Source organism: Physella acuta, unplaced genomic scaffold (genome assembly GCF_028476545.2).
Source record: "Physella acuta isolate Inbredline_101_S28 unplaced genomic scaffold, ASM2847654v3 ptg000200l, whole genome shotgun sequence".
Lineage (NCBI taxonomy): Eukaryota > Metazoa > Mollusca > Gastropoda > Physidae > Physella > Physella acuta.
In genome coordinates this window covers 557,496-701,674 of record NW_026731719.1, presented here as the reverse complement: position 1 = coordinate 701,674, position 144,179 = coordinate 557,496, and the positions used below count along the sequence as shown (strand labels likewise).

Below are 144,179 nucleotides of genomic sequence, written 5' to 3'. Positions count from 1 at the left end.
TATGTCGGCAGACGATACAAACCAGACGATTGTCGGACGAATCACACGCTTCTCTCTTGTCGTTATGTAACGGTCGCCACAATATGGCTAATTAATTCATCGATTTGTTAGCTCGTCTGTGGTCAGTTCAGCTAAATATGGGGGTCAGTTCAGCTAAATATGGGGGTCAGTTCAGCTAAATATGGGGGTCAGTTCAGCTAAATATGGGGGTCAGTTCAGCTAAATATGGGGGTCAGTTCAGCTAAATATGGGGGTCAGTTCAGCTAAATATGGGGGTCAGTTCAGCTAAATATGGGGGTCAGTTCAGCTAAATATGGGGGTCAGTTCAGCTAAATATGGGGGTCAGTTTAGCTAAATATGGGGGTCAGTTCAGCTAAATATGGGGGTCAGTTCAGCTAAATATGGGGGTCAGTTCAGCTAAATATGGGGGTCGGTTCAGCTAAATATGGGGGTCAGTTCAGCTAAATATGGGGGTCAGTTCAGCTAAATATGGGGTCGGTTCAGCTAAATATGGGGGTCAGTTCATCTAAATTTTGGGTTGGTTTTAAAACTAGGCCCAGACTAAAAGTGATGTTTTATCAAAGGAAGAAACGTGACAATGTCATTAGCGACGTATTAGAACGTCAGTAGCCATGGTGTCCACGTACACTGAGGAGGGTAGAAGATCAGATCCAGACGACAGCAGCCAGAGAATACAAGACTCTCAAAGCCCGAGACTTAGGTCAGTCATCAGATACCGAGAGCTGGCTGTCATTAGAAATACGAGGGGATTCTGTCCGATTACACTAAGGACAAGCTGACCAACAAATTAGTGACACGACAAAACTTCACTTTCAATGAAGCACAAACACACATTTTTGTCACTATCTGTGACATCTCTATTTGTTGTCACTATCTGTGACATCTCTAGTTGTTGTCACTGTGACATCTCTAATTGTTGTCACTATCTGTGACATCACTAGTTGTTGTCACTATCTGTGACATTTAGTTGTTGTCACTATATGTGGCATCTCTAGTTGTTGTCACTATTTGTGACATCTCTAGTTGTTGTCACTACCTGTGACATTTCTGAGAGTCTAATGCAATGCGTTTCCCGCTAGACCACTCCGTCCCATAAAACAACAAGACTATCAATGCAAAAATGTACAAAAATCAACATATTTAGTTATTTTTTTAAAAAGTTAGCAATATAGAAAATCTAGCTCTCTGCCGCTAGACCACTCCCTCCCATAAAACAACAAGAATATCAATTCGAAAATTTACGAAAATCAAATTTAGGGTAAAGGAGGGCGTTAAGAGCCACACTTTTTAGCACCTGTACATTTTTAAAGATTTCTACTAATCTAAGAATTTTTTAGTATTGAAAATATGGCAAAATTATTCTAACATATCTTACACAATATAAAAATAATAACAAAGTCTATTAAATATACTTTAAATGGGTTTAATTGAACATTTATTGTCATACCCCCAAAATCAGCATTTGGGGTGAAAGGAGCCGGGCAGTGGGGCAATAAGTATTATCTCCTAGTTTAGACTAACTCCGCAATAAAAATAATTAATTTCTAACCCCAAAATAGTTAATGCTGTGTACACACACTTTAACTGATACTAGCTATCACTAGGCCCCAATGGGCCCAGTCTACAATTGATACAATTGCATGTGTACATAGGGCCTAAAGTCTAGTAGTTTACAGTAGGCACATAAGTATGCCTAGTGTGTAGCTAGTATACTAGTGTGTAGCTGTCCAGAGTTAACATTCTTGTATGTAAAAAGGGGTGGTACTAACTAATCTGCCTTAATGCTTTCCCCTGATAAGCCATGTGTGCTATACATTACATAACATGACATGGAGGTGAGAAATGTTGAGGGGAGAGCAGTGGTACTGGTTTCCCCTTTGTTCTCCTTGCTGGACCCTGAGGGCCATAAATTACATAAGGAGATGCTATCTCTGGTTGGCTGAGATCTAAGAACTTAGTCCATGTTACCTACAAAGAGATGAAGTTTTATGGTGGGTTAGATACAGGTGGGGGCTGTGTATCATGGGGGTGAGAAATTGTGAGGGGAGAGCAGTGGTACTGGTTTCCCCTTTTTTTCTCCTTGCTGGACCCTGAGGGCCACAAATTGCATAAGGAGATGCTATCTCTGGTTGGCTGAGATCTAAGAACTTAGTCCATGTTACCTACAAAGAGATGAAGTTTAATTGTGGGTTAGATCATGGAGGTGAGAAATTGTGAGGGGAGAGCAGTGGTACTGATTCCTCTTTGGTCTCCACCCTGCTAGACCATTAAGGTCATATGTTACATAACATGCCACCACAGATTGTCTGAGATCTGTAACTGTAATCCATGTTACCTACAAAGAGATGAAGTTTTATGTGGGCCAGAAACTGGTGGGGGCTGGGTATCATGGGGGTAAGAAATTGTAAGGGGGGGAGCAGTGGTATTAATGTGTCTGTTTACTTCCATGCTGGACCATGAGGGTCATAAATTACATAACATACCACCCCAGATTGGCTGAGACCTAAGAACATTTATTCCTGTTACCTACAAAGAGATTAGAAATTTTATGGTTGGTTAGAAACAGGTGGGGGCTGAGTCGGCTGTATTGCCCCTTAGGGGTAATAAGTACTCATACCATTTTAAAAATTACCTTGCTAACATGAGATGACTGAATTTTTACTTTTTAGCAGGTTAGAATAGTATTTCTATCATTTAGACACAAGTCTGTTTAACAATTAATACATTTTGTGTTAACTATTCCTATACCAGTGTCATATTCAGTGGTCTAATAAATGAGAAACTTGCACATAGGGTTTCAAGAGCCACATAACAGTATCTGTTATAACTTTTCTAAACAGGCAAGCTAGTGAACAAAATGAATGTATTCATGTAGATTTAGTTATTATCTAACAAATAAAACCATTATGGTAATGATCAGTCAAGTTTTACTCTGATAATGATAAAAACTTTATAGCATGGTAAAATGGGACTAATGTCGGCCATTTTGTTTTGGCACCAATAATCACTGTGCAAAAAAAATTCACCAAAATAAAACTTTTCTAGCCATAGCTATAAAAATAGTGTTAAAATGTACAACAACCAATACTCTAATACAGGAACAAAGAATGGGCTTGAAAAACTCATTTGGTTTATTACAAAGTGAAGTTTCCCAAGTTATGTCTATTTGGAAAAAAAGTTCACAAAATGGTTTTATGGAGATGAGAAATTTTAGGGAAAGAGCAGTGGGATTAAATCTTGTCTCATCCTCTCCCTATTGGACCAAATGGGTCATAAATTACATAAAATGAATCCTCTGCTTCTCTGTTATCAAAGAACAGCAGTGGTTGTTACCTCAGAAGTAGATTAGCAGTGTTATTGGGGGTTTTGTGGGGGTGGGGTGTTGATTGGGGCTTAATACCACATGGCTCTTAACGCCCTCCTTTACCCTAATTATTTTTTAAAAGTTATCGTGACTTATAGTCGGTCTTCTTAACGGCTTGCAAGATCTATGTTGCATTTATGTGCGCAAAAAATGTAGTGACATAGACTAGATGTAGACTATAGATATAGATCTAGATTTAGGCCCTAACAGAAAATTAGTTTTTCTAGATCTAGAATCTAGATCTAGAATCTAGATCTAGACCCTAGGCCTTTTTCGTACTACGCGTTCAGAAAAGAAATGTGTGCGTTTGATTTTTTTCACACGTGACGCAACTATATCTACCAATCAAATTGCATACTTCTATCATGTGATAAGTCAGTCACGCCTCCTGTCACATTATCAGGGACGCCATTTTGTAAACTCAAGTGAAGAAAATGTCCTGCACACGACCCTAATATTATTGTTTTCAACTTTTGCACGTGGGTAACTTTTTTCATTACGGTCATACCGGCAACGATGCCGAACTGCCTACCTCTGATATTGTATCATATTTTAACCCTAACTTACCAAAGGATACCATATTATATCATGATTTTTAATAGTGCCATGCGCAAAGCTAGACTTCTAGATATCCTCCACCATGATTATAAGACACTGGAAATCTGTACCTCTCGCACAAACCAAAACCTACACTACTCACTACAACTTTGAACTTGGTCATCTAGATCTAACCCTTCTGTCTAGATCTCTAGATCTAAATCTAGAATCTACCTACACTACGCAACGCACTGTTTGATTTCCATTCTTATTCGTAGATCTAGACTAGAATCTATATTCGGTAATCTATCGTTTTGGGTACGTAAAATCGCCCGCGATTTGTAATGTGAAAAACAGGTGACTCCTTAAATTTTAATAATTATTTCACATTTTGAGGAGGATTTATGTTTTTAAAAATTCAAAAATGTTTCTTTGATTCATTTATGTACCTGTTTTTAAACAATTGAATTAAAACTTTTCCGTAATAAATGAAGACTAGCGATGTTTCCAACAGATGCAACCATGCTCATTTACTATAGCAGCCATCTTGTCGAAGTTTTATTTTTATAAGCTTTTAGCGCCAGATTCAGGGGGAAGCCACTCTATTTTACAAATGGCTGCTGTTTATATAGCAAATCTTGCTCTCAGACACTGCTGTTTAAAGTTAATTTCTGGCCTATATCGATATATTTAGCCATTGATTTAGGTTTATTATTCATTTATCTATAATATTTGACACAAAAGTATGACAATATACTTCTATTAAAGCCTTGACAACGAGGTAACGTTTTCGTACATAAATAGCCGCGGGCGATTTTACGTACCCAAAACGATAGATTACCCTATATTCTATGCCTGACAGTGACAGCTGGAGCAAATCTTCTAATCTAGGCTAGAATTTTTCTTCAGTTTTGGAGTAAAGAGTTTATCATTCATTTATCAATGATCTGATAATTGTTTAAAATTAAATGTAGGCTAATGTTACACTACCACTAATGAATGTATGTAGATCTAGAGAATCTAGTAAATGTAGACTTTTTTTTGCAGAGGGATCTAGATCTAGATTTCTAGATCAGTATTCTATTAGTTTAGATGTTGATGCTAGATACTATTCAATGAACTAAAGATTAAGAATATTGCAGAAAATCTATTCCAGGCCTAGATCTAAGTAAAGACAGTAAAGTAAGTTTAATAAATTTAAAAATTACAATCTAGTTACTAGACTATTTATTATTGTGAAAATAAATTATCGAAGTATTAGGGCTATTCACCGTTGTGACTGTTTTTGATATTGTAATAATTTTGTTCTCTTCTGTTTCTCGCTCTTAAGTCTTAGGGGTCGTCCATAAATGACGTCAAACTCGTAGGGGGAGAGGGGGTTCCGTAATTTTGTGACAGTGTGTGATGAGGGGGGTAAGATGGTGCACCGTCACACTTTTGCATTAAAAAAAGCGATGTTAGAAAACGAATTTTAGACGTTATTTCACGTTTTAGAAAACTGTTTTAGTAAATTGTATTAGGAATTGATTAAAATACTCTATTTTGACAGAGTTCAGACAAGATTTTAGAAAAATATCGATGTTTTAAAATAATTCAACTGCAATTTTGAGTGGGGTTGTAGGCTGAGGTGTGATGTCATTTTAGGGGGGGGGGTCTGGCTTTTTGTGACGGAGGGGAGGGGGGAGGTAAAGAATTGTCCAAAAAAGCGTGACGTCATTTATGGATGACCCCTTACTCTCAGTCACCAATGATGAAGAATGAGTCGTCTTCTGCAAATCTTTCTTGACCGAGAGTTGTCTGTGTGTAGCGCGCGTCTTAAAAAGACTAGCGCCAACACGCATGCTGCATAAAGTAGTGGCTAGGGCCGTCATTTCTCCCTCCCCTCTAAGGCTAAGCTGCTGGTGTATATACCCCACCCGCGAGCTTCTTGGATGACACCTTGCTGTGGGCATGAATTTTAGCGCTTACCTCTGAAAATTTCCCCTTCTTTTGTGCTAACCTACCCCAAATAACTCTATATAAAAACTTAACGCGATCTCCTAAAATTCTAATAACTTATCATCTGAAACCACAGACTTCACGAGGATACAAATAACATATAACATCAATAAGTTGTTCTTAAAGAATAATACATCAAACCTGCAAATAACGTTAAAATATAATCAAATACACCTAATTAAAGTAGATTTCCATATCGGCTTGCTCCTAACTAACACTAAGATTAAACATCAATTATAATTATCAAAATACAACATAATGTTCAAATAAAACAAACAGAAACTGATTCCATTGTAATATCAATTAACATGAAGCTTTTACAGTCTTGTTATACATTTGTTATATCCACGGTCCTTCTGGTTAGATCTGTACATCTTATAATTTCAGTTTTCCTGCGGTATGTTCACAGACCGAACCATGAGCATAATTGAAATGGTTCTAAAACCTCAATATGGTTCTAGCTCAAAGTTAAACTGTATCTACTTACATTTCGTTAGAACAAATTCACATCCAGGAATTTAATAAAAACATCCGATTTTTTTTAAAAAAATCACAACGTGTCGTAATGATCCAGATCATTATTTAAGTATTCACACTCTATTTAAGTAATTCAGAACACTATTTTAGGAATTCACATGGTATCAAAATAATCCAGAACACAGTCTATACTCATCATTTTAACAGGCTCTATTTTGTTAATCCAACAGTCGACGAGGTCATTTGATTTCTCGTTGGGATCTTTTGTTTCCCCCCGCGTCGTTATGTGTAGTAACCGTTAGTTATTGGCAGGTTTCATTAGCCCCATGATCATCGCCTTTCTCCGACAGCTGACTCTCTATGTCTTGACCTTTGTCGCCTGTCTCATCGTCCGTTGAGTATTCCGACAGTTGAGGTGAACTACCATCATGATGAAGTTTGAGTTGTAAGTCACAACAATCCATTTAGTTGGTTCCCGTTGGTGAAATGGTTTTAATTTGTCGTGGTTCACGACTTTTGTCTTTTTGCCCTTGTTCTCTAACTCAAAGAGAAGGTCACTCAGTTTCCTTATGATGACGTATGGACCTCTCCAGTGTCTGTGAGCAAGCTTCCTACTGACGCCTACCTTCCTTGCCTCCTCCAGACACAACACTACATCTCCAACATTGTAGTCATTGGAGACAATGTTGAGGACGTAGTATCTTTTGCTCCTCTCGTGTAGGCCTCCTGTCTTCTCGACAGGTTGTTGTCTAATGTGACATCTCTTGCAACACTTCACCCAGTCGGTGACTTCATGTTTCATTCTAAACCAAAAATATTGTTCTTGTACCTTGGATAATATGTTTTGAATGTCAACATGTTTGGCGCCCTTGTTATTGTGACACTTGTCTAGAACCTTAGATGTGGCACAATCACCTTTAGTTCTGTCTTCCCATCTTTTGTCACCCACTTCCCCTCTGAAAGTGTCATTCTGTTAAAATCCAGCCAATAATAGCGGAGTTCTCGGCCTTCTGCAGTTAACTCCCTCTGTTCAGGTCTCTATTTTTTCTGCACCCAGGAAATACACTTCTTCAAAATATGATCACCATTTTGTGCCTTCCGTATTTCTTGCTGGTAGAACAGTAGACCCTTCCGCAGAAAGAATAGATCATGTTTCTCGTCTGTAGTAGAAGTTTCCAAATATTGCGGCAACTGGTGAGACTCTGTGTGTACTTTGTGTTTTTCTTGGAACTGTGTCGTTTAAGTTGTAGAAGTTGGACCGCCATCTATGGTCTTGTACTTTGGACACCCTTTCTCTGCCTCTGGTCTGTGTCGGGACCCTTCGACCATTGAGGTATAAGCCATTTTTAGCCAAAAATTGAAACTCCTGTTTCATTATTAGGAAGTCCATCCCAAAGAAACCATCTTCCTCAATTCTTCAATGCCAGCTATGACAGTTCTCCACTTGGTGACAACATTGCCAACTCTCATATCTACTGTACATGTGCCCAGACAGCTTATTCTGTCACCCCCTGCAGATTGCAGTGTAACCTTTTTGTCCATGGCTTGAAGTTTGTTTCTAACCAAATGTGGTAACTTGTTGAAGGCTCTTGATTATTACATTTATTCTTATCAATATCATTCAGGTTGACAATTCAGAGCTTTAACTTCTATTTCTAACAAAATGTAAAATAATGCAAAATCATTCATTTCATTGTGATGAACAATTTTAAGCTCCTTTTGATGAATGCAGATGTATTCTGTTTAAGTTATAAGAGCGAAAATAGGCAAAGAACTGTTGACCTATAAAAGTTGGTCATAGACCTATTAATTTTACTTTTATAATTTACTTTAGCCTACTAGGTAGATTAAACATGACAATGACTCATCATTTCTATGGCTTCCTTTTAATCAATTGGACTGTTTTATAATATTTAGAGTTGCTAAATCAATCTGGCCCTTGATGCTGCTAGTTAATGTGACAGTAACAATGATACAGAAGATCTCTAGTGGAATGAGTTTAGTTAGTTAATGTGACAGTAACAATGATACAGAAGATCTCTAGTGGAATGAGTTTAGTTAATGTGACAGTAACAATGATACAGAAGATCTCTAGTGGAATGAGTTTAGTTAGTTAATGTGACAGTAACAATGATACAGAAGATCTCTAGTGGAATGAGTTTAGTTAGTTAATGTGACAGTAACAATAATACAGAAGATCTCTAGTGGAATGAGTTTAGTTAATGTGACAGTAACAATGATACAGAAGATCTCTAGTGGAATGAGTTTAGTTAATGTGACAGTAACAATGATACAGAAGATCTCTAGTGGAATGAGTTTAGTTAATGTGACAGTAACAATGATACAGAAGATCTCTAGTGGAATGAGTTTAGTTAATGTGACAGTAACAATAATACAGAAGATCTCTAGTGGAATGAGTTTAGTTAATGTGACAGTAACAATGATACAGAAGATCTCTAGTGGAATGAGTTTAGTTTGGTCTACTGCTAGATGTGCCCTAGGTTAGGGAATAACAGTTGACCAGCTTGTTGTTTATTCATCATTAATATGTTTTCTTGTTGGGAGAAGGGCCACTTTTAGTGTTAGACCTCTTTCTCAGGATTAAAATATCTAATCTGTCTTTTTAATTAATTTAAAAGAAATATTTCTGAAACATTACTTTCTGTTTGAGCTGTAGGACTTGAGGGCTGCTTAGTTTCAGAGAAACTTAGCAGAGAGCAAAGTGAAAAAATAGAATAATTTTTGTGTTTCAGGCCTAAAGAAAGTCAAAGAAAATGCAGATAGGAAATATTTTGGTTTGTTCCATGGTTTTGTTTAGTGGATTGATTACATCTGAAAGTCAAAATGGCACAAATCTCCCCAACTGGCATGTACATCTGCATGAGGTAATCTATTTTCACCTTACTTTTTTTGCTCATTTATTTTTTAGTCATTATTATTCTGACATTTTTTCATATTGTTTAGAGCAACAAGAGCTACATAAATCTCTATCATGCTAAGTAAATTTTTTTTTCCCATTTTTTAGGAGGAGGGCGGCAATGTTACGTTTAATGTGACCTTGGATGCCATCACATTAGAAGAAAGCTACTTCTTTATACAGAAACTCTTTGTTAAATATGGTGACCAACATCAGCTCAATCTCACTGGATTTACCAAGCTACTCAACAGTCTAGGCTTAGGGATTCATAGCCATGATGGTAAGTAGGCTTGGTAGACTTGATGGCAGTAAGTTTCAGCTTGATAGCCATGAAGATTCATTTAATGTTGTTACCTTTTGATGTTTTTCTAGCATTTTGTCAAATTCCAAAAGCTTTTGTTCTCAGATCATCACCAACACAAGAGATCACTGGAACAAACCCATGTCCATTCCAGTCATCAGGAGGTATGTTACCACTGCACCCAACAATTCAATGTCTGCACCAGCCTTATTCTAAACAATGATCAGTGCCAAGTCTTTTTCCTTACAAATCAAATAACATTGTAAAACGTGTCCATGTTTTACACAAATGTTGCCTTTGTGTAACTTGTCTGTTTTATGTTTTACATAGATATTGTATTTGTGTAACTTGTCTGTTTTATGTTTTACAAAGATGTTGTATTCTGTGTAGCTTGTCTGTTTTATGTTTTACATAGATGTTGTATTCTGTGTAACTTGTTTGTTTTATGTTTTACATTGTTAATGCTCTGTCCACAGTGTCTGTCAGTGTCAGAAATTTTAGAAGCTTTCCACCTAGCATCACATAAAAGACTTACCAAAGAGGAGTTTGTCTTCTTGTGTCCAGCCTTGCTGCACCAGCTGGACCTGGAAGTCTGCCATCACCACCAGTACCATCAGATGCTTGACGAGCCTGTCCACGCTCAGCCTCAGGCCTACAACATTCACGACATTCCAGCCAAAGGTTCTTGTCCACTTCTCTCAGCCAAAACTTGTCTTTGTTGTCAGCCAAAACTTGTCTTTGTTGTCAGCCAAAATTTGTCTTTGTTGTCAGCCAAAACTTGTCTTTGTTATCAGCCAAAACTTGTCTTTGTTGTCAGCCAAAACTTGTCTTTGTTGTCAGCCAAAACTTGTCTTTGTTGTCAGCCAACAGTTGTCCTTGTTGTCCACTAGTCTTGTATCATTAAGTTTATGCTATTGCTCATGTTTTGCTTGCTGCCATTGAAGGCTGTGTTTACCCTTACAGTGTGGGGATACAGTTTTATAGCAGTGCTGATTATAAGTCTAGTTGGACTGCTGGGTGTGGCTGTGATACCCATCATGCAGAAAGTATTCTACAATCATCTCCTGCAGTTTCTTGTGGCACTGGCCATAGGCGCTTTGTCTGGGGATGCTCTGTTACACCTGTTACCTCATGTAAGTACTCACTCCCATAGTACCAGACTTGATGACACTCCCATAGTACCAGACTTGATGACACTCCCATAGTACCAGACTTGATGACACTCCCATAGTACCAGACTTGATGACACTCCCATAGCACCAGACTTGATGACACTCCCATAGTACCAGACTTGATGACACTCCCATAGTACCAGACTTGATGACACTCCCATAGTACCAGACTTGATGACACTCCCATAGTACCAGACTTGATGACACTCCCATAGTACCAGACTTGATGACACTCCCATAGTACCAGACTTGATGACACTCCCATAGTACCAGACTTGATGACACTCCCATAGTACCAGACTTGATGACACTCCCATAGTACCAGACTTGATGACACTCCCATAGTACCAGACTTGATGACACTCCCATAGTACCAGACTTGATGACGCTGACATTGCTTATAATCTTTAAGTTTTAGGCTGGTGGTATAATTGAGTTGTTCTTTGATTGTAAAGTTTTAGGCGGGTGGTATATTTGAGTTGTTCTCTGATTGTAAAGTTTTAGGCGGGTGGTATATTTGAGTTGTTCTCTGATTGTAAAGTTTTAGGCTGGTGGTATATTTGAGTTGTTCTCTGATTGTGAAGTTTTAGGCTGGTGGTATATTTGAGTTGTTCTCTGATTGTAAAGTTTTAGGCGGGTGGTATATTTGAGTTGTTCTCTGATTGTAAAGTTTTAGGCGGGTGGTATATTTGAGTTGTTCTCTGATTGTGAAGTTTTAGGCGGGTGGTATATTTGAGTTGTTCTCTGATTGTGAAGTTTTTGTTGGGTGGTATATTTGAGTTGTTCTCTGATTGTAAAGTTTTAGGCGGGTGGTATATTTGAGTTGTTCTCTGTACCAGGCTCTGATGGGCTCACATGAGAGCAGCAACTCCACGAGTGAGCATAAACACGAGGGAGACGGCCACGAGCACACACAGGCGGCCTGGAAGGGTTTGATGGCCTTGGGTGGGATCCTGTTCTTCTTCATCACTGAGAGGCTGCTGACCATTGTCACGGTCATCAAAAGGAATAGGAACTCAGAGGTAAGTCATTCAGGCTTGACTTAGATGAAAGCTGTTTGAAATGCTAATCATTCTAGTTTGACTTAATGTAATGTAGTACCAGATGCAAAGAACTTGCTTAGATTTTTGTGTCTGAACCTCCTGCTCACATGGCAGTACAAAGTTTTAGGTGTGTTAGATGTACTATCAGCACTAGCTGTTTTATTTAGTATTGTTGTAGACATGCTTTACTTACTGTAACAGATAGCTGGGCTGTACAATGTTAGCATTAAATTGTACATGACGGGTCTATCTGAACATGACAGGTCTATCTGTACGTGGCTGGTCTATCTGAACATGACAGGTCTATCTGAACATGACAGGTCTATCTGAACATGACAGGTCTATCTATATGTGGCTGGTCTATCTGAACATGACAGGTCTATCTGAACATGACAGGTCTATCTGTACGTGGCTGGTCTATCTGTACATGGCTGGTCTATCTGAACATGACAGGTCTATCTGAACATGACAGGTCTATCTGAACATGACAGGTCTATCTGAACATGACAGGTCTATCTATACGTGGCTGGTCTATCTGAACATGACAGGTCTATCTGAACATGACAGGTCTATCTGTACGTGGCTGGTCTATCTGTACATGACAGGTCTATCTGAACATGACAGGTCTATCTGTATGTGACTGGTCTATCTGTATGTGACTGGTCTATCCATACATAACATGTCTATCTGAACATGACAGGTCTATCTGTACGTGGCTGGTCTATCTGTACGTGGCTGGTCTATCTGTACGTGGCTGGTCTATCTGTACGTGGCTGGTCTATCCATACATGACAGGTCTACCTTTGAATTGTGACAATGTTCTTGTGTTTGCCAGCGTCAGATAAAGAAGAAAAGATGTGAGCAGTTCTGTGCTATTGAGTCCAACAAGGCAGCAGTCGGCTCCAAGCTGAGCCACAGACAGGCCAGTGAGGACGAGTGTGATCGTACAGTCATGCTGGTACACCCAAATAAAGGTACAGCCTTTTTTTTTTTACTACACATCTCACATATTGGAATAGTACATCCAAATAAAGGTACAGCCTTTTTTACTACACATCTCACATATTGGAATAGTACATCTAAAGAAAGGTATATTTTACTAGACATATCACATATTGAAATAGTAAATCTAAAGAAAGGTATATTTTACCAGACATGTGTTAAATATATTGGATTGGTATGCCAGAAAAGGTACAGCTGGATACACACAAATGACAAACGTAAAGGTTCAGAAACCTAAACATTACTTTAAAAACAACCTAAGAAGTCCCAGTTTGTAAAACCAAAATATGAATATTTAAAACAAGTCCCATAATTTTCTACTGGCACACCTTTCCTTATCACAGGAAGTTCAAGGTCTTTGTGTAGTATTGATTTAGTTTATAAATCTTAATAAAACTAATTGAATGACTTCTATGCCGTCATAGAGCTTTATTATTTCATTTGTATCAAGGATAACTGTCTGTATTAGCATGCTACAATATACAAATGGTTGCAAGAAACTCCTGTATTAGCATGCTGCAATAGTCAAATGGTTGCAAGAAACTCCTGTATTAGCATGCTACAATAGTCAAATGGTTGCAAGAAACTCCTGTATTAGCATGCTACAATAGTCAAATGGTTGCAAGAAACTTTAATTTGCAAGTACAAACAAGGTTCATGTGCTTTTGAGAGAAAATTCAAAAGAAGTCTACATATACTCCAGACAGATATTTTCAAAATGCATTACTTGTTAGCAAGCATCTGATTTTCATGATACTTTTTTAACTGACACTCCCACCAATTTTAATGCACAAGAATTGGGGGGGTGGTCTTTTTGCCATACCTGATTTAGTAACCTTTGCAATGTCCTGAAATATATCTTTTTCCCTTCTTAAAAAACTCCAGAATTTTGTTTTAAACATAAGTGGGCCATAAAAATTCTGGCCCAACTTTCTTTCATCACATGCCCAGAAACATCTTGATGTCATTAGGTTGTTGCTTGACTTATTTTTTAAGCTGATTCCTTGATAATGATGGCTGTCAGAAAAGACCAATATATCTTTTTCATTTTTTTACAAAGTTGAGCGGTTATTTCAAAACTTAAGTGTAATAAGTTTTTTATCAAGCAAATTCTACAATACTGATTACATTATAATGATGAATGTTAAGTGTTTAAAATGCACTTTTCATCTGTCGTATATTCATTCATTTCACTAAGTACAAGGTAGTAGAAGATAATGTAAGAACTAACTTCTCATTGCATAAAAATCATTTTCTAACATCCTCAAAACTTTGATAATAACAGGTTGAATATTAAATGCCCTGCCTTAATTAACTTATTTTAATCATTAAAAAAATACCTGGCCCTGAAAAAAATATGTCTGAAAATAATAACTTAATCAAAACAACAGCCAACTTGAAGTCCACCATTTAGCCTTCAGTGTATTCGAACAAGAAGAATTCTAGCAGACAACATGTGTGCTGAACTGTCACAACAACCCTCCTTACTAACTTACCCATCATAACAGTCATAGCATCATAAACATTTTAAAACAAACACTTTTTTTTTTTCAAAAGTCGTTTTCTAGTCTATCGATTAATTTTGATAGTTAAAATTTGTATGAAGTCATTTTCAACACTAGTTAAGATAAAAATCTTAGACAACAACCTAATGTCATAGTACAATGTGTGAGCATACAATGTCCAGCATAGAACCATTTATTATTACCCCAGAGGTCATGGTACAATGTGTGAGCATACAATGTCCAGCATAGAACCATTTATTATTACCCCAGAGTATCAGACAATAGATTGTACATATTTGTGAAATTGCTCCCTTTTTTTGGCCTGCAGGTGTTTTGTACCTTAATTTTCTTGGGTACTTGTTTATATGCCCCATTCCACATACAATTTAAGTAAAATGTGATGAGAGAGGATTTCATGCCTATATAATTTATTGAGTAAATGAAGGATTTCATGCCTATATAATTTATTGAGTAAATGAAGGATTTCATGCCTATATAATTTATTGAGTAAATGAAGGATTTTATGCCTATATAATTTATTGAGTAAATGAAGCAAGGCCCAAAACATTAGGCTAAATAATATGCATTGGACAGGCATTGAAAACTACAAATCGCATATAGTGTAGGTTACCCTATTTTATTGGCTATATCCACCACAGTAAAGATTTATGGCTTTATTACCTGCTTGTAAAATTGTTACAGAAAAAGTGAAGTATTGTTAACTTTTTATGGCAGGCCAACTACAGGCTGTGTTCTGGGAACATGTCATCTGTAAGGGGCATTGTTCTCGGCACATGTTGTCATTTTGTGTGTTCTCTGCATGTTGTCATTTTGTGTTTTCTGGGCACATACATGCCATTTTGTGTGTTCTGGGCACATAATGCCATTTTGTGCACATAATGCCATTTTGTGCGTTCTGGGAACATGTTGTCATTTTGTGTTTTCTGGGCACATACATGCCATTTTGTGTGTTCTGGGCACAAATGCCATTTCTGTGTTCTGGGAACATGTTGCCATTTTGTGAGTTCAGGGAACATGTTGACATTATGTGTGTTCTGGGAACATGTTGACATTATGTGGCTGTGTTCTGGTAGTTCACTTGGGTCACTGTGACCTCTGCTGTTTGCTGGGGTCACTGTGACCTCTGCTGTTAACTGGGGTCACTGTGACCTCTGCTGTTTGCTGGACTGCAAATTGTGAAGGTGCTGTTGTGTTTAGTCCTAATGTTAGTGATTGTATCACATACATTATTTGGCTGTCTTAATTTTCTTTTGTTAATTGTAATTAAGTATGTGGACTGTCTGAAAATGACAAGCTGATTGATTTGACATAATATACAATTAAAACATTTGAACCCTGGTGATTTTCTCAAAACATATCTAAATGTATTAGGAAAAAATCTCTAATCAGGCACTCATCGTTCATGTTTTGACTTGTAACTCCTGTTTGTTATGCTAATCTTTTTGTTGACATGTAATGTAACTCCTGTTTGTTATGCTAATCTTTTTGATTTGATCTGTTTTGTCTTGTTGTTATGGAAACAATGATACCTTGTCAATCACTTTCCTAGATGATAAGCCAGAAGCAAATGGTATGGTTTTTATTCACTTTTTTCTCATAACTCCCTCTTTAAACATGCTGATAAAACAGAAATAAAAAACATCTTTAATATGGCTGCTACTTGTGTGTTGTAAACACATTCTTATCTAGCCACATTTATAGTCTTCTGTCTGGAGAAATAACTCTTAACACTTTATTATGTATGTCTCATATATATATATATATATATATATATATATATATATATATATATATATATATATATATATATATATATATATATATATATATATATATATATAAAATTATGTGTAAAGTATCTAACTTGCTTTTAAATGATTAAATTCCAAATTGAAACAAATGTATTTATGACAAATTTACTTAAATGATATCAAATATTTCCATTCTTAATTGTCCATCCCTGACAACCCACATCTTACCCTTGGTTACACACCCACAAATAATAAACAGAACATAAAATTTAAAGTTGTTTAAGATTGACCCAGCTAATTAAAACCCAATTATCATCAGACCCTCACCTTTTCACCCCCACCCTAACTCAAGTAAACACTAAATGTGATACTTAAACTACAAGACATGAGATCTATTTATAGAACTGAGTTTTTGAATCTAGCCCTATAACCAGTGTATCAACATTTCTTGACCTTGTATTTTGGGTCTTCCAGCCTTTATTTTATTCCCTTTGTGCCACCAAGGACCTTAGTCTTTAACATAAGGGTTTTACTTTCTACATCATTTTTATTGTGTGGGTGTGTGGGTGTGTGATCACAAGGACCTTAGTCTTTAACATAAGGGTTTTACTTTCTACATCATTTTTATTGTGTGCATGTGTGGGTGTGTGATCAAACCTTGTTACTAAGTGTATATTGAGACTGAGGTTTCCAGACTAATGCATCAATGAAACCAGGAGAGATGTTCTCTTGTAATTAAAGCTATAAAGATGCATCAATGAAACCAGGAGAGATGTTCTCTTGTAATTAAAGCTATAAAGATGCATCAATGAAACCAGGAGTGATGTTTTCTTGTAATTAAAGCTATAAAGACCATAATACAGATGGCTGAAGGTAATGAGTACAGGGAGATAACTGGGTGATAGGAATCTTGCTGGACAGGGCCAACTAGTATTTCAATTTACTATTAGGATTGTGTCTGTATGTTAATACTAAATATTAGAACATGAATGGTCAATACAAAACTTGATAACAACAACCTTTAAAATGCATGAACAGTAAGAAGATAATGGTACATTCTCAGTCTAATAGTAAATGTGTCTCTGGCTAAAAATTTAATGTGTGAAACAGTGATAGAGCAAGGAATGTTTTTATCTTTTGATCAAATGAAAATCTTTGAGCTAAAACTACACAAGTCACAAAATAAAGACTTAGAGAAAAGAAATTGGCCATACCCATGGAGTGAATGAGCACTGGAGAAATGGAGTGAATGAATGAGGCCAATATGTTAGTGAACTGTTTGTTGTCTAGCTACTTAGAAGGTTTTGGCCAATATGTTAGTGAACTGTTTGTTGTCTAGCTACTGACAAGGTTTTGGCCAATATGTTAGTGAACTGTTTGTTGTCTAGCTACTGACAAGGTTTTGGCCAATATGTTAGTGAACTGTTTGTTGTCTAGCTACTGAGAAGGTTTTGGCCAATATGTTAGTGAACTGTTTGTTGTCTAGCTACTGAGAAGGTTTTGGCCAATATGTTAGTGAACTGTTTGTTGTCTAGCTACTGAGAAGGTTTTGGCCAATATGTTAGTGAACTGTTTGTTGTCTAGCTACTGAGAAGGTTTTGGCCAATATGTTAGTGAACTGTTTGTTGTCTAGCTACTGAGAAGGTTTTGGCCAATATGTTAGTGAACTGTTTGTTTTGGTATTTTAAGCCAGGTAAGTTGCTGCCAGTGGTTATGCTACATATATTCAGAGCTATGTATATCTCTATATCCTAACCCTGTCTCACTAGCCTACTATTTGTATTCCCATAACTATCACGTTTATTTTATTATCTTTAAGAGACTGCTTTCAACTAATGAAACAATTCCTTTTTAAAAGCAGCAAATAATTAGTCCTAAATTTTTTTCCTATATTCACTATTAATAATATATTAAGTCATAAAGTTAAACCTTAGTCAAGCTTTATTATAATGTATGTTTTTGGCTTTTTTTTTTTTTTTTTGGAAGATCCTCTCTTTGTTACATGGCAAATGGCTTCCGTAAACGTGGTGTATCAAGTGTCCAACTTTTGTATGTTTCAGCTCTTAAGAGTTACGCTGACGCAGCCCATGACGAGTTCTTACATCAATGTGACGAGGAACTGGTCCAGACTTCAGGCAAGTCTGCTGACTGTGATGTGGAAACATCCTTGATGGAGTTGAGCACCAAAAACATGGACTCAAACAATGGAGTCAGCTACTCCAAGACTGGGCACTCACACGGTCACGCCCACACTGTACCCAACTCTGTGTCAGCTGTTGCTTGGATGGTCATACTAGGTACGTGGTCGTCATGCTGGGTATATGGTTGTCATACTAGGTACGTGGTTGTCATACTAGGTAGGCCTACGTGTTTGCCATACTAGGTACGTGGTTGCCATACTAGGTACGTGGTTGTCATACTAGGTATGTGGTTGTCATACTAGGTACATGGTTGTCATACTGGGTATGTGGTTGTCATACTGGGTACGTGGTTGCACTGCTGGGTACGTGGTTGTCATGCTGGGTATGTGGTTGTCATACTAGGTACATGGTTGTCATACTAGGTACGTGGTTGTCATACTAGGTACATGGTTGTCCTGCTGGGTACATGGTTGTCCTGCTAGGTACGTGGTTGTCATACTAGGTACGTGGTTGCCATACTAGGTACGTGGTTGTCATACTAGGTACGTGGTTGTCATACTAGGTATGTGGTTGTCATACTAGGTACGTGGTTGTCATACTAGGTACGTGGTTGTCATGCTGGGTACGTGGTTGTCATGCTGGGTACGTGGTTGTCATACTGGGTACGTGGTTGTCATACTGGGTACGTGGTTGCCCCGCTGAGTATGTGGTTGCCATGCTAGGCATGAGGTTGCCATTGTTATGACTGATTCCATGGTTGATGCTAGTGGGTTATCCCCCACCTGATTTGGGACAAACTGTACTTGATAAGAAGGCATTTGTGACCCACCTGGCTGTTGTACAGTCACCTTGACATGATGTGAAGGGAGAGAGGTGGATGCTGTGGAGCCTGACCTGGGGATTCCATAGATAAGACAGTGACCCATTAAAACTGTTTTTTTAGACACACTGGTGCCGATGATTATATTATATAATTGTGGGCTCGATATGGTTCAGTAGTTAATACGTAAATGGCCCTAAAGGCTTAGAAGATAAGTCTTTACTATATACAAGTTGTAATAAGCAGAGGCTGAGAGAATTGCTGGAGTTAAAAGTTAGCCTTCAGAGGATGTAGATGTGTTCCTGTTGTAAGCTATTGTAGGGCTGGCCACCAAAACTGGTCACTGTTGACCACCAATTTTTTCTTCTGCTCTAGTCAAGATTCAAGTTGTTAGAGAGTATTTAGTATCAACAGTCAATAAAGTTGTTAGAGAGTATTTAGTATCAACAGTCAATAAAGTTGTTAGAGAGTATTTAGTATCAACAGTCAATAAAGTTGTTAGAGAGTATTTAGTATCAACAGTCAATAAAGTTGTTAGAGAGTATTTAGTATCAACAGTCAATAAAGTTGTTAGAGAGTATTTAGTATCAACAGTCAATAAAGTTGTTAGAGAGTATTTAGTATCAACAGTCAATAAAGTTGTTAGAGAGTATTTAGTAACAACAGTCAATAAAGTTTTTAGAGAGTATCAATTATCAATAAAGGGTCATCCATTTATGACGTCCACAAAAATTTGGAATTTGTTTATTGAAGATGCTGTAGACCAAACTTTTTAAGGTCATTTGTTGCTGTCTTGCTATCAATGACTACATGGGTTTTGGTAAATGTGACGTCATTATATTGCTTTTACGCAAGTTGCATGTGTTTCCATAACAAACCACCACTGCCCCTTTTGTGTGGTCACAATGAACGTTAGCCCTAGCCGCCTGACCATCGAGCTACACTTGCTTATATCTAAATTGAAAAAAATGACTAGATCTACATCATCTTCGGCTTTGACACACATAATGATGTAGGCCTACTATGATTTAGTTACAGCAGTTTGGAATGTTTAAAAATAAACTTGAAATACCATGATAAATTATTTTAGAAAATTGCTGCGGTCACTGCCCCCTCCCCCTCCCACTTGTAAACCGCTTCTTTTCCTTAGGCGGGCTGTATACAGCTACATTACTCATACATTTACTGCAAGAACTGCAGATTTAATGTATAATCTACATTTTATGTGCATTTTAAAAAAAAAAATTTTAATTATCAAATATTTTACCGTTAAATTCAACATGTGGAGTCCACATTGACTCGAACCCCTCCCACCAGTCAACATGTGACCTCAAAAGTTTATTTTACATTAAGAACTTGATGAAGTTTTGTGTAAGCATGGTATTAACATTCAACAATTATTTTACCATAATACTTAGTTAGATTTAGATGAAAATACGGTATGGATTCTCAAAAACTGGAGTCTGTATCGAGAGAAACAATTTATGGAGTAAACACATTGGTACCTCAGATGTATTGAATTCTTTCTTTAATATTGCACATATAAAGATTTTTTCGTATCTAAAAGCAACTTGTCCATTGTATGAATGTAGATGTTTGAGATTCGTTCGTATCTAAAAGCAACTTGTCCATTGTATGAATGTAGATGTTTAATCTGTTGACCTCAGGTGATGGCATCCACAACTTTAGTGATGGTTTGGCTATTGGTGCTTCATTTGCTAACAGTATCATAGGGGGAATGAGCACGTCTATAGCTGTGTTTTGTCATGAGCTGCCCCATGAGATAGGTGAGTACAGTTGTAACAGGGGGGGGGGGCTCACTAGTTAGGTGAGTACAGGGGGGGGGGGGCTCACTAGTTAGGTGAGTACAGGGGGGGCTCTCTAATTAGGTGAGTACAGGGGGGGCTCACTAGTTAGGTGAGTACAGGGGGGGCTCACTAATTAGGTGAGTACAGGGGGGGGGGCTCACTAGTTGAGTACAGGGGGGGCTCACTAGTTAGGTGAGTACAGGGGGGGCTCACTAGTTAGGTGAGTACAGGGGGGGCTCACTAATTAGGTGAGTACAGGGGGGGCTCACTAGTTGGGTGAGTACAGGGGGGGGCTCACTAGTTAGGTGAGTACAGGGGGGGGGGGGCTCACTAGTTAGGTGAGTACAGGGGGGGCTCACTAGTTAGGTGAGTACAGGGGGGGGGGCGGCTCATTAGTTAGGTGAGTACAGGGGGGGGGGGCTCACTAGTTAGGTGAGTACAGGGGGGGCTCTCTAATTAGGTGAGTACAGGGGGGGCTCACTAGTTAGGTGAGTACAGGGGGGGCTCACTAATTAGGTGAGTACAGGGGGGGGGGGCTCACTAGTTGAGTACAGGGGGGGCTCACTAGTTAGGTGAGTACAGGGGGGGCTCACTAGTTAGGTGAGTACAGGGGGGGCTCACTAATTAGGTGAGTACAGGGGGGGCTCACTAGTTGGGTGAGTACAGGGGGGGGCTCACTAGTTAGGTGAGTACAGGGGGGGGGGGGCGGCTCACTAGTTAGGTGAGTACAGGGGGGGCTCACTAGTTAGGTGAGTACAGGGGGGGGGGGGGGGCTCACTAGTTAGGTGAGTACAGGGGGGGGGGGGCATTTTGAGCTTGTACTTGAAGATTGTTATATGCTGGTCAGGTTTATAATTGGATAGAGCTTGTTTAAAAACATATGAACTCTTGCAGGTGACTTTGCTGTATTGCTGCGAGCAGGAATGACAGTCAAACAGGCTGTTCTGTACAACTGCCTGTCGTCCTTGCTGTGTCTGATTGGGATGGTCATTGGTGTTGCCATTGGCAACGTGGCTTCAGCCTCACTCTGGGTGTTTGCTATAGTGGGGGGAATGTTCTTGTATATTGCTCTAGTGGACATGGTGAGTCTGGCTTAGCTCTACTTGATACTCCCTCCCATCTCCACACATGTACCACCCCTCCCATCTTCACACATGTACCACCCCTCCCATCTCCACACATGTACCACCCCTCCCATCTCCACACATGTACCACCCCTCCCATCTCACATGTACCACCCCTCCCATCTCACATGTACCACCCCTCCCATCTCACATGTACCACCCCTCCCATCTCACATGTACCACCCCTCCCAGCTTCACACATGTACCACCCCTCCCATCTTCACACATGTACCACCCCTCCCATTTTCACACATGTACCACCCCTCCCATCTCACATGTACCACCCCTCCCATAACTTACTTCTTGCCTATTAATACTATTATATCAATATCTTTTGACACATTGATTTAAAACCCACACATAACTGTAAATTAAGCCCCACAACTAATATTAGTTTTAAGATATTTATTTATTGTAGAAAGATAATTACTTATTTTTAAAGAAGAAAAACTAAACAGAGAAGCAATAATGATATGTAAGAATCAGCAGTTGAGTTTAGATTAGGCAGCATTACAAATGAACATAAACACATAATACACCAACTTGAATTAAATGTTCTTTTTGCCATATGTAATTGATTAGTATGTTATTAAATTATGCATTTAATAAAAAGTATGGAGGAAAATGCCATAAAATTAAAATAATGACTTCCGCTAATTTCTAGATCTAGAATCTATTTTCAATTCTATACTAGGTAGGCCTCAATCGTTATCAATTACATACACTTCAGCAATTGTTGTTCATATTAATAATCTTTTAAATGCACTGAAAATTTAAAACAAACTTGCTTTTTTTAGTAACAGCATTGGTCACTCATGAGTTCAACTGACATGTTTTAGTGACCAATACTTTTCCTTAAGAAAGCAAGTTCAGTTAATTTTTTCATTCTCAGTCACATTAAAGCTTATTTGTATAAAGGTTGTTTTTTTTTTCACCATTTTTTAATTACATTTTTTTCAGCATCTGTTTATGGTTGTCATTTTTTTACTGTAAAATTTTTTTAAAAACTTTTCTTTACCAGCTACCTGAGATGAGCTCTGTTGATCCAAAGAAGGGAGAGAATCCATTCCTACATCTCCTGATCCAGGTGGCCGGCATTTTGCTGGGCTCTGGAATTATGCTGCTTATTGCCCTTTATGAGGACGAGATTAAAAAATCTTTTAGCTAAGGCTCACAACTGTGAAAACTTGCTGTTGGAATATTCTGGGGGGGGGGGGGGGGGGGATTCATCAACTTGTCTGCCATATATGATGACAACCTCAAATAACTTAGCCAGGACAGATTTGATTTAGTGTCAACAGTTGTTTTTCTTCAAATTCATTTGGGTGCTGGAAAACATGTTGAACATACAAGTTGGAAGTGTTGAACATACAAGTTGGAAGTGTTGAACATACAAGTTGGAAGTGTTGAACATACAAGTTGGAAGTGTTGAACACACAAGTTGGAAGTGTTGAACATACAAGTTGGAAGTGTTGAACATACAAGTTGGAAGTGTTGAACATACAAGTTGGAAGTGTTGAACATACAAGTTGGAAGTGTTGAACATACAAGTTGAACGTGTTGAACACACAAGTTGGAAGTGTTGAACATACAAGTTGAACTTGTTGAACACACAAGTTGGAAGTGTTGAACATACAAGTTGGACGTGTTGAACATACAAGTTGGAAGTGTTGAACATACAAGTTGGAAGTGTTGAACATACAAGTTGGAAGTGTTGAACATACAAGTTGGAAGTGTTGAACATACAAGTTGAACGTGTTGAACACACAAGTTGGAAGTGTTGAACATACAAGTTGGAAGTGTTGAACATACAAGTTGGAAGTGTTGAACATACAAGTTGGAAGTGTTGAACATACAAGTTGGAAGTGTTGAACATACAAGTTGGAAGTGTTGAACATACAAGTTGGACGTGTTGAACATACAAGTTGGACGTGTTGAACATACAAGTTGGAAGTGTTGAACATACAAGTTGGAAGTGTTGAACATACAAGTTGGACGTGTTGAACATACAAGTTGGACGTGTTGAACATACAAGTTGGACGTGTTGAACACACATGAAGCTCACCATTTGCCTTGGTCCTGGTCACTGATGTGGCCCCACCCGTCATCACCCCCACCCCTGTCATTACCCCCTCCCCTCTGCCATTCTTCTGTTCTCTCATTAGACCTGGGACTGGTATTTAGTTTGAGACTGTGTTCTTGGTATCTGCTTCTTTTATTGTATCAGTTGCCTTTTTTGTTTTCTTGAATCTCTATCGCCATCTTTTCACTCAGATAGGCTTGTCAGTATCTGTATGTTATCTTCAGATAGGCTTGTCAGTATCAGTATGTTATCTTCAGATAAGGTTGTCAGTATCAGTATGTTATCTTCAGATAAGGTTGTCAGTATCAGTATGTTATCTTCAGATAAGGTTGTCAGTATCAGTATGTAAACTTTTTTTGTTGGACCTGCCCACACAGGTTGGCAAACTGAAATCTGAACGAGCTGAAGTTTTGTGTCATCTTATGAGACTGATTTGTGTAGCAATAGAAATCTGTGGACATTAGACTAAAACCATTGGTCCCTTCATGTCACATGGACATTAGACTAAAACCATTGGTCCCTTCATGTCACATGGACATTAGACCACATGGCTCCTTACAGTTATATCAACAGCCAAAGCAGGAAAAATTTTGTGGGGGCTGGGCTGCTGTCAAAAAATTGTGTTGTCAGTTGTCCTGTGCAGGTGTGTTGTCCTGTCTACCTGTGCAGGTGTGTTGTCCTGTCTACCTGTGCAGGTGTGTTGTCCTGTCTACCTGTGCAGGTGTGTTGTCCTGTCTACCTGTGCAGGTGTGTTGTCCTGTCTACCTGTGCAGGTGTGTTGTCCTGTCTACCTGTGCAGGTGTGTTGTCCTGTCTACCTGTGCAGGTGTGTTGTCCTGTCTACCTGTGCAGGTGTGTTGTCCTGTCTACCTGTGCAGGTGTGTTGTCCTGTCTACCTGTGCAGGTGTGTTGTCCTGTCTACCTGTGCAGGTATGTTGTCCTGTCTTCCTGTGCAGGTGTGTTGTCCTGTCTACCTGTGCAGGTGTGTTGTCCTGTCTACCTGTGCAGGTGTGTTGTTAGTTGTCCTGTGCAGGTGTGTTGTCCTGTCTTCCTGTGCAGGTGTGTTGTCCTGTCTACCTGTGCAGGTGTGTTGTCCTGTCTACCTGTGCAGGTGTGTTGTCCTGTCTACCTGTGCAGGTGTGTTGTCCTGTCTACCTGTGCAGGTGTGTTGTCCTGTCTACCTGTGCAGGTGTGTTGTCCTGTCTACCTGTGCAGGTGTGTTGTCCTGTCTACCTGTGCAGGTGTGTTGTCCTGTCTACCTGTGCAGGTGTGTTGTCCTGTCTACCTGTGCAGGTGTGTTGTCCTGTCTACCTGTGCAGGTGTGTTGTCCTGTCTACCTGTGCAGGTGTGTTGTCCTGTCTACCTGTGCAGGTGTGTTGTCCTGTCTACCTGTGCAGGTGTGTTGTCCTGTCTACCTGTGCAGGTGTGTTGCCCTGTTTTCCTGTGGCTGAACTGACCTCTACTGCTGATGTTCCATTGAACCTGATGAAAATGTTTTCCCTCCCAGACTTATGCAACATGTTTCTTTTTATCAGCCACCTTGGCTCCCAAAACAATGCCAAGTTGGTTTTTAGTCATTTGATTTCTTTACTTGAAGAAGTTCATGAAAGTTTGTTTTGCTGTTGATCTGATAGTTTAGATTAATTGCTCTATTCTATCTACTGATAGTTTAGATATGATTAATTGCTCTATTCTATCTACTGATAGTTTAGATATGATTAATTGATCTATTCTATCTACTGATAGTTTAGATATGATTAATTGATCTATTCTATCTACTGATAGTTTAGATATGATTAATTGATCTATTCTATCTACTGATAGTTTAGATATGATTAATTGATCTATTCTATCTACTGATAGTTTAGATATGATTAATTGATTTTATTCTATCTAAAGATAGTTTAGATATGATTAATTGCTCTATTCTATCTACAGATAGTTTAGATATGATTAATTGCTCTATTCTATCTACAGATAGTTTAGATATGATTAATTGCTCTATTCTGTCTACTGATAGTTTAGATATGATTAATTGATCTATTCTATCTACTGATAGTTTAGATATGATTCAGGTGAGTCAGAATATCTTATGATAGGTTGTAACATCTTCCTGAACCTTATAACTGTATGCATTTATTCATGTATTTGTAAATAGAAAGTTCCAGTTGGCTCCTAGCTAGACATTACTTGCTGGGTTTGTGTACAGGTTTTCTTGATCAGCACAACTTAGGTCAGTTTACTGGACTCACTTGAACCTGCATTGGGTATGTTGGTCATACTGGTCAGTTGTTTTTTTTTTCAAGCCTCTCTGGGGGGGGGGTTCAAAGCAAGTCTCGCCCTGACACTGCCCTGCCATATTTTCTACAACGTTATGTGAAGTATGTCTTTACATAGAGTTAGGCGCAAGGTGTATTTTGTACCAAATTCAAATGGATTTTGTATCATTGTATAGGCCTACCTGTGTTCTAAATCCATTGGTCACTTGTTCTAAACCCATTGGTCACTTGCTCTAAACCCATTGGTCACTTGCTCTAAACCCATTGGTCACTTGCTCTAAACCCATTGGTCACTTGCTCTAAACCCATTGGTCACTTGCTCTAAACCCATTGGTCACTTGCTCTAAACCCATTGGTCACTTGCTCTAAATCCATTGGTCACTTGCTCTAAATCCATTGGTCACTTATTTGTATTGCTAGTGGGAAAGTTAATGATATAACTGGCCATCATTTAAGTTACTGACTCTGTTTATTGTATGTAGTTGATTTTTTTTGTTTTATTTCTCTATTGCAAAGTTTGATCTATGGAATGTAATCTATCATTAAATGTATTGAGAAAAGAGATTAAAAATAAAATCCTGGTATTAGTTACATGGTTTTATTTTATGTATGTGTTGTCATGTCCTACTGGTCAATGAGCTTGTCTTGTCCTGAATGTAAACATCGACTTGATCAGGTGGTCTAGTCAACTGTAGGTCAATGTGATGTCTGGTCAACTCTTGGTCAACATGCGATGTGTAGTCAACATATGATGTCTGGTCAACCCTAGGTCAACATGTGATGTCTGGTCAACTCTAGGTCAACATGTGATGTCTGGTCAACTCTAGGTCAACATGTGATGTGTAGTCAACATATGATGTCTAGTCAACTCTAGGTCAACATGTGATGTCTGGTCAACTCTAGGTCAACATGTGATGTGTAGTCAACATATGATGTCTAGTCAACTCTAGGTCAACATGTGATGTCTGGTCAACATGTGATGTGTAGTCAACATATGATGTCTAGTCAACTCTAGGTCAACATGTGATGTCTGGTCAACTCTAGGTCAACATGTGATGTCTGTTCAACTCTAGGTCAACATGTGATGTGTAGTCAACATATGATGTCTAGTCAACTCTAGGTCAACATGTGATGTCTGGTCAACTCTAGGTCAACATGTGATGTCTGGTCAACTCTAGGTCAACATGTGATGTGTAGTCAACATATGATGTCTAGTCAACTCTAGGTCAACATGTGATGTCTGGTCAACTCTAGGTCAACATGTGATGTCTGGTCAACTCTAGGTCAACATGTGATGTGTAGTCAACATATGATGTCTAGTCAACTCTAGGTCAACATGTGATGTCTGGTCAACTCTAGGTCAACATGTGATGTCTGGTCAACTCTAGGTCAACATATGTCTAGTCAACTGTAGGCCAACACTAACTGCTCCCTAACTCACCACATGTTATCTCCGACCGTTCTCTAGCGCTACCTATCGCCAACTCCTGACCCACGCTTCAGTGGTTATCTGACCGTCCCACGTGACCGGTCAGTTCCTGTATTTCTATTGTTCTAACTAACTACGCTATACTCTGTTTCTGCTAACTTCTACTTGACCTATCTGACGTAAACTTGTGTCATCACAGTAAGTTTCTGTGTGCGGTGACATTTGTGGGTGTGCTGCTGTGTACGGTGACATAAGTGGGTATGTTGGTGTGATGTGACATTTGTGGGTGTTGTGTGAGTTGACATTTGTGGGTATGGTATGTTGTGAGATGACATTTGTGGGTATGGTATGTTGTGAGTTGACATTTGTGGGTATGGTATGTTGTGAGATGACATTTCATCATTTGTGATTAAGTTGTATGAGGTGACTTGTGTCATCTGATGCACAAAACTATCAAGTTCCTTATCATAGGAGTTGTTGCTTGACTAGAGACTGACGATAGACAGTGACAGACTGACGATAGACCGTGACAGACTGACGATAGACCGTGACAGACTGACGATAGACCGTGACAGACCTACGATAGACCGTGACAGACTGACGATAGACAGTGTCAGACTGACGATAGACCATGACAGACTGACGATAGACCATGACAGACTGACGATAGACCATGACAGACTGACGATAGACCGTGGCAGACTGACGATAGACCGTGACAGACTGACGATAGACCATGACGATAGACCGTGACAGACTGACGATAGACCGTGACAGACTGACGATAGACCGTGACGATAGACCGTGACAGACTGACAATAGACCGTGACGATAGACCATGACGATAGACCATGACGATAGACCGTGACGGACTGACGATAGACCTTGACGGACTGACGATAGACAGTGACAGACTGACGATAGACCGTGATATTAGCGACCCTGGTCAAATGATAACTGACCGAGAAAAAATCCCTACTGCATAGTTTTCCCAGTCCGAACACAAGGCGAACTTGACTTACATACCCTTACATTACTTCCCCTGAATGAAGGGCCGCAGTTGTGTTGACTAACGGGCAAGGGAGGTAACCTGTTTAGTGTTTACAAGGATTGAACGGATTCAGTGGTTACGATGGGGTGAGTGTTTAAACTTGTTACAAAATTCGACTAGTCCATGGGTACATGGACGCTGATACTGATAGAGCGATAAATCCTGAGTGCTGTCTCGTATTGATGTCCACGTATACATACATATATATAGGCATATATATATATATATATATTGTTTGTTATTGTAATTCAGGCCACATTTCGTTTTAAAAATCCCCCCCCCCCCCATTTTTATCCATGAATTTGTCTTGACCTAGGGCGAGCCTGTCAACCCATCATTTGTAACATCGACGACTAAAACTTGTTCTGTTTTTTAATCTTAACAAAGTAAGCTGCATGTTTAGCCGATTTTATTTTACTAGGGGCAAATGTGTTTAGGTCTCTTACTTCTACGAATTTATAATTAGAATTATCGATTGCCAAGTGTTGGCTTTCTTCTTTCAATGAGATCACCTTCTTTCAACGTGTGGCAACACTATGTCAATGAGATCAACGGTAATTCAACGTGTGCCAACATTATGTAAGACCCGTTGAATGTATGTGTGTTCATACTTTGCTGCTAAGTGTAGGACTACACCTGATGACATACAGGAGGTGGGTGGGGGTGGGCATACAAAATCCAGTCAAACAACAGAGTAAACACAGAGCGGTGTATGACACCATGTCGACTGGACATGCGATGTCGACTGGACATACGATGTCGACTGGACATACGATGTCGACTGGACATACGATGTCGACTGGACATACGATCGGCATAAAAAAAAACCCACAACAATATGGCCGACAGATCATTAAGCCGACAAAGAAAAATATGAATTATTATTTTAAGACCTAGCCCCCTCTAGACAAATATGAATTATTATTTTAAGACCTAGCCCCCTTTAGAAAAATATGAATTATTATTTTAAGACCTAGCCACCTCTAGACAAATATGAATTATTATTTTAAGACCTAGCCCCCTTTAGAAAAATATGAATTATTATTTTAAGACCTAGCCCCCTCTATAGCGACGAGAAGAAACGAAGGCCGCGAGATCGCCGATTGTTTAATTTTAAATCGACCAATCGGAAACAAGATATTCCACAATAAGAAGCGCCACAATAAGATCATTGGTTATGGCCCACAATAAGATCATTGGTTATGGCCCACAATAAGATCATTGGTTATAGCCCAAAATAAGATCATTGGTTATGGCCCACAATAAGATCATAGGTTATGGCCCACAATAAGATCATAGGTTATGGCCCACAATAAGATCATTGGTTATGGCCCACAATAAGATCCTTGGTTATGGCCCACTATAAGATCATTGGTTATGGCCCACAATAAGATCATTGGTTATGGCCCACAATAAGATCCTTGGTTATGGCCCACTATAAGATCATTGGTTATGGCCCACAATAAGATCATTGGTTATGGCCCACAATAAGATCAGCGGTTACGGCCCACAATAAGATTATAGGTTATGGCCCACAATAAGATCATAGGTTATGGCCCACAATAAAATCATTTGTTATGGCCCACAATAAGATCATTGGTTATGGCCCACAATAAGATCCTTGGTTATGGCCCACAATAAGATCATAGGTTATGGCCCACAATAAAATCATTTGTTATGGCCCACAATAAAATCATTTGTTATGGCCCACAATAAGATCATTGGTTATGGCCCACAATAAGATCCTTGGTTATGGCCCACAATAAGATCATAGGTTATGGCCCACAATAAAATCATTTGTTATGGCCCACAATAAGCTCATTGGTTATGGCCCACAATAAGATCCTTGGTTATGGCCCACAATAAGATCATAGGTTATGGCCCACAATAAAATCATAGGTTATGGCCCATAATTAAATCTTTGGTTGTGGCCCACAATAAGATTATTGGTTATGGCCAACAAAAAGATCATAGGTTATGGCCCACAATAAGATCATAGGTTATGGCCCACAATAAGATCATTGGTTATGGCCCACAATAAGATAATTGGTTATGGCCCACAATAAGATCATTGGTTATGGCCCACAATAAGATCATAGGTTATGGCCCACAATAAGATCATAGGTTATGGCCCACAATAAGATCATAGGTTATGGCCCACAATAAGATCATAGGTTATGGCCCACAATAAGATCATAGGTTATGGCCCACAATAAGATGGCCCACAATAAGATGGCCCACAATAAGATCATAGGTTATGGCCCACAATAAGATCATATGTTTTGGCCCACAATAAGATCAGTGGTTATGGCCCACAATAAGATCATTGGTTATGGCCCACAATAAGATCATAGGTTATGGCCCACAGAGAGATCATAGGTTATGGCCCACAATAAGATCATAGGTTATGGCCCAAAATAAGATCACAGGTTATGGCCCTCAATAAGATCATAGGTTATGGCCCACAATAAGATCATAGGATATGGCCCACAATAAGATGGCCCACAATAAGATGGCCCACAATAAGATCATAGGTTATGGCCCACAATAAGATCATATGTTATGGCCCACAATAAGATCAGTGGTTATGGCCCACAATAAGATCATATGTTATGGCCCACAATAAGATCATAGGTTATGGCCCACAATAAAATCATAGGTTATGGCCCATAATTAGATCATTGGTTATGGCCCACAATAAGATTATTGGTTAAGCCCCACAATAATATCTTTGGTTATTGCCCACAATAAGATCATTGGTTATGGCCCGCAATAAAATCATTGGTTATGGCCCACAATAAGATCATAGGTTATGGCCCACAATAAGATCATAGGTTATGGCCCACAATAAGATGGCCCACAATAATATCATTGGTTATGGCCCACAATAAGATCATTGGTTATGGCCCTCAATAAGATCATTGGTTATGGCCCACAATAAGATCATAGGTTATGGCCCACAATAAGATCATAGGTTATGGCCCACAATAAGATCATAGGTTATGGCCCACAATAAGATCATAGGTTATGGCCCACAATAAGATCATTTGTTATGGCCCACAATAAGATCATAGGTTATGGCCCACAATAAGATGGCCCACAATAAGATGGCCCACAATAAGATCATAGGTTATGGCCCACAATAAGATCATAGGTTATGGCCCACAATAAGATCATATGTTATGGCCCACAATAAGATCAGTGGTTATGGCCCACAATAAGATCATAGGTTATGGCCCACAATAAGATCATAGGTTATGGCCCACAATAAGATCATATGGTTATGGCCCACAATAAGTTCATAGGTTATGGCCCACAATAAGATGGCCCACAATAAGATGGCCCACAATAAGATCATAGGTTATGGCCCACAATAAGATCGTAGGTTATGGCCCACAATAAGATCATTGGTTATGGCCAACAATAAGATTATAGGTTATGGCCCACAATAAGATCCTTGGTTATGGCCCACAATAAGATCATTGGTTATGGCCCACAATAAGATTATAGGTTATGGACCATAATAAAATCATTGGTTATGGCCCACAATAATATGGCCCACAATAAGATCATTGGTTATGGCCCACAATAAGATTATTGGTTATGGCCCACAATAAGATCATAGGTTATGGCCCACATTAAGATCATTGGTTATGGCCCAGAATAAGATGGCCCACAACAAGATCATTGGTTATGGCTCACAATAAGATCAGCGGTTACGACCCACAATAAGATCATTGGTTATGGCCCACAATAAGATCATTGATTATGGCCCACAATAAGATCAGCGGTTACGACCCACAATAAGATCATTGGTTATAGCCCACAATAAGATCATTGATTATGGCCCACAATAAGATCATTGGTTATGGCCCACAATAAGATCATAGGTTATGGCCCACAATAAGATCAGCGGATACGGACCACAATAAGATCATTGGTTATGGCCCACAATAAGATCATAGGTTATGGCCCACAATAAGATCATAGGTTATGGCCCACAATAAGATCATTGGTTATGGCCCACAATAAGATCAAAGGTTATGGCCCAACTATAAGATGGCCCACAATAAGATCATAGGTTATGGCCCACAATAAGATAATAGGTTATGGCCCACAATAAGATCATTGGTTATGGCCAACAATAAGATCATTGGTTATGGCCCACAATAAGTTGGCCCACAATAAGATGGCCCACAATAAGATCATAGGTTATGGCCCACAATAAGATCATAGGTTATTGCCCACAATAAGATCACAATAAGATCATAGGTTATGGCCCACAATAAGATCATAGGTTATGACCCACAATAAGATCATTGGTTATGGCCCACAATAAGATCATAGGTTATGGCCCACAATAAGATCATAGGTTATTGCCCACAATAAGATCATTGGTTATGGCCCACAATAAGTTCATAGGTTATGGCCCACAATAAGATGGCCCACAATAAGATGGCCCACAATAAGATCATAGGTTATGGCCCACAATAAGATCATAGGTTATGGCCCACAATAAGAACATTGGTTATGGCCCACAATAAGATCATTGGTTTTGGCCCACAATAAGATGGCCCACAATAAGATGGCCCACAAAAAGATTATTGGTTATGGCTCACAATAAGATCATAGGTTATGGCCCACAATAAGATCTTAGGTTATGGCCCACAATAAGATGGCCCACAACAAGATCATTGGTTATGGCCCACAATAAGATGAGCGGTTACGACCCACAATAAGATCATTGGTTATGGCCCACAATAAGATCATTGGTTATGGCCCACAATAAGATCATTGGTTATGGCCCACAATAAGATCATAGGTTATGGCCCACAATAAGATCATTGGTTATAGCCCACAATAAGATCATTGGTTATGGCCCACAATAATATCATAGGTTATGGCCCACAATAAGATCAGCGGTTACGGCCCACAATAAGATCATAGGTTATGGCCCACAATAAGATCATTGGTTATGGCCCACAATAAGATCATAGGTTATGGCCCACAATAAGATCCTTGGTTATGGCCCAAAATAAGATCATAGGTTATGGCCCACAATAAGATCATATGTTACGGCCCACAATAAGATCATAGGTTATGGCCCACAATAAGATCATTGGTTATGGCCCACAATAAGATCATAGGTTATGGCCCACAATAAGATGTCACACAATAAGATGGCCCACAATAAGATGGCCCACAAAAAGATCATTGGTTATGGCCCACAATAAGATCATTGGTAATGGTCCACAATAAGATCATAGGTTATGGCCCAAAATAAGATCATAGGTTATGGCCCACAATAAGATCATTGGTTATGGTCCACATTAAGATGGCCCGCAATAAGATCATAGGTTATGGCCCACAATAAGATCATAGGTTATGGCCCACAATAAGATAATTCGTTATGGCCCACAATAAGATGGCCCACAACAAGATCATTGGTTATGGCCCACAATAAGATCAGTGGTTACGACCCACAATAAGATCATTGGTTATGGCCCACAATAAGATCATAGGTTATGGCCCACAATAAGATCATTGGTTATGGCCCACAATAAGATCATTTGTTATGGCCCACAATAAGATGGCCCACAATAAGATGGCCCACAATAAAATCATTTGTTATGGCCCACAATAAGATCATTTGTTATGTCCCAAAATAAGATCATTTGTTATGGCCCACAATAAGATCATAGGTTATGGCCCACAATAAGATCATTGGTTATGGCCCACAATAAGATCATAGGTTATGGCCCATAATAAGATCATTGGTTATGAACCACAATAAGATCATAGGTTATGGCCCACAATAAGATCATTGGTTATGGCCCACAATAAGATCATTGGTTATGGTCCACAATAAGATCATAGGTTATGGCCCACAATGAGATCATAGGTTATGGCCCACAATAAGATCATACGTTATGGCTCACAATAAGATCATTTGTTATGGCCCACAATAAGATCATTTGTTATGGCCCACAATAAGATGGCCCACAATAAGATCATTGGTTATGTCCCACAATAAGATCATTGGTTAAGGCCCACAATAAGATCATTTGTTATGGCCCACAATAAGATCATAGGTTATGGCCCACAATAAGATCATAGGTTATGGCCCACAATAAGATCATAGGTTATGGCCCACAATAAGATCATTGGTTATGGCCCACAAAAAGATGATCATTCGTTATGGCCCACAATAAGATGACCCACAACAAGATCATTGGTTATGGCCCACAACAAGATCTGCGGTTACGACCCACAAAAAGATCATTGGTTATGGCCCACAATAAGATCATTGGTTATGGCCCACAATAACATCATTGGTTATGGCCCACAATAAGATCATTGGTTATGGCCCACAATAAGATCATTGGTTATGACCCACAATAAGATCATTTGTTATGGCCCACAATAAGATGGCCCACAATAAGATGGCCCACAATAAGATCATTTGTTATGGCCCGCAATAAGATCATAGGTTATGGCCCACAATAAGATCATTGGTTATGGCCCACAATAAGATCATAGGTTATGGCCCATAATAAGATCATTGGTTATGGCTCACAATAAGATCATTGGTTATGGCCCACAATAAGATCATTGGTTATGGCCCACAATAAGATCATAGGTTAGGCCCACAATAAGATCATTGGTTATGGCCCATAATAAGATCATAGGTTATGGCCCACAATAAGATTATTGGTTATGGCCCACAATAATATCATTGGTTATGGCCCACAATAAGATCATAGGTTATGACCCACAATAAGATCATAGGTTATGGCTCACAATAAGATCATAGGTTATGGCCTACAATATGATATTAGGTTTTGGCCCACAATAAGATCATAGGTTATTGCCCACAATAAGATCATTAATTATGGCCCACAATAAGATCATAGGTTATGGCCCACAATAAGATCATAGGTTATGGCCCTCAATAAGATCATAGGTTATGGCCCACAATAAGATCATAGGATATGGCCCACAATAAGATGGCCCACAATAAGATGGCCCACAATAAGATCATAGGTTATGGCCCACAATAAGATCATATGTTATGGCCCACAATAAGATCAGTGGTTATGGCCCACAATAAGATCATATGTTATGGCCCACAATAAGATCATAGGTTATGGCCCACAATAAAATCATAGGTTATGGCCCATAATTAGATCATTGGTTATGGCCCACAATAAGATTATTGGTTAAGCCCCACAATAATATCTTTGGTTATTGCCCACAATAAGATCATTGGTTATGGCCCGCAATAAAATCATTGGTTATGGCCCACAATAAGATCATAGGTTATGGCCCACAATAAGATCATAGGTTATGGCCCACAATAAGATGGCCCACAATAATATCATTGGTTATGGCCCACAATAAGATCATTGGTTATGGCCCTCAATAAGATCATTGGTTATGGCCCACAATAAGATCATAGGTTATGGCCCACAATAAGATCATAGGTTATGGCCCACAATAAGATCATAGGTTATGGCCCACAATAAGATCATAGGTTATGGCCCACAATAAGATCATTTGTTATGGCCCACAATAAGATCATAGGTTATGGCCCACAATAAGATGGCCCACAATAAGATGGCCCACAATAAGATCATAGGTTATGGCCCACAATAAGATCATAGGTTATGGCCCACAATAAGATCATATTTTATGGCCCACAATAAGATCAGTGGTTATGGCCCACAATAAGATCATAGGTTATGGCCCACAATAAGATCATAGGTTATGGCCCACAATAAGATCATATGGTTATGGCCCACAATAAGTTCATAGGTTATGGCCCACAATAAGATGGCCCACAATAAGATGGCCCACAATAAGATCATAGGTTATGGCCCACAATAAGATCGTAGGTTATGGCCCACAATAAGATCATTGGTTATGGCCAACAATAAGATTATAGGTTATGGCCCACAATAAGATCCTTGGTTATGGCCCACAATAAGATCATTGGTTATGGCCCACAATAAGATTATAGGTTATGGACCATAATAAAATCATTGGTTATGGCCCACAATAATATGGCCCACAATAAGATCATTGGTTATGGCCCACAATAAGATTATTGGTTATGGCCCACAATAAGATCATAGGTTATGGCCCACATTAAGATCATTGGTTATGGCCCAGAATAAGATGGCCCACAACAAGATCATTGGTTATGGCTCACAATAAGATCAGCGGTTACGACCCACAATAAGATCATTGGTTATGGCCCACAATAAGATCATTGGTTATGGCCCACAATAAGATCATTGATTATGGCCCACAATAAGATCATTGGTTATGGCCCACAATAAGATCATAGGTTATGGCCCACAATAAGATCAGCGGATACGGACCACAATAAGATCATTGGTTATGGCCCACAATAAGATCATAGGTTATGGCCCACAATAAGATCATAGGTTATGGCCCACAATAAGATCATTGGTTATGGCCCACAATAAGATCAAAGGTTATGGCCCAACTATAAGATGGCCCACAATAAGATCATAGGTTATGGCCCACAATAAGATAATAGGTTATGGCCCACAATAAGATCATTGGTTATGGCCAACAATAAGATCATTGGTTATGGCCCACAATAAGTTGGCCCACAATAAGATGGCCCACAATAAGATCATAGGTTATGGCCCACAATAAGATCATAGGTTATTGCCCACAAAAAGATCACAATAAGATCATAGGTTATGGCCCACAATAAGATCATAGGTTATGACCCACAATAAGATCATTGGTTATGGCCCACAATAAGATCATAGGTTATGGCCCACAATAAGATCATAGGTTATTGCCCACAATAAGATCATTGGTTATGGCCCACAATAAGTTCATAGGTTATGGCCCACAATAAGATGGCCCACAATAAGATGGCCCACAATAAGATCATAGGTTATGGCCCACAATAAGATCATAGGTTATGGCCCACAATAAGAACATTGGTTATGGCCCACAATAAGATCATTGGTTTTGGCCCACAATAAGATGGCCCACAATAAGATGGCCCACAAAAAGATTATTGGTTATGGCTCACAATAAGATCATAGGTTATGGCCCACAATAAGATCTTAGGTTATGGCCCACAATAAGATGGCCCACAACAAGATCATTGGTTATGGCCCACAATAAGATGAGCGGTTACGACCCACAATAAGATCATTGGTTATGGCCCACAATAAGATCATTGGTTATGGCCCACAATAAGATCATTGGTTATGGCCCACAATAAGATCATAGGTTATGGCCCACAATAAGATCATTGGTTATAGCCCACAATAAGATCATTGGTTATGGCCCACAATAATATCATAGGTTATGGCCCACAATAAGATCAGCGGTTACGGCCCACAATAAGATCATAGGTTATGGCCCACAATAAGATCATTGGTTATGGCCCACAATAAGATCATAGGTTATGGCCCACAATAAGATCCTTGGTTATGGCCCAAAATAAGATCATAGGTTATGGCCCACAATAAGATCATATGTTACGGCCCACAATAAGATCATAGGTTATGGCCCACAATAAGATCATTGGTTATGGCCCACAATAAGATCATAGGTTATGGCCCACAATAAGATGTCACACAATAAGATGGCCCACAATAAGATGGCCCACAAAAAGATCATTGGTTATGGCCCACAATAAGATCATAGGTTATGGCCCAAAATAAGATCATAGGTTATGGCCCACAATAAGATCATTGGTTATGGTCCACAATAAGATGGCCCGCAATAAGATCATAGGTTATGGCCCACAATAAGATCATAGGTTATGGCCCACAATAAGATCATTCGTTATGGCCCACAATAAGATGGCCCACAACAAGATCATTGGTTATGGCCCACAATAAGATCAGTGGTTACGACCAACAATAAGATCATTGGTTATGGCCCACAATAAGATCATAGGTTATGGCCCACAATAAGATCATTGGTTATGGCCCACAATAAGATCATTTGTTATGGCCCACAATAAGATGGCCCACAATAAGATGGCCCACAATAAAATCATTTGTTATGGCCCACAATAAGATCATTTGTTATGTCCCAAAATAAGATCATTTGTTATGGCCCACAATAAGATCATAGGTTATGGCCCACAATAAGATCATTGGTTATGGCCCACAACAAGATCATAGGTTATGGCCCATAATAAGATCATTGGTTATGAACCACAATAAGATCATAGGTTATGGCCCACAATAAGATCATTGGTTATGGCCCACAATAAGATCATTGGTTATGGTCCACAATAAGATCATAGGTTATGGCCCACAATGAGATCATAGGTTATGGCCCACAATAAGATCATACGTTATGGCTCACAATAAGATCATTTGTTATGGCCCACAATAAGATCATTTGTTATGGCCCACAATAAGATGGCCCACAATAAGATCATTGGTTATGTCCCACAATAAGATCATTGGTTAAGGCCCACAATAAGATCATTTGTTATAGCCCACAATAAGATCATAGGTTATGGCCCACAATAAGATCATAGGTTATGGCCCACAATAAGATCATAGGTTATGGCCCACAATAAGATCATTGGTTATGGCCCACAAAAAGATGATCATTCGTTATGGCCCACAATAAGATGACCCACAACAAGATCATTGGTTATGGCCCACAACAAGATCTGCGGTTACGACCCACAAAAAGATCATTGGTTATGGCCCACAATAAGATCATAGGTTATGGCCCACAATAACATCATTGGTTATGGCCTAAAATAAGATCATTGGTTATGGCCCACAATAAGATCATTGGTTATGACCCACAATAAGATCATTTGTTATGGCCCACAATAAGGTCATAGGTTATGGCCCACAATAAGATCATAGGTTATGGCCCACAATAAGATCATTTGTTATGGCCCACAATAAGATGGCCCACAATAAGATGGCCCACAATAAGATCATTTGTTATGGCCCGCAATAAGATCATAGGTTATGGCCCACAATAAGATCATTGTTTATGGCCCACAATAACATCATTGGTTATGGCCCACAATAAGATCATTGGTTATGGCTCACAATAAGATCATTGGTTATGGCCCACAATAAGATCATTTGTAATGGCCCACAATAAGGTCATAGGTTATGGCCCACAATAAGATCATAGGTTATGGCCCACAATAAGATCATTTGTTATGGCCCACAATAAGATGGCCCACAATAAGATCATTTGTTATGTCCCACATTAAGATCATTTGTTATGGCCCATAATAAGATCATTGGTTATGGCTCACAATAAGATCATTGGTTATGGCCCACAATAAGATCATTGGTTATGGCCCACAATAAGATCATAGGTTATTGCCCACAATAAGATCATTGGTTATGGCCCACAATAAGATGGCCCACGACAAGATCATTGGTCATGGCCCACGATAAGATCAGCGGTTACGATCCACAATAAGATCATTGGTTATGGCCCACAATAAGATCATTGGTTATGGCCCACAATAAGATCATTGGTTATGGCCCACAATAAGATCATTGGTTATGGCCCACAATAAGATCATTGGTTATGGCCCACAATAAGATCATTGGTTATGGCCCACAATAAGATCAGCGGTTACGGCCCACAATAAGATCATTGGTTATGGCCCACAATAAGATCATTGGTTATGGCCCACAATAAGATCATAGGTTATGGCCCATAATAAGATCATTGGTTATGGCTCACAATAAGATCATTGGTTATGGCCCACAATAAGATCATTGGTTATGGCCCACAATAAGATCATAGGTTATTGCCCACAATAAGATCATTGGTTATGGCCCACAATAAGATGGCCCACAATAAGATGGCCCACAAAAAGATCATTGGTTATGGCCCACAATAAGATCATTTGTTATGTCCCAAAATAAGATCATTTGTTATGGCCCACAATAAGATCATAGGTTATGGCCCACAATAAGATCATTAGTTATGGCCCACAATAAGATCATAGGTTATGGCCCATAATAAGATCATTGGTTATGAACCACAATAAGATCATAGGTTATGGCCCACAATAAGATCATTGGTTATGGCCCACAATAAGATCATTGGTTATGGTCCACAATAAGATCATAGGTTATGGCCCACAATGAGATCATAGGTTATGGCCCACAATAAGATCATACGTTATGGCTCACAATAAGATCATTTGTTATGGCCCACAATAAGATCATTTGTTATGGCCCACAATAAGATGGCCCACAATAAGATCATTGGTTATGTCCCACAATAAGATCATTGGTTAAGGCCCACAATAAGATCATTTGTTATGGCCCACAATAAGATCATAGGTTATGGCCCACAATAAGATCATAGGTTATGGCCCACAATAAGATCATAGGTTATGGCCCACAATAAGATCATTGGTTATGGCCCACAAAAAGATGATCATTCGTTATGGCCCACAATAAGATGACCCACAACAAGATCATTGGTTATGGCCCACAACAAGATCTGCGGTTACGACCCACAAAAAGATCATTGGTTATGGCCCACAATAAGATCATTGGTTATGGCCCACAATAACATCATTGGTTATGGCCCACAATAAGATCATTGGTTATGGCCCACAATAAGATCATTGGTTATGACCCACAATAAGATCATTTGTTATGGCCCTTAATAAGGTCATAGGTTATGGCCCACAATAAGATCATAGGTTATGGCCCACAATAAGATCATTTGTTATGGCCCACAATAAGATGGCCCACAATAAGATGGCCCACAATAAGATCATTTGTTATGGCCCGCAATAAGATCATAGGTTATGGCCCACAATAAGATCATTGGTTATGGCCCACAATAAGATCATAGGTTATGGCCCATAATAAGATCATTGGTTATGGCTCACAATAAGATCATTGGTTATGGCCCACAATAAGATCATTGGTTATGGCCCACAATAAGATCATAGGTTAGGCCCACAATAAGATCATTGGTTATGGCCCATAATAAGATCATAGGTTATGGCCCACAATAAGATTATTGGTTATGGCCCACAATAATATCATTGGTTATGGCCCACAATAAGATCATAGGTTATGACCCACAATAAGATCATAGGTTATGGCTCACAATAAGATCATAGGTTATGGCCTACAATATGATATTAGGTTTTGGCCCACAATAAGATCATAGGTTATTGCCCACAATAAGATCATTAATTATGGCCCACAATAAGATGGCCCACAACAAGATCATTGGTCATGGCCCACAATAAGATCAGCGGTTACGATCCACAATAAGATCATTGGTTATGGCCCACAATAAGATCATTGGTTATGGCCCACAATAAGATCATTGGTTATGGCCCACAATAAGATCATTGGTTATGGCCCACAATAAGATCATTGGTTATGGCCCACAATAAGATCATAGGTTATGACCCACAATAAGATCATAGGTTATGGCTCACAATAAGATCATAGGTTATGGCCTACAATATGATGATAGGTTTTGGCCCACAATAAGATCATAGGTTATTGCCCACAATAAGATCATTGATTATGGCCCACAATAAGATGGCCCACAACAAGATCATTGGTCATGGCCCACAATAAGATCAGCGGTTACGATCCACAATAAGATCATTGGTTATGGCCCACAATAAGATCATTGGTTATGGCCCACAATAACATCATTGGTTATGGCCCACAATAAGATCATTGGTTATGGCCCACAATAAGATCATTGGTTATGACCCACAATAAGATCATTTGTAATGGCCCACAATAAGGTCATAGGTTATGGCCCACAATAAGATCATAGGTTATGACCCACAATAAGATCATTTGTTATGGCCCACAATAAGATGGCCCACAATAAGATCATTTGTTATGTCCCACATTAAGATCATTTGTTATGGCCCATAATAAGATCATTGGTTATGGCTCACAATAAGATCATTGGTTATGGCCCACAATAAGATCATTGGTTATGGCCCACAATAAGATCATAGGTTATTGCCCACAATAAGATCATTGGTTATGGCCCACAATAAGATGGCCCACAACAAGATCATTGGTCATGGCCCACGATAAGATCAGCGGTTACGATCCACAATAAGATCATTGGTTATGGCCCACAATAAGATCATTGGTTATGGCCCACAATAAGATCATTGGTTATGGCCCACAATAAGATCATTGGTTATGGCCCACAATAAGATCATTGGTTATGGCCCACAATAAGATCAGCGGTTACGGCCCACAATAAGATCATAGGTTATGGCCCACAATAAGATCATTGGTTATGGCCCACAATAAGATCATTGGTTATGGTCCACAATAAGATCATATGTTATGGCCCACAATGAGATCATAGGTTATGGCCCACAATAAGATCATTGGTTATGGCCCACAATAAGATCATAGGTTATGGCCCATAATAAGATCATTGGTTATGGCTCACAATAAGATCATTGGTTATGGCCCACAATAAGATCATTGGTTATGGCCCACAATAAGATCATAGGTTATTGCCCACAATAAGATCATTGGTTATGGCCCACAATAAGATGGCCCACAACAAGATCATTGGTCATGGCCCACGATAAGATCAGCGGTTACGATCCACAATAAGATCATTGGTTATGGCCCACAATAAGATCATTGGTTATGGCCCACAATAAGATCATTGGTTATGGCCCACAATAAGATCATTGGTTATGGTCCACAATAAGATCATTGGTTATGGCCCACAATAAGATCAGCGGTTACGGCCCACAATAAGATCATAGGTTATGGCCCACAATAAGATCATAGGTTATGGCCCACAATAAGATCATAGGTTATGGCCCACAATAAGATCATTGGTTATGGCCCACAATAAGATCATTGGTTATGGTCCACAATAAGATCATATGTTATGGCCCACAATGAGATCATAGGTTATGGCCCACAATAAGATCATAGGTTATGGCCCACAATAAGATCATAGGTTATGGCCCACAATAAGATAATTTGTTATGGCCCACAATAAGATCATTTGTTATGGCCCACAATAAGATTATTGGTTATGGCCCACAATAATATCATTGGTTATGGCCCACAATAAGATCATAGGTTATGGCCCACAATAAGATCATAGGTTATGGCCCACAATAAGAAGGCCCACAATAAGATCATTGGTTATGGCCCACAATTAGATCATAGGTTAGGCCCACAATAAGATCATTGGTTATGGCCCACAATAAGATCATAGGTTATGGCCCACAATAAGATTATTGGTTATGGCCCACAATAATATCATTGGTTATGGCCCACAATAAGATCATTAGTTATGGCCCACAATAAGATCATAGGTCATGATCCACAATAAGATCATAGGTTATGGCCTACAATATGATGATAGGTTTTGGCCCACAATAAGATCATAGGTTATTGGCCACAATAAGATCATTGGTTATGGCCCACAATAAGATGGCCCACAACAAGATCATTGGTCATGGCCACAATAAGATCAGCGGTTACGATCCACTATAAGATCATAGGTTATGGCCCACAATAAGATCATTGGTTATGGCCCACAATAAGATCATTTGTTATGGACCACAATAAGATCATAGGTTATGGCCCACAATAAGATCATAGGTTATGGCCCACAATAAGATCATAGGTTATGGCCCACAATAAGATCATAGGTTATGGCCCACAATAAGAAGGCCCACAATAAGATCATTGGTTATGGCCCACAATAAGATAATAGGTTAGGCCCACAATAAGATCATTGGTTATGGCCCACAATAAGATCATAGGTTATGGCCCACAATAAGATTATTGGTTATGGCCCACAATAATATCATTGGTTATGGCCCACAATAAGATCATTGGTTATGGCCCACAATAAGATCATTTGTTATGGCCCACAATAAGATGGCCCACAATAAGATGGCCCACAATAAGATCATTTGTTATGGCCCGCAATAAATCATAGGTTATGGCCCACAATAAGATCATTGGTTATGGCCCACAATAAGATCATAGGTTATGGCCCATAATAAGATCATTGGTTATGGCTCACAATAAGATCATTGGTTATGGCCCACAATAAGATCATTGGTTATGGCCCACAATAAGATCATAGGTTAGGCCCACAATAAGATCATTGGTTATGGCCCATAATAAGATCATAGGTTATGGCCCACAATAAGATTATTGTTTATGGCCCACAATAATATCATTGGTTATGGCCCACAATAAGATCATAGGTTATGACCCACAATAAGATCATAGGTTATGGCTCACAATAAGATCACAGGTTATGGCCTACAATATGATGATAGGTTTTGGCCCACAATAAGATCATAGGTTATTGCCCACAATAAGATCATTGATTATGGCCCACAATAAGATGGCCCACAACAAGATCATTGGTCATGGCCCACAATAAGATCAGCGGTTACGATCCACAATAAGATCATTGGTTATGGCCCACAATAAGATCATTGGTTATGGCCCACAATAAGATCATTGGTTATGGCCCACAATAAGATCATTGGTTATGGCCCACAATAAGATCATTGGTTATGGCCCACAATAAGATCATAGGTTATGGCCCACAATAAGATCATAGGTTATGGCCCACAATAAGATCATTGGTTATGGCCCACAAAAAGATGATCATTCGTTATGGCCCACAATAAGATGGCCCACAACAAGATCATTGGTTATGGCCCACAATAAGATCTGCGGTTACGACCCACAAAAAGATCATTGGTTATGGCCCACAATAAGATCATTGGTTATGGCCCACAATAACATCATTGGTTATGGCCCACAATAAGATCATTGGTTATGGCCCACAATAAGATCATTGGTTATGACCCACAATAAGATCATTTGTAATGGCCCACAATAAGGTCATAGGTTATGGCCCACAATAAGATCATAGGTTATGGCCCACAATAAGATCATTTGTTATGGCCCACAATAAGATGGCCCACAATAAGATCATTTGTTATGTCCCACATTAAGATCATTTGTTATGGCCCATAATAAGATCATTGGTTATGGCTCACAATAAGATCATTGGTTATGGCCCACAATAAGATCATTGGTTATGGCCCACAATAAGATCATAGGTTATTGCCCACAATAAGATCATTGGTTATGGCCCACAATAAGATGGCCCACAACAAGATTATTGGTCATGGCCCACGATAAGATCAGCGGTTACGATCCACAATAAGATCATTGGTTATGGCCCACAATAAGATCATTGGTTATGGCCCACAATAAGATCATTGGTTATGGCCCACAATAAGATCATTGGTTATGGCCCACAATAAGATCATTGGTTATGGCCCACAATAAGATCAGCGGTTACGGCCCACAATAAGATCATAGGTTATGGCCCACAATAAGATCATAGGTTATGGCCCACAATAAGATCATAGGTTATGGCCCACAATAAGATCATTGGTTATGGCCCACAATAAGATCATTGGTTATGGTCCACAATAAGATCATATGTTATGGCCCACAATGAGATCATAGGTTATGGCCCACAATAAGATCATTGGTTATGGCCCACAATAAGATCATAGGTTATGGCCCATAATAAGATCATTGGTTATGGCTCACAATAAGATCATTGGTTATGGCCCACAATAAGATCATTGGTTATGGCCCACAATAAGATCATAGGTTATTGCCCACAATAAGATCATTGGTTATGGCCCACAATAAGATGGCCCACAACAAGATCATTGGTCATGGCCCACGATAAGATCAGCGGTTACGATCCACACAAAGATCATTGGTTATGGCCCACAATAAGATCATTGGTTATGGCCCACAATAAGATCATTGGTTATGGCCCACAATAAGATCATTGGTTATGGCCCACAATAAGATCATTGGTTATGGCCCACAATAAGATCAGCGGTTACGGCCCACAATAAGATCATAGGTTATGGCCCACAATAAGATCATAGGTTATGGCCCACAATAAGATCATAGGTTATGGCCCACAATAAGATCATTGGTTATGGCCCACAATAAGATCATTGGTTATGGTCCACAATAAAATCATATGTTATGGCCCACAATGAGATCATAGGTTATGGCCCACAATAAGATCATAGGTTATGGCCCACAATAAGATCATAGGTTATGGCCCACAATAAGATTATTGGTTATGGCCCACAATAATATCATTGGTTATGGCCCACAATAAGATCATAGGTTATGGCCCACAATAAGATCATAGGTTATGGCCCACAATAAGAAGGCCCACAATAAGATCATTGGTTATGGCCCACAATAAGATCATAGGTTAGGCCCACAATAAGATCATTGGTTATGGCCCACAATAAGATCATAGGTTATGGCCCAAAATAAGATTATTGGTTATGGCCCACAATAATATCATTGGTTATGGCCCACAATAAGATCATTAGTTATGGCCCACAATAAGATCATAGGTCATGACCCATAATAAGATCATAGGTTATGGCCTACAATATGATGATAGGTTTTGGCCCACAATAAGATCATAGGTTATTGGCCACAATAAGATCATTGGTTATGTCCCACAATAAGATGGCCCACAACAAGATCATTGGTCATGGCCACAATAAGATCAGCGGTTACGATCCACTATAAGATCATAGGTTATGGCCCACAATAAGATCATTGGTTATGGCCCACAATAAGATCATTTGTTATGGCCCACAATAAGATCATAGGTTATGGCCCACAATAAGATCATAGGTTATGGCCCACAATAAGATCATAGGTTATGGCCCACAATAAGATCATAGGTTATGGCCCACAATAAGAAGGCCCACAATAAGATCATTGGTTATGGCCCACAATAAGATAATAGGTTAGGCCCACAATAAGATCATTGGTTATGGCCCACAATAAGATCATAGGTTATGGCCCACAATAAGATTATTGGTTATGGCCCACAATAATATCATTGGTTATGGCCCACAATAAGATCATTGGTTATGGCCCACAATAAGATCATTTGTTATGGCCCACAATAAGATGGCCCACAATAAGATGGCCCACAATAAGATCATTTGTTATGGCCCGCAATAAATCATAGGTTATGGCCCACAATAAGATCATTGGTTATAGCCCACAATAAGATCATAGGTTATGGCCCATAATAAGATCATTGGTTATGGCTCACAATAAGATCATTGGTTATGGCCCACAATAAGATCATTGGTTATGGCCCACAATAAGATCATAGGTTATGGCCCATAATAAGATCATTGGTTATGGCTCACAATAAGATCATTGGTTATGGCCCACAATAAGATCATTGGTTATGGCCCACAATAAGATCATAGGTTAGGCCCACAATAAGATCTTTGGTTATGGCCCATAATAAGATCATAGGTTATGGCCCACAATAAGATTATTGGTTATGGCCCACAATAATATCATTGGTTATGGCCCACAATAAGATCATAGGTTATGACCCACAATAAGATCATAGGTTATGGCTCACATTAAGATCATAGGTTATGGCCTACAATATGATGATAGGTTTTGGCCCACAATAAGATCATAGGTTATTGCCCACAATAAGATCATTAATTATGGCCCACAATAAGATGGCCCACAACAAGATCATTGGTCATGGCTCACAATAAGATCAGCGGTTACGATCCACAATAAGATCATTGGTTATGGCCCACAATAAGATCATTGGTTATGGCCCACAATAAGATCATTGGTTATGGCCCACAATAAGATCATTGGTTATGGCCCACAATAAGATCATTGGTTATGGCCCACAATAAGATCATAGGTTATGACCCACAATAAGATCATAGGTTATGGCTCACAATAAGATCATAGGTTATGGCCTACAATATGATGATAGGTTTTGGCCCACAATAAGATCATAGGTTATTGCCCACAATAAGATCATTGGTTATGGCCCACAATAAGATGGCCCACAACAAGATCATTGGTCATGGCCCACAATAAGATCAGCGGTTACGATCCACAATAAGATCATTGGTTATGGCCCACAATAAGATCATTGGTTATGGTCCACAATAAGATCATTGGTTATGGCCCACAATAAGATCATTGGTTATGGCCCACAATAAGATCATAGGTTATGGCCAACAATAAGATCATAGGTTATGGCCCACAATAAGATCATTGGTTATGGCCCACAAAAAGATGATCATTCGTTATGGCCCACAATAAGATGGCCCACAACAAGATCATTGGTTATGGCCCACAATAAGATCTGCGGTTACGACCCACAAAAAGATCATTGGTTATGGCCCACAATAAGATCATTGGTTATGGCCCACAATAACATCATTGGTTATGGCCCACAATAAGATCATTGGTTATGACCCACAATAAGATCATTTGTAATGGCCCACAATAAGGTCATAGGTTATGGCCCACAATAAGATCATAGGTTATGGCCCACAATAAGATCATTTGTTATGGCCCACAATAAGATGGCCCACAATAAGATCATTTGTTATGTCCCACATTAAGATCATTTGTTATGGCCCACAATAAGATCATAGGTTATGGCCCACAATAAGATCATTGGTTATGGCCCACAATAAGATCATAGGTTATGGCCCATAATAAGATCATTGGTTATGGCTCACAATAAGATCATTGGTTATGGCCCACAATAAGATCATTGGTTATGGCCCACAATAAGATCATTGGTTATTGCCCACAATAAGATCATTGGTTATGGCCCACAATAAGATGGCCCACAACAAGATCATTGGTCATGGCCCACGATAAGATCAGCGGTTACGATCCACAATAAGATCATTGGTTATGGCCCACAATAAGATCATTGGTTATGGCCCACAATAAGATCATTGGTTATGGCCCACAAAAAGATCATTGGTTATGGCCCTCAATAAGATCATTGGTTATGGCCCACAATAAGATCAGCGGTTACGGCCCACAATAAGATCATAGGTTATGGCCCACAATAAGATCATAGGTTATGGCCCACAATAACATCATAGGTTATGGCCCACAATAAGATCATTGGTTATGGCCCACAATAAGATCATTTGTTATGGCCCACAATAAGATCATTTGTTATGGCCCACAATAAGATGGCCCACAATAAGATCATAGGTTATGGCCCACAATAAGATCATAGGTTATGGCCCACAATAAGATCATAGGTTATGGCCCACAATAAGATCATTGGTTATGGCCCACAATAAGATCATTTGTTATGGCCCACAATAAGATCATAGGTTATGGCCCACAATAAGATCATAGGTTATGGCCCACAATAAGATTATTGGTTATGGCCCACAATAATATCATTGGTTATGGCCCACAATAAGATCATAGGTTATGGCCCACAATAAGATCATAGGTTATGGCCCACAATAAGAAGGCCCACAATAAGATCATTGGTTATGGCCCACAATAAGATCATAGGTTAGGCCCACAATAAGATCATTGGTTATGGCCCACAATAAGATCATAGGTTATGGCCCACAATAAGATTATTGGTTATGGCCCACAATAATATCATTGGTTATGGCCCACAATAAGATCATTAGTTATGGCCCACAATAAGATCATAGGTCATGACCCAAAATAAGATCATAGGTTATGGCCTACAATATGATGATAGGTTTTGGCCCACAATAAGATCATAGGTTATTGGCCACAATAAGATCATTGGTTATGGCCCACAATAAGATGGCCCACAACAAGATCATTGGTCATGGCCACAATAAGATCAGCGGTTACGATCCACTATAAGATCATAGGTTATGGCCCACAATAATATCATTGGTTATGGCCCACAATAAGATCATTGGTTATGGCCCACAATAAGATCATTTGTTATGGCCCACAATAAGATGGCCCACAATAAGATGGCCCACAATAAGATCATTTGTTATGGCCCGCAATAAATCATAGGTTATGGCCCACAATAAGATCATTGGTTATGGCCCACAATAAGATCATAGGTTATGGCCCATAATAAGATCATTGGTTATGGCTCACAATAAGATCATTGGTTATGGCCCACAATAAGATCATTGGTTATGGCCCACAATAAGATCATAGGTTAGGCCCACAATAAGATCTTTGGTTATGGCCCATAATAAGATCATAGGTTATGGCCCACAATAAGATTATTGGTTATGGCCCACAATAATATCATTGGTTATGGCCCACAATAAGATCATAGGTTATGACCCACAATAAGATCATAGGTTATGGCTCACAATAAGATCATAGGTTATGGCCTACAATATGATGATAGGTTTTGGCCCACAATAAGATCATAGGTTATTGCCCACAATAAGATCATTAATTATGGCCCACAATAAGATGGCCCACAACAAGATCATTGGTCATGGCCCACAATAAGATCAGCGGTTACGATCCACAATAAGATCATTGGTTATGGCCCACAATAAGATCATTGGTTGTGGCCCACAATAAGATCATTGGTTATGGCCCACAATAAGATCATTGGTTATGGCCCACAATAAGATCATTGGTTATGGCCCACAATAAGATCATAGGTTATGACCCACAATAAGATCATAGGTTATGGCTCACAATAAGATCATAGGTTATGGCCTACAATATGATGATAGGTTTTGGCCCACAATAAGATCATAGGTTATTGCCCACAATAAGATCATTGGTTATGGCCCACAATAAGATGGCCCACAACAAGATCATTGGTCATGGCCCACAATAAGATCAGCGGTTACGATCCACAATAAGATCATTGGTTATGGCCCACAATAAGATCATTGGTTATGGCCCACAATAAGATCATTGGTTATGGCCCACAATAAGATCATTGGTTATGGCCCACAATAAGATCATAGGTTATGGCCCACAATAAGATCATAGGTTATGGCCCACAATAAGATCATTGGTTATGGCCCACAAAAAGATGATCATTCGTTATGGCCCACAATAAGATGGCCCACAACAAGATCATTGGTTATGGCCCACAATAAGATCTGCGGTTACGACCCACAAAAAGATCATTGGTTATGGCCCACAATAAGATCATTGGTTATGGCCCACAATAACATCATTGGTTATGGCCCACAATAAGATCATTGGTTATGGCCCACAATAAGATCATTGGTTATGACCCACAATAAGATCATTTGTAATGGCCCACAATAAGGTCATAGGTTATGGCCCACAATAAGATCATAGGTTATGGCCCACAATAAGATCATTTGTTATGGCCCACAATAAGATGGCCCACAATAAGATCATTTGTAATGGCCCACAATAAGGTCATAGGTTATGGCCCACAATAAGATCATAGGTTATGGCCCACAATAAGATCATTTGTTATGGCCCACAATAAGATGGCCCACAATAAGATCATTTGTTATGTCCCACATTAAGATCATTTGTTATGGCCCACAATAAGATCATAGGTTATGGCCCACAATAAGATCATTGGTTATGGCCCACAATAAGATCATAGGTTATGGCCCATAATAAGATCATTGGTTATGGCTCACAATAAGATCATTGGTTATGGCCCACAATAAGATCATTGGTTATGGCCCACAATAAGATCATTGGTTATTGCCCACAATAAGATCATTGGTTATGGCCCACAATAAGATGGCCCACAACAAGATCATTGGTCATGGCCCACGATAAGATCAGCGGTTACGATCCACAATAAGATCATTGGTTATGGCCCACAATAAGATCATTGGTTATGGCCCACAATAAGATCATTGGTTATGGCCCACAATAAGATCATTGGTTATGGCCCTCAATAAGATCATTGGTTATGGCCCACAATAAGATCAGCGGTTACGGCCCACAATAAGATCATAGGTTATGGCCCACAATAAGATCATAGGTTATGGCCCACAATAACATCATAGGTTATGGCCCACAATAAGATCATTGGTTATGGCCCACAATAAGATCATTTGTTATGGCCCACAATAAGATCATTTGTTATGGCCCACAATAAGATGGCCCACAATAAGATCATAGGTTATGGCCCACAATAAGATCATAGGTTATGGCCCACAATAAGATCATAGGTTATGGCCCACAATAAGATCATTGGTTATGGCCCACAATAAGATCATTTGTTATGGCCCACAATAAGATCATAGGTTATGGCCCACAATAAGATCATAGGTTATGGCCCACAATAAGATTATTGGTTATGGCCCACAATAATATCATTGGTTATGGCCCACAATAAGATCATAGGTTATGGCCCACAATAAGATCATAGGTTATGGCCCACAATAAGAAGGCCCACAATAAGATCATTGGTTATGGCCCACAATAAGATCATAGGTTAGGCCCACAATAAGATCATTGGTTATGGCCCACAATAAGATCATAGGTTATGGCCCACAATAAGATTATTGGTTATGGCCCACAATAATATCATTGGTTATGGCCCACAATAAGATCATTAGTTATGGCCCACAATAAGATCATAGGTCATGACCCACAATAAGATCATAGGTTATGGCCTACAATATGATGATAGGTTTTGGCCCACAATAAGATCATAGGTTATTGGCCACAATAAGATCATTGGTTATGGCCCACAATAAGATGGCCCACAACAAGATCATTGGTCATGGCCACAATAAGATCAGCGGTTACGATCCACTATAAGATCATAGGTTATGGCCCACAATAATATCATTGGTTATGGCCCACAATAAGATCATTTGTTATGGCCCACAATAAGATGGCCCACAATAAGATGGCCCACAATAAGATCATTTGTTATGGCCCGCAATAAATCATAGGTTATGGCCCACAATAAGATCATTGGTTATGGCCCACAATAAGATCATAGGTTATGGCCCATAATAAGATCATTGGTTATGGCTCACAATAAGATCATTGGTTATGGCCCACAATAAGATCATTGGTTATGGCCCACAATAAGATCATAGGTTAGGCCCACAATAAGATCTTTGGTTATGGCCCATAATAAGATCATAGGTTATGGCCCACAATAAGATTATTGGTTATGGCCCACAATAATATCATTGGTTATGGCCCACAATAAGATCATAGGTTATGACCCACAATAAGATCATAGGTTATGGCTCACAATAAGATCATAGGTTATGGCCTACAATATGATGATAGGTTTTGGCCCACAATAAGATCATAGGTTATTGCCCACAATAAGATCATTAATTATGGCCCACAATAAGATGGCCCACAACAAGATCATTGGTCATGGCCCACAATAAGATCAGCGGTTACGATCCACAATAAGATCATTGGTTATGGCCCACAATAAGATCATTGGTTATGGCCCACAATAAGATCATTGGTTATGGCCCACAATAAGATCATTGGTTATGGCCCACAATAAGATCATTGGTTATGGCCCACAATAAGATCATAGGTTATGACCCACAATAAGATCATAGGTTATGGCTCACAATAAGATCATAGGTTATGGCCTACAATATGATGATAGGTTTTGGCCCACAATAAGATCATAGGTTATTGCCCACAATAAGATCATTGGTTATGGCCCACAATAAGATGGCCCACAACAAGATCATTGGTCATGGCCCACAATAAGATCAGCGGTTACGATCCACAATAAGATCATTGGTTATGGCCCACAATAAGATCATTGGTTATGGCCCACAATAAGATCATTGGTTATGGCCCACAATAAGATCATTGGTTATGGCCCACAATAAGATCATAGGTTATGGCCCAAAATAAGATCATAGGTTATGGCCCACAATAAGATCATTGGTTATGGCCCACAAAAAGATGATCATTCGTTATGGCCCACAATAAGATGGCCCACAACAAGATCATTGGTTATGGCCCACAATAAGATCTGCGGTTACGACCCACAAAAAGATCATTGGTTATGGCCCACAATAAGATCATTGGTTATGGCCCACAATAACATCATTGGTTATGGCCCACAATAAGATCATTGGTTATGGCCCACAATAAGATCATTGGTTATGACCCACAATAAGATCATTTGTAATGGCCCACAATAAGGTCATAGGTTATGGCCCACAATAAGATCATAGGTTATGGCCCACAATAAGATCATTTGTTATGGCCCACAATAAGATGGCCCACAATAAGATCATTTGTTATGTCCCACATTAAGATCATTTGTTATGGCCCACAATAAGATCATAGGTTATGGCCCACAATAAGATCATTGGTTATGGCCCACAATAAGATCATAGGTTATGGCCCATAATAAGATCATTGGTTATGGCTCACAATAAGATCATTGGTTATGGCCCACAATAAGATCATTGGTTATGGCCCACAATAAGATCATTGGTTATTGCCCACAATAAGATCATTGGTTATGGCCCACAATAAGATGGCCCACAACAAGATCATTGGTCATGGCCCACGATAAGATCAGCGGTTACGATCCACAATAAGATCATTGGTTATGGCCCACAATAAGATCATTGGTTATGGCCCACAATAAGATCATTGGTTATGGCCCACAATAAGATCATTGGTTATGGCCCTCAATAAGATTATTGGTTATGGCCCACAATAAGATCAGCGGTTACGGCCCACAATAAGATCATAGGTTATGGCCCACAATAAGATCATAGGTTATGGCCCACAATAACATCATAGGTTATGGCCCACAATAAGATCATTGGTTATGGCCCACAATAAGATCATTTGTTATGGCCCACAATAAGATCATTTGTTATGGCCCACAATAAGATGGCCCACAATAAGATCATAGGTTATGGCCCACAATAAGATCATAGGTTATGGCCCACAATAAGATCATAGGTTATGGCCCACAATAAGATCATTGGTTATGGCCCACAATAAGATCATTTGTTATGGCCCACAATAAGATCATAGGTTATGGCCCACAATAAGATCATAGGTTATGGCCCACAATAAGATTATTGGTTATGGCCCACAATAATATCATTGGTTATGGCCCACAATAAGATCATAGGTTATGGCCCACAATAAGATCATAGGTTATGGCCCACAATAAGAAGGCCCACAATAAGATCATTGGTTATGGCCCACAATAAGATCATAGGTTAGGCCCACAATAAGATCATTGGTTATGGCCCACAATAAGATCATAGGTTATGGCCAACAATAAGATTATTGGTTATGGCCCACAATAATATCATTGGTTATGGCCCACAATAAGATCATTAGTTATGGCCCACAATAAGATCATAGGTCATGACCCACAATAAGATCATAGGTAATGGCCTACAATATGATGATAGGTTTTGGCCCACAATAAGATCATAGGTTATTGGCCACAATAAGATCATTGGTTATGGCCCACAATAAGATGGCCCACAACAAGATCATTGGTCATGGCCACAATAAGATCAGCGGTTACGATCCACTATAAGATCATAGGTTATGGCCCACAATAAGATCATTGGTTATGGCCCACAATAAGATCATTTGTTATGGCCCACAATAAGATCATAGGTTATGGCCCACAATAAGATCATAGGTTATGGCCCACAATAAGATCATAGGTTATGGCCCACAATAAGATCATAGGTTATGGCCCACAATAAGAAGGCCCACAATAAGATCATTGGTTATGGCCCACAATAAGATCATAGGTTAGGCCCACAATAAGATCATTGGTTATGGCCCACAATAAGATCATAGGTTATGGCCCACAATAAGATTATTGGTTATGGCCCACAATAATATCATTGGTTATGGCCCACAATAAGATCATTGGTTATGGCCCACAATAAGATCATAGGTTATGACCCACAATAAGATCATAGGTTATGGCCTACAATATGATGATAGGTTTTGGCCCACAATAAGATCATAGGTTATTGCCCACAATAAGATCATTGGTTATGGCCCACAATAAGATGGCCCACAACAAGATCATTGGTCATGGCCCACAATAAAATCAGCGGTTACGATCCACAATAAGATCATTGGTTATGGCCCACAATAAGATCATTGGTTATGGCCCACAATAAGATCATTGGTTATGGCCCACAATAAGATCATTGGTTATGGCCCACAGTAAGATCATTGGTTATGGCCCACAATAAGATCAGCGGTTACGGCCCATAATAAGATCATTGGTTATGGCCCACAATAAGATCATTGGTTATGGCCCACAATAAGATCATAGGTTATGGCCCACAATAAGATCATTGGTTATGGCCCACAATAAGATCATTGTTTATGGTCCACAATAAGATCATATGTTATGGCCCACAATGTGATCATAGGTTATGGCCCACAATAAGATCATAGGTTATGGCCCACAATAAGATCATTTGTAATGGCCCACATTAAGATCATTTGTTATGGCCCACAATAAGATGGCCCACAATAAGATCATTGGTTATGGCCCACAATAAGATCATTGGTTATCGCCCACAATAAGATCATTGGTTATGGCCCACAATAAGATCATTTGTTATGGCCCACAATAAGATCATAGGTTATGGCCCACAATAAGATCATAGGTTGTGGCCCACAATAAGATCATAGGTTATGGCCCACAATAAGATCATAGGTTATGGCCCACAATAAGATGGCCCACAATAAGATCATTGGCTATGGCCCACAATAAGATGGCCCACAATAAGATCATAAGTGATAGTTGACAACATTGCAGGTAAAAAAAAAACAACAAAGCCTACAGACGTCACGTGCGGGGGGGGGGGTGGGGGGGGGGATAGGATACATTATACCAGAAGGAACAAACGATTGGAAACTGTTGACATTAGCTTAAGTTTGGCACCACTAAAACATTAGGCCAACTACATGCGACATCACGTTGCTCCGCTAATTGGGTCACGTGATTATCCCTAACTATCCACGGTTGATATTATAGAGTAAAATTCGTGTTAATGAGTGTGGGATGGGTCGGATCAATGACGATAACTTAACCTTAGACGTTCTCATTAAGATAATCAATAGACCATAATTTGTTTTCTCAGCTCAGCCATTGTTTTCATGTGATCAATTCCCCCCCCCCCCCCCCCCCCAACAGTGCTCAGTTTTACCCCGGCACTGGGCCGAACCACCCCTCGACCGGAGACGGTATATTTTACCTTCCATCTTGAGTCTTGTTTTATAGCTTGTGCATTGTTTGACCTCCTGATGACCTCCTGTTGACCTCCTGTTGACCTCTAGCTACAGCATGTCAGCGCAACAGACGGATCTAGCCCCTAATGTCTGAACGGAAGTACTGAAATGTTGGATCTTGTCCGTACTGTTAAAATCCTTTTACATTCTCGTATATGAAGTATGGAGGAAATATTGTAAACGTGCACAAAATCGTGATTTCCACAAAATCGAAGTTTTAGGCTTCCCTGAGGCGGAAAAACTTGTCTGAGTGTGTATCTGTGTGTGTCTGTCTGTCTGTAAACACGATAACTTGATATTACTCAAAATTTGATAGAAGGCAGAGAATTAGGTCTTTTACTGATATGTGAAATTTCATTAATCCATCTGAAATAGTACTCAAGTTTTAGGCTTTTGAAAAAAAGAAAGTAGAATACGTTCCACTTCCGGTTATCGGAACTCGCTGAAAAGTTTATACTGATCTACAAATTTGATATAAAACTTAAATATGAAATTTAAATGCAAGTTATCGTGTTTACACACACACACACACACACACACACACACACACACTTATATACACACATACACACACATACATACTGACAAGATTGCAAAACTATGTTTTCCGACTCAGGGAAAACGAAATCTCGATTTTTCTTTTTGACAATTACAATACTTTCTCAATATTTCATATACGAGAAAGTAATAAACCGGGAGTGATCTCCTTTAAACTTTCTCGAATATTCTTATATAAAACAACCGGGGAGGGCAACTCGGGATATAGACATGATTTTTACAAGCTTTTATTTAACTCACTTCCTCTGTCGTCAGTCGTCAGTCTGTCTAAACCGAAACGCCGGAGTGAAAATTCGGACACTTCTATTTGACCGTTACGATTCACAGTTGGCACGTCGGTCAAGACATGAAGACAATGCAATCTGAAATTAAATTTGACTTAATTGGATGCCTAATTAATTTTTTATGGTTTAATTAAAATTTGGACCGAATTAGTAGGCATGTCTATCCAACCACACCACACGCGTCATCACGTTCAATAGCTGCGCCATCACGTTCAATAGCTGCGCCATCACGTTCAATAGGCGCGCAATGGTTTTTAGTCATGTAACTCTATCTATCTATATATACTACTAAAACTCAAGTTTGTTTACATGTTTGAATATTTATTTGTCTGATTGACTATTGTAAATGGTTCTAGTCTACTCTATGTGGAGAGCTGTAAAATAGTATGTAGGTAGAGAACAATTTTTGTTTTCAGACAGACTGTTAATCACACATTTATTTCAAGACGTTAATTAATTTATTGATTTATTCATAGGTAGATTAACCACATTAATTTTAAAATTTTAGAACAATGGCTTAACTTTGACTGAATAGTGATGTTTGATAACTCATTTTTTTTGTTGTTTGTTTTTCTGATTTGTTATTGGGGAGAATCTGCATTATGTGTAGAGCTGTAAAATAGGATTTTGGGTGGTAAATATTATTCCTTCTTAAACACACTGTTAATTACAAACTAATTTAAAGCCATTAATTAATTTATTGATATATTCATAGGTAGATTAACCACATTGATTATAAAATTTTAGAACAATGACTTTAGTAATAGTAAAAAGATATAATTTTTTTTTACAACAATGTTTTCAATAATTTTTTTCTTAAGGCCTACATGTGAATGATAAGGTTGACTATCAGAACCTCGCGGGGCACAGGGTAGGTGAAGTAGAGTTCACCTGTTTCTATGTTCTCAGCATATGAAGGGATAGTGTGCTCAGTGCCATGCTCGGCCGGAATCGTTGTTTTTTTTTTTTTAATTCAAACATGTCTGAGACTTGGCGAAACACTGGGAAGGTGAAGTAGATTATAGTAGAGTTTTTAAAATATAAAAAAAGTCTTTTTAAATGTGGGGTCTGGTTATTTTGCGATGATAAGTGCTGACAGACGTGATGTCATTTATGGATGACCCACAAAACCCACAGTTATCTAACTAGATAACGGGTAGTCTAGTATACTACTAAAACTCAAGTTTGTTTACATGTTTGAATATTTATTTGTTTGCTTGTTTGTCTGATTGACTACTGGAGAAAATCTACTCTATGTGTAGGGCTGTAAAATATTAATAAGTAGAGAACAAGTTTTGTATACAGACAAACTGTTAATCACAAATTTGTTTAAAGACGTTAATTAATTTATTGATTTATTCATAGGTAGATTAGCCACATTAATTTTAAAGTTTTAAAACAATGGCTTAACTTTGACTGAATAGTGATGTTTGATAACTCATTTTTTTGTTAGTTTGGTGTTTTTTTAATTTGTTATTGGGGAGAATCTGCATAATGTGTAGAGCTGTAAAATAGGATTTTGGGTGATAAAAATTGTTCTTTCTTAAAAACACTGTTAATTACAAACTAATTTAAAGCAGTTAATTTATTTATTGATATATTCATTGGTAGATTAACTACATTAATTATAAAAGTTTAGAACAATGACTTTAGTAATAGTAAAAAGATACTTTTTTTTTACAACGATGTTTTCAATTATTTTTTCTTAAGGCCTATATGTGAATGATAAGGTTGACTATCAGGACCTCGCGGGGCACAGGGTAGGTGAAGTAGAATTCACCTGTTTCTATGTTCTCAGCATATGAAGGGATAGTGTGCTCAGAGCCATGCTCGGCCGGATAGTTTTTTTTTAAAAATACAAACATGTCTGAGACTTGGCGGGGCACTGGGCAGGTGAAGTAGAGTTTATCAGAGTTTTTAAAATATAAAAAATGTCTTTTTGAATGTGGGGTCTGGTTATTTTGGGATGATAAGTGCTGGCAGACGTGATGTCATTTATGGATGACCCCCCGAAACCCACAGTTATCTAACTAGATAACGGGTAGTCTAGTATACTACTAAAACTCAAGTTTGTTTACATGTTTGAATATTTATTTATTTATTCTGATTGACTATTGTAAATGGTTCTACTCTATGTGGACAGCTGTAAAATAGTAGGTAGGTAGAGAACAATTTTTGTTTTTAGACAGACTGTTAATCACAAATTTATTTAAAGACGTTAATTAATTTATTGATTTATTCATAGGTAGATTAACCACATTAATTTTAAAAGATTAGAAAAACCACTAGACTCGACGAAACAGTGACGTCACATTTTTATGTTTACTTCTTAGTACAATAAAATGGCGGCTTCCATCATAGGCCCATTCAAAAGTTTAACGCGTTCTTAATCTAATTTTCTGTCGGCCATAACTTTAACAATACGTCCGTTTGCTGTTTTTATTACGTTCCAACACTTATATAAATTTTCAACTGTCTTTTTCATTCAGTTTTACAATAAATTTCTCGAGCTCTACATTCTGACCAAGAAAGTTATTTATAGATCTAAAAATATCATGTGGCCAAGCAAGTTATTTATAGATCTAGATCTAGAATCTAGGTCAAACAAAAGATTAATTAGATACATACCAAAGATTAATCAGATAAAAAATACTATCCATTTTATAATCATAATACATTTTTAGTCCTTAAATACTTGATATAAATCTTTGTGATTTATCGATCTAGATTTATCTAGCTAGAATAGGTCTAATGATTAGATCTAGATTCTAGATCTAGAATTTCTAGATCTAGATCTAGAAAGAGTTACGCTAATACTAGACTTAAGCAAACGAGTCGTAGAATCTACCCTCTAGATCTAGATAATTCTATCTAGATCTAGATAATTTCAGACCTTCATTATATTATATAAATCTGTGTTTGGCTAATTTAAGATAAAATTTAATTTGAAAGTTACTAGATTCTACTACTAGACTTAGATCTAGATCTAGATCTATGCGCGTAAATCAAGTTGCACGAGGAGACTCAAAGTATTGAACTATAGTATACAAATTCATCTGTGACGTCACGACTTAAATAGCTAAGTTGTTAGTGTAATCGGCTTGCATGCGGGAGGCACAGGTTCTAGACCAATGCGTCAATGATAATTTGTTTTCAATTTTTATTTTATTTTTAGATGAGAATTATAAAGTTGCCTATCTGAACTTGGCGGGGTACAGGGCAGGTGAAGTAGAGTTAATCTGTTTCTTTGTCCTAAGCATATGAAGGGATAGTGTGGTCAGAGACATGCTCGGCTGGAATCGTTTTTTAAACGATAAAAACATGTTGTCTGAGACTTGGTGGGACACTGGGCAGGTGAAGTAGAGTTGAGTAGGTCACCTTTGACGTCAGTATTTGAAGGGATAGTCCGAAATCGGTGTTGTCGGTGATTTTAAAAGATAAAAAACATATTTTTGAATGTGAGGTGGGCGCCAAAAATGGGTTGGAAAAATAAATTGAAAGGTTGAGGGGGGTGCAAATCGAAAAGTTTGTCCCCGGGCGCAGAGTTTCTTCCAGGCATCTCTTCGGGGGGGCTAAGCCCCCCCCCCCCCGAAATTTTTTTACCGCCCCCCCCCCCCCCCCGAACGAAATAAAAATTATATAATTTATATAGAAAATATATACTTTTAACAGTGTCCGCCCCCCCCCCCCCCCGAAAATTTCAAGTGCCCCCCCCCCCCGGAGAAAAAAGTCTGGAAGAAACACTGCTCGGGCGCCGGGAAGGGACGCTACGCCTCTGAGTGACAGACGTGATGTCATTTATGGATGACCCCCCCCCCCCCCCCCGAAACCCACTGTTATCTAACTAGATAACGGGTAGTCTAGTTGTAAATAAAACTTGTAAAGTACTGAAAAATTTCATAAAAAAACGTTTTAATAACAAGCTTTTATGTAATAATGCACTAAAAAGTAGAAAATAAATTAAAGACTACTATTTAAATAACTATAAAGAAAAGCGTGGGTGTCTTCTTTAACATTAGTAAAGGTATCCAATAGATAATAAAGTGACCCACGGTTTTCTTTATAGTTATTTAAATAGTAGTCTATAATTCATTTTCTACTTTTTAGTGCATTATTACATAAAAGCTTGTTATTAAAACGTGTTTGTGAATTTTTAAAAATCCATTTTAAATACTTAAACTTTTTTTTAAATAGAATAAAATCTCGTCGAAAAAGAATTGCACACCAAGTGAACCCCAAACAAAATATGCATAATAGTGCGGAATATTATTAGCACTCAATAAATTCACATGCGTTTTTGAGAAATCGGACATAGCGTAAATTACTACTTCTGGTCAACGGAAATGACTCAAAATTTGAAAAAAAAATCAGAGAATTAGATCTTTTACTAAAATGTGAAATTTCATTTATCTGTCTGAAATAGTACTTAATTTATAGGCTTTTGAAAAATTCAAAGTAGAAATAGTTCCACTTCCGGTTATTGGAAATCGCTCAAAACTTAATACGGATCTACAAATTTGATATAATACTTATATATGAAATTTCATCAGCCTAGCTGTAACGGTACTCAACTTATCGTGTTTACAGATACACATACATACATAAACACACACACATACACTGACGTATTGACAAGATTGAAAAACTTTGTTTTTCCGACTCAGTGAGGTGTAAAACGTCAAGATTTGCAAAAATCTCGATTTTTGTTTTTATTTGTATGATTACAATAATTTCTCTATACATCGTATATACGAGAAAGTAAAAATTTAACAAAGTATCTCAAAATGGTTTTTTTTAAAATGTCTATATCCCGACTGCACTGGAGCTTCCATCCACATTAGTGTTATCTAAGAACATTCGAAAAAGTTTAGGGGAGATCACTCCCGATAGATTTTTTTTCAAATATTGATTTTAAACCCAAACCTAACACTAACCCGAACTCTAACCAATATTTGATTTTTTTTTAAACAAAAAAGAATTTCGCCGTATGGACAAACCAAATATGTAGCCGGGGACTGGGTACCAAATATGTTGCCGGGGACTGGGTTGACGCGCATGTTAACCAATTATCTACTGACGTTACTTATAAGTACCACTTTAATTAAGTGCCTGTATTATTTTTAATTTAATAAGAATTTTATAAATTATTGAGGTAATTAATAGTATTATCTCCCCTGAGTCGCCGGTAGTCTGAGGTATCAATGTTTTTTTTAAATTAATGGTGTGGCACCATTTTCAATGTCTTGCTATATCGGTAGTTCACAATTGTTCTGTACAGTTCTCACACACGTTCCTGAATTCCCTTTATTTTACCTTATTTTTCAAGTTTTCAACCCCAAATATTTTTTATTGGCACCTTCAATAGTCAGGCAAACGCGTTTAACTTCTAGTTATACAATTTTAATCAAATTGTCTTTGTATTAGATCGATGTTTACAAGTGGACTTATAAGTACCGTCAGGGCACACGGTCATTTTTTTTAGGATTTTTAGAAAATGGCAGATTTGTTAGGTGGAGTTACATAAATATTGTCTTGATAAAAAAATTATCGAAATGTACTCAAAAAATGATATTTACACATTTATAAGAAGGCTTGCATAAGGTTTACCTAAGAAATATTGTAATTACATGTTAATTTCTATTAGTAAAAATAACAAGAATAAAGGTATCAGTTGCAGGCTTGTTTACAAGGTTTAGTTGACTGCATTTGTATACCATAGCCTAGTCCTAGTAGTTAGATTTAATTTGTTAGTTATATTTACTGCAATAAACTGTCTTGCCAACAATAACTAGCATTTACGTAATGTATACCTGTAGACTAGTAATAGTCCATACTTCTGCATCAGTAGCGTACGCAGGGGGGGGGGGGGGAGCAGGGGGAGCGGCCGCTCCCCCTCTGGCCATTTTCAGCAAAGTGGCGCCTTTTTGGAAACTTTTTAAACTCAAAGTTTTAAACAATGGTATTTGTTAAAAAAATATTTTTGGTCGGCACATCTATGTAAATCACAAGATTTCTTTTCATGCAGCAATTAAGCATTATTGTACTAGTCTATTAGTGTCTACGTTTACAACACGTATTAACAGCTGCATTAGTTTGCCATTCTAAAAATAACCATTACGATGCATTGCAATGTTTAAAAAACCTCTACGGTAGTACCACTTGGCAAGAGGGGTGTTAAGTTTAAGGCAACTGTATAATGTATTTGCTTACGAATAATTGAATTAGAAAATGTTATACATAAAACTTCACACATAATTACTTTAAATATACAGTTTGAATCGTGTGATTAATTTTTAAAAAATTACAATACAGAAACAAATGTAACTGATGTGGCACCTCTATTTAAATTTACTTATGAGCAAACTGAGTAGTGGTAGGGAAATTTTGACAAGGTCAACAACGTCATCACGATGAAGTAGTAGTATTCTTACAGTTTGGGCGATAGTGATTACGATTACAAATTATATGAAACAGTTACAACCCCCCCCTCCCCCATGGACCCCTCTGTAAAAAAAATATTGTCATAATACCACTGCTACTTATTTAAATCTATTTCTGTAATATATATTTTAGTAATATATATTTGTGTAATATATGTGTATGTTTAGAACAGTCATCTAAAAACTGACAGTATGTTCACTCTGAGTTGGTTATCTCCCCCCCCCCCCCCCACCTCACCACCACAATTGTGTAGAGCGACATTAATGTCACACCTAGGTATACACTGGGTTGGATAATTGACCTAAAGTGAACGGACAGTGGTGAATGAAGTTGAAACCACCCCCCCCCCCCACCCACCAGAGTACCATGTACCAGAGTACCATGCCGCCAGAAAATTAGCTTTTTAAACATAAAACTCTGTGAATATTGTTTTTGCACTTACCCAGTAAAAAGGTGTGTGATCAATACAGTGATCTAACCCATACCTATCACTATGTTAAACAAGTTAATAAAAAGTCTAGTGACAATTTAAGCGCAATTTCCTTATGTTATCCATAACAATTTTAAATCGAGATAAATCATATATTCAGCAACTGAAATAGTTTTATTTTAACGAGTAGGCCTACACGATGCTCAGTTTAAAAAAAAAGACAACTATATTAACCTATATCAACGAGTAGGCCTACACGATGCTCAGTTTAAAAAAGTAGTAAATATTTCTTAATTATTTTTTTGTGACAGAACGAAAGGATATTTTTGAAAACTTTCTTCGGCAATATTGTTCTAAATTATGGCAGAAATCGATTGGTAAATGTTTCAAGTCGCTAAGTGGTCTGGTTGCCGAGATATGGGCCAAAAACTGCATTTTTCCGAGGTTTTTTGGCTTTTCCGGGAAATCCAGGAAAAAATTCCGGGAATTTTTTTGGCCCACAATAATCCTCAGAACTTGCTTAACATATTTGCTTTTGTCTGCCTACATTGTGTGTTTTTTCTTATTTCTTCAGAGTGCTACTTTCAATTTATTTTACATCATAGCGAAGTAATGACATACAGCTAGTAATTATATATATATATATATATATATATATATATATATATATATATATATATATATATATATATATATATAAATAAATAAATAAATAAATAAATAAATAAATATATATATATATATATATATATATATATATATATATATATATATATATATATATATATATATATATATATACATATGATACACGTATATAGAACATGTTAAAAATTCGGCGCCTTTTTTTGCTCTTTTCGCTCCCCCTACAACGAAAACCTGGATACGCCTCTGTTCTGCATATAGTATAGATCTATAAGGTACATTTTAATCAGTAAACAGAAAAGAATAATCCACTATGGCTATCCTAAACACATTGAGCTCACTTCTATTTATGAACTTTACACTGTAGTGTAGACTTGTCATAACATACTAGTAGGCTACAATTATACTAGTATTACTAGTAGTTGTGTGCTGAGTGACTAGGCTTTTGTTTGTTTATGCGGTTCATTGTACTAGTTATTGGTAGCTTCCAGCAAAAGCATATTCATTCCGCCAACCGTTGCTACACCAGAAAGACCACAGACAAGATTGAGGGAGCATGACATGTTGACTACTTTTGCTGTGTATGAGGTCTAAGATGTGTTCCCATAGAAAATCCAGTAAAAATCGTACTCAAAATATACTTTTGTGCTGTATTTATGAGTGAAAATTACAAAATGTGATTGTTATGATGATTGCCATGTTATTAGTTAATAAATTGTATCGTTTGTTCCTGTTTTGTAAAAAAAAAATGTTTGAAAAAAGAAATGTCCTAGATTACTGACGGTACTTATAAGTACCAATATCTGTTTGGGACATATGCTTTGAATGTGCCAAAAGCAATATAGTAACACATTGTTTAAGTAAAAATCTCATTCAGAACATAATTTCGTAAATAAAGGGTTAACCACAGACTTTGGTTTACACAATACACCATACACCATGATGTGTCACCATACACCCTGATGTGTCACCATACATCCTGATGTGTCACATATCAATGAACGTTTGAAATGTTTCCAGAACGTGCGACGGTCAAGTCCGACTACCCAACAGCCACCTGGAGAAGCTGGAAGGTGACTACTTGTTTCACCTCAACATCGACATCAACAACCCTAAGGTGCTGATGTCGTTCAGACAGGTTCAGGTGGGTTCTAAATCTACAGGTTAAACGGTTAAACCTCTTGAATGTTGGACGGTTAAACATCTTGATTGTTCGAAGGTTAAACCACTTGATTGTTGGATGAATAAATCTCTTGGTTGGTGTTCAATGATGTAGGTTAGTTTTAACGGTTAAACCACTTGATTGTTGCACCATGCTGTGCCCACAAAACACAGTTAAACCATCTTTAATATAGTTCTAGACACAGCTGTGTTAACATATTCGTCACGCTATGTTGGCCTTGTCTCTATGCCCCCCCCCCCCCAATGGTGTGACCGATCATGTATTGTCTGGTACCCTACTAGAATACTTAGATAATTAGAAACTAGTCACTTCCTCGTGTCTACAGTTTGTGTGTGTGGGCGGCACAGCTGATCGAATCAAGAGATTGGCCACAGCTCTGGCAGCGGAGCTCGATTCTACAGACGATCGTGACAAACTTGTTGACATTTCAAACGAGCGCTACTCCGGATTTAAAGTTGGCCCCATTTTGTGTGTCAATGTAAGTATGGCCTTTCAAAGTGTGACAGCGATCTTGCAACAAATAGAAATCATTCTGATGTGTACAATTACCAGTTAGATGTATTCGTGACTAATATTTGTTCAAACATACTTACACCCAAACAATGCAACCCTCCCACCCCTTCTCCAGTTTTATTGAGACATCTCTAAATGTGTACATAAGTTTGTGTATAATTTATACAATAAATTACTCAGTTATGTACATGTTCGGAAACAAATTACAACTCTATTGTGTACATAAATGTGTGTACATGTTAGGAAAAAATTACCACTCAGTTATGTACATGTTAGGAAAAAATTGCCACTCAGTTATGTACATTGTACTCCAGCATGGGATTGGAAACCCGTCCCTCTCTGTGATGCTGCATGAAGTTTTTAAACTGCTGCATAAAGCCAAGTGTCATGACGTCACGCTCATTAGGATTGGGACCTGTGGGGGCATAGGTAAGTGTAGGGAGGGGCTGGGTTGATTACCATAGTGTTACTTCTTCAGCTAATTTGTTGCCCCCCCCCCCCTTTGCAGGTGTGAAGGCAGGTACAGTGATCGTGTCCACAGCAGCGCTCTCTGCTGGTCTGGAACCCGTTTATCTGACAGTGAGTTCTTGTGGTAGTTGTAGAGTTTTACTGGGTTGAGTTCTTGTGGTAGTTGTGGAGTTTTACTGGGGGAGCTGGAATCTCGCTCACCGTCCTTTTTGAGGAACTTTTTTTTTTAATAGGCTTATTTGAAACGGTCTCCCCCCCCCCCCCCCCCCCACTCAACCGTTTTTATGTTTGTTGTGAAAATAATTTTAAACATCTATGCACTTTTTGCCTTCTATTTGATACTATCTCTTTACTCAAATTCACAAGATTAGTTTTAATTGAAGAATATAACAAAACTATTTGATATTTGAAAAGAAATCTGAGTTCTCTATCCTGACCAAGTCGTCTCTAGGTTTGCCTCTGAAGCTGCCAACAGACGTGGATCCTGAGCTGGTGCAGGAACTAATCCAGGACAGAGCTCCAGAGGACACCTTCGATGTGATAGCTGGGAAGACGTACTGTGCTGATGACTTTTATCAAGGTGCAGCTTGGAGTGTTAGCAGTTGAAATAATGTAGCAGTTGTTGTATTTGTAAGCCCTGCTAGGGGTGGGGATGACTATCTACCCTAGGCTTATCTATATAATTGTCCGGTTCAGTGCAACCGTGGTGAAACCCACGTTGGCTAAATCTTATCCTTAGTCTAAATAAAAATACTACTAAAAACAAAACAAACTTTAACAATATAATACAATTTATTTAACAAAAATATGGAACCAAAACTTACATAAAAACAAGGTAATTAAAAAGTCTAGTGACAATTTTAGCGCAATTTCCTTATGTTATCTAAAAATAGCTCTGTCGTAGCGTAAATCAAGAGCAGGGTTAGTAAAACCATTGGTTAGTTATTAAAACGTTTTTTATTAATTTTTTTCCAGTATTTTACATGTTTTATTTACAATAGAGTTACATGACTAAAAACCATTGCGCGCCTACTGAACGTGATGGCGCAGCCATGGAACGCGATGGCGCAGCTATTGAACGTGATGACGCGTGTGGTGTGGTTGGAAAAAATGCCTACTAATTCGGTCCAAATTTTAATTAATTCAAAAAAAATTTTGTGACCGAACGAAAGGATATTTTTGAAAACTTTTTTCGGCAATATTGTTCTAAATTATGGCAGAAATCGATTGGTACATGTTTCAAGTCGCTAAGTGGTCTGGTTGCCGAGATATGGGCCAAAAACTGCTTTTTCGAGGTTTTTTGGCTTTTCCGTGAAATCCATGAAAGAAACCCGGAATTTTTATGGCCTATGTTCATCCTCGTAACTTGCTTAACACAATTGCTTTTGGAACTAGTCATCGATATTGCTTCGTTGAGGAGGAGATACGACTTAAAGCTGCGGACACACATCCATCCATCCATCCATTCATACATTCATACATCCAGAAATGACGGGTTAATAAACGCAATTCTCCAGAATGGAAATTGCGCTAAAAACTAGAATCTAATCTAGATCTAGACAAAACAAAACACTCAAGACATACAAAACAAACAGAACTCAACGAAACAAAACACCTAATTTCGGACCACCGTCCTAGAAAGAGGAAAAATATACAAATCAATTCAAAATGTAAAAAAAGTTATACACAAGGCACTAAGTTGACACAATTGTCGGCCTAAACAAGAGGCTCTCATAAATGAAAGTAAAATCTACAATAATCCATGACTAAACCCAGGCCATCATACTACCATGTGGTCTGGATACAACAAACATTGAGACTTCTCAAAGTCGAAGTGACTAAATAGTACGTAGTCACTTTGTATACAAAATAAGCAAACTGTTAAAAGGAAAACATAATAAAACACTATAAAAATAACCCTACGTTACCATACACCACATAAATGTGACTCAGAAACACTTCAACACACAGGCCTCAACATTCCAGCAGAATGTCCCTCGCCTTCCACACACCACATTCACGAACAAAAAAAAACAACCAATACCACGCACAAGAAAATCGTCCATAATACAATAATAAGTAACATTCAGGACTTAAAGCAAAGTGGAGCCACACTCGTTAAAAAACAATGTTTGCATAAGTAACATCAAAATATAAACAAGACAAAGCAATTACAAACCATTTTAAAATCCTAATCATATCAGCGCCAGAATAGCGGATTACTTAACTAGAAACCACAACAATCCTCAGAGGAACACAAAAAGACATTCACCTTTTTGTAATAAAATAATTAAATAACTCCCCAGCCCCTTACATATAGCCTTGCTTGATATTGTTCTAGATAGAGGAGGGGGGTGTTCTGTCCATTATTTGAATGTTGCAGTTGTTGTCTAGCCTTGACCAAGTTGGTGACTGTACAACCAGGGAGCTCAGTACACTGACAAGTTACTGACACTGACAAGTTACTGACACTGACAAGTTACTGACACTGACAAGTTACTGACACAGGGAGCTTTTTAAACCGTTATTCAACTCTTATTAAGGTCAAGGCCGACTGGATGGTTCGTTCTGTGACTACACAAAAGAGGACCAAATGAGGTTTCTGACTCTCCTCTATGACAGCGGCGTCAGGAATATGGATATGGAGTCAGCGGGAATCTTGGCCATGGGCAGAAAAGTTGGAATCAAATGTAAATTTTTCACATTTTAATCTCAGGTTGTTTGGGTGGATCACATTTTCAAGTTCAAATCGTCATGGTCATCCCATGGCTAATTGATATTTAGGGGTTCATGAGATGGACTATTGCAGGCTATAAGACATCTGGGAGATAAGCTACGTCAAACTATCCTAGTTGTGAGTCTCATCATGAGTAATTTAAAAATGTAACACTACAGAATATTAACAAAAAAATCCAGGGCTGAAACTGTGATCCTACTGACTGTCATACTGACAATTTTTTTACTGACCAGCTGTCTAAAGTTGTATTTCTACTGACCAGCTGCCTAAAGTTATATTTCTACTGACCAACTGTCTAAAGTTATATTTCTACTGACCAACTGTCTAAAGTTATATTTCTACTGACCAGCTGTCTAAAGTTATATTTCTACTGGCCAACTGTCTAAAGTTATATTTCTACTGACCAACTGTCTAAAGTTATATTTCTACTGACCAACTGTCTAAAGTTATATTTCTTCTGATCAACTGTCTATAGTTGTATTTCTACTGACCACCTGTCTAAAGTTATATTTCTACTGACCAACTGTCTAAAGTTATATTTCTACTGACCAACTGTCTAAAGTTATATTTCTACTGACCAGCTGTCTAAAGTTATATTTCTACTGGCCAACTGTCTAAAGTTATATTTCTACTGACCAACTGTCTAAAGTTATATTTCTACTGACCAACTGTCTAAAGTTATATTTCTTCTGATCAACTGTCTAAAGTTGTATTTCTACTGACCACCTGTCTAAAGTTATATTTCTACTGACCACCAGTCTAAAATTGTATTTCTACTGACCACCTTTCTAAAGTTGTATCTTCTGTCTCCAGCTGCTGTGGTGTGTGTGGTGATTGTAGACAGGCTCGAGTCTGAACTGCCTACAGTGTCTGCTGCTCAACTGCAAGAGTTCCAAAACTTCCCCAACATGCTGGTCAAGAGGTTTATTATGAGCAGACTTAGGCAGACATCAAAACAGGCTGGCAACCAATGAGTTGGATGTAACTCTTTCAGTCAATGATGGAAACCTACACTGTCATTGTGTTGGATATACAATATACATCCTAATATATAAAAGACCATGCTCGCACTTCTCTCTCTCTCTGTCAGCAAAATATTTTCACAGGCTATGATATCAGTATCTTCAGCGATATATGGTGAACTTGATACGGACTTTTGTTGAAAATAATATGTTAGATGTTTTAAATGTATAAACTAAATTTTATTTAAAGAAGAAAAATAAAAATAAAGGTATATTCGTATGTAGAAACACACTTTTAATTATAGTTGTGACAAGAACGCAATAAACAATGACGTCACATACTTTAAACTACAGACATAACACAAAACTAATGACGTCATCTTCCGAATTTAGTATATAAACAAACTAGTCGTCCCGCCCAGGCCCTACACTGGCCTCTGTGAAAAACCTATCTGTAAAGGACCATGACTTGTATGTTTAAAAATTAAATATAACCGGCATTGCCCACACTAACTACAACCTACCAAAACTAAAACCAAAACACAAAAGAAAAACGCAAACATAACACAAACACAAATACAAACGCTAACACAAACCCAACGCAAACACAAAGAAAACACAAACAAAAAGGCAAACAAAAAAGCAAACGAAAACAAACCAAACGCAAACACAAACCAAACCACCAACGCTAACCTAACCCAAACACAAAGAAAACACAAAAGCAAACATAAACTCAAAGTGCTCACATTCTAGCCCAGGAAGCAAAAATCGCACCATGCTGGGGCGCCGGCTGAGCCGCCTCTTTCAGCTAATAAACGACTATAATACCCCAATTTATTCATAGTCTTTTGCACTTACTTAAACAAACGTAGGAGTCATGGCGAACACGGGAAGGCCCGTGGCGCCAAATAGCACCCTGCCGGGGCGCCGGGGGACGCGCGAATTTGATTCACTTTCTTATCCATAATCTATCGCAATGTTTAAAACGAAAGTATGCACCATAGCGCTCACAGGATAGCACAGGACGCAAAATCAAGTCCTGTCGGGGCGCCGGCGGACGCGCATGTTTCAATTTTGTGAACATTTATAATACCCCAAGCTTATCCGCAAACGGAAAGAAGTAATCATAGAGGATATTTAGGAACTGGCTTCTTAATTGTTATTTATTTTTTAAAATATCTACGGTGCAAAGCAACGTCATGTAATGGTAACTTTGAAGCTAAAAAACATAGCTCTTAAACGAAATTTTTTAAAACTCACCTTACAATCGAGAACGTAGTAAAACTTTACACTGCAAAATTTACCGTTAGGTAAAAAAACAACAAAATAAAAACAAAAAACAACGTTAATCATATTTAGTGCGACAGACAAAAACGAATTCCCCTTCGTGCGCAAAAGAACAAAATAATCCATGAGTGATCTCCTTTAAACTTTCTCGAATATTCTTATTATACTTATATAACACTACGGGTGATGGCAACTCGGGATATAGACAATATTTTTAACCCATTTGTAATTATTTTTGAACTTTTAAAAATCCTAATATATAAAAGCCCATGTGCGCACTTCTCTCCTCTCTCTCTCTGACCGCAAAATATTTTCGCCGGATATCACGTCAGAATCTGCAGCGATGCATGGAGAACTTGATACGGACTTTTGTTGAAAATAATAGATGTTTTAAATGTATAATCACAATTTTATTTAAAGAAGAAAAATATAAAACAAAGGCATATTCGATTTTAGAAAAACAGTTTTAACTATGCAACAGGAAAAGCGTTTATAGTTGTGAAAAAGAACCCATGAAACAATGACGTCACCAATGTTTATACATTAACTAATGACGTCATCTGCCGAGTTTAGAATAAGAAGAAATGAACTATTTAATTCAAATTAGATTTAGATCTAGATCTACGTAAGCTATGAAATGTATACAATACAATTTTTCCGGCCTAAATTTATAAAATTTATTTTATCTATTTGGATTCTAGATCTAGAGATTCTAGATCTAGACTAGATCTAAATCTATGCAACAACTAGACGTAGACATTAAGATCTAGATTTAGACTCGGATGATTATAGATACCGGTGTCCGATAATGGAATCTTCTTTTAAAAAGGGGTGTTGGGTTGTTAGTAGTATTGTAATCTCGACTAATTTTATGGTTAGAAATTAGGGTTAGGCGTATGTGGTAGGTCCAAGGTTGGGGTTAGGGACAGGGTTAGAATTGACATTAGCCAGCCAAGTGTGTATTTAGTCAACTACCAGTAACCTAACACCCCTTTTTTAAAGAAGATTCCATTATCGGACAATGGTGTAAACATATTTTATATAAATCTTTGTTTGTTTAACTATGGAACTTGCTAATTTGGGATAAAAAAATAATTTGAAAGAATAGAGTCCTTTCATATGACGTCACGTCCGTTCGTGATACCTACGCCCGCCGCCACAGTGGTGTACACCAGACGTAAACACAATCAGCTGTTCGCCAGCGCTGGACGTGTTCACCAGCGCTGGACGCTTTCAATGTATGTAAAGAATAATATAGACTTGAGTGGACTATTGTTGTAGTCAATCTAGTTGAACCCAATTTCCAAGTAAATCAGGTGTTGCATCTTTTGTTGGTGAGCTGATGCTAGATTTCAAAGCCAGCAACAGACACAGAGAGGGGGTTGTCAATAGACACACAGAGAGGGGGTTGTCAATATCACTTGATACTGTCCATGATGTTAACATTAGGACTAGTGTCTTACTAAAACAGCACATCAACTTTTTGAATATATGGTCAGTTGACTTTAGTCATCCCAATTTAGGCTATAATATAGTGATACCAGTGGATCTATTAATTAACCAGAGTCTCCAGTAACCACAACAAATTATGAACATAAAAAAACTTTAATCACTTCATTTGCTTAAAAACATTTTAATCAACAATAAGTAATTCACATGTACATAAGACAACTGGCCTGACACAGGGCTGCCTGCCATAGTCCTGCACACATGGTCACCTGCCATAGACCTGCACACAGGGTCGCCTGCCATAGACCTGCACACAGGGCTGCCTGCCATAGTCCTGCACACAGGGTCGCCTGCCATAGACCTGCACACATGGTCACCTGCCATAGACCTGCACACATGGTCACCTGCCATAGACCTGCACACAGGGTCGCCTGCCATAGACCTGCACACAGGGTCGCCTGCCATAGACCTGCACACAGGGTCGCCTGCCATAGACCTGCACACAGGGTCGCCTGCCATAGACCTGCACACAGGGTCGCCTGCCATAGACCTGCACACAGGGTCACCTGCCATAGACCTGCACACAGGGTCGCCTGCCATAGACCTGCACACAGGGTCGCCTGCCATAGACCTGCACACAGGGCTGCCTGCCATAGACCTGCACTCAGGGCTGCCTGCCATAGACCTGTACTACCATCACAAGCAGCCTAATGTAATATCATGGATAAGGCTGCACCCCTAAACATGACAAATCCATTAGTGCTATCCTTTGTTGTGTCTGTTGCCATCCCCTCTTCTGTGTTCTAAAGGAAAAATTCAAAGATCTGACCATTACTGGGCATTTATTGGATTGATTATAGGGTTATCACATAAACTAACAACAGCACATCAGTACATAAACTTACAACAGCACATCAGTAGATAAACTAACAACAGCACATCACTACATAAACTTACAACAGCACATCAGTACATAAACTTACAACAGCACATCAGAACATAAACTAACAACAGCACATCAGTAGATACAATAACAACAGCACATCAGTAGATACACTAACAACAGCACATCAGTAGATACACTAATAACAGCACATCAGTACGGGAACAGGGCATTATTACCCCCCCCCCCCAATCAATTACCCACAAGAGTGTTAGGATCAGGGTTAGGCTTAAATGAATGTCTAGAGTTGGGTTTGAACTGTGAAGAGGCAGGGAGTGTTATTAGGGTAGACTGGGCAGGTGGACTGTTATGAAATGATAGAGTGAGTGGTGTCCCTTACCATCCTTCCAATCATCCATTGCCCTGGCTCGTGCTAATAATTCCTCATCATCTCTCTCAACTTTCTCTTCTTTCTCTGCGTCTTCTTTTTCTCTTGCTAAAGCATCTTTGTCTGGGTCCCTGGCCCATTCCTGTAAACTATGGCTGCAGGTGGGTCAAAGGTCAAGTTAATAGTTGTAAGAACACAGGTCAAAAAGTCAAGTTAATAGTTGTAAGAACACAGGTCAAAAAGTCAAGTTAATAGTTGTAAGAACACAGGTCAAAAAGTCAAGTTAATAGTTGTGAGAACACAGGTCAAAAAGTCAAGTTAATAGTTGTAAGAACACAGGTCAAAAAGTCAAGTTAATAGTTGTAAGAACACAGGTCAAAAAGTCAAGTTAATAGTTGTAAGAACACAGGTCAAAAAGTCAAGTTAATAGTTGTAAGAACACAGGTCAAAAAGTCAAGTTAATAGTTGTAAGAACACAGGTCAAAAAGTCAAGTTAATAGATGTAAGAACACAGGTCAAAAAGTCAAGTTAATAGTTGTAGGAACACAAGTCAAAAAGTAAAGTTAAAAGTTGTATAGAGACCACCAACACAATGTTGAGACTCATTAGTGCCACAAGTCCTAGAACTGATTGTCATACTGTGTAATGTGTAAAAGTATAGACCAACCCCCCTGTGTGATGTGTAAAAACATAGACCCCCCTCTGGTGCAATATGTAAACCACAGACCTACCCTCCATGAACTGATTCTGATAGTGTTCCTTCCTTCAACTTCTGCTCATAAAATTCATCAACTGTCATGGTAGCAAGGGCTGGGTAGCCTGCACCAAATACTCGCTTTTGAAGTTCATTTTTTGTCAAAATAAATGGACGGAAAGGCTGCAAATAAAAAATAAATTAATCACTCTAGAAAATTAGACACCAGTGAGACAATACCAGCTGTTCCACTTCTTGCTGATGTTGAAATATTTCTGTGGCTTATTTTCTTCATGAGCTAACCTCAACTTCCACTCAATTTTACAATACCAGCTGTTCCACTTCTTGCTGAAGCCCACCCATAAAGCCCACTGAGGAAGAGCCCACTGAGGAAGAGCCCACAGAGGAAGAACCCAGAGAAAGAGCCCCACCACGAAGAGACCACTGAGAAAGAGCCCACTGAGGAAGAACCCACTGATGAAGAACCCAGAGAAAGAGCCCAACCACAAAGAGACCACTGAGAAAGAGCCCAACCATGTAGAGCCCACTGAGGAAGAGCCCACTGAGGAAGAACCCAGAGAAAGAGCCCAACCATGTAGAGCCCACTGAGGAAGAGCCCACAGAGAAAGAGCCCAACCATGTAGAGCCCACAGAGGAAGAGCCCACTGAGGAAGAGCCCACTGAGGAAGAGCCCAGAGAAAGAGCCCACTGAGGAATAACCCAGAGAAAGAGCCCAACCATGTAGAGCCCACAGAGGAAGAGCCCACTGAGGAAGAGCCCACTGAGGAAGAGCCCAGAGAAAGAGCCCAACCATGTAGAGCCCACAGAGGAAGAGCCCACTGAGGAAGAGCCCAGAGAAAGAGCCCACTGAGGAAGAGCCCACTGAGGAAGAGCCCACTGAGGAAGAGCCCAGAGAAAGAGCCCACTGAGGAAGAACCCAGAGAAAGAGCCCAACCATGTAGAGCCCACAGAGGAAGAGCCCACTGAGGAAGAGCCCAGAGAAAGAGCCCACTGAGGAAGAACCCAGAGAAAGAGCCCACTAAGGAAGAACCCACTGAGGAAGAGCACACAGAAAGAGCCCAACCATGTAGAGCCCACAGAGGAAGAGCCCACTGAGGAAGAACCCACTGAGGAAGAGCCCAGAGAAAGAGCCCAACCATGTAGAGCCCACAGAGAAAGAGCCCACTGAGGAAGAGCCCACTGAGGAAGAGCCTACTGAGGAAGAGCCCACCGAGGAAGAGCCCACAGAGAAAGAGCCCACTGAGGAAGAGCCCACAGAGAAAGAGCCCACTGAGGAAGAGCCCACTGACGAAGAGCCCACCGAGGAAGAGCCCACTGAGAAAGAGCCCAGAGAAAGAGCCCACTGAGGAAGAGCCCACTGAGGAAGAGCCCACACAGAAAGAGCCCACTGAGGAAGAGCCCACTGAGGAAGAGCCCACCGAGGAAGAGACCACTGAGAAAGAGCCCACTGAGAAAGAGCCCACTGAGAAAGAGCCCACTGAGGAAGAGCCCACTGAGGAAGAGCCCACTGAGAAAGAGCTTAGAGAAAGAGCCCACTGAGAAAGAGCCCACAAAGAGCCCACGGAGAAAGAGCCCACTGAGAAAGAGCCCACTGAGAAAGAGCCCACTGAGGAAGAGCCCACTGAGGAAGAGCCCTGAGAAAGGGCCCACTGAGGAAGAACCCACTGAGAAAGAGCCCACTGAGAAAGAGCCCACAAAGAGCACACTGAGAAAGAGCCCACTGAGAAAGAGCCCACTGAGAAAGAGCCCACTGAGGAAGAGCCCACTGAGGAAGAGCCCTGAGAAAGGGCCCACTGAGGAAGATCCCACTGAGAAAGAGCCCACTGAGAAAGAGCCCACTGAGAAAGAGCTTAGAGAAAGAGCCCACTGAGAAAGAGCCCACAAAGAGCCCACTGAGAAAGAGCCCACTGAGAAAGAGCCCACCGAGGAAGAGCCCAGAGGAAGACCCCACTAAGAAAGAGCCCAGAGAAAGAGCCCACCTTTGTAGAAGAGCTAGGGGCTTGCTGCAGTGCTGCTCCAGGTTTAGTCATCTCCTCCCTGTGTTTCAACATCTGCAGCTCCAGACAGCAATTGTCCACCTCATCTATGGCCTGGTTGGCCCAGTGCTTCAGCTGGGTCAGGTAGAACTCTCTCTGTCAACATATGTCATGGGTTAGTGTCATCTGTCATGTCATGGGTTAGTGTCATATGTCATGTCATGGGTTAGTGTCATCTGTCATGTCATGGGTTAGTGTCATCTGTCAACACATGTCATGGTTAGTGTCATCTGTCATGTCATGGGTTAGTGTCATCTGTCAACACATGTCATGGTTAGTGTCATCTGTCATGTCATGGGTTAGTGTCATCTGTCATGTCATGGGTTAGTATCATCTGTCATGTCATGGGTTAGTGTCATCTGTCATGTCATGGGTTAGTGTCATCTGTCATGTCATGGGTTAGTGTCATCTGTCAACACATGTCATGGTTAGTGTCATCTGTCATGTCATGGGTTAGTGTCATCTGTCATGTCATGGGTTAGTGTCATCTGTCATGTCGTGGGTTAGTGTCATCTGTCAACATAAGTCATGGGTTAGTGTCATCTGTCATGGGTTAGTGTCATCTGTCATGTCATGGGTTAGTGTCATCTGTTATGTCATGTGTCGTCTGTCAATACATGTCAATAGTTTAGTTTTATCTGATGACAGAGATGACATGAGACAGAGATGACATGAGACAGAGATGACAGGAGACAGAGATGACAGGAGACAGAGATGACATGAGACAGATGACAGGAGACAGAGATGACATGAGACAGATGACATGAGACAGAGATGACATGAGACAGAGATGACATGAGACAGAGATGACATGAGACAGAGATGACATGAGACAGAGATGACATGAGACAGAGATGACATGAGACAGAGATGACATGAGACAGAGATGACATGAGACAGAGATGACATGAGACAGAGATGACATGAGATTGAGATGACAGGAGACAGAGATAACATGAGACAGAGATGACAGGAGACAGAGATGACATGAGACAGAAGACATGAGACAGGTGACATGAGACAGAGATGACATGAGACAGAGATGACATGAGACAGAGATGACAGGAGACAGAGATGACAGGAGACAGAGATGACAGGAGACAGAGATGACAGGAGACAGAGATGACACGAGACAGAGATGACATGAGACAGAGATGACATGAGACAGAGATGACATGAGACAGAGATGACATGAGACAGAGATGACACGAGACAGAGATGACATGAGACAGAGATGACATGAGACAGAGATGACATGAGACAGAGATGACATGAGACAGAGATGACATGAGACAGAGATGACAGGAGACAGAGATGACAGGAGACAGAGATGACATGAGACAGAGATGACATGAGACAGAGATGACAGGCGACAGAGATGACATGAGACAGAGATGACATGAGACAGGAGACAGAGATGACATGAGACAGAGATGACATGAGACAGAGATGACATGAGACAGAGATGACATGAGACAGAGATGACATGAGACAGAGATGACATGAGACAGAGATGACAGGAGACAGGTGACAGGAGACAGAGATGACATGAGACAGATGACATGAGACAGAGATGACATGAGACAGAGATGACAGGAGACAGAGATGACAGGAGACAGAGATGACATGAGACAGGTGACATGAGACAGAGATGACATGAGACAGAGATGACATGAGACAGAGATGACAGGAGACAGAGATGACATGAGACAGAGATGACATGAGACAGAGATGACAGGCGACAGAGATGACATGAGACAGAGATGACATGAGACAGAGATGACAGGCGACAGAGATGACATGAGACAGAGATGACATGAGACAGGAGACAGAGATGACAGGAGACAGAGATGACATGAGACAGAGATGACATGAGACAGAGATGACATGAGACAGAGATGACAGGAGACAGAGATGACATGAGACAGAGATGACATGAGACAGATGACAGGAGACAGAGATGACATGAGACAGAGATGACATGAGACAGAGATGACATGAGACAGAGATGACAGGAGACAGAGATGACATGAGACAGAGATGACATGAGACAGAGATGACATGAGACAGAGATGACATGAGACAGAGATGACATGAGACAGAGATGACAGGAGACAGAGATGACATGAGACAGAGATGACATGAGACAGAGATGACATGAGACAGATGACATGAGACAGAGATGACAGGAGACAGAGATGACATGAGACAGAGATGACATGAGACAGGTGACATGAGACAGAGATGACAGGAGACAGAGATGACATGAGACAGAGATGACATGAGACAGAGATGACATGAGACAGAGATGACATGAGACAGAGATGACAGGAGACAGAGATGACAGGAGACAGAGATGACATGAGACAGAGATGACATGAGACAGAGATGACAGGAGACAGAGATGACATGAGACAGAGATGACAGGAGACAGAGATGACATGAGACAGAGATGACAGGAGACAGAGATGACAGGAGACAGAGATGACAGGAGACAGAGATGACATGAGACAGAGATGACATGAGACAGATGACAGGAGACAGAGATGACATGAGACAGAGATGACAGGAGACAGAGATGACAGGAGACAGAGATGACATGAGACAGAGATGACATGAGACAGGTGACATGAGACAGAGATGACAGGAGACAGGTGACATGAGACAGAGATGACAGGAGACAGAGATGACAGGAGACAGAGATGACAGGAGACAGAGATGACATGAGACAGGTGACATGAGACAGAGATGACAGGAGACAGAGATGACAGGAGACAGAGATGACAGGAGACAGAGATGACAGGAGACAGAGATGACAGGAGACAGAGATGACATGAGACAGAGATGACAGGAGACAGAGATGACAGGAGACAGAGATGACATGAGACAGAGATGACATGAGACAGGTGACATGAGACAGAGATGACAGGAGACAGAGATGACAGGAGACAGAGATGACATGAGACAGAGATGACATGAGACAGAGATGACATGAGACAGGTGACATGAGACAGAGATGACAGGAGACAGAGATGACATGAGACAGGAGACAGAGATGACATGAGACAGAGATGACATGAGACAGAGATGACATGAGACAGAGATGACAGGAGACAGAGATGACATGAGACAGAGATGACAGGAGACAGAGATGACAGGAGACAGAGATGACATGAGACAGAGATGACATGAGACAGATGACAGGAGACAGAGATGACATGAGACAGAGATGACAGGAGACAGAGATGACAGGAGACAGAGATGACATGAGACAGAGATGACATGAGACAGGTGACATGAGACAGAGATGACAGGAGACAGGTGACATGAGACAGAGATGACAGGAGACAGAGATGACAGGAGACAGAGATGACAGGAGACAGAGATGACATGAGACAGGTGACATGAGACAGAGATGACAGGAGACAGAGATGACAGGAGACAGAGATGACAGGAGACAGAGATGACAGGAGACAGAGATGACAGGAGACAGAGATGACATGAGACAGAGATGACAGGAGACAGAGATGACAGGAGACAGAGATGACATGAGACAGAGATGACATGAGACAGGTGACATGAGACAGAGATGACAGGAGACAGAGATGACAGGAGACAGAGATGACATGAGACAGAGATGACATGAGACAGAGATGACATGAGACAGGTGACATGAGACAGAGATGACAGGAGACAGAGATGACATGAGACAGAGATGACATGAGACAGAGATGACATGAGACAGGTGACATGAGACAGAGATGACAGGAGACAGAGATGACATGAGACAGAGATGACATGAGACAGAGATGACATGAGACAGAGATGACAGGAGACAGAGATGACAGGAGACAGAGATGACATGAGACAGAGATGACATGAGACAGAGATGACATGAGACAGAGATGACATGAGACAGAGATGACATGAGACAAGAGACAGAGATGACATGAGACAGGAGACAGAGATAACATGAGACAGATGACATGAGACCTAGATGTCCTACCTTAACCTCATCATCTACATGAGCTCTTTCAATCTGAGACTTGAGTTCTGCTAACTTTTTCTCCATTTCTTTCTTCTCCTTAAAGCGCTGTATTTTGTTATTTCTGTGTGCTGACATGGCATTGAGATCCTGGCGAGTTCTGCTGTTCTTGGACAAAACATTCATTGTCAGGCTAATGTTGGAACAATTAAATAACATTGACAACAGCTCATGTCTAGTCTACAAACAACAATAGCGCTTGTCTAGTCTACAACAACAGCTCACGTCTAGTCTACAACAACAGCTCATGTCTAGTCTACAACAACAACAGCTCATGTCTAGTCTACAACAACAGCTCATGTCTAGTCTACAACAACAACAGCCCATGTCTAGTCTACAACAACAGCTCATGTCTAGTCTACAACAACAACAGCTCATGTCTAGTCTACAACAACAGCTCATGTCTAGTCTACAACAACAACAACTCATGTCTAGTCTACAACAACAACAGCTCATGTCAAGTCTACAACAACAGCTCATGTCTAGTCTACAACAACAACAGCTCATGTCTAGTCTACAACAACAACAGCTCATGTCTAGTCTACAACAACAACAGCTCATGTCTAGTCTACAACAACAGCTCATGTCTAGTCTACAACAACAGCACTTGTCTAGTCTACAACAACAGCTCATGTCTAGTCTACAACAACAGCGCATGTCTAGTCTACAACAACAACAGCTCATGTCTAGTCTACAACAACAACAGCTCATGACTAGTCTACAACAACAGCTCATGTCTAGTCTACAACAACAACAGCTCATGACTAGTCTACAACAACAGCTCATGTCTCGGCTACAACAACAGTGCATGTCTAGTCTACAACAACAACAGCTCATGTCTAGTCTACAACAACAGCTCATGTCTAGTCTACAACAACAACAGCGCTTGTCTAGTCTACAACAACAGCTCATGTCTAGTCTACAACAACAGCTCATGTCTAGTCTACAACAACTCATGTCTAGTCTATAACAACAACAGCCCATGTCTAGTCTACAACAACAGCTCATGTCTAGTCTACAACAACAACAGCTCATGTCTAGTCTACAACAACAGCTCATGTCTAGTCTACAACAACAGCTCATGGCTAGTCTACAACAACAGCTCATGTCTAGTCTACAACAACAACAGCTCATGTCTAGTCTACAACAACAGCGCATGTCTAGTCTACAACAACAGCTCATGTCTAGTCTACAACAACAACAGCTCATGTCTAGTCTACAACAACAGCTCATGTCTAGTCTACAACAACAACAGCTCATGTCTAGTCTACAACAACCGCTCATGTCTAGTCTACAACAACAACTCATGTCTAGTCTACAACAACAACAGCTCATGTCTAGTCTACAACAACAACAGCTCATGTCTAGTCTACAACAACAACTCATGTCTAGTCTACAACAACAACAGCTCATGTCTAGTCTACAACAACAACAGCTCATGTCTAGTCTACAACAACAGCTCATGTCTAGTCTACAACAACAACTCATGTCTAGTCTACAACAACAACAGCTCATGTCTAGTCTACAACAACAGCTCATGTCTAGTCTACAACAACAACAACTCATGTCTAGTCTACAACAACAACAGCGATTGTCTAGTCTACAACAACAACAGCGCTTGTCTAGTCTACAACAACAACAGCGATTGTCTAGTCTACAACAACAACAACTCATGTCTAGTCTACAACAACAACAGCGCTTGTCTAGTCTACAACAACAACAGCTCATGTCTAGTCTACAACAACAACAGCTCATGTCTAGTCTACAACAACAGCTCATGTCTAGTCAACAACAACAACAGCGCATGACTAGTCTACAACAACAGCTCATGTCTAGTCTACAACAACAGCGCTTGTCTAGTCTACAACAACAACAGCTCATGTCTAGTATACAACAACAACAGCGCATGTCTAGTCTACAACAACAACAGCTCATGTCTAGTCTACAACAACAGCTCATGTCTAGTCTACAACAACAACAACTCATGTCTAGTCTACAACAACAGCTCATGTCTAGTCTACAACAACAGCTCATGTCTAGTCTACAACAACAACAGCTCATGTCTAGTCTACAACAACAGCTCATGTCTAGTCTACAACAACAGCTCATGTCTAGTCTACAACAACAACAGCTCATGTCTAGTCTACAACAACAGCTCATGTCTAGTCTACAACAACAACAGCTCATGTCTAGTCTACAACAACAGCGTATGTCTAGTCTACAACAACAGCTCATGTCTAGTCTACAACAACAGCTCATGTCTAGTCTACAACAACAGCTCATGTCTAGTCTTCAACAACAACAGCCCATGTCTAGTCTACAACAACAACAGCTCATGTCTAGTCTACAACAACAGTGCATGTCTAGTCTACAACAACAGCGCATGTCTAGTCTACAACAACAGCTCATGTCTAGTCTACAACAACAACTCATGTCTAGTCTACAACAACAACAGCTCATGTCTAGTCTACAACAACAACAGCTCATGTCTAGTCTACAACAACAACAGCTCATGTCTAGTCTACAACAACAGCTCATGTCTAGTCTACAACAACAACAGCTCATGTCTAGTCTACAACAACAGCGCATGTCTAGTCTACAACAACAGCTCATGTCTAGTCTACAACAACAGCTCATGTCTAGTCTACAACAACAGCTCATGTCTAGTCTACAACAACAACAGCTCATGTCTAGTCTTCAACAACAACAGCCCATGTCTAGTCTACAACAACAACAGCTCATGTCTAGTCTACAACAACAGCTCATGTCTAGTCTACAACAACAACAGCTCATGTCTAGTCTACAACAACAGCGCATGTCTAGTCTACAACAACAGCTCATGTCTAGTCTACAACAACAGCTAATGTCTAGTCTACAACAACAGCTCATGTCTAGTCTTCAACAACAACAGCCCATGTCTAGTCTACAACAACAACAGCTCATGTCTAGTCTACAACAACAGTGCATGTCTAGTCTACAACAACAGCTCATGTCTAGTCTACAACAACAACAGCCCATGTCTAGTCTACAACAACAACAGCTCATGTCTCGTCTACAACAACAGCTCATGTCTAGTCTACAACAACAACAGCTCATGTCTAGTCTACAACAACAACAGCTCATGTCTAGTCTACAACAACAACAGCTGATGTCTAGTCTACAACAACAGCTGATGTCTAGTCTACAACAACAGCTCATGTCTAGTCTACAACAACAACAGCTGATGTCTAGTCTACACCAACAACAGCTCATGTCTAGTCTACAACAACAACAGCCCATGCCTAGTCTACAACAACAGCTCATGTCTAGTCTACAACAACAACAGCTCATGTCTAGTCTACAACAACAACAGCTCATGTCTAGTCTACAACAACAACAGCTGATGTCTAGTCTACAACAACAACAGCTCATGTCTAGTCTACAACAACAACAGCCCATGTCTAGTCTACAACAACAGCTCATGTCTAGTCTACAACAACAACAGCTCATGTCTAGTCTACAACAACAACAGCTCATGTCTAGTCTACAACAACAACAGCTCATGTCTAGTCTACAACAACAACAACTCATGTCTAGTCTACAACAACAACAGCGCTTGTCTAGTCTACAACAACAACAGCGCTTGTCTAGTCTACAACAACAGCCCATGTCTAGTCTACAACAACAGCTCATGTCTAGTCTACAACAACAACAGCTCATGTCTAGTCTACAACAACAACAGCGCTTGTCTAGTCTACAACAACAGCTCATGTCTAGTCTACAACAACAGCTCATGTCTAGTCTACAACAACAACAGCCCATGTCTAGTCTACAACAACAGCTCATGTCTAGTCTACAACAACAGCCCATGTCTAGTCTACAACAACAACCAACCTGTATGATGCAGGAACTAGGCTATCAGATTCTTCCTCTAAGACTGTACCATGGATATCATGTTCAATAACATTGTAGGACTTCATCAGCCTCAGAAAGTCAGTGTAACAAAGCTGAGATTGGGGAGTTGAAATAGTTCATCATTGTCTGACAAAAGGACCTCAGACACAGGATCTCAGGACAAAAGTTATCAGGACAAAAGTTATCAGGACAAAAGTTATCAGGACAAAAGTTATCAGGATTAATGAACTCAAGGACAAAAGTTATCAGGACAAAAGTTATTAGGACACAAGTTATCAGGATTAATGATCTCAGGGACAAAAGATATCAGAACGAAAGATATCAGGACAATTTATATCAGGAAAAATGATACCACGGACTAATGATCTCACAGCAAAATTTGTATAGTATTTAAAATGATTTTAATAGATTTAAACATTTAAAACAAATTGATTATCATTTAGTTTTTATTTACTTTTTTTTACACATAATAATGTGAGAAAATGGCATTTAGAAATATATTTGTAGATAAAAACTAAGTTTTGCTAGACTGTGTAGGTGGGCTTGCCAAACATGAGACAACCCTACCTCATCAAGTTGACGAATCTAGATCAAAAGATTAGCTCATCTATGGAAGGGCTATAAAAACACACATACATAATAAGATTGCTGCTTGCTTTGGTAGGCGGAGACATGCCCTAAGGGAGATGTTTGCTCTCCGTGGACAACACCACATCATCAAGCTCAATAGTTACATTTGGGTCACACTCTTGTGGTCACCAATAATTATTGTATTACTGGTTATTTCCCACCTATGGCCTCTTTTGTTAGATCGTAGAAAGGCATCTGCAATTTTAATATGTCAGATTTACGCTAGACAACAGCCAGCAAAGAAAACTTTACATTTGTGTTGATGAGGCACTCAAAACATATTTTTGTATTACAATCCTGGAGACCCAATCACCTTTTTGAAAACTATTTCACTTAATCTGACTAAAGTTTCCATCATTTTGTTTAATGCATTTCATCTCTTATACATTTAATATAAAATGTTATCTTGTAAATTTAGTTTAACTCATTCATTTAGTATGTGTAAAAAAAGCAAATAAAAATAAATATGACAATTATTAAAAATGTTAAAATTGACTAAAATCCTCCTAAATACAATAAAATTTTTGTCATGAGATCTTTTGACCATGAGATATTTTGCCTAAGATCATTTGTCCTGAGATCTTTTGACCGTAAGATATTTTGTCCGAGATCATTTGTCCTGACACTGGACATACACTGACCAATAGACAGGATCATTTGTCCTGACACTGACCAATAGACAGGATCATTTGTCCTGACACTGGACATACACTGACCAATAGACAGGATCATTTGTCCTGACACTGGACATACACTGACCAATAGACAGGATCATTTGTCCTGACACTGGACATACACTGACCAATAGACAGGATCATTTGTCCTGACACTGGACATACACTGACCAATAGACAGGATCATTTGTCCTGACACTGGACATACACTGACCAATAGACAGGATCATTTGTCCTGACACTGGACATACACTGACCAATAGACAGGATCATTTGTCCTGACACTGGACATACACTGACCAATAGACAGGATCATTTGTCCTGACACTGGACATACACTGACCAATAGACAGGATCATTTGTCCTGACACTGGACATACACTGACCAATAGACAGGATCATTTGTCCTGACACTGGACATACACTGACCAATAGACAGGATCATTTGTCCTGACACTGGACATACACTGACCAATAGACAGGATCATTTGTCCTGACACTGGACATACACTGACCAATAGACAGGATCATTTCTTGTCTTACCTTGGCTTTAGCAACAGCTTGTGGACGAGGCAGGTGTGTATTCAGACAGATAAAATATCCTAAGAAAGCTGACAGCAGCATATACCTGAGGGGGGGAAAATGACAAGATTGTTGAGATGTTTTCTGTCAAACAACAAATATTTAACTCATTATTGGAGGCGTTGTATAAAGCTTTATTTCATCCACAATATTTAATGTCATAATAGGCCTACTTGCACATCATGGCTATTCATTACTGACATGCTTACAGCTGACATCAACCTTACAGCTGACATCAACCTTACAGCTGACATCAACCTAACAGCTGACATCAACCTTACAGTTGACATCAACCTTACAGCTGACATCAACCTTACAGCTGACATCAACCTTAAAGCTGACATCAACCTTAAAGCTGACATCAACCTTACAGCTGACATCAACCTTAAAGCTGACATCAACCTTACAGCTGACATCAACCTTACGGCTGACATCAACCTTACACTACAGCTGACATCAACCTTATGGCTGACATCAACCTTACGGCTGACATCAACCTTACGGCTGACATCAACCTTACGGCTGACATCAACCTTACAGCTGACATCAACCTTACAGCTGACATCAACCTTACACTACAGCTGACATCAACCTTACGGCTGACATCAACCTTACAGCTGACATCAACCTTACACTACAGCTGACATCAACCTTATGGCTGACATCAGCATTACAGCTGCAGTGTGTTGAGAGAGGGTGGTTAGAAAGAAACTTTGTTTCAACTTACTTAAGCTCATTAGTGGAAACTTCATCAATGTCTTCATTCCGGCTGAACAAATCCAAATCATTGACCATCTGAATGGCTCGCTCTGTCACGATGATGCCATCTCTCAGCTGACCCTAACAACAACAACTGAGTTTTAGATGCCACATGACATACACTTTGGATGGTCACTTTTTTTAGATGATGCTCAAAATTGCTTTCATTTATTGACCAGATTTCATGTCAACTAAAATTAAGCATTCTAAAATTATTTTCTGTATTTAATGTTCAATGTACATATCCACTTGCTAAACAACAGGCAAGCTAATCCAGACAAACTTTTTTCATCTTCCCTTTAAGTTTATTGAAGATGGTAAAGAGCAATATCTATATCATAAACAAATAAATAGAAATATTTGTATTTTGCCTAGTCTTCTGTACTTCAAGTACTTGTTAATCTAAAACTAAAGCCATAGGTGGAGAGAGGTGGGGGGTGGGCTGCTTGGGTTGACACCATGGCAGAAATTCCAAACTATATAGAAGAAAAATGCTTTGTGCAGTTCAATAACTTATTAATGAGAGTTAATTAAAGCCATTTTAACTACAACTTGACAATACTGACAAGGTATATGTGGGGTGGAGCACACCACAATGTGAACTTGATAGCTATAGAGAAACCAAGGCTACATACACCTGTATTAATAACACCACAATGTGAACTTGATAGCTATAGAGAAACCAAGGATACATACACCTGTATTAATAACACCACAATGTGAACTTGATAGCTATAGAGAAACCAAGGATACATACACCTGTATTAATAACACCACAATGTGAACTTGATAGCTATAGAGAAACCTAGGCTACATACACCTGTATTAATAACACCACAATGTGAACTTGATAGCTATAGAGAAACCAAGGATACATACACCTGTATTAATAACACCACAATGTGAACTTGATAGCTATAGAGAAACCAAGGATACATACACCTGTATTAATAACACCACAATGTGAACTTGATAGCTATAGAGAAACCAAGGATACATACACCTGTATTAATAACACCACAATGTGAACTTGATAGCTATAGAGAAACCAAGGATACATACACCTGTATTAATAACCGTCTGTAGATAAACATTGTTGCTATTAAGGGGGGGGGGGGGGGGGGGGGGGTTAAGAAAGGACACCAGCTGCAAAATTTACAGAGAAAAAAAAGGGTATCCAGAGTATTTTAAATAACTAACAAGTCAATCAATGACGACATACCAAGAAGTGTTGCACTGGGTGACACCACATCTTGTGACACCACTGGCCATACCTATACTTGATGTAACGCTAGAAACATACATATATGTGATGTAAAGCTAGAGACATACCTGTATTTTATCTGAAGCCATTGATTCTTCTGTTTTCTCCAGAATCTGATGCAAGTTAAAGACCCTATCATAGCACTCAGGCAGTGATAACTGAAAGTCTTCGCATGTATCAACAGATGCTGGCTCCATATTTCAGCCTTGTCAATCTATTGGAACGTTGGTCTTGTCACTCTATTGGAACGTTGGCCTTGTCACTCTTTTGGAACGTTGGCCTTGTCACTCTTTTGGAACGTTGGCCTTGTCACTCTTTTGGAACGTTGGCCTTGTCACTCTATTGGAACGTTGGCCTTGTCACTCTTTTGGAACGTTGGCCTTGTCACTCTTTTGGAATGTTGGCCTTGTCACTCTTTTGGAACGTTGGCCTTGTCACTCTTTTGGAACGTTGGCCTTGTCACTCTATTGGAACGTTGGCCTTGTCACTCTCTTGGAATTTATTTTCTGCAAGGTGATTTAGTTTATATAATTCAAAAGGAGAAACTGCAGCAGTTGACGGCAGTTTTGAAAGACTGAACTATATGGAAACAACACAGCCTTATGATCAAGAATGTTTAAAATTCCAGCCCGTATATTTATGGGTGTTGGTTAAACAGATGTAAAATGGTGAAGTACTAAAACGCAAGACACAATTTTCTAGACATAATTTTTTAGTTTTAAATTAAATGTTTTAGATTTAAAGTTTAATACTTTTCTTGATTTTTCACTACTTGTGAGATTTTTGTAATGGTTATTCTAATAAATAACAGATTGCTGAAAAGCTTGTTTTATCTTGATTTAAACATCTTGAAATATACAGTTAAAGTTTACGTCAAGCTGAAGATCTTTAAAATTTTTAACATTGCAGAAACCTAAATAAGAAACAATGTAATAGTAATATGTAATGTAAAATTTATTTAAAAAAAAAAGACATCAGGTTAGTAAAATTAATCACCTAGGGAAACAAGCAAAATTCTAAACGTCATGAATGGGTGACACCATACTTTGTATACGAGAAAGTAAAAAGATGACTCATTAAATTTTAGTAGGCCCTAGTTATTTCACATTTTTAGGAGGATTTATGTTTTGAAAGTTACAAAAGTGTTTCAAAGTTTCAGTTATGTAGATCTAGATTACCTGCTATTAAGCAATTGAAATTGTATTAAAACTTTTCAGTAGGCCCTAAAAAATATTAAATATTAATAAATAATGACTAGCGATGTTTCCATCAGATGCAACAAAGCTCAGAGGCGTAGCGACCCTTCCCGGCGCCCGGGGACAAACTCTTGATTTGCACCCCCCCCCCTCAAACTTTCAATTTGGCGCCCCCCTAAGGTCGGCGCCCGGGGACATATGTCCCCCGTCCCCCCCCCCCCCCCCCCGCTACGCCTCTGACCAAGCTCATTTACTTTAGTAGCCATCTTGTTTTAGTTTTTTTTTGGTAACATTAGCTAGATCTAGATATTCAGGGGAAACCAGTCTGATTTACATTTGGCCTAGATATATAGCAAATCTGGGTGTTGGGAGATTGCGAAACGCGAAAAGCGAAATGGCGAGGCGGGAAAATGCGAGAAGATAATGCGAGACATACCTGCGGAATTAAGGGTAATTAGCGAGACACTTTTTGCGAAAAAAAAGTATTTTTCATGCTTTTTTCATCTTTATTTATTTAATTTTTTTTTAAAAATAAACAAGCATTTAGCCATACCCTTTAACACGAGTCTTGTATGTTGTTATTTTTTATCTAGATTTTATTATATAGATAGATAGATACTAAGAAGATAGATTTTATTATATAGATAGATAGATACTAAGAAGATAGATAGATCCTAACATCGTTAACGAGAGGAAAATCCCGTCTCAGTCGACATTAATTTTAAAAATCTAGCCCGCTCATGTTTATACAAACTTGAGCTGTGTCATTGTCAACTGGTATAATCTTGTCAGCAGGAGAGATATTCTGCAACACGTATTCACGGATTGTTGTACTTGCAGAAAGTGTAAGAGTATAAACAATTCTAAAAAGTGTAATTTATTTTTTATTAAGTAATTTTAATTACAAAGAAAATTTACTCAAACACACCTCGTGACACCATCTTTCACACATAGTACATCTAACCCAGTTCATTAGACTCCCATTTATACATTTTTCTTTGGCTACTTCTTCCAATCCGCATTCACAACATGTCACATTCTCATCACAGTTGACCTCCCCGTTCATCCCACACACAACACTGGCGGCGGCTATAATACAAAATTTCTATGCAAGAGTATAAAATATGTTTGCAGCGGCAGCGGATTGGGGCACGGTGATCTTCAAAGACGGTAAATCAGGCGACCTCGGCGTTCCACAGAAAAGAAAGAAGTTGATCTATTGTCTGCGGTATTTCGGGCGGTTTCGAACAAGGTGGTATTCTAAGTCGATACAAAAGATGGGGGGAGTTCACAAATCATCAGTATGTCTAGCGACGGAAAAATCCGAAGTTTTAACAATGTAAACGAAACGTCTTTAAAGTCTGGACCACATACCACTAAAAATCGGGTGCGGTAAATTTTTCGCAGAAATCTTCGCATTTCAACACCACCCAGCGTAAGTATCGGGTTGTGGTAAAATGCGAGACAAAAAGTCACGTGACCAACCGTTTTCGCGCCCTTCTCGCATTTTCCCGCCTCGCCATTTCGCTTCTCACAATTTCCCCACACTCAGCAAATCTTGCTAGCAAACACTGCTGTTTTAAGTTAATTTCTTGCCTATAGGAATATATTATATAGGCTAATTAGTATTAATTAGCTACTAGCTAGGCCTTATAGCTTTTAGTTTACTATTCAGCTACTAATATAGTTTAATATAGGCCTAATAGCCAATAGGGGCCTATATTTAATATTAAATATAGGGCCTAATCTAGACCTATTTAAATTTAACACTTAGGCCCTATGCCCTATATCACGGATAGGCCTATATAGATCAACATGTATTACAGCCATAACATATGAATAATATGATTAAGGAAGCTTTCTTTCACATTCTAGTTCTAGCCTCAGCCGATTTTAATTTTATTTTACACACCTAGATTCTAGATCTAGATATTATTATCAGATATAGTCTAGTCTTTTTTCTAGTTGTAGATCTAGATCTAGCTAAATGTTAAAGTTAATGGTAAATGTCAGTAAATGATCGTAGATCTATAGAGCCTAGTAGAATTTCTAAATCTAATATTCTAGATCTAGAAATCTAGATCTAGATCTATAGATCTAGACTAGTAAAACTAATTTTATTTCACCTTTTTAGGAGGATTTATTTTTAGGCCTACTCACTTATAGAGTCTACTCTAGATTTCTAGATTTTAAAAGTTACAAAAATGTTTGGAAAGTCTCATTCAATACTCATTCATATAGAGATCTAGATCTAGATCTACCTAGTTTTAAACAATTGTGTTAAAACTTTTCAACAGGCCCTAATATTCTAATATTTAATAAGTTAACAGTAGCGATGTTTTCATCAGATGCATCCAAGCTCATTTACTTAAGCAGCCATCTTGCTTTAGGTTCTTTTTACAAGCTTTTATTTAACTCACTTCCTCTGTCGTCAGTCTGTCGTCAGTCTAGACGGAAACGCAGGAGTGAAAATTCGGACAGTTCTACTTGACCGACACGATTCACAGTTGGCACGTGGGTCAAGACATGAAGACAATGCAATCTGAAACTAAATTTGACTTAATTGGATGCCTAATTGATTTTTTATGAATTAATTAAAATTTGGACCGAATTAGTAGGCATGTCTAGCCAACCACACCACACGCGTCATCAATAGCTGCGCCATCACGACCACGTAATGGCTGCGTTCAAAAACCATTGCGCGCCTACTGAACGTGATATTCAGTAGGCGCGCAATGGTTTTTAGTCATGTAACTCTATTGTAGATAAAACATGTAAAGTACTGAAAAAAAAAAATTCATAAAAAACGTTTTAATAACAAGCTTTTATGTAATGATGCACTAAAAAGTAGAAAATAAATTATAGACTACTATTTAAATAACTATAAAGAAAAGCGTGGGTGTCTTCCTTAACATTAGTAAAGGTATCCAATAGATACTAAAGTGACCCACGCTTTTCTTTATAGTTATTTAAATAGTAGTCTATAATTTATTTTCTACTTTTTAGTGCATCATTACATAAAAGCTTGTTATTAAAACGTTTTTTATGAATTTTTTTAACCTAAAATGTATAGTTAGGGATTCAGGGGAAACCACTCTAATTTACAGATGGCCGCTGTTAATATAAATGTACAGAAAATTAATTAAACACTGCTGTTTAAAGTTAATTTTTGGTATAGAGATCTAGATCTATATATATATATTCTATATTTATACTGATATAGATCTATATTATATTTATACATTGATTTTGCTTTATTATTCAATTTCTATTACATTTGACACAAATATATAACAATATACCTTTATTAAAAAAGCCAAAATAATGAGTCACTTTTTTACAATACTTACAAGCCGCGGCCGACTTTACGTTCCTAAAACGACAGTTTTTGTTTGTTAAACACCAGCTTCAAGTCTAAAGACAAAACGATAAACAATATAGTAGTGTCGCCAGAGACAGACAACCGTGCCAATGCTTACGCCTCTCTTTTTAATCTTGTTTACCTCCCTTGGTCCATTAATCTTCATATATCCGACGAAAAATGTTTCAATTTGCGTTGTTTAAAAAGGAACGTTTCAATCAATTTTTACGTTCTCGTATATTGTAATGATTGTAATATCGTATATTGTAATAAAGTATTGTAATTGTGCAAAAAAAAAATCAGGATTTTTGCAACAATTCTCGACGTTTTACACCTCCATGAGTCGGAAAAACAAAGTTTTGTAATCTTGTCCGTATGTCTGTGTGTGTATGTGTGTGTGTGTGTGTGTGTGTGTGTGTGTAGACCCGATAACCGTTACAGCTAGGTTGATGAAATTTCATATATAAGTATTATATCAAATTTGTAGATCGGTATCAACTTTTCAGCGATTTTCGATAACCGGAAGTGGAACTTTTTCTACATTCAATTCAGATAGATAAATGAAATTTCACATATAAGTAAAAGATCTAGTTCTCTGCCTTCTTTCAAATTTTTAGTAACTTCCGTTGACCGGAAGTAGTAATTTAGGCTATTTCCGATTTCTCAAAAAATGCATGTGAATTTATAAAGTACTAATAATATTCCGCTCTATTATACACATTTTGTTTTGCGTTCACTTGGTGTGCAATTCTTTTTTCTACGAGATTTTATTCTATTTTAAAAAGGTTAAATAATTAAATATGGATTTAAAATCATGTCTATTTTCCGAGTTGCCGTCCCCTGTTGTTTTATATAAGAATATTCGAGAAAGTTTAAAGGAGATCAATCCCGGTTTATTTTATCTCACAATCAGATTCATCTACCACACGGCAGAGTTTCTCAAACATGGTAATGTTTCCAAGATGATTCACCAATCGCCCCCCTGCCAGGGCGCCAGAGAATATTGTTACCCATTGTGTCTTTAGTGTATAACCTTTTTTTTAAAAAAAAAAAACGAAAGTAGGAGCCATAGTGCTCACATGTGTCTCACAATAGCCGGGGCGCCGGGGGCTGCGCCTCTTGAAGTATGTTGAAGAACATAGTAGTCTCCATCACCTGCTATACATGACGCCCGATTTGTGGATAATAAGTGCTTAGATAGCCGCTCTGGATCTCTGGGCGCCGAACCGTGTATTGACAAAAATCGCCCCCTCACGAGCGCCGCACATAAGAAATTTAAATTGTTTTTCGCAGAAACCTTCTCGAGAGTATTCTCATCAACTCCCCAAAATTTCATGGCACTCGGATGAATGGTGTCAAACCGCATCCGACTTTTTATACACCATATGTAGAGAAAAAAGCACCCTTTCGGGGCGCCGCCCTTGCGAAATTATTTTTTTTTATTGTAAAACCCTTCCCAGGAGCACTCTAAACAGATCCCCAAAGTTTGGTGGCGATCGGATGAACGGTGTTAAACAGCAATCGAATTTTTTTTTATATATCGTATATAGAGAAGAATCAAATCGCGCCCTCCCATGATTATTCTCAACAACTTCCCAAAGTTTCACGCGACCGGATGAAAGGTGTAGTAATGCATAAAAGACACACACACACACACACACACACACACACACACACACACACACACACACACACACACACACACACACACACACACACACACACTCTCACACATTCATTGCTTTTTATATATTTAGATAGATACATAGATGTGTATACAGGGGGTAATAAATAGTAAGCACGTGCTATTGAAAAGAAAACTGGGGGTAGGGTCATGGGGGAAAAACATTGAAATGGAGGGGTTATGAGAGGGTTCTGGTTCATTACTTTTTACTTTCTCGTATATACTAAGTATAGAGAAAGTATTGTAAACGTGCAAAAAAAAATCGAGATTTTTACAAATCTCGACGTTTTACACCTCGCTGATACGGAAAAACATAATTTTGCAATCTTGTCCGTATGTCTGTGTGTCTGTGTGTGTGTGTGTGTCTGTGTGTGTGTCTGTGTGTAAACACGATTACTTGAGTACCGTTAAAGCTAGGTTGATGAAATTTCATATATAAGTATTTTATCAAAATCGTAGATCCGTATCAACTTTTGAGCGATTTCCAATAAACGGAAGTGGTACTTTTTCTGCTTTGAATTGTTCAAAAGCCTATAACTTGAGTACTATTTCAGATAGATAAATGAAATTTCACATGTAAGTAAAAGATCTAATTCTCTACCTTCTGTCAAATTTTGAGTAATTTCCGTTGACCGTAAGTACTAATTTACGCTATTTCCGATTTCTCAAAAAACGCATATAAATTTATATACTCATAATATTGCGCACTATTATGCACATTTTATTAGGCGTTCACTTGGTGTGCAATTCTTTTTTTTTACAAGATTCCATTCTATTATAAAAAGTTTAAGTAATTAAAAATGGATTACAAATATTGTCTATGTCCTGAGTTGCCATCCCTCGTAGTTTTATATTAGAATATTCGAGAAAGTTTAGGGGAGATCACTCCCGGTTTATTTTCTGAGAATGTGTCTTTATTTTTATTGGTAATACAACATCATCATATTTTAAACAGTATTACAACACAAGACATTGCTACTAATCTTATGGTTGTATTCAGGTTAGATATTTGCAGCTTATGGTTGGATCGGGAATTAACATATTGGTTTGGGTGAGGCGTACCAGGCAACGGACTCAACAAATAAAAGTGTTGATGCTTACTTTTTTTGGTTCTAGAATCCATAGCGATGACTGACATATATCTATAATATGAGCGGGCTGGTAGTGTATCAGTTCTCGTGTCATCGCTGTTGATTATGGAACATTAAAAGTAAACATCGCACAATGCAGTACTTTTCAGTGCATCTCAGTGTCTTTTTATAAGTAACTAGCGTACCCGACCCCCGCGCGTTGCCGCGGGGATAGAAGAGAGTTTGACGAAATATATTAGAAGGATTTCACCAACGCGTTATCAATTATATGTTCTTAGACGCGGGACCTTCTTTTCTAAAAATGAGTTATTTAAATGTAAACAATGCCTGTTCTTGGATCATAAATATCAGGACACGGGTTTACCTACATTACCGCATGAAAACCTTAAGTGTACATTAATCACTCACCGACATAATATGGTAGAATACACTTCGGTGACCGCCCCTGTGTCAGAGACATAGAGGGGCGCTCTCAGGGCCCCACCACCCGATTACACTACTGCATAGGCGCGGCGTACGGCCCCTGGCTCCTTAAAAGTAACAGACGCCATCGTGCTAATAGCATCCTGTTAACAATGATGCAGATTTCGTCATTCGCTAAAGTGACACAAATGAACAGGATTTTTTTTCTTTAACACGTAAAAAAATTATTTGACGTGTTTTAAATATCAGTGTGACTGATGCAATATGTTATTTTTTCATCTTTCGCAAGGTGACGAAACTGTACAGAAGGATTTCCTCGCGTTACAAAGTTATTTTTGAAGCCTGTTGTAGTTCTACCGCTGAATATAGTAGTATCCCTTACTCGCTATGCAGAACGCTCGATTAACGGATGCCAAGTGCCAACATAGTCGCTCTAAAACTCTGGGTGCCAAACCGTGTATTGACGAAAGTTGTACCCTATATGGCGCCGCCCATAAGAAACTTTAGTTTTCGTTTCGCAGAAATATTCTCGGGAGTATTCTCATCTACTCCCTAAAGTTTCATGGCACTCGGATGAACCGCATCCGAGTTTTATTTTTTATATACCGCGTATAGAGAAAAAAAATCGCTCCCCCCCGGGGACGCCGCCCTTGCAATATTAAACAATATTTTTTTGTAGAACCCTACCATTGAGTGATCTAATCATCTCCCAAAAGTTTCATGGTACACGGACGAACGGTGTGAAACCGAAATTTTATACACCGTATATAGAAAAAAAATCGCAGCCTCCCATGGCGCCGCCCTTGCGAAATTAAAAAAGGATTTTTTTTTACAGAACCCTTCCCTGAATTGTTCTAATCAACTCCCCCAAAGTCTCATGGCTATCGGATAACGGTGTCACACCAAAATCGACTTTTATTTTTATATACCGCATATAGAGAAAAAATCGCAGCCTCCCGTGGCGCCGTCCTTCCGAAATTAAAAATAATTTTTTACAGAACCCTTTCCTAGAGTTTTATAATGAAATCCTCAAAGTTTCATGCCTATCGGATGAACGGTGTCACTGCGATTCACTTTTATTATTTTTATATACCGTATATAGAGAAAAATCGCACCCTCCCTCGGCGCCGCCCTTGAGAAATTAAAAATGATTTTTTATAGAACCCTTCCCTAGAGTTTCATAATGAACTCCCCAAAGTTTCATGCCTATCAGATGAACAGTGTCACTGCAATTCACTTTTATTTTTTTTTATATACCGTATATAGAGGAAAATCGCACCCTCCCGTGGCGCCGCCCTTGCGAAATAGAAAAAAAATATTTTTTTACAGAACCCTTCCTTAGAGTGTTATTATGAACTCCCCAAAGTCTCATGGCTATCAGATGAACGATGTCAAACCAAAATCGACTTTTTATTTTTATATACCGTATATAGAGAAAAACAAATCGCGCTCTGCCGGGGCGCCACCCCTGCGAATTTGACTTTTTTTTTCCCGCAGAAACCTCCCCAGGAATATTCTCAACAACTTCCCAAAGTTTCACGGCGATGTGATGAGAGGTGTAGTAATGCATAAAGGACACACACACAGACATACATTGCTTTATATATAGAGTAGGGTTTGTTTATATAACACCTAAAATTTACTTTATAGTTGCTACAGTTTTTACTCTTTCGTATAACGTAAAGAAAAGATTAAATACACGCAAATATCTAAAACATATTAAACGGATCAATGTCAAATATCATTTTTGTTTTGATTCCTAGAAAAAATGGATAAATTTTAATAATAGTAGGCTTGAATTAATTAATTAAAATGTTTTGTCATTTTGCCAAGGGAGGTAATCTAAAAATAAATTCAACTCATGCTAATGCAAAATCCATAAGAGGGAATTATTGTTGGAATAATTAGCAAAATGTGTATGCAAATCTGCAGAGGATATTATTGCAAGAGGACATTATTGTTGGAATATTATAATTAGCATGGATTGATAAAAGGCTGTCTTTTATTTATTGTATTCACTAAACGTCCTGTTTACTAATTATAATTTTAAATCTACTATTCCGCACTGTTATAGACGTGTCATTACGTTCATTAGGTGCGCAATGGTTTTAGTCATGAAACTCTATTATACATTTTAAAAATTTAAAGTACTGAAAAAAAATTGCATGAATTGATAAAGTGCAATATGGAAGGTAAAACACGGATATTTTAAATACTGCCTTGTATTTATTTTATACACTAGACGTACTTTTTTACTAATTATTAATCTAACTTTCCGTTTTCGGACAAACTGGTTTTTTTTATAGTCACTCACTTAATCAGGCGCATCCGCTGGCGCTTGTACAGGGTGCTATTTCGCTAAACTGTGAGCACTATACGTTTACGTTTGCATTTAAGTTGTGTTTATGTTATGAGTGTTGTGTTTGTTTTTCCGTTTGTGTTTTTTTACGTCTATGTTTGCATTGCGTTGGTGTTTTCATTTGTGTTTTTATTTGAGTTTTTTTTCTTTTGTGGTTGTGTGTTGAACTTATGTTTTCGTTTGTTTTTGCTTTGTGTTTTATTTTGTGTTTGTATTTTCTTTTGTGTTTGTTTTGTGTTTGTGTTGTGTTTAGTTTTGTTCTGTTCCCAAGTTGGTACAATTAAAAAAGATTTACCGTGGCGGAGCACGGGTATGCAGCTAGTATATATATATATATATATATATATATATATATATATATATATATATATATATATATATATAACGTAAAAAAACACAAACGGAAAAACAAACACAACACTCATAACATAAACACAACTTAAATGCAAACGTAAACGTATAGTGCTCACAGTTTAGCCAAATAGCACCCTGTACAAGCGCCGGCGGATGCGCCTGATTAAGTGAGTGACTATAAAAAAAAACCAGTTTGTCCGAAAACAGAAAGTTAGATTAATAATTAGTAAAAAGTACGTCTAGTGTATAAAATAAATACAAGGCAGTATTTAAAATATCCGTGTTTTACCTTCCATATTGCACTTTATCAATTCATGCATTTTTTTTCATTACTTTAAATTTTAAAAATTTACAATAGAGTTTCATGACTATATATATAATTTTTCTCGACTCTCTTTCCCCTCTCCCCTAACCCGAAAAACTGTATACGCCTCTGGGACCACAAATGAATGTGTAGGCGTCAATAGTGGCGTTACCTGGTGCTGCCCCCTCCTTTTTTTTTTTGCTCTGTAAAGTTTGCAGTTGGTTTCACCCTCCCCCCCCCCCCCCCCCCCCCCCCTTATCCGGTTTAAGCTTTTAAGTGTTCACATTTTAGACTAATGATGTTTATCTATAGTTGGAAGTCAATACAGTTGGATGTAGCATTGTTTTCTCTATAGTTTGTATGTTTACGTCATGGTGTTCCCCTCCCCCCCCTTCCTTGTCGGGATAGTCATTATGTACTTAAAATACTTTTTAACTCTAATTAACCATTCATTGAACTGACAAAAACATATTTATACTATTTATATTGCAATATTTTTTTCTTGGTGTTACCCCCTCCCCCCAATGATATCTCCCGAAGCGTCGCCCCCCCCCCTCGCGACGCCTCTGGGAGTCACCACCTACTTATCACATAGTATTGGATTAAAAGCTTTTTTGTTTTAAAGGCAGGAAAAAAAATGAAAGAAATACTGAAGATGTTTAAAAAAATTAGAATTTATTTTATTATGGCCTCGTTTTGTCTATACCAGCAATTATAAGAGCAATCAAGACATAGGTGACAGTACACACAATCTAAAGGAAAATAAACATTATTTGACAGGACAGTACAATCTAAAGGAAAATAAACATTATTTGACAGTACAATCTAAAGGAAAATAAACATTATTTTACAGTAAGATCTAAAAAAAAAATAAACATTATTTGACAGTACAATCTAAAGAAAAAATAAACATTATTTGACAGTACAATCTAAAGGAAAATAAACATTATTTGACAGGACAATCTAAAGGAAAATAAACATTAGTTGACAGTACAAACTAAAGGAAAATAAACATTATTTGACAGTACAAACTAAAGGAAAATAAACATTATTTGACAGTACAAATTAAAGGAAAATAAACATTAGTTGACAGTACAATCTAAAGAAAAATAAACATTATTTGACAGTACAAACTAAAGGAAAATAAACATTATTTGACAGTACAAATTAAAGGAAAATTGAACTTGGAAGACAAAATATTACATTTGTATCATTTAAAACTGCTGTAACATAAGCTGAATAGCGTACATCGAATTCCCGTGTATTAGTTATTAAATACTAAACATAATAAAATAATAATTATAAAATATAATTATAAAATTAAAAGAAAATCAATAAATTAAACAACCCCTCTATAGGCCCTATACTATACTACTATATATTATTTTAATGCAAATTTTAATTTTAGGTTGGCTAGATAAATAATAAATGACAATAAATACTAAAATAGGCCTACACGTCTTGCGTTAATTATATTTCCTTTTCAAAAAAATCTAGACGCATAATGCATTAGCAAGAGTTCGCTATAGACTAAATCAATGAAAGGGGAATATAAAGGGGGGGGGGGGGGGAAGAGAAATGTTACACGTTTAATATCAGATATGAAAAAAAGAAACCCATTCAAATAATTGTAAAAATATAGATCTACACACAATTAAAGATTTAACTGTAAATTGTAAAAAAAAAAAAGATCTACACACAACACAAATTTTTATGACTCTAAATTGGCTATCCATTTTCGGTAAAATAAGATTCGAATTTATAAATGTAGAGTGAATTAATTATCAATGCAAAAATTGAAAAAGACAACTTAAAATGATGACATCTACTTTTTTTTTACAATTGTTAAAATAAGTAATTGACTTATAAAAGTTAAAGTTCCATTCTTTACAACAAATGCTACAGTTTTCCTGCCACTTGTTCGTATAACACTTTTGTTGACTAAGATGGAGTCTGCCCTTACTTCAGTAGGCTAAGATGGAGGTTGCCAATACTTCAGTAGGCTAAGATGGAGTTTGCCCTTACGTCAGTAGGCTAAGATGGAGTTTGCCCTTACTTCAGTAGGCTAAGATGAAGTTTGCCAATACTTCAGTAGGCTAAGATGGAGTTTGCCAATACTTCAGTAGGCTAAGATGGAGTTTGCCCTTACGTCAGTAGGCTAAGATGGAGTTTGCCCTTACTTCAGTAGGCTAAGATGAAGTTTGCCAATACTTCAGTAGGCTAAGATGGAGTTTGCCAATACTTCAGTAGGCTAAGATGGAGTTTGCCCTTTCTTCAGTAGGCTAAGATGGAGGTTGCCAATAAAAAAATATGGTTGGTGTTGGTTGTCACGTGGCAAGATTAATATTTTAGTTTCATTTGTTGTTGGTAAAACAGTAAAATGTATAGGAATAGAAACACAAATGCTTTGAATGTTGTCTAGCTACATTTCCATTCATTGATAAATAAGGATATTATATATATATATATATATATATATATATATATATATATATATATATATATATATATATATATATATATATATATATATATATATGCCAACATTGGTATGGCATGAATTTATGACAATGTGGAGGCTTGTGAAGAATATTTGGTTGTATTCAGCTTTCACAGATCCTGATTACTTCAGAACTAACAAAATGTCCGGGTTGCTAAACTAACAAAATGTCCGGGTTGCTAAACTAACAAAATGTCCGGGTTGCTAAACTAACAAAATGTCCGGGTTGCTAAACTAACAAAATGTCCGGGTTGCTAAACTAACAGAATGTCCGGGTTGCTAAACTAACAAAATGTCCGGGTTGCTAAACTAACAAAATGTCCGGGTTGCTAAACTAACAAAATCTCAGACTCAACTGTTCTGTCACTTGTAGATATCTTTAAAGCCAAATAAACAAAAAACAAAAATATTCTGAAGTACAAAATGATTATTCTATATTATGTAATTAGCATTACATTGCTGTTTATTTTAATTCACTTGATTTAGTGATCTGTACTAAAGTTTTGTCAGCAATTTGAATAGGTGATCTACGAATAGGATGGCTATAAAGAAATGTGGTGAGCGGTCTTGGCTGTGAATGGGGGGGGGGGAAGCTAGGTGACGGTGTGTGCGGGGGTGTTGTTTGAAGCGTGAGAGAAAGGGGTGTGCAGGGGGGGGGGGGTACTGTAAGGTTGGAGTGAGTGTTTTGGTTGGGTGTGGGAGGGGGGGTTGGTTGTGTGACGTGTAATGAAATGGATGTGATGAAAGAGGAGTACAGCCTGTTCGAGTGCTGTCACTGACAGCATGTCACTGACAGCATGTCACTGACAGCAATCAACGATACATGACTCCAGGCTAATGGCAAAACATTTATCATGAGGTAGTCAAACAGCAATCGATTTTAATATCTTTACTAGTCATAATGTCCCATATTGAAACCAGTCATTTTTACTCAAATCGATATTACTGTCAAATTGTTCCGCTTCGATACGCCAACATTTCAATTATTTATCGTTTTTGTTTTCCGACTTTCAGCACGGAACGTGATCTATTTTAGGTGAACAAAAAGTAAATTAGATTTTAAGTAGAATATTTATTTATTTCTATTGCATTGTAGCGAATATTTATAGTGTAAATTGTCCGTCTGCTGATATCTAGACTCTCTAAACAATTCAGAGATGACTCGCATAGTCACGTGACGGTATGAACTAAAAATAAACATAGCAAAAGCTGAATTCATATGTCAATACGCATTCAAATATTGTCAATACATGACATGTATGTGTAGGCTGTAAGTATGACGTGTCCACATGAACACACTTCATCTAGTTAGACACAAAATTCATTATGTAAGAATATAGACATCGTTTGTGTTGATATGTAAATATATACACAGTGTAAGACGCACAGCCAGTATTGCAAGCTGTAAGTTCAATACAGTCTTCGAACTCAAAAGTTTTTTTTTTACAATAATTTAGCTCAACATATAATCGAAATGAACATTACCAAATTGTTGTATAAGCAAACAAAATGTAAGTTAATAAACGAATGTGATTTTTGTTTTGTAAAACTTAAACCCGAAAGACAAATTTCTGAATGTGTTTACAATAATAATTGGATAAATTTTATTCTTTCTCACAGTACAATATCATTGAAAGCCTAAGCCTAGATATTTTTTCATTGGATGCATAAGTAAATAAAGAATATCACTAATTAAGTTGGATTCAATGTCTGTGTAAGTCGTTAATTAAGTCGCTAATTAAGTTGGATGCACGGTCTGTGTAAGTCGCTAATTAAGTCACTAATTAAGTTGTATGTATGGTCTATATAAGTTGCTAATTAAGTCGCTAATTAAGTTGGATGCACAGTCTGTGTAAGTCGCTAATTAAGTTGGATGCATGGTCTGTATAAGTCGCTATTACTATAACGAATTTTACTTTTTTTTACTTAAGGAAATTGAATGACATCATCAAATATTTGATACAAAAGAACTAAAGCAGCAAAACTTCCGTTGCATTAATCTTAGATCACAAATAACATTTAAAACAACTGACAATTATAAATGTTATCAATATTAAGCAACAGAAGTCTGAAAAATATGTTCAACTTTTAAACTTAGGTCAAATATTCAACGTTTCATAACTTAAATAAAATATTTCTCTTTTCATAATTTAACTGAAACATTGAACGTTTTATAACTTAAATAAAATATTGAACTTTTCATAATTTAACTGAAATATTCAACGTTTTATAACTTAAATAAAATATTTCACTTTTCATAATTTAATTGAAATATTCAACGTTTCATAATTTAAGTAAAATAATAAAGTTCTCATACTTAAAACGAGCTATTGAACGTTTTATACATTAAGTGAAATATTTAACTTTTCATACTTCAAATAAAATATTAAACTTTTCAAACTTTAAAAAAAAATACATGTCGTACTTTAAGTATTTTTTGACACTTAAAGCGAAATGAATAAATCCATTCCAAGCAAATGGACTGCGATAGTGTACAAGCATTGGGCGAACCAATGCGCCCCGTCTTGGGTCGTCTCGTGGCTCGTGATGTTCGTCTGGCTACTGCTAGCAGACGACGGCGACCACACATTCAGATCGGAGAAAATAGATTCCAGCCAATGTCCTATATATTTCTGTATCACGTGATAGCCTCGCAATGGCGCTAGCGCTGTGTGCGCCAACTGCACATCTTTTAGAAAGGCGTAACAGGACGTGACGTAGCCGTCCACCACGATGGTGCCCAGCTGGGTGAGGGGGGCGTACACGCCTCTGATGGCGCGGATCTGTATGGCCACCACTTGCTCGGGAACCGTGACGTGTACCGGGGGCCTCACAGGAGAGATGGATGGTGACACATTTTCAGGCGAGTCACCGGAAGGTGAGCTACCAGCAGTTGAGGTAGAGTCTGTGACAAGAAATATGTACTGGCCCACACGAACTTCTTCTGCGTAGGCTAGCCGAGGTCGTTCTGACGCTTCCCTCGTTCTATAAATAGTTTTATTTGTGTCGTTAAGAGTCAGTGAGTCACTGTGGTGTGTGACATAGATGAGGTGCTTGGATGTGAGGGTGACGCCCCTGCCTGAAGATGTTGTCAGGGTGTAGTAGGTCGCCACGCGCTCTGTACTGCGGTCTAGGAAGGCGATGACGTCACTGTAAACAAGATGGCCGCCTGCATCCATGCTGAGCACACTGTCCCCAGCACGAAGCTGTGAGAGCGGGGTCGTCTGCCCAGATGAGAGCAGGACTGTGCTGGAGGGAGGGAAACAGCCGCCAAAATTGATGGCCACTGACGAATCTGGAACAAGAGGAGACAGGATGTAAAGTAATGTAGATCACAGACACCAACAGCATAGACAACAGCATAGACAACATCAGCATAGACAACAACATAGACAACAGCAGCATAGACAACAGCAGCATAGACAACAGCAGCATAGACAACAGCAGCATAGACAACAGCATAGACAACAGCATAGACAACAGCAGCATAGACAACAGCATAGACAACAGCATAGACAACAGCAGCATAGACAACAGCATAGACAACAGCAGCATAGACAACAGCATAGACAACAGCATAGACAACATCAGCATAGACAACAGCAGCATAGACAACAGCATAGACAACAGCAGCATAGACAACAGCATAGACAACAGCATAGACAACAGCAGCATAGACAACAGCATAGACAACAGCAGCATAGACAACAGCATAGACAACAGCATAGACAACAGCAGCATAGACAACAACAGCATAGACAACATCAGCATAGACAACAGCAGCATAGACAACATCAGCATAGACAACAGCATAGACAACAGCAGCATAGACAACATCAGCATAGACAACAGCAGCATAGACAGCAGCATAGACAACAACAACATAGACAACAGCAGCATAGACAACATCAGCATAGACAACATCAGCATAGACAACATCAGCATAGACACCAACAGCATAGACAACAGCAGCATAGACAACAGCAGCATAGACAACAGCAACATAGACAACATCAGCATAGACAACATCAGCATAGACAACAGCATAGACAACAGCATAGACAACACCAGCATAGACAACAGCATAGACAACAGCAGCATAGACAACAGCATAGACAACATCAGCATAGACAACAGCAGCATAGACAACAGCATAGACAACAGCATAGACAACAACAGCATAGACAACAGCATAGACAACAGCATAGACAACAGCAGTATAGACAACAGTATAGACAACATCAGCATAGACAACAGCATAGACAACATCAGCATAGACAACAGCAGCATAGACAACAGCATAGACAACAGCATAGACAACAACAGCATAGACAACAGCAGCATAGACAACAGCATAGACAACATCAGCATAGACAACAACAGCATAGACAACAGCATAGACAACAACAGCATAGACAACATCAGCATAGACAACAGCATAGACAACATCAGCATAGACAACAGCAGCATAGACAACAGCATAGACAACATCAGCATAGACAACAGCAGCATAGACAACAGCATAGACAACATCAGCATAGACAACAGCATAGACAACAGCATAGACAACAACAGCATAGACAACAGCATAGACAACAGTATAGACAACAGCAAAATAGACAACAGCAGGATAGACAACAGCATAGACAACAGCAGCATAGACAACATCAGCATAGACAACAGCATAGACAACAGCAGCATAGACAACAGCAGCATAGACAACAGCAGCATAGACAACAGCATAGACAACATCAGCATAGACAACAGCAGCATAGACAACAGCATAGACAACAGCAGCATAGACAACAGCATAGACAACATCAGCATAGACAACAGCAGCATAGACAACAGCATAGACAACATCAGCATAGACAACAGCAGCATAGACAACAGCAGCATAGACAACAGCAGCATAGACAACAGCATAGACAACAACAGCATAGACAACAGCATAGACAACATCAGCATAGACAACAGCATAGACAACATCAGCATAGACAACAGCAGCATAGACAACAGCATAGACAACAGCAGCATAGACAACAGCAGCATAGACAACAGCAGCATAGACAACAGCAGCATAGACAACAGCATAGACAACAGCATAGACAACAGCAGCATAGACAACAGCATAGACAACAGCAGCATAGACAACAGCATAGACAACAGCATAGACAACAGCAGCATAGACAACAACAGCATAGACAACATCAGCATAGACAACAGCAGCATAGACAACATCAGCATAGACAACAGCATAGACAACAGCAGCATAGACAACATCAGCATAGACAACAGCAGCATAGACAGCAGCATAGACAACAACAACATAGACAACAGCAGCATAGACAACATCAGCATAGACAACATCAGCATAGACAACATCAGCATAGACACCAACAGCATAGACAACAGCAGCATAGACAACAGCAGCATAGACAACAGCAACATAGACAACATCAGCATAGACAACATCAGCATAGACAACAGCATAGACAACAGCATAGACAACACCAGCATAGACAACAGCATAGACAACAGCAGCATAGACAACAGCATAGACAACATCAGCATAGACAACAGCAGCATAGACAACAGCATAGACAACAGCATAGACAACAACAGCATAGACAACAGCATAGACAACAGCATAGACAACAGCAGTATAGACAACAGTATAGACAACATCAGCATAGACAACAGCATAGACAACATCAGCATAGACAACAGCAGCATAGACAACAGCATAGACAACAGCATAGACAACAACAGCATAGACAACAGCAGCATAGACAACAGCATAGACAACATCAGCATAGACAACAACAGCATAGACAACAGCATAGACAACAACAGCATAGACAACATCAGCATAGACAACAGCATAGACAACATCAGCATAGACAACAGCAGCATAGACAACAGCATAGACAACATCAGCATAGACAACAGCAGCATAGACAACAGCATAGACAACATCAGCATAGACAACAGCATAGACAACAGCATAGACAACAACAGCATAGACAACAGCATAGACAACAGTATAGACAACAGCAAAATAGACAACAGCAGGATAGACAACAGCATAGACAACAGCAGCATAGACAACATCAGCATAGACAACAGCATAGACAACAGCAGCATAGACAACAGCAGCATAGACAACAGCAGCATAGACAACAGCATAGACAACATCAGCATAGACAACAGCAGCATAGACAACAGCATAGACAACAGCAGCATAGACAACAGCATAGACAACATCAGCATAGACAACAGCAGCATAGACAACAGCATAGACAACATCAGCATAGACAACAGCAGCATAGACAACAGCAGCATAGACAACAGCAGCATAGACAACAGCATAGACAACAACAGCATAGACAACAGCATAGACAACATCAGCATAGACAACAGCATAGACAACATCAGCATAGACAACAGCAGCATAGACAACAGCATAGACAACAGCAGCATAGACAACAGCAGCATAGACAACAGCAGCATAGACAACAGCAGCATAGACAACAGCATAGACAACAACAGCATAGACAACAGCATAGACAACATCAGCATAGACAACAGCAGCATAGACAACAGCATAGACAACAGCAGCATAGACAACAGCATAGACAACAGCAGCATAGACAACAGCATAGACAACATCAGCATAGACAACATCAGCATAGACAACAGCATAGACAACATCAGCATAGACAACAGCAGCATAGACAACAGCATAGACAACATCAGCATAGACAACAGCAGCATAGACAACAGCAGCATAGACAACAGCATAGACAACAGCATATACAACAGCAGCATAGACAACAGCAGCATAGACAACAGCAGCATAGACAACAGCATAGACAACAACAGCATAGACAACAACATAGACAACAGCAGCATAGACAGCAGCATAGACAGCAGCATAGACAACAGCAGCATAGACAACATCAGCATAGACAACAGCATAGACAACAGTATAGACAACAGCATAGACAACAGCATTGACAACAGCATAGACAACAGCAGCATAGACAACAACATAGACAACAGCAGCATAGACAACAGTATAGACAACAGCAGCATAGACAACAGCAGCATAGACAACAACATAGACAACAGTATAGACAACAGCATAGACAACAGCATTGACAACAGCATAGACAACAGCAGCATAGACAACAACATAGACAACAGCAGCATAGACAGCAGCATAGACAACAGCATAGACAACATCAGCATAGACAACAGCAGCATAGACAACAGCTTAGACAACAGTAGCATAGACAACATCAGCATAGACAACAGTATAGACAACAGCAACATAGACAACAGCAGCATAGACAACAGCAGCATAGACAACAGCAGCATAGACAACAGCATAGACAACAGCAGCATAGACAACAGCAGCATAGACAACAGTATAGACAACAGCATAGACAACAGCAGGATAGACAACAGCATAGACAACAGCAGCATAGACAACAGCAGCATAGACAACAGTATAGACAACAGCAGCATAGACAACAGCAGCATAGACAACAGCAGCATAGACAACAGCATAGACAACAGTATAGACAGCAGGATAGACAGCAGCATAGACAACAATATAGACAACAACAGCATAGACAACAACAGCATAGACAACAGCATAGACAACAGCATAGACAACAGCAGGATAGACAACAGCATAGACAACAGCAGCATAGACAACAGCATAGACAACAGCAGCATAGACAACAGCAGCATAGACAACAGCATAGACAACATCAGCATAGACAACAGCATAGACAACAGCATAGACAACATCAGCATAGACAACATCAGCATAGACAACAGTATAGACAACAACAGCATAGACAACAGCATAGACAACAGCAGCATAGACAACAGTATAGACAACAGCAGCATAGACAACAGCAGCATAGACAACAGCAGCATAGACAACAGCATAGACAACAGCAGCATAGACAACAGCATAGACAACAGCAGCATAGACAACAGCATAGACAACATCAGCATAGACAACATCAGCATAGACAACAGCATAGACAACATCAGCATAGACAACAGCAGCATAGACAACAGCATAGACAACATCAGCATAGACAACATCAGCATAGACAACAGCAGCATAGACAACAGCATAGACAACAGCAGCATAGACAACATCAGCATAGACAACAGCAGCATAGACAGCAGCAGCATAGACAACATCAGCATAGAGAACAACAGCATAGACAACAGCAGCATAGACAATAGCAGCATAGACAACAGCAGCATAGACAACAGCATAGACAACAGCAGCATAGACAACAGCATAGACAACAGCATAGACAACAGCAGCATAGACAACAGCATAGACAACAGCATAGACAACAGCAGCATAGACAACAGTATAGACAACAGCAGCATAGACAATAGCAGCATAGACAACAGCAGCATAGACAATAGCAGCATAGACAACAGCATAGACAACATCAGCATAGACAACAGCAGCATAGACAACAGCAGCATAGACAACAGCAGCATAGACAACAGCATAGACAACAGCAGCATAGACAACAGCATAGACAACAGCATAGACAACATCAGCATAGACAACATCAGCATAGACAACAGTATAGACAACAACAGCATAGACAACAGCATAGACAACAGCATAGACAACATCAGCATAGACAACAGCAGCATAGACAACAGCATAGACAACATCAGCATAGACAACATCAGCATAGACAACAGCAGCATAGACAACAGCATAGACAACAGCAGCATAGACAACATCAGCATAGACAACAGCAGCATAGACAGCAGCAGCATAGACAACATCAGCATAGAGAACAACAGCATAGACAACAGCAGCATAGACAATAGCAGCATAGACAACAGCAGCATAGACAACAGCATAGACAACAGCAGCATAGACAACAGCATAGACAACAGCATAGACAACAGCAGCATAGACAACAGCATAGACAACAGCATAGACAACAGCAGCATAGACAACATCAGCATAGACAACAGCAGCATAGACAATAGCAGCATAGACAACAGCAGCATAGACAATAGCAGCATAGACAACAGCAGCATAGACATCAGCATAGACAACATCAGCATAGACAACATCAGCATAGACAACAGCAGCATAGACAATAGCAGCATAGACAACAGCAGCATAGACAATAGCAGCATAGACAACAGCAGCATAGACAACAGCATAGACAACAGCAGCATAGACAACAGCATAGACAACAGCATAGACAACAGCAGCATAGACAACAGCATAGACAACAGCATAGACAACAGCAGCATAGACAACAGTATAGACAACAGCAGCATAGACAATAGCAGCATAGACAACAGCAGCATAGATAATAGCAGCATAGACAACAGCATAGACAACATCAGCATAGACAACAGCATAGACAACAGCATAGACAACAGCATAGACAACAGCATAGACAACATCATCATAGACAACATCAGCATAGACAACAGCATAGACAACAGCATAGACAACATCAGCATAGACAACAGCAGCATAGACAACATCAGCATAGACAACAGTATAGACAACAACAGCATAGACAACAGCATAGACAACAGCATAGACAACATCAGCATAGACAACAGCAGCATAGACAACATCAGCATAGACAACAGCATAGACAACAGCAGCATAGACAATAGCAGCATAGACAACAGCATAGACAACAGCATAGACAACAGCATAGACAACAGCAGCATAGACAACAGCATAGACAACATCAGCATAGACAACAGCAGCATAGACAACATCAGCATAGACAACAGCATAGACAACAGCAGCATAGACAATAGCAGCATAGACAACAGCATAGACAACAGCATAGACAACAGCATAGACAACAGCATAGACAACAACAGCATAGACAACAGCATAGACAACAGCATAGACAACAGCATAGACAACATCAGCATAGACAACAGCATAGACAACAGCATAGACAACAGCATAGACAACAGCATAGACAACATCAGCATAGACAACAGCAGCATAGACAACAGCATAGACAACATCAGCATAGACAACATCAGCATAGACAACAGCAGCATAGACAACAGCATAGACAACAGCAGCATAGACAATAGCAGCATAGACAACAGCATAGACAACATCAGCATAGACAACAGCATAGACAACAGCATAGACAACAGCATAGACAACAGCATAGACAACATCAGCATAGACAACAGCAGCATAGACAACAGCATAGACAACATCAGCATAGACAACAGCATAGACAACAGCATAGACAACAGCATAGACAACAGCAGCATAGACAACAGCATAGACAACATCATAGACAACATCAGCATAGACAACATCAGCATAGACAACAGTATAGACAACAACAGCATAGACAACAGCAGCATAGACAACATCATAGACAACATCAGCATAGACAACAGCATAGACAACAGCATAGACAACATCAGCATAGACAACAGCAGCATAGACAACAGCATAGACAACATCAGCATAGACAACATCAGCATAGACAACAGCAGCATAGACAACAGCATAGACAACAGCAGCATAGACAACATCAGCATAGACAACAGCAGCATAGACAGCAGCAGCATAGACAACATCAGCATAGAGAACAACAGCATAGACAACAGCAGCATAGACAACATCAGCATAGAGAACAACAGCATAGACAACAGCAGCATAGACAATAGCAGCATAGACAACAGCAGCATAGACAACAGCATAGACAACAGCAGCATAGACAACAGCATAGACAACAGCATAGACAACAGCAGCATAGACATCAGCATAGACAACAGCATAGACAACAGCAGCATAGACAACAGTATAGACAACAGCAGCATAGACAATAGCAGCATAGACAACAGCAGCATAGACAATAGCAGCATAGACAACAGCAGCATAGACAACAGCAGCATAGACAACAGCATAGACAACAGCAGCATAGACAGCAGCAGCATAGACAACAGCAGCATAGACAACAGCATAGACAACAGCAGCATAGACAACAGCATAGACAACAGCAGCATAGACAACATCAGCATAGACAGCAGCAGCATAGACAACAGTATAGACAACAACAGCATAGACAACATCAGCATAGAGAACAACAGCATAGACAACAGCATAGACAACAGCAGCATAGACAATAGCAGCATAGACAACAGCAGCATAGACAACAAGAGTATGGTCAACATCAGAATAATCAAACAATAAGTACAACATTCACTCAAGTATTTTGTGTTTGAACTGTTTATGACGTATTACGATACGTCTTTAACTGTGTCATGACTATTAAGATACGTCTTTAACTGTGTTATGACTATTAAGATACGTCTATAACTGTGTTATGACTATTAAGATACGTCTATAACTGTGTCATGACTATTAAGATACGTCTTTAACTGTGTTATGACTATTATGATACGTCTATAACTGTGTCATGACTATTAAGATACGTCTATAACTGTGTTATGACTATTAAGATACGTCTATAACTGTGTTATGACTAATAAGATACGTCTGTAACTGTGTTATGACCATTAAGATACGTCTATAACTGTGTTATGGCGGTATTATGAAGAGAGACTGGCGAAGATTGGCCCCAGTCTCCAGCTAACAATAGAACATTCCTTCTGACAAGGTGGGGCTGTCACCATGTGGACTGTGGTCCCGTGGACGGTGATCACGTGTTTGCCGGCGTTGATTACTGTTTGACATAGAACGATTGACCTTTGAAAGCGGGACATTTTTACACACACAGACCGCTAGGTCAAATCTTTGCTAGACATGTCGCCTTCCACACACCTAAAAAATCCCACCACCACCCAGCTACTCTGTCCACAACCCCCCCCCCCAAATCCCACACAACCTAGTATATTTCTATAGATTTCACTTAAACATTTCTAATGCAAGCGACACAAAATCTAACTTTTAAATGGTGATTTAAGAAAACTTAATGGAATGTTAAATTTGAAAAAAAAAGTAATTGATAGAAAGCTAAATTGAATAATTAAATTTGAAAAATGTCATTGAATTGAATAATAAAATTTGAAAAAGTCATTTAATGAAAGCTGAATAGAAATATAAAATCTGAAAAAGTCATTTAAAGAAAGCTAAATTGAATAATAAAATTTGAATTTCATTCTAGTTACTTAAGTAGTGGTTCATTATGATATATTTAAAGAAAATACAATATTTTCTACTTTTTAGAGCATAAATATATCAAAGCTCTTAATTAAAACGTTTTTTTTTAAAAAAAATTACGTTTTGAATATTTTAAAAGTTTTAATATAACATAATTACAGGGTTATAATCATAACGGAACGAATGAAAGCAAATAAAATGCGAATAATAGCGCGAGAAAATTTATACTTATACTTTTTTGAGAAACTTTAATTAATTCTTAAAATATTGATTAAGCATAAATTATGACGAATTTCCTGTCACATTGCATAGTCATCAAGTATTGACCCATGTGCCAAGTTTGAAAGAAATCGGTCTGGTAATAATGGTCGAAACTTCGTTCGCCATTTTCAAGCCATTAGAAAGGACGAACGACAGACACTTGAGGTAAGTGAAAGCTTGAGAAACAGAAATAATAATCTTTATAAAATCTGGTGCTTAAATCAGTACAATTAGACAAAAAAGGTAAAAACGTTTGTGTACAATTTTATTCATGGCTTTTTAAAAATAAGTTGAAAGAAAAGCGTTGGTTATTGTTTGTTGCATACCTAGATTACAATTTTATGAGAGACTCAAGAATGCGTTTTCTTCAAAGTTGAATGATCAGGTTATTATTAAATTGATGTAAAGACAATTTTTCCCCTTCTTTTTACTGCATATATAAAAACTTAAGATGCATGTTTTATGAAATAAAGAAAAACATTAAAATGCATAACTAATGAAGCGTGAATAATCTCCCCCTAAACTTTCTCGAATATTCTTAGATAACACTAATGGGGATGGCAACTGCAGTGTAGTCGGGATATAGATATTTTTAAAAATCAATTTTCAAATACAAAACTTTTTTTAACAGAATAGAATATCGAAATTTAAAGAATTGCACACCAAATGAACAGCAAATAATCTGTGTATAGTAGTGCGGAACATTAGTACTCGACACTCGATAAAGAAAGACAGAGGAATCAAGTTAAAATAAATTTTTATGCGTTTTCTCAAAATTTGTCAGAGAACAGACTATTAGATCTTTAACAAATATGTGAATTTTTTTCTATCTAACTGAAACAGAACTGAAACCGAAAGTAGAATAAGTTCCACTTCCGGTTACCGGTAATTGTCGAAAAGTGGATACAGAACTACACATTCGATATAATACTTAAATGTGAAATTTCGTCAATCTAGCAGTGACGGTAAACAAGTTATCATGTTCACACACACACACACACACACACAAACACACACAGACACACGCATACACACAGACATACAGACACGATTGCAAAATTAACTTTTTCTGACTCAGTGTTTGGTGGGGTAGGGTAGGGTGGGGGTAGTTGAGTGGGGAATAGTATGGGGTGAGGTAGTTAGAGTAATGACGTTTCGGTTGGTGTAGTTTATGGGTAGCGTACAGCTTCAAGCTGTACATAGTCGGGCGTATCTGTGATACAACTCCTTCTGTTACGCAGTGTAAGATAGATCACTTGGGTGCTATCAAGACAATTAATTCTCGGCAACTCGACGCCCCGTGTGACACGAGCGCCCCATTGCCTCACCCCCCCCCACCCACACACACATTGTTTTGGGGAGTGAGGATTGAGCGTGACCCATGCTCCGCCAAAATCCCGCTGTTGACTCAGAGCTTAATAGGCCGAACACCTTCGCCACCCGGCTTTAGCTGTGGCTAAACTTGGGCTAACCCCCCCCCCCCCCCCCGATATTGTTTACACACTAACGGGAAGCCGCCCCGTCCCTCCCCTCTGAGAAGCAATAACATAGCCTGAAATCGTGTATAGGATTAACAGGGATAAGTCGACCGATATCTAACTCCAAGTTTAAAGCTGGCTTTTCAATGCTAGGGCACGGAGTGGAGCAAATATGTGACATATGGCCCCAACAACTGAGATGGCCCCAACAACTGAGATGGCCCCAACAACTGAGATGGCCCCAACAACTGAGATGGCCCCAACAACTGAGATGGCCCCAACAACTGAGATGGCCCCAACAACAGATAAACAGCAATACTTGTCAGGGGTCTCCCAGTATTTTGATCGAACATTGCTCAGAAAATTGGGTACGGCTAATTTGGGCTGTTAAGGCATTGTAACCAACTCAAACTGGTCCGATGTTGTGGGGCTGGTCCGATGTTGTGGGGCTGGTCCAATGTTGTTGGTCCGATGTTGTGGGGCTGGTCCGATGTTGTGGGGCTGGTCTGATGTTGTACTGCTGGTTGTGTCTACACAATATTTTGGCCTAACATACATTCATCTCTCGACCCGCTTCTAATTAACGGGAGCTGGGAATGGGGAATGGGGAATGGGGAATCCTGGACCAACGTAGAGCTGATTGACAGGCAGCGATAAGCAGGATTCCACGGCCAAATCTAGCAGATAGCCGGGACAGGTAGACCAACCAATCACATTGGTCGACACCACAAACAAGCGGCCGATGATAACATAGATACTACAGGCTAGATCACGGCTTCTATAATCCTATGCTGAGAGTGTGCATGCTTCATCGTGCTCTTTAATTAGAGAACTCGGCCATGCCCTCACACATTTCTAGCAGACATTAACAACAAATGTGTTATTACCACCCCCACCTACCTATACAACCCGTGTTACCGCCCCACCTACCTATACAACCCGTGTTACCCCCCCCCCCCCCCCACCCCCACCTATCTATACAACCCGTGTTACCCCCCCCCCACCCCCACCTACCTATACAACCCGTGTTACCCCACCCCCACCTACCTATACAACCAATGTTACCTCACCCCCACCTACCTATACAACCCGTGTTACCCCACCCCCACCTACCTATACAACCCGTGTTACCCCTTCTCCCCACCCCCACCTACCTATACAACCCATGTAACCCCCCACCCCCTTTCTACCTATACAACCCATGTAACCCCCATCCCCTTTCTACCTATACAACCCGTGTTACCCCCCCCCCCACCCCCACCTACATATACAACCAATATTACCCCCCGCCCCACCTACCTATAAAACCCGTGTTACCACCCCCACCCCCACCTACCTATACAACCCGTATTACCCACCCCACCTACCTATAAAACCCGTGTTAACCCCACCCTTACCTACCTATACAACCTGTGTTACCCCACCCCACCCCCACCCCTACCCCCACCCCCACCTACCTATACATCCCGTATTACCCACCCTACCTATACAACCCGTGTTACCCCCCACCCCCACCCCCACCTACCTATACATCCCGTATTACCCACCCTACCTATACAACCCGTGTTACCCCCCACCCCCACCCCCACCTACCTGTACCACCCGTGTTACCCCCCCCCCCCCCCCCCCATCCCCACCTACCTGTACCACCCGTGTTTAACACACTCCTCTGAAAATGTTTGTGTACATGGGAAGGGGGGCGGTACGCCAGTGGGGGGCTAATCTAGCAGCTCTATATGTGTAGGTTAGCAAAGAACAAAAAGCTGGTATATGGGGAGCGGACCGTTAGACCAGTCTGCGTGACGAAACATTCATTACAATCCTAACGCCGTTAGTACCCTTCTTTATATCAGCTTTGTCAGATTTCCTTTCATCTTTTTGCATGCCCCTTTCCAGCAACTCATTCTCTAGAGATCCACGCTTAGAGCGTCATCGACCTCCTTAATTGTGTTGTACAAGCTACTAGACAAAACAAATCTGCTACCAATATCGTGGCTGCTCTTGATGGTCCCAATATCGTGTGTGTGTGTAAATAGTGTATTCTTATTTCGCAAAATGAGAGCCAACTAAAGATTCGATACACAGCACGCATACAGTACACCCTGAGGGTGTATGGCAGGCAACAATGCCGTCATAAAGTTATAAATTACCTGAATACATGCCGGAAACTATTCTGGTATTAATCGAAATATTTCAAATAATTTGAGATTTCTCTGTGAACTATCTGGTAATACATAATAGGTCCCGTAACGGTAGAAAATATTATAAATCCCTTGGTCCAAGGATTGAGTAGGACGATTTTTCCTCTTCTAATCATTCATTGAAAATGAAAGTAAAATAAATAAAATCAATCTGAAAACGTCATAAGTCACAAGATAAAACAACAGCCAACCAGTTAGAAAATATCGTTGGCCCGGTACTAGACGCTAGTAAGTATAAGGTGTGTGGGTGAGGGGGAGGGGGGCGGGCGGAGCTGAGAAGAGAAGGCGGAGTCGCTGAATCAGGTGGGCGTCTAAAAATAGCTGCTGTGTATGTAGACCTCCTGGTAAAGACATCGAAATTATCGCCCCTGTAAAACATGGTATTTATCGCCCGTGTTGAATCATTTAGCTGATTACCACCCAGACTTCAACTAGAGAGTTCCCCGTGGCAATTTATTGCCAGTTTACATTCGGCATGCGGCTATTGTAATAGGCGTTATATATATATATATATATATATATATATATATATATATATATATATATATATATATATATATATATATATATATATATATATATATATATATATAATGAAAATTTCAACTGCACCCCAGTAGAAAAAAGTCTGGAAGAAACACTGTGTGTCAGTCCGTCAGCAATTACGTCATCGCTATAGAATCTAGAACCAGAAAAGTAAACAACAACCCCTGACGTGCATTTAATTGCCTCGCATTTTGTCTTATTATAAGTTGTGGAGTAGGGTCAATCTATGTAACGTTTAAAAATGTTTGATTGTTGACAAAGTTTTTACAATTTCGCATACGCCAACAAAAGAACACGAAGAAAATATTAAATACATGCAAATTGCTAAAACATGTTAAACACATCGATGCAAGGGGAGGTAATTTTAAAAGAAATTTAACTCCGCTAAATATTGCTATTTTTGTAATTCTTTCTTTTTTATTTCAACAGAAATAATTAATATTTTAAAGCTCGTAACTAGAATAGATCAACATTCAGATAATTTATGTTATTTACTGATTAGTCGGTACAGAGTTTTATATTATTTTTAATTTCTATATTTTCTTAAAATTACTATTTTTGTTTGGTCTTACTTGATGGTTGAGTTTGTATTTGTGTTTGCGTTTGTGTTTTCTTTTGTGTTTGCGTTGTGATTTGTTTTTTTTTTGAGTTTGCATTTGTGTTTTCTTTTATATTCTCGTGTTGCGTTTGGGTTTGGGTGGCGAAACACGGGTATGCACCCAGTTGTAATGTATTTTATAGTAATATGGCTTTACAAATTGTAGTACAGTATATATATATATATATATATATATATATATATATATATATATATATATATATATATATATGTATATGTATACATATATATGGATGTATATATAAATACATCTGTTATATCTGTGGCTTTAAATATTCTTTGCGTTAGGTATATGGCTTTACATATTGTATTATGTTTTAAAATATAATATGTCTTAACATATTGTAGTACGTAATATATAAGGCTTTATATATTGTAATACGTTATATATATATATATATATATATATATATATATATATATATATATATATATATGAATATATATATGTAATATGTATATATATATATATATATATATATATATATATATATATATATATATATATATATATATATATATATACTACGGCTTTATCTATTGTTGTACGTTATATTTGTGGCTTAATATATAGTACTCTTATGTATACGGCTTTACATATTGTAATATGGTATATATATATATATATATATATATATATATATATATATATATATATATATATATATATATATATATATATATATATATATATATATATATATATATACTCTTATATATTCTTTATAGTTATTTAAATATTAGTGTATTATTATATACTAGCCGTCGGTACCCGTTACACGTGAATTATAGGCCTATACATTTTTAATGTTAAACATGTTTGTGAAAATATTTTACGTGATAGTTATTGGTCAAAACGCAATGTGCTCGACCACACGTTGAACGATATTAGTGACAAAGAAAAGAAATAACGTAATAGCTAAAATGCGACACATTTAAAACAACACAGACTACCAATACCTATTAGAAAAATTAAAACCAAATTATATACATTAATAATCAACACAACACCATGTTAAATGCACAAACTGATTTAGAGACTTAAATGATTCCGTTAAAAACCCGGCTGTTCAATAATATTTTGTTTTTTACTTTATCGTATACAAGTATAGAGAAAATATTGTAATCGTGCAAAATTTTTTTTTTTTTTTTTTTTTTTTTTTTTTTTTTTTTTTTGCATACCTCGACGTTTTACGCCTCCCTGAGTCGGAAAAACATAGTTTTGCAATCTTGTCCGTTTGTCTGTGTGGGTGTGTGTGTGTCTGTGTGTGTCTGTGTCTGTAAACGTGAGTACCGTTACAGTTAGGTTGTTGAAGTTTCATATATAAGTATTATCTCAAATGTGTAGATCCGTATCAACTTTTCAGCGATTTCCGATAAACGGTAGTGGAACTTATTCTACTTTTGGTTTTTCAAAAGTCTTTAACTTTAGTACTGTTTCAGACAGATACACGAAATTACACAATTAAGAAAAAGATCTAATTCTCTGCCTTCTTTCAAATTTTGATCAATTTCGATTTACCAGAAGTAGTACTTCAGCCCTATTTTCAATTTCTTTAAAAAACGCACATGAATTAATAAAATACTAATATTCCGCACTATTATACACACATTCTTTGCTGTTCACTTGGTGCGCAATGTTGTTTTCTACCAGATTATATTCTATTTAAAAAAGTTTAAGAAATTAAAAATGATTAAACAATATTAAAGAATATTCGAGAGAGTTTAAGGGAGATCACTTTCGCTTTTTAAAATTTACAACAGTGTTGCATGACTAAAAACTATTGTCTACGATTTTTAGAAATTTTTTATCATTTCATATGATAATAATTTGGCATCTAATTAATAAATGTCATATTGCATTGTTTTCGAGTTTTACCCACTTGCCGAATGTCAGTGACTTTTGTCGGTTAGAAGTGCCCGAAATTTCGCTCGCCCGTTTCGATCTATGACGACAGACAGGGGAAGCAAGTTAAATAATAGTTTGTAAAAAGTATGATAATCATAGCACTTATTTACACGATTTACGCGCGCTTGTATAGGTGGCGTTGACACGATTCGTGAAGTATGTGTGTAATGTCGCGCTGTCGTAATGTCGCGCTGTCGTAATGTCGCGCTGTAGTAATGTCGCGCTGTCGTATTTGAACTGTCATCGGCCGCTAGTTCCATCAATCACCCTTACAAAATCCTTTCGCAAATCTTATGAGCATGGTGTGTGACTTGACCTCCGCCGCAGGTTTTATAGATCCCAAGTTAAGAACCGCAGCTTTAGATATTGTTGTGCGCTAGGATCTGACTTTAGATAATAACACGGTAATACGCTAGTTAGATGGCTAATGTATCACATTAAGTAGATGGGGTTTGTTTCTTTGAAAGTGCTTGCTAGAAAGCTAATTAATTAGCCTAACACTAAAGTTTGTTAGAAGACTAATTAGCCTAACACTAACGTTTGTTAGAAGACTAATTAATTAGCATGACTCTAACACTTTCTCAATTTGGTGATAAAATCAGTGTTAAATCTACATTTGAAAAAAAAAATTCTTATAATGTAAAATTACCAAAAGCAAAGAAATGTGCGGTCTGCAATGGAAATCACCATGGCAACCAAGCCTTTAGTCACGTGGTGAGGTCACGTGTGAGAAGATGTGTGCTGATAAAAAGACACTAATTGATTTGGAAGTTAAAGGGGTGCTCACTGATAGGGGAGCGGAGAATGTTAAAAGGTGGGGGCTTGGAAGGGGGGGGGGTGTCTAAAAGTGAAGCGAGATAAGACGACACCAATTCACAAACAAGAAGGAATGCCGACTTTCACATAGATGAACGGGAGCCTTAAAAGTTTTTGCCTTAAAAAGTTTGCTTTGGTAATTGATCTAGTCGTTTAGTGACCCAGACCCAGACCCAGACCCAGACCCAGACCCAGACCCAGACCCAGACCCAGACCCAGACCCAGACCCAGACCCAGACCCAGACCCAGACCCAGACCCAGACCCAGACCCAGACCCAGACCCAGACCCAGACCCAGACCCAGACCCAGACCCAGACCCAGACCCAGACCCAGACCCAGACCCAGACCCAGACCCAGACCCAGACCCAGACCTAGACCTAGACCTAGACCTAGACCTAGACCTAGACCTAGACCTAGACCTAGACCTAGACCTAGACCTAGACCTAGACCTAGACCTAGACCTAGACCTAGACCTAGACCTAGACCTAGACCTAGACCTAGACCTAGATAAGAGCTAAACCTAGACCTAGACCTATACTATCACACCAACTGTTGTATCAACTATTAGAAACATCCGTGATATTTGTTAGCGTATCATTAAAAACAACAACTAATCCCATGGGATGGCATGATGTTAGTCTTGTCAGTGGTGTCATGTTAGTCTTGTCAGTGGTGTCAGTAATGTCATGTTATTCTTGTCAGTGGAGTCATGATGTTAGTCATGTTATTCCCCAAGTTGTCATGGGAATTGTTGAAGTAAAACACTTAGGATGAGATGTCACTGGAATACTTTTGTTAAAAGCCACCCCCACCCACCCCTAAACTCCCACCCCCACATCCACCGTCAACTTGTCTGTTGTAGGATTGTTGTCAACTTGTCACGTGCTAGACAGCTAGCCGTCACGTGCTACAGACAGCTAGCTGTCACGTGCTACAGGCAGCTAGCCAACTAGAGCATTTCTATCGTCTAAAACAAACTTTGCTACCCAGACTAAAGTCTTGATACGTCAAACAAACACATTGACAACAGCCTATTAGCTGCTCCAAGTATTTCGACCAGTGAAGTTCCAAGGATGATAGCAGATCAAAATAGAACGATTGTAAATGCTTTCACTTGCAAAGACTATTTACAATTAGCAAACATCTCCATAAGGTAATTGAACGTCAGGAAAGGAAGATTTAGACAAGATACTGATGCGGCTCGTCTGCGACTCAACCTTCATTATTAGTTTGAACAGCTGGCTTGATGCCAGAGCCCGAGAATTCACGTCTGCTATTAAAAATGGCGGGGGTCGTTTTGGTGCAAAATTATTCCCGCACCCCTCCCCACCCCTCCCGCACTTGAGAGAAACTTGCCGTCAATTTTCGGCCAATCAAGAGCATTACTCGCCAATCTGGTCGACAAACACCTGTTTCATTTGGCTTTCATTTAACTTTACTATTTTTCCACTTGGCTTTTCCAGAATAAAACTTCTACAATCGAAACTATTTGAGTGAATTTATTTGGCTTCTGTGTGTCCTGACTGGATCACTTGAGTGAGATATTTATCCTTGAGTGAGATAGTTATCTCATCTGTACAGCTGTGCACGTGCATGCCTCCAGTACCGTTATCAAATATCAAGAGCTCAGAAATCTTTAAATAGCCCATAGTCAAATTTGCAAAAAAAAAAAGTGTAAAAATTGTATATAAAACATTTTTTTAATCTTGTATGATTGATTTGATTTCTATTACGACATAAAATTCTCTTTGTTTATGTGAATCATTTCCCTTCAAACTTGAACTTAAAATGAAGAGACAACAAACAAACGCCTGGCATAGACAAACTAGAATCACTGACAAACACCCGAGGTCAACAAACATGACAATGACCATGACCTACCTGATTTGACGGAACAGTGAATGTGACCCCGTGTCTCATAGTAGACCCAGTCAAACCCCGCCTCGACTGCCAGTCTAGCCAACATGCCGTACTTGGATCGGTCCCTGCAGGGAAATATTGACATTCAGACATCCAGACCACGTTTACTGACAGACATCCAGACCACGTTTACTGACAGACATCCAGACCACGCTTACTGACAGACATCCAGACCACGTTTACTGACAGACATCCAGACCACGTTTACTGACAGACATCCAGACCACGTTTACTGACATATTAAGACATCCAGACCACGTTTACTGACAGACATCCAGACCACGTTTACTGACAGACATCCAGACCACGTTTACTGACATATTAAGACATCCAGACCACGTTTACTGACAGACATCCAGACCACGTTTACTGACAGACATCCAGACCACGTTTACTGACATATTAAGACATCCAGACCACGTTTACTGACAGACATCCAGACCACGTTTACTGACAGACATCCAGACCATGTTTACTGACAGACATCCAGACCATGTTTACTGACAGACATCCAGACCACGTTTACTGACATATTAAGACATCCAGACCACGTTTACTGACAGACATCCAGACCACGTTTACTGACATATTAAGACATCCAGACCACGTTTACTGACAGACATCCAGACCACGTTTACTGACAGACATCCAGACCACGTTTACTGACATATTAAGACATCCAGACCACGTTTACTGACAGACATCCAGACCACGTTTACTGACAGACATCCAGACCACGTTTACTGACATATTAAGACATCCAGACCACCTTTACTGACAGACATCCAGACCACGTTTACTGACAGACATCCAGACCATGTTTACTGACAGACATCCAGACCATGTTTACTGACAGACATCCAGACCACGTTTACTGACATATTAAGACATCCAGACCACGTTTACTGACAGACATCCAGACCACGTTTACTGACAGACATCCAGACCATGTTTACTGACAGACATCCAGACCATGTTTACTGACAGACATCCAGACCACGTTTACTGACATATTAAGACATCCAGACCACGTTTACTGACAGACATCCAGACCACGTTTACTGACACATTAAGACATCCAGACCACGTTTACTGACATATTAAGACATCAAGACCACGTTTACTAATAGAAATCCAGACCACGTTTACTGACACATTAAGACATCCAGACCACGTTTACTGACATATTAAGACATCAAGACCACGTTTACTAATAGAAATCCAGACCACGTTTACTGACAGACATCCAGACCACGTTTACTGACATATTAAGACATCCAGACCACGTTTACTGACAGACATCCAGACCACGTTTAATGACACATTAAGACGTCCAGACCACGTTTACTGACACATTAAGACATCCAGACTACGTTTACTGACAGACATCCAGACCACGTTTACTGACATATTAAGACATCCAGACCACGTTTACTGACAGACATCCAGACTACGTTTAATGACACATTAAGACATCCAGACCACGTTTACTGACAGACATCCAGACCACGTTTACTGACGCATTAAGACATCCAGACCACGTTTACTGACATATTAAGACATCCAGACCACGTTTACTGACACATTAAGACATCCAGACCACGTTTACTGACACATTAAGACATCCAGACCACGTTTACAGACACATTAAGACACCCAGACCACGTTTACTGACACATTAAAACATCCAGACCACGTTTACTGACAGACATCCAGACCACGTTTACTGACACATTAAGACATCCAGACCACGTTTACTGACACATTAAGACACACAGACCACGTTTACTGACACATTAAAACATCCAGACCACGTTTACTAATATAAATCCAGACCACGTTTACTGACAGACATCCAGACCACGTTTACTAAAATGTCCACCTACCTGTCTAATGTTGTAATGTCCACCTACCTGTCTGATGTTGTAATGTCCACCTACCTGTCTAATGATGTAATATTCAACTACCTGTCTAATGATGTAATGTCCACCTACCTGTCTAATGATGTAATGTCCACCTACCTGTCTAATGATGTAATGTCCACCTACCTGTCTAATGTTGTAATGTCCACCTACCTGTCTGATGTTGTAATGTTCACCTATCTGTCTGATGTTGTAATGTCCACCTACCTGTCTAATGTTGTAATGTCCACCTACCTGTCTGATGTTGTAATGTCCACCTACCTCTCTAATGATGTAATGTTCACCTACTTGTCTAATGATGTAATGTTCACCTACTTGTCTAATGATGTAATGTCCACCTACCTGTCTGATGTTGTAATGTCCACCTACCTCTCTAATGATGTAATGTTCACCTACTTGTCTAATGATGTAATGTTCACCTACCTGTCTAATGTTGTAATGTCCACCTACCTGTCTAATGATGTAATGTTCACCTACCTGTCTAATGATGTAATGTCCACCTACCTGTCTAATGTTGTAATGTTCACCTACTTGTCTAATGATGTAATGTCCACCTACCTGTCTAATGTTGTAATGTCCACCTACCTCTCTAATGATGTAATGTCCACCTACCTGTCTGATGTTGTAATGTCCACCTACCTGTCTAATGTTGTAATGTCCACCTACCTGTCTAATGTTGTAATGTTCACCTACCTGTCTGATGTTGTAATGTCCACCTACCTGTCTAATGTTGTAATGTCCACCTACCTGTCTAATGTTGTAATGTCCACCTACCTGTCTGATGTTGTAATGTCCACCTACCTGTCTAATGTTGTAATGTCCACCTACCTGTCTAATGTTGTAATGTTCACCTATCTGTCTGATGTTGTAATGTCCACCTACCTGTCTGATGTTGTAATGTCCACCTACCTGTCTAATGTTGTAATGTCCACCTACCTGTCTAATGTTGTAATGTTCACCTATTCTTAGAATGATGTAATGTCCACCTACCTGTCTGATGTTGTAATGTCCACCTACCTGTCTGATGTTGTAATGTCCACCTACCTGTCTGATGTTGTAATGTCCACCTACCTGTCTAATGTTGTAATGTCCACCTACCTGTCTGATGTTGTAATGTCCACCTACCTGTCTGATGTTGTAATGTCCACCTACCTGTCTGATGTTGTAATGTCCACCTACCTGTGTAATGATGTTATGTCCACCTACCTGTCTGATGTTGTAATGTCCACCTACCTGTCTGATGTTGTAATGTCCACCTACCTGTCTAATGTTGTAATGTCCACCTACCTCTCTAGTGATGTAATGTTCAACTACCTGTCTAATGATGTAATGTCCACCTACCTGTCTAATGTTGTAATGTTCACCTACTCTTATAATGTTGTAATGTCCACCTACCTGTCTAATGTTTTAATGTCCTCCTACCTGTCTGATGTTGTAATGTCCACCTACCTGTCTGATGTTGTAATGTCCACCTACCTGTGTAATGATGTTATGTCCACCTACCTGTCTGATGTTGTAATGTCCACCTACCTGTCTGATGTTGTAATGTCCACCTACCTGTCTGATGTTGTAATGTTCACCTACCTCTCTAATGATGTTATGTCCACCTACCTGTCTGATGTTGTAATGTCCACCTACCTGTCTGATGTTGTAATGTCCACCTACCTGTCTAATGTTGTAATGTCCACCTACCTCTCTAGTGATGTAATGTTCAACTACCTGTCTAATGATGTAATGTCCACCTACCTGTCTAATGTTGTAATGTTCACCTACTCTTATAATGTTGTAATGTCCACCTACCTCTCTAATGTTGTAATGTTCACCTACTTGTCTAATGTTGTAATGTCCACCTACCTCTCTAATGATGTAATGTCCACCTACCTGTCTAATGTTGTAATGTCCACCTACCTGTCTAATGTTGTAATGTCCACCTACCTCTCTAATGATGTAATGTCCACCTACCTGTCTGATGTTGTAATGTCCACCTACCTCTCTAATGATGTAATGTTCACCTACCTGTCTAATGATGTAAAGTCCACCTACCTGTCTAATGTTGTAATGTCCACCTACCTCTCTAATGATGTAATGTTCACCTACCTGTCTAATGTTGTAATGTTCACCTACTTGTCTAATGATGTAATGTTCACCTACCTGTCTTATGATGTAATGTTCACCTACCTGTCTAATGTTGTAATGTTCACCTACTTGTCTAATGATGTAATGTTTACCTTCCTGTCTAATGATGTAATGTTCACCTACCTGTGTAATGATGTAATGTCCACCTACCTGTGTAATGATGTAATGTCCACCTACCTGTCTGATGTTGTAATGTCCACCTACATGTCTGATGTTGTAAAGTCCACCTACCTGTCTGATGTTGTAATGTCCACTGCCCGTCCCTCGTAATGGAGTGAGTTTTCTACATGCATCCCGTCCTCATCCCAGGCCTCTGTGACCCTGAGCTTGACCCCTGGCCACTGGTTGAGCACGGAGATGGCCAGCGTGTTCAGCTTGTCCTTACAGCGCTGTAATGGACATGGTATTTGGTCAGACAATCAAGGTAGACAATCACGTCAAACAATCAAGGTTGACAATCAAGGGGAACAATCAAGGGAGACAATCAAGTCAAACAATCAAGTCAAACAATCAAGTCAAACAATCAAGTCAAACAATCAAGTCAAACAATCAAGTCAAACAATGAAGGTAGACAATCAAGTCAAACAATCAAGGGAGACAATTAAGGGGAACAATCAAGGGGGACAATCAAGGGAGACAATCAAGGGGAACAATCACGTCAAACAATCAAGGTTGACAATCAAGGGGAACAATCAAGGGAGACAATCAAGTCAAACAATCAAGGTAGACAATCAAGTCAAACAATCAAGGGAGACAATCAAGGGGAACAATCAAGGGGCACAATCAAGGGAGACAATCAAGGGAGACAATCAAGTCAAACAATCAAGGGAGACAATCAAGTCAAACAATCAAGTCAAACAATCAAGGGAGACAATCAAGGGGGACAATCAAGGGAGACAATCAAGCCAAACAATCAAGGGAGACAATCAAGCCAAACAATCAAGGGAGACAATCAAGTCAAACAATCAAGTCAAACAATCAAGGGAGACAATCAAGGAAGACAATCAGGAGAGACCATAAAAGGGGGGGGGGGGGAATTAAGGAAGAAGATCATGTAATATAATCGGCGGATAATTTTTTGAATTACGGCAGATATTCTAATAGTTTTCAATAATCAAGTTATAACAAAATTTTACGAGGTTCTTAGCTAGACAATATGGGATGTGGTTAGCTAGACAATATGGGATGTGGTTAGCTAGACAATATGGGATGTGGTTAGCTAGACAATATGGGATGTGGTTAGCTAGACAATATGGGATGTGGTTAGCTAGGCAATATGGGATGTGGTTAGCTAGACAATATGGGATGTGGTTAGCCATACAATATCAAAGGTGGTTAGCTAGACCATCACACACTCTGTATAGTTGTCTATGGTATCTTTCATATATATGCAAATCTTTAACTTAGCCACTCCACACCCGCCCCCTTTCGCATATTCTGTACAACTAAATGTAACGGGTAAAGGATAGTGACGCCATTTTTTGGAAGAAAGAGCAGAGTTTTCGATCAGCGCCCATAAATTGCCGCCTGTTGAACAAACGAGTCTTGCATCAATCGCCGGTGTATCTGAGAAAATCCTGCTCCTAGGTGGCACCGTCCCAGCCCGTCTTATTCTTACTATGTGTTTACAGCAGACTAGGCGCGCCGCCTCACCGCGCGCCTACCTCACACACAGCAGTGCTCACCTTGAAGGCCTGAACTAACTCAAGAGGCTGTTAACACGTCGTGTCAGAGTTTTATGTCGCAGGTAGGTGTGTGGGGAAGGTAGGTGTGTGGCGCAGGTAGGTGTGTGGCGCAGGTAGGTGTGTGGGGCAGGTAGGTGTGTGGGGCAGGTAGGTGTGTGGCGCAGGTAGGTGTGTGGCGCAGGTAGGTGTGTGGGGCAGGTAGGTGTGTGGGGCAGGTAGGTGTGTGGGGCAGGTAGGTGTGTGGGGCAGGTAGGTGTGTGGGGCAGGTAGGTGTGTGGCGCAGGTAGGTGTGTGGCGCAGGTAGGTGTGTGGCGCAGGTAGGTGTGTGGGGCAGGTAGGTGTGTGGGGCAGGTAGGTGTGTGGGGCAGGTAGGTGTGTGGTGCAGGTAGGTGTGTGGGGCAGGTAGGTGTGTGGCGCAGGTAGGTGTGTGGGGCAGGTAGGTGTGTGGCGCAGGTAGGTGAGCTGTGTGGCGCAGGCAGGTGTGTGGGGCAGGTAGGTGTGGTGTGTGGCGCAGGTAGGTGTGTGGCGCAGGTAGGTGTGTGGGGCAGGTAGGTGTGGTGTGTGGCGCAGGTAGGTGTGTGGGGCAGGTAGGTGTGTGGGGCAGGTAGGTGTGTGGGGCAGGTAGGTGTGTGGCGCAGGCAGGTGTGTGGCGCAGGTAGGTGTGTGGTGCAGGTAGGTGAGGTGTGTGGCGCAGGCAGGTGTGTGGGGCAGGTAGGTGTGGTGTGTGGCGCAGGTAGGTGTGTGGCGCAGGTAGGTGTGTGGGGCAGGTAGGTGTGGTGTGTGGCGCAGGTAGGTGTGTGGCGCAGGTAGGTGTGTGGGGCAGGTAGGTGTGTGGCTTAGGTAGGTGTGTGGCGCAGGTAGGTGTGTGGCGTAGGTAGGTGTGTGGGGCAGGTAGGTGTGTGGCGCAGGTAGGTGTGGTGTGTGGCGCAGGTAGGTGTGTGGCGCAGGTAGGTGTGTGGTGCAGGTAGGTGTGTGGGGCAGGTAGGTGTGGTGTGTGGCGCAGGTAGGTGTGTGGCGCAGGTAGGTGTGTGGGGCAGGTAGGTGAGGTGTGTGGTGCAGGTAGGTGTGTGGGGCAGGTAGGTGTGTGGGGCAGGTAGGTGTGTGGGGCAGGTAGGTGTGTGGCGCAGGTAGGTGTGGTGTGCAGGTAGGTGTGTGGGGCAGGTAGGTGTGTGGTGCAGGTAGGTGTGTGGGGCAGGTAGGTGTGGTGTGTGGCGCAGGTAGGTGTGTGGCGCAGGTAGGTGTTGGGGCAGGTAGGTGTGGTGTGTGGCGCAGGCAGGTGTGTGGGACAGGTAGGTGTGGTGTGTGGCGCAGGTAGGTGTGTGGCGCAGGTAGGTGTGTGGGGCAGGTAGGTGTGGTGTGTGGCGCAGGTAGGTGTGTGGCGCAGGTAGGTGTGTGGGGCAGGTAGGTGTGGTGTGTGGCGCAGGTAGGTGTGTGGCGCAGGTAGGTGCGGTGTGTGGCGCAGGTAGGTGTGTGGGGCAGGTAGGTGTGGTGTGTGGCGCAGGTAGGTGTGTGGTGCAGGTAGGTGTGTGGCGCAGGTAGGTGTGTGGGGCAGGTAGGTGTGGTGTGTGGCGCAGGTAGGTGTGTGGCGCAGGTAGGTGTGTGGGGCAGGTAGGTGAGGTGTGTGGCGCAGGTAGGTGTGTGGTGCAGGTAGGTGTGTGGTGCAGGTAGGTGTGTGGCGCAGGTAGGTGTGTGGTGCAGGTAGGTGTGTGGCGCAGGTAGGTGTGTGGTGCAGGTAGGTGAGGTGTGTGGCGCAGGTAGGTGTGTGGCGCAGGTAGGTGTGTGGCGCAGGTAGGTGTGGTGTGTGGCGCAGGTAGGTGTGTGGCGCAGGTAGGTGTGTGGGGCAGGTAGGTGTGTGGCGCAGGTAGGTGTGTGGCGTAGGTAGGTGAGCTGTGTGGCGCAGGTAGGTGAGGTGTTTCGCAGGTAGGTGTGTAGTTCAGGTAGGTGTGTGGCGTAGGTAGGTGAGGTGTGTGGCGCAGGTAGGTGTGTGGCGCAGGTAGGTGTGTGGTGCAGGTAGGTGTGTGGTGCAGGTAGGTGTGTGGCGTAGGTAGGTGTGTGGTGCAGGTAGGTGTGTGGTGCAGGTAGGTGTGTGGTGCAGGTAGGTGTGTGGCGTAGGTAGGTGTGTGGTGCAGGTAGGTGTGTGGTGCAGGTAGGTGTGTGGCGCAGGTAGGTGTGTGGTGCAGGTAGGTGTGTGGCGCAGGTAGGTGTGTGGTGCAGGTAGGTGAGGTGTGTGGCGCAGGTAGGTGTGTGGCGCAGGTAGGTGTGTGGCGCAGGTAGGTGTGGTGTGTGGCGCAGGTAGGTGTGTGGCGCAGGTAGGTGTGTGGGGCAGGTAGGTGTGTGGCGCAGGTAGGTGTGTGGCGTAGGTAGGTGAGCTGTGTGGCGTTGGTAGGTGAGGTGTTTCGCAGGTAGGTGTGTGGTTCAGGTAGGTGTGTGGCGTAGGTAGGTGAGGTGTGTGGCGCAGGTAGGTGTGTGGCGCAGGTAGGTGTGTGGGGCAGGTAGGTGTGTGGCGCAGGTAGATTTGTGGCGCAGGTAGGTGTGTGGCGTAGGTAGGTGTGTGGCGTATATAGGTATGTGGGGCAGGTAGGTGAGTGGCGCAGGTAGGTGTGTGGCGTAGGTAGGTGTGTGGCGTAGGTGATGTGTGTGGTGCAGGTAGGTGTGTGGCGCAGGTAGGTGTGTGGCGTAGGTAGGTGTGTGGGGCAGGTAGGTGTGTGGCGCAGGTAGGTGTGTGGGGCAGGTAGGTGTTTGGGGCAGGTAGGTGTGTGGCGCAGGTAGGTGTGTGGCGTAGGTAGGTGTGTGGGGCAGGTAGGTGAGGTGTGTGGTGCAGGTAGGTGTGTGGCGCAGGTAGGTGAATTGTGTGGTGCAGGTAGGTGTGTGGCGTAGGTAGGTGAGGTGTGTGGCGCAGGTAGGTGTGTGGTGTGTGGCGCAGGTAGGTGTGTGGTGCAGGTAGGTGTGTGGCGTAGGTAGGTGAGGTGTGTGGCGCAGGTAGGTGTGTAGTGTGTGGCGCAGGTAGGTGTGTCGGACAGGTAGGTGTGTGGGGCAGGTAGGTGTGTGGCGTAGGTAGGTGAGGTGTGTGGCGCAGGTAGGTGTGTGGTGTGTGGCGCAGGTAGGTGTGTCGGACAGGTAGGTGTGTGGGGCAGGTAGGTGTGGTGTGTGGCGCAGGTAGGTGTGTGGCTTAGGTAGGTTTGTGGCGCAGGTAGGTGTGGTGTGTGGCGCAGGTAGGTGTGTGGCGCAGGTAGGTGTATGGCGTAGGTAGGTGTGTGGCGCAGGTAGGTGTGTGGCGCAGGTAGGTGTGTGGCGCAGGTAGGTGTGGTGTGTGGCGCAGGTAGGTGTGTGGCGCAGGTAGGTGTGTGGCGCAGGTAGGTGTGGTGTGTGGCGCAGGTAGGTGTGTGGCGTAGGTAGGTGAGGTGTGTGGCGCAGGTAGGTGTGTGGCGCAGGTAGGTGTATGGCGTAGGTAGGTGTGTGGCGCAGGTAGGTGTGTGGGGCAGGTAGGTGTGTGGGGCAGGTAGGTGTGTGGGGCAGGTAGGTGTGTGGGGCAGGTAGGTGTGTGGGGCAGGTAGATCGATATGACTAAAAGACTCTAAAATACATCTATATGACTGAATAACGCAAACAAATCAGCGAGATTACTGATGAGTTTTTGTTTATTCACCTTTTGAGACACCAGTGATTCTTGTGTAAAGGTAGCTCGTAAGGCATATAATGGGCACATACTAGGCAGATACTATGCAGATAATGCTGATGTAGGGGACAATATTAAGACATGTAACGCAACAGATAAGACCTAACTGTTGTAGATCTCATGATACAAATAAATTAGGCGCTAATACATTTCATCTTATACGGCCGTACAACATTTAGTTCTTCGGATTTTTTACCTCTGCAGTCATGGAACTTTGACGTCCACAGCCATGGAACTGACGTCTACAGCCATGGAACTTTGACGTCAACAGCCATGGAACTTTGACGTCTACAGCCATGGAACTGTCGTCTACAGTTATGGAACTGTCGTGTACAGCCATGGAACTTTGACGTCCACAGCCATGGAACTGTCGTGTACAGCCATGGAACTGTCGTGTACAGCCATGGAACTGACGTCAACAGCCATGGAACTGTCGTCTACAGCCATGGAACATGACCCCCGCAACAAGGAACACGTATAAATTGTGTTCGTGGGGTCATTGGGTGCAGATGTCTGCCATGATTTTATTGTCCCACTGGCGACTGTCTCGCGGGATTATAAGGACAGGGGAAATAACTGACACACTGCTGGCAACTGCCATGTCGAGCTTCGCTTTTTAAAAGAGCTAATCCGGTCGTTAATCCAGTCTTTCTCCATCGCGCGCCTCCCCTCCCCGGCGTGATGAAGCGACGAGTGTTGGGCTAGCGGACATCAGAGGGACGGTCGTGTTCCCCTCAGGTTCCCCTGGTGTTCCCCTCAAGTTTAATCTACTCCTGTCTGCCCGCCTTAGAACTGTGTGGACAGTGTCGCCCATAATCTCCCGCCCCCAGCTTTAAAGTCCCACTTATCTCCCGTTTACGTCGTTCCTCTTGTTGGCCTATATTTATTGCGCTATAAAATACTTTTCTCTATTAGTCCTGTGCCCCGCTTGTAGATAAGAATTGTACGCAAAAAGGAAAGTTCAGCCCTGGGATTTCAAATAAAACCACGCGAAACACAGGGTCAACGGAATTTCCATCTTTAAAGATTGTTTTAAAAATCAGAAAATTCGCGAATGGTGTAGGTGGGGGGGGGGGGGGGGGGGGGACAAACTTCATCAGATCTGATGAGTGCTGTGCTAAGGGGATATAAAGAAAACTAATTATAAATCGAATGACCATTTTATTTCATCTCAGTGACGTCAATAGGTTGCAAATGTCATTGGTATAAGGTGTCGCTCCCTAAATGAAATGTATATACAGACAGACAGACAGACAGACAGACAGACAGACAGACAGACAGACAGACAGACAGACAGACAGACAGACAGACAGACAGACAGACAGACAGACAGACAGACAGACAGACAGACAGACAGACAGACAGAAAGACAGACAGACAGACAGACAGACAGACAGACAGACAGACAGACAGACAGACAGACAGACAGACAGACAGACAGACAGACAGACAGACAGACAGACAGACTGACAGACTGACAGACTGACTGACTGACTGACTGACAGATTGACTGACTGACTGACAGAGAGACAAGTGTGTGTATAATAGTTCTGAACATTATTACTTCATAAAAAACGTTGATTAATTTTCAAAGAGTTTATTAATCAAATAATTAAGTCACAATTTTTGTCATAATAGATTGTCTTCAAGTCTTGACTTACGTGAAAAGTTTGAAAGAAATATGTCAGAGGTCAGGTCGAAGAGTTCAAACGTTTGCTCGCAAGTTTCCGATAATGGCGGACGAAAGACAGAGGAAACAAGTTAAAAATAAATTCTTATGCGCTTTTTTAAAATCGGAAATAGCGTAAAGTTCTACTTCGGTTCACCGGAAATAACACAACACTGACAGAAAATAGAGAGTCAAATCATTTATTTGAGAAATTTCGTCTATCTAACTGAAGAAGTACCCAAATAATAGCGAAAGTAGATTAAGTTTCACTTCCGGTTACTGTTGTAAACCGAGCTGTAATGATACTCAAGTTATTGTGTTCACACACACACAGATACTATATATATATATATATATATATATATATATATATATATATATATATATATATATATATATATATATATATATATTTAAGTGCGCTATAAAAATAACCATACGCTTATATCTCTACATTGGTATGACATATATTACATTTAATTAATTGCATGTTTTTAATTTGCACTTTCTGCAAACCTAAAACATAAAAGTATTAACACATTCCATGCAAATACACATTTGTGAAATTTTTGCTGCGCCCATCCACACTCCCCATTATCCAATCACACTCCCCATTGTCCAGCCACACTCCCCACTGTCCACCCACACTCCCCACCCACACTCCCCACCCACACTCCCCACCCACACTCCCCACCCACACTCCCCACCCACACTCCCCACCCACACTCCCCACCCACACTCCCCACCCACACTCCCCACCCACACTCCCCACCCACACTCCCCACCCACACTCCCCATTATCCAATCACACTCCCCATTGTCCAGCCACACTCCCCACTGTCCACCCACACTCCCCACCCACACTCCCTACTGTCCAGCCACACTCCCCACCCACACTCCCCACCCACACTCCCCATCCACACTCCCCATTGTCCAGCCACACTCCCCACTGTCCACCCACACTCCCCACCCACACTCCCCACCCACACTCCCCACCCACACTCCCCACCCACACTCCCCACCCACACTCCCCACCCACACTCCCCACCCACACTCCCCACCCACACTCCCCACCCACACTCCCCACCCACACTCCCCACCCACACTCCCCACCCACACTCCCCACCCACACTCCCCATTATCCAATCACACTCCCCATTGTCCAGCCACACTCCCCACTGTCCACCCACACTCCCCACCCACACTCCCTACTGTCCAGCCACACTCCCCACCCACACTCCCCACCCACACTCCCCATCCACACTCCCCATTGTCCAGCCACACTCCCCACTGTCCACCCACACTCCCCACCCACACTCCCCACCCACACTCCCCACCCACACTCCCCACCCACACTCCCCACCCACACTCCCCACCCACACTCCCCACCCACACTCCCCATCCACACTCCCCACCCACACTCCCCACCCACACTCCCCACCCACACTCCCCACCCACACTCCCCACCCACACTCCCCACCCACACTCCCCATCCACACTCCCCATTATCCAATCACACTCCCCATTGTCCAGCCACACTCCCCACTGTCCACCCACACTCCCCACCCACACTCCCCACCCACACTCCCCACCCACACTCCCCACCCACACTCCCCACCCACACTCCCCACCCACACTCCCCACCCACACTCCCCCCCCCACACTCCCCACCCACACTCCCCACCCACACTCCTCACCCACACTCCCCACCCACACTCCTCACCCACACTCCCCACTGTCCACCCACACTCCCCACCCACACTCCCCACCCACACTCCCCACTCACGCTCCCCACCCACACTCCCAAATGTCCAGCAGCACTCCCCTCTTTTCTATTACCAACATTTAGTTAACATTTAATTAGAAATATTTTTGACAAGACTAAGTTTATGATAAGGTTATTGATCACTTATCTTCAGAAGTAGATGTTTATTCCAAAATTTCAAATAATGTTTAATTCTATTTTAAATACATACCTTATATCTATTTCAAATAATGTTCAATTCTATTTTAAATAAATACCTAATATCTATTTCAAATAATGTTCAATTCTAATTTAAATAAATATCTTATATCCATTTCAAATAATAAAATTGAAACGAAATGCCTCAATTATTGAGGAAAACAAACGAAATGACTCAATTTGTGAGGAAAACAAACGAAATGACCATCTGAACAAGTCGTGGAATCAATCTGCCCCACTGTTGGGATCTGCCTGTAGGGCACAAAGGGCAGCTACATTCCTGCCAAAGTTCAGGCTAGTGCGTCACTAAGTGATCCCAAATGATGGCGGCTCTCGCGGGATTACCGTTAGCTAATTAGGCAAGTATATCACACCTATGCAAGTATATCACACCTATGCAAGTATATCACACCTATGCAAGTATATCATACCTATGCAAGTATATCACACCTATGTAAGTATATCACACCTATGTAAGTATATCACACCTATGCAAGTATATCACACCTATGCAAGTATATCACACCTATGCAAGTATATCACAGGTAATAATAGATGATAAAAATAAGGAAAAAAAGTAAAGAAATATTCCGTGAGTGTTGTATGCCTCACGTGAAAACGATGTGACAACCATTTTTGGGATGATTAGACAGATATTTTTCCCTCCTGTCTTATGTAGATATATATGGCCCTTTAATAAAACATAGACAGAATGGTGCTAAACATGGACACAACGGTGCTAAACATGGACACAATGATGCTAAACATGGACACAATGGTGCTAAACATTGACACAATGGTGCTAAACATGGACACAACAGTTCTAAACATGGACACAGTGGTGCTAAACATGGACACAATGGTGCTAAACATGGACACAACGGTGCTAAACATGGACGCAATTGTGCTAAACATGGACACAATGGTGCTAAACATGGACACAATGATGCTAAACATGGACACAATTGTGCTAAACATGGACACAATGGTGCTAAACAGGAACACAACGGTGCTAAACATGGACACAATGGTGCTAAACATGGACACAACAGTTCTAAACATGGACACAGTGGTGCTAAACATGGACACAATGGTGCTAAACATGGACACAATGGTGCTAAACATGGACACAATGGTGCTAAACATGGACACAATGGTGCTAAACATGGACACAATGGTGCTAAACATGGACACAACAGTTCTAAACATGGACACAGTGGTGCTAAACATGGACACAATGGTGCTAAACATGGACACAACAGTTCTAAACATGGACACAGTGGTGCTAAACATGGACACAATGGTGCTAAACATTGACACAATGGTGCTAAACATGGACACAACAGTTCTAAACATGGACACAGTGGTGCTAAACATGGACACAATGGTGCTAAACATGGACACAATGGTGCTAAACATGGACACAATGGTGCTAAACAGGAACACAACAGTTCTAAACATGGACACAGTGGTGCTAAACATGAACACAATGGTGCTAAACATCGACACAATGGTGCTAAACATGGACACAACAGTTCTAAACATGGACACAGTGGTGCTAAACATGGACACAATGGTGCTAAACATGGACACAATGGTGCTAAACATGGACACAATGGTGCTAAACAGGAACACAACGGTGCTAAACATGGACACAATGGTGCTAAACATGGACACAATGTTGCTAAACATGGACACAATGGTGCTAAACATGGACACAACAGTTCTAAAAATGGACACAGTGGTGCTAATTATGGACACAATGGTGCTAAACATGGACACAATGGTGCTAAACATGGACACAATGGTGCTAAACATCGACACAACAGTTCTAAACATGGACACAGTGGTGCTAAACATGGACACAATGGTGCTAAACATGGACACAACGGTGCTTAACATGGACACAACGGTGCTAAATATGGACACTGATGTTACTATTGTTAAATACAAGCAGATGTGAAGAAGTGGACTAGAGACGGTCTTAATGACATTTCAATTCTCAAGTTTAGCTAAGCAAATAATCAAAAGAGCGGCCAAATGTCACATGAACAGAGCCCAAATGTCACATGAAACACGCGCACTGCCTTGAAGATGTTGCGCTTGGTGAAAGCAAAAATAAACTTAGCGCGTCTGTCTTTACCCAGCTCCCTAATTATGCCGCGTGTCTACTGGGGCAGGAGGGGAGGGGAGGTGAGCGAGTACAGGCTGGATGTTGGCTGTGGTGTCTTAAGTCGGCGGCTGTGGTGTCTTAAGTCGTTGGTTGTGGTGTCTTAAGTCGTTGGTTGTGGTGGTTGTTAGATTTTATTTTAGGAGACAAGTTCTAATTAGATTATAGAGCTGTGATGCAATTTATGCATGTATAGAACACGTGGTGAAGTTCGCATCAACAAGATATAGCCATAACCCTAGCCATAAACTGGACAACTAGCCATAACCCTAGCCATACACTGGACAACTAGCCATAACCCTAGCCATAAACTGGACAACTAGCCATAACCCTAGCCATACACTGGACAACTAGCCATAACCCTAGCCATAAACTGGACAACTAGCCATAACCCTAGCCATAAACTGGACAACTAGCCATAACCCTAGCCATAAACTGGACAACTAGCCATAACCCTAGCCATAAACTGGACAACTAGCCATAACCCTAGCCATAAACTGGACAACTAGCCATAACCCTAGCCATAAACTGGACAACTAGCCATAAACTGGACAACTAGCCATAATGCTAGCCATAAACTGGACAACTAGCCATAAACAGGGCAACTAGCCATAAACTGGGCAACTAGCCATAACCCTAGCCATAAACAGGGCAACTAGCCATAAACTGGACAACTAGCCATAAACAGGGCAACTAGCCATAAACTGGACAACTAGCCATAATGCTAGCCATAAACTGGACAACTAGCCATAAACTGGGGTACTAGCCATAACCCTAGCCATAAACTGGACAACTAGCCATAAACTGGACAACTAGCCATAACTCTAGCCATAAACTGGACAGCGAGTGACCAGCAGGATAATAACAGTTTGACACGGCTGACCTTAGCTTAGCGACCTTTTGACCTTCAAGGTTGCTGGTCAGCTGGTACTTACATCACAAGGTGACCCGAGCGTCCATCACGGCAACCATTTCGGCCATCTTGGATTATTCGTAGTTTGGGACATTGATTAAAATTTATTCGAATTAGGGGGCGTTGAATTTTTCGTAGTTTGGGACATTGATTAAAATTTATTCGAATTAGGGGGCGTTGAATTTTTCGTAGTTTGGGACATTGATTAAAATTTATTCGAATTAGGGGGCGTTGAATTTTTCGTAGTTTGGGACATTGATTAAAATTTATTCGAATTAGGGGGCGTTGAATTTTTCGTAGTTTGGGACATTGATTAAAATTTATTCGAATTAGGGGGCGTTGAATTTTTCGTAGTTTGGGACATTGATTAAAATTTATTCGAATTAGGGGGCGTTGAATTTTTCGTAGTTTGGGACATTGATTAAAATTTATTCGAATTAGGGGGCGTTGAATTTTTCGTAGTTTGGGACATTGATTAAAATTTATTCGAATTAGGGGGCGTTGAATTTTTCGTAGTTTGGGACATTGATTAAAATTTATTCGAATTAGGGGGCGTTGAATTTTTCGTAGTTTGGGACATTGATTAAAATTTATTCGAATTAGGGGGCGTTGAATTTTTCGTAGTTTGGGACATTGATTAAAATTTATTCGAATTAGGGGGCGTTGAATTTTTCGTAGTTTGGGACATTGATTAAAATTTATTCGAATTGGGGGACGTTGAATTTTTCGTAGTTTGGGACATTGATTAAAATTTATTCGAATTAGGGGGCGTTGAATTTTTCGTAGTTTGGGACATTGATTAAAATTTATTCGAATTAGGGGGCGTTGAATTATCCGTAATTAATGTTGCTGGCATGATGTGGTTTTTATTTGCTGTTTGAATCGCTACATTTTTAGTTTAGACCAGGTCTGGCTTGCCTGTTTGAATCGCTACATTTTTAGTTTGGACCAGGTTTGGCTTGCCTGTTTGAATCGCTACATTTTTAGTTTGGACCAGGTTTGGCTTGCCTGTTTGAATCGCTACATTTTTAGTTTGGACCAGGTTTGGCTTGCCTGTTTGAATCGCTACATTTTTAGTTTGGACCAGGTCTGGCTTGCCTGTTTGAATCGCTACATTTTTAGTTTGGACCAGGTCTGGCTTGCCTGTTTGAATCGCTACATTTTTAGTTTGGACCAGGTCTGGCTTGCCTGTTTGAATCGCTACATTTTTAGTTTGGACCAGGTCTGGCTTGCCTGTTTGAATCGCTACATTTTTAGTTTGGACCAGGTCTGGCTTGCCTGTTTGAATCGCTACATTTTTAGTTTGGACCAGGTCTGACTTGCCTGTTTGAATCGCTACATTTTTAGTTTGGACCAGGTCTGGCTTGCCTGTTTGAATCGCTACATTTTTAGTTTGGACCAGGTCTGACTTGCCTGTTTGAATCGCTACATTTTTAGTTTGGACCAGGTCTGACTTGCCTGTTTGAATCGCTACATTTTTAGTTTGGACCAGGTCTGGCTTGCCTGTTTGAATCGCTACATTTTTAGTTTGGACCAGGTCTGACTTGCCTGTTTGAATCGCTACATTTTTAGTTTGGACCAGGTCTGGCTTGCCTGTTTGAATCGCTACATTTTTAGTTTGGACCAGGTCTAGCTTGCCTGTTTGAATCGCTACATTTTTAGTTTGGACCAGGTCTGGCTTGCCTGTTTGAATCGCTACATTTTTAGTTTGGACCAGGTCTGGCTTGCCTGTTTGAATCGCTACATTTTTAGTTTGGACCAGGTTTGGCTTGCCTGTTTGAATCGCTACATTTTTAGTTTGGACCAGGTCTGGCTTGCCTGTTTGAATCGCTACATTTTTAGTTTGGACCAGGTCTGGCTTGCCTGTTTGAATCGCTACATTTTTAGTTTGGACCAGGTCTGGCTTGCCTGTTTGAATCGCTACATTTTTAGTTTGGACCAGGTCTGGCTTGCCTGTTTGAATCGCTACATTTTTAGTTTGGACCAGGT

The 144,179-nt window shown here is 39.9% G+C and overlaps 5 protein-coding genes across 11 annotated transcripts in view; 3 read left to right on the top strand and 2 right to left on the bottom strand.

The window, feature by feature from the left end:
* The first annotated feature begins 3,786 nt into the window (after window positions 1–3,786).
* LOC131937094 (zinc transporter ZIP10) lies at window positions 3,787–23,203 on the top strand. The gene is made up of 13 exons (XM_059294287.1): window positions 3,787–3,864; window positions 9,151–9,282; window positions 9,423–9,594; window positions 9,721–9,779; window positions 10,092–10,296; window positions 10,579–10,748; window positions 11,627–11,809; window positions 12,666–12,804; window positions 17,731–17,802; window positions 18,170–18,406; window positions 20,738–20,857; window positions 21,773–21,960; window positions 23,024–23,203. Exons 2-13 carry the CDS (start codon window positions 9,172–9,174, stop codon window positions 23,168–23,170), a joined length of 1,803 nt encoding a protein of 600 aa, XP_059150270.1. The 5' UTR covers window positions 3,787–3,864; window positions 9,151–9,171; the 3' UTR covers window positions 23,171–23,203.
* Window positions 23,204–28,788: 5,585 nt separating this feature from the next.
* Window positions 28,789–72,774, top strand: LOC131937071 (uridine phosphorylase 1). 2 transcript variants are annotated; one of them, XM_059294256.1, is made up of 8 exons: window positions 28,789–28,929; window positions 67,390–67,513; window positions 67,878–68,030; window positions 68,380–68,494; window positions 68,574–68,644; window positions 68,975–69,113; window positions 71,077–71,223; window positions 72,084–72,771. In XM_059294256.1, the coding sequence occupies exons 1-8, from the start codon at window positions 28,925–28,927 to the stop codon at window positions 72,242–72,244; spliced, it is 915 nt and encodes a 304-aa protein (XP_059150239.1). In that variant the 5' UTR covers window positions 28,789–28,924; the 3' UTR covers window positions 72,245–72,771. The 2 variants fall into 2 exon arrangements, with proteins under 2 accessions (XP_059150239.1, XP_059150240.1); XM_059294257.1 differs by lacking the exon at window positions 68,574–68,644 and having other exon boundaries at window positions 68,985–69,113; window positions 72,084–72,774.
* Window positions 72,775–73,643: 869 nt separating this feature from the next.
* LOC131937093 (uncharacterized) lies at window positions 73,644–75,710 on the top strand. Its single transcript, XM_059294286.1, has 2 exons — window positions 73,644–73,647; window positions 75,205–75,710. Exons 1-2 carry the CDS (start codon window positions 73,644–73,646, stop codon window positions 75,708–75,710), a joined length of 510 nt encoding a protein of 169 aa, XP_059150269.1.
* LOC131937152 (immunoglobulin-binding protein 1) lies at window positions 75,590–95,496 on the bottom strand. Of its 5 annotated transcripts, none has more exons than XM_059294349.1 (10): window positions 95,385–95,496; window positions 90,907–91,344; window positions 89,543–89,655; window positions 88,777–88,861; window positions 86,909–87,021; window positions 82,997–83,138; window positions 78,934–79,086; window positions 76,971–77,116; window positions 76,252–76,394; window positions 75,590–75,771 (listed from the first exon to the last, which is right to left on the bottom strand). In XM_059294349.1, the coding sequence occupies exons 2-10, from the start codon at window positions 91,033–91,035 to the stop codon at window positions 75,731–75,733; spliced, it is 1,065 nt and encodes a 354-aa protein (XP_059150332.1). In that variant the 5' UTR covers window positions 91,036–91,344; window positions 95,385–95,496; the 3' UTR covers window positions 75,590–75,730. The 5 variants fall into 5 exon arrangements, with proteins under 5 accessions (XP_059150332.1, XP_059150331.1, XP_059150330.1 ...); XM_059294348.1 differs by lacking the exon at window positions 95,385–95,496 and adding an exon at window positions 94,296–94,428 and having other exon boundaries at window positions 90,907–91,417; XM_059294347.1 differs by lacking the exon at window positions 95,385–95,496 and adding an exon at window positions 94,296–94,428.
* A 9,322-nt stretch (window positions 95,497–104,818) lies between these two features.
* LOC131937150 (sonic hedgehog protein) overlaps window positions 104,819–144,179 on the bottom strand; it is an 89,151-nt gene continuing 49,790 nt past the window's right edge. For both annotated transcript variants that reach the window (XM_059294346.1, XM_059294345.1), the window contains exons 3-5: window positions 130,346–130,503; window positions 126,018–126,121; window positions 104,819–107,405 (exon numbers count right to left, since the gene is read on the bottom strand). In XM_059294346.1, the coding sequence (XP_059150329.1) occupies window positions 106,555–107,405; window positions 126,018–126,121; window positions 130,346–130,503 (1,113 nt within the window). In that variant the 3' untranslated portion in view covers window positions 104,819–106,554. The remainder of the gene's footprint in view (window positions 107,406–126,017; window positions 126,122–130,345; window positions 130,504–144,179) is intronic.

Excerpts from the sequence above, each read along its gene's own strand:
- LOC131937071 (XM_059294256.1), top strand. Across the intron at positions 68,031-68,379 it reads GCCCCATTTTGTGTGTCAAT|CATGGGATTGGAAACCCGTC; the intron begins GTAAGTATGGCC and ends ATTGTACTCCAG. Across the intron at positions 68,495-68,573 it reads TGGGACCTGTGGGGGCATAG|GTGTGAAGGCAGGTACAGTG; the intron begins GTAAGTGTAGGG and ends CCCCCTTTGCAG.
- LOC131937094 (XM_059294287.1), top strand. The coding sequence starts at position 9,172 with ATGCAGATAGGAAATATTTTGGTTTGTTCCATGGTTTTGTTTAGTGGA. Across the intron at positions 9,283-9,422 it reads GGCATGTACATCTGCATGAG|GAGGAGGGCGGCAATGTTAC; the intron begins GTAATCTATTTT and ends CCCATTTTTTAG. Across the intron at positions 11,810-12,665 it reads AAAGGAATAGGAACTCAGAG|CGTCAGATAAAGAAGAAAAG; the intron begins GTAAGTCATTCA and ends TGTGTTTGCCAG.
- LOC131937152 (XM_059294349.1), bottom strand. The coding sequence starts at position 91,035 with ATGGAGCCAGCATCTGTTGATACATGCGAAGACTTTCAGTTATCACTG. Across the intron at positions 89,656-90,906 it reads TGGCTTCAGATAAAATACAG|GGTCAGCTGAGAGATGGCAT; the intron begins GTATGTCTCTAG and ends TGTTGTTGTTAG. Across the intron at positions 87,022-88,776 it reads AAGCTGTTGCTAAAGCCAAG|CTTTGTTACACTGACTTTCT; the intron begins GTAAGACAAGAA and ends CCCCAATCTCAG.